This window comes from Loxodonta africana, chromosome 18 (genome assembly GCF_030014295.1).
Source record: "Loxodonta africana isolate mLoxAfr1 chromosome 18, mLoxAfr1.hap2, whole genome shotgun sequence".
NCBI lineage: Eukaryota > Metazoa > Chordata > Mammalia > Proboscidea > Elephantidae > Loxodonta > Loxodonta africana.
This window is the reverse complement of record NC_087359.1, coordinates 18,547,503-18,683,694: the sequence shown is the minus strand read 5'-3', so window position 1 is coordinate 18,683,694 and position 136,192 is coordinate 18,547,503. Positions and strand designations below refer to the sequence as shown.

The window sequence follows — 136,192 nt, the reverse complement described above, 5'->3', positions numbered from 1 at the left end:
ATCATAGCCGATGAGGTGGATGGGCGGGGGTGCTGGAAACCCAGGGAATACCGGAGGAGGAGCAAATGTGGGGGATGAGGACCTCTTTCCCACTAGGCTAGGTTTGAGGGGTGTGTGTGATGTCCACATGGAACTGTCATGCAGGCAACACTGGCCTGGACTGGTGCTGGGGAGGAGGCCTAGGCGGGAGACGGGGATGGGGAGTCAGCACACACGTGCAGTTGCTAACGCATGGAGAGGCAGCGATGCGCTGAAAGAGAGGGAAGAATGGAGTATGGAACAGCTACATTTGAGGGGAGTTGCTGGGTGGTACAAACGGCTAACTCACTTGGCTACTAACTGAAAGGTTGGAGGTTCAAATCCACCAGAGGCATCTTTGAAGAAAGGCCCGACAATTTACTTCCAGAAAATTAGCCACTAAAAACCCTCTGGAGCACAGTTCTACTGTGACACACATGGGGTCGCCATGAGTCAGCACTGACTCCGCAGCACCCGGAATGTTTGAGGAGCAAGTGGAAGAAGGAGCTGGAACAGAGGCAGAAGGACAGCCAGAGAGCAGCGCCTTGGGGAGCGAGGAGGAGAGGCCTGATGGGGAGTGGTCCACACCAACAAGTGGTGCCCCAGGTGGAAGGAGGACAGAAAAGCCCTGCAGGGTCAGGCAGCTGGGAGGTCTCAGCCTTTGCCCATCTTCCAAGGCAAAGCTGCTTTCCCTCGTCTGGAGCAGGGAAGGAAGGGCTGGCCAGCGAACTGTTTGGACTTTGTGGTTGGAGGCTAGCTCATCCTCTTCCCAAACTCTCTCGAGCTCCAGGTGCCCTGAGGTGACCCCACACTCTGACCCTCAGCCTCCCAGATCTCAGCTGGTGTCAGCGGAAGGGAATCTGATTAAACCTCTGTGACTCACGGTCTGCTGCCCACCCCATTCCCGCATCCCCATCTTCCCTGTCCCCAGAGGGTGTGGTGTCTCATGGTGGCATCCCAGGCTCAGTAGAGTGCCTTGTCAGAGAAGTGGAAGGTCCTAGTCACCTGGGGCTTACAAAAAGAACTCCCCATGTGTGTCAGAGTAGAACTGTGCTCCACGGGGTTTTCAATAGCTGAGTTTTTGGAAGCAGATCATCAGGAATTTCTTCTGACATACCTCAGGGTAGCCTTGAACTGCCAACTTTATGTTAACACCATCCAGAGACTCTTACCCTTCCATACTCTCCACCTTTACTAGCTGGCCACAGAACAGCACCCCAATGCTGTTCTTTCATTCTCCTCTTTTGTATTCCTGAGACATGGACTATGGATGATTTCCTTAGTCTGGGGTCCCCGATTCCCCCAAAAAAGCCAAGTCTACATGAGCCCCAGCCTGAGTAAGGGTTTGTACCTTGGGCAAGTATAGCTGCCTGTTGGTTGCTCAAGTATTATGGTAGCTCAGACCTTTAAAAGACGGAGAGAGAGAGAAGAGAGTAACTCTGAGTGGAGTTTGGCAAGACTGATGGTTCTGGAGAGGACGAAAAGGAGTCTTGGTCTGAGATACCAGGGAAAGGTCTGATTGACAAGAGCAACGGAGATACTTAATTAGTAACAAAAGGAGCCCTGGTGTTGCAGTGGTTAAATGCTCAGCTGCTAACAGAATGGTCAGCGATTTGAACCCATCAGCCACTCCAGGGTAACCAGTTCATTTCTGTTCGAACCCCTACTGAGAATTGGCATTTCCACCCCCCAGATATACTGAATCAGAATCTACATTTTAAGGTGATCTCCAGGTGATTCTTATGTATAATAAATTTTGAGAACCACGGCTCTACTAGTGGGTCTCAGAATTGGTCCCTAACCAGCAGCATTAGCATCACCTGGGAACTTGTTAGAAATGCGAATTCTCAGCAGTGTGCTTCTTCATTCAAGCAGACACATGAAACCAAATGGATGGCTCCTGTCTGGAGGCGGAATGAGAAGGCAGGAAGGGACAGGAGCTCACTGGATGGACACAGGGTGGGAAGGAGGAGTGTGCTGTCACATTATAGGGATAGCGACTAATGCCACATAACAATATGTGTATAGGTTTTTGTATGAGAAATTAACTCGAGCTGTAAACTTTCACCTAAAGCACAATTAAAAAAAAAAAAAGGAGTTCAGCTGCTAACCAAGATGTTGACAGTTCGAATCCACCAGCCGTTCCTTGGAAACTCTATGGAGCAGTTCTACCCTGTCCTGTAGGGTTGCTATGAATTGGAACCAACTCAACGGCAACAGGTTTGGTTTTCTTTTTTTGTGTGACAAAGGAGTCGCTTGGTGGTTGGAATGGTTAAAGGCTTGAGTACCAGGCACAAGCTCACACCTCATGCCTCGGAAGACAGGCCTGGCAATCTGCTTCCAAAAGGTCACAGTCTTGATAATCCTGTGGAACAGTTCTACTCTGTACACATGGGGTCGCCATGAGTCAGAATCGACTCAATGCCAACTAGTAACAACAGCAACTGGTAACAAAAAATGGATATGGGGCCCCACCATTGATGTGACTGATGCATTCCTGAGAAATTTTTAGGTACCAGGCGCTGTGCAGTACTGTGGCTACAAAGACAAGTCTCCACTCTCCAGCACTCCTACTCTTCCAGGGAAGCTGGGAACGCAATCAATGGACCCACTGGGCGAGGTTCCACAGCTTCAGCCGCAGAATTATTCCCACAAAGCGTGATCTCCCTCCTTCCCCTGATGACCCCACTTTGTGAGTTTGTGGTCCATGCAGCCTGAAAGTAAGGCATGCAAGCAGCTTAGATGCAACTTAAAATTTTAGAACTTTGTCTCGCTCAACTCTGTGGCTTGTTTTAAGTATTGATTTAGGACGTGGATGGTTTCTACCAAATGTTATTATATTGCATAAGTATCAGCCAAGGAAAATAAAGTCTAAAAAAGTGACCAGCCAATCTCTTCTACGGAAGAATTTCAAATAATTTAGGTAGCTACACCACCCTTGCAGAGGGTCAGCGAAAAAGAGAAAGGCCCTCAAAAAGATGGATTGACACAGCGGCTGCAACAATGGGCTCAAATAAAGATAGCCATGATTGTGAGGATGGCACAGAACCACACAGTGTTTTGTTCTGTTGTACATAGAGTGCCTATGAGTGGGAGCCGACTCAATGGCTCCTAACAATAACAACACCCTCAAGGAAGTGGAGCCTAACTCCCCACTCTTTAAGTGTGGGTTGCACACAGTGACTTCCTTCCAAATAGCACAGTATGAAAGTGGAGAAGTAACTGCACAATGGAGAAACCTGACAAACATGACCTCAGCCAGGTGCTCAAGGTCAACAACAACGGTGATAAGTCATGTTGACGGTACACACCTTGATAGGATGTGATGAGAATGGCACCTCTATAGTCTCCCTCCCCAAAACCCATAACTCCAGTCTAACCATGAGAAAAACATCAGACAAATCCCATTTGAGGGTCAGGTACAAAATACCTGACCAGTCCTCCTCCAAACTGCCAAGGTCTTCAAACACAAGGAAAGTCTGAGAAACTGTCACAGCCAAGAGGAGCCTAAAGAGACAGGACAACTAAATATAACGTGGTATCTAGATGGGACTCTAGAACAGAAGAAAGATATTAGGGAAAAACTAAGGAAATCAGAATGGAATATGGGTGTTAATGACAGTGTATAAATATTGGTTCATGAATTGTAACACATTTACTGTACCGATGTAAGATGGTAAAAACGGGAAGCTGGCGTGGGCATAAGGGAACTCCTTTACTACCTTCGCAATATATCTGTGAATTTGAAACTGTTCTAAAATCAAACGTTTAGTTTTTAAAAGTGGCCAGTGGAGTGGGTTGTGGATGACCTGGGGGTATCTAGAGCTGGGGCTGCCCTCAGGGAAGAATTTCAGTTGCCGGTTCTGCTGTGATTGGGCGGAGAACTGAGAGAGAGACCTTGAATTTGGTTTAACTAGGTCTCTGAATAATCCTAATAATCCTAATGATATGACTTCATGCTGGTGTCCCAGTTCAGGGAAGCTGAGGCCTCTCTGCAAACCCACTATTTGGGGGTGGAGGGTATGGGGTAGGGGAGAGGTGGAGGCAGCAGGTAGGTAAGAAGGGGGAATAGGAAAAGTCAAAAAGAAAGCTGCAGCCTCCTTTCTCATATTATCTTCATGGTTTACTAAGACCCCCCTTACTCATCCTCGGAGCCCCTGCGGAGTGCAAACAGTTAATGTGTTTGGCTGCAAACCCAAAGGTTGGCAGTTCAGAATCACCCAGAGGCACCTCAGAAGAAAGGCTGGGCGATCTACTTCCAGACAATCAGCCATTGAATGGAAAGATGTTTCACGTTCATGCACTGGAAGACTTAATACTGCTGAGATGTCAATACAACCCAACGCGATCTATAGATTGAACACAACCCTGATCAAAATTCTAACAGCCTTCTTTACAGAAATAGAAAAACCAATCTTCAACTTCATGTAGAATAGCAAGAGACCCCACATAGCTAAAGAAAGCAGTGTTGAAAGAGAAGAACAATGTAGGAGGACTCATACTTCCTGATTTTAAAACTTGCTGGTCAATTCAGACAGCTCTGGTGGCATCGTGGTTAAGAGACTGACTGCTAATCAAAAGGTCAGCAGTTCAAATCCCCCCACTAGCTGCTCCCGGGAAACCGTATGGTACAGTTCTACTCTGTCCTGTAGGGCCATTATGAGTCTGATTGACTCAGTGGCAATGGGTCTGGTTTTCTGGGTTTTTTTACACAGCTACAGTAATCAGAACAGCCTGGTACTGGTATCACAATAGACACACAGACTGCTATAACAATAGACACATAGATCAATGGAATAGAACTGAGAGTCCAGAAGTAAACCTACACATCTGTGGCAAATTGATTTTTGACAAAGGCGCTAAGTCCATTTGATGGGGAAAGAAGAGTCTCTTCACTAAACAGTGCTGGGAAAATTGGATTTCCATGTGCAGAGAAATGAAATAGGATCCATGCTTCACACCATACACAAAAACAAATTCAAAATGGATTAAGGACTTACACGTGCAAACTAAAGCCATAAAATTCTTAGAAGAAAAAGCAGGCGCGAGCTGTCAGGCCTAGCTTTTAACAATGGATTGTCTAATATAATAAACAAAAGCACAAACAGCAAAAGACAAAATAAATAAATGGAATCTCATAAAAATTAAAAATTTTCGTTCATCAAAAGACTTTACAAAAAAAGTCTAAAAACAAGTTACCAACCGGGACGCTATCTTCAGAAACCATGTATCCAACAAAAACCTAATAACCAAAATAAATATAAAACTTTGACAGCTTAACAACAAAAAGACAACCCAGTCATAAATGGGTAAACGACATTTCACCAAAGAGGACATTCAAATGGCCACCAAACACAAGAAAAGATGCTCAGCAACATTAGCCATCAGAAAGATGCAAATCAAAACCACAGTGAGATACCACTTCACTCCTGCTACGATGGCTAAGATAAAAAAACAGAAAACAACAAATGTTGGTGAGAACGTGGGGATTTTGGAACCCCAACCCACTGCTGGTGGGAATGCAAAATGGTACAGCTGTTGTTGAAAAGAGTGTGGTGGCTCCCCCAAAAAACTAAATCTAGAACTGCCATGTTGTTGTGTGCCTTCTAGTCCATTCCTACTCACGGCGACCCTATAGGACAGAATAGAACTGCCCCATAGAGTTCCCAAGGAGTGGCTGGTGGATTTGACCTTGGTTTGGAGGTTTAGGGTCATGGTTTCATGGGACAGCCAGTTAATTGGCCTAATAACAAGCAGCCATCCAAGGCACAACAATTGGTCTCTCTTCACCTGGAGCAACAGAGAAAGGACAGCCAGGAATGGGAGGAGGATATGGAATCTGTGGCTACTTGCCTCCAGGAACAACTGCCTCCTTTGCCATGAGACCAGAAGAACTGGATGGTGCCCAGCTATCATTACTGAACATTTTGGTCAAAGATTCCAGAGAAGAATCCTGATCAAAAGGGGTAAAACGCAGAACAGAATTTTAATTTCTCATAGACTCCAGGCTTCCTGGAGCCATAAAGGTTGGATGAACCGCTAAAACTATTGCCTTGAGATCATCTTTAAACCTTAAACCAACAATATCCCCTGAAGTCTTCTTAAAACCAGACTGCAGTTTAGCTCATAAAAAACCGAACTCATTGCCGTGGAGTCCGCTCCAACTCATAGCAACTCTATAGTACAGAGTAGAACTGCCCCATAGGGTTTCCAAGGAGCGGCTGGTAGATTCAAACTGCCGACCTTTAGGTTACCAGCCGTGCTCTTAACCACTACACTACCAGGGCTGTATACTGAAAAAACCAAACCTGTTGCCATTGAGCTATATAGTATACAGTATAATCAGGAAGTGTGAGTCCCCCTACTTTGTTCTCTTTCAGCACTGTTTTCTTTAGTTATTTGGGGTCTCTTGCTACTCCACATAAAGTTGAGGATTGGCTTTTCTATTTCTGTAAAGAAGGCTGTTGGAATTTTGATCAGGGTTGTGTTGAACCTATAGATCGCTTTGGGTAGTGTTGACATCTCAGCAATATTAAGTCTTCTAATCTGTGAACGTGGAACATCTTTCCATCCTCCATAGGGTTTTCAATGGCTGATTGTCTGGAAGTAGATCGCCCGGCCTTTCTTCTGAGGTGCCTCTGGGTGATCTTGAATTGCCAAACTTTGGGTTAGCAGCCAAACACATTAACTGTTTGCACTCTGCAGGGGCTCCAAGGGTGGGGAAGGGGGTCTTACTAAACCATAGAGATAATATGAGAAAGGAAGCTGCAGTTTTCCTTTTGACTTTTTCTATTTCCCCTTCTTACCTACTTGCCCTCCTTCCCCCAGACCCAGAATAGTGGGTTTGAAGAGAGGCCTCAGCTTCTCAGAGCTCTGGGCAGGGCGGGGAGGGTGTCTGCGGGCCATCCCCACCAGCCAATGCTCCCCTATAGAATGGATCCATTTCTTCTGGAAGCTTTGCCTGGATCTGATTGGTCTCTGACCACACAAAGCCAAGTAATGTTCCTCATCTGGCCCCAGTCACCCCTCAAGGAGGCCTTTGCTCTGAGCAGCTAGCAGGAGCGGGGCCCAGTGGGAGGGCTGGTGGCAGCAGGCCTTTAGGGCCAGGTCTTTGGTGAGTGTGGCCTGGCAAATGGGCCATCTGGTGGGTGATGTTGCCACGTCCACCCTGTTGGTGGCAGGTGGGCAGGGGTGAAGATACATCAGGAGAAGTGGGGTGAGCGAGGGAGGGGCGTTCATTTTCTTCCTGTGCTTCCACAGCTCCAAAGCCTGTCCAGAGCTCCCCACAGGAAGCGGGTCTCCTAGCCTGCGTCTCAGGACTGCCCCCCAAGCTGACCCCAGCTGACCGAAGCAAATTCTTCTCTGATTCTTCCCCTGCAGGGACTGTCAGCCCACTGGCTGTGCCCTGAAACACCCTTGCCCCAGGACAACCACAGTTCGCCGTTCACATGCCCTCCCCACAATCTGGAATGCTCTACTCCTCCCTCCCCTGCAACTCCCTGTAACCACTTTTCAAGGCCTGCCAACCTCAAATCCCACGTCTGGGATGACACATTCTCTGTCTGCCCCAGTCCGAATCTCCAGCGCCCTTCCTTGAATGCCAAGCCCAGCCATCCGCTGTGGGCATTACAGTGCTACAGTCATTCAGGTGCTGGCCCTGCCATCAGCACTTTGCAGGCTCATCCCAGTTAATCCTCCCAATGATCCTGTACGAACTGCCACTGTCCCCCTACTTTGCAGATGAGGAAAGTTGAGTCACACGATTGGTAAGTGCCAACCTGCGATTTGAACCCATGTCTTCTAACCCCAAAGCACCTTCTTTTAGTTTACATTATCTCACTTAATAGCTTCAACTTCATGAAAAACATGGCTCTTTTCATTTTTTTTGGTTGTAGTTTTTTTATTGTGGTAAATAGGTAACAAAACATCTGCCATTTCTGCAATCTTTACGACTCATCTCACTCATTCATTCAACACTTAATGCATGTTTACGATGTGCTGAAGGAGCCCTGGTAATGCGGTGGTTAAAGCGCTCGGCTGCTAACCAAAAAATTGGCGGTTCACGCCCACCAGCCGCTCTGCAGGAGAAAGATGTGACAGTCTGCTTCTATAAAGATTCACAGCCTTGGAAACCCTAATGTGCATTTCTGCTCTGTCCTATAGGGTTGCTATGAGTCAGAATCAACCAACCCGGCAACAGGTTGGGTTTCTGGGTGGGTACAATGTGCCAGTCACTGAACTAAGCTGTGGAAATACAAAGTTCAGGGGACTCCAGCCCCTATTCTCAAGGGGTTTCCAGTCCTGGTGGGAAAGTCAGATGGAGTCATTACACAAGGTGCTGGGGATATGGTAGCAGAGGGTGGGATAGGGACAGGAGTGGATTATCCAATAAGCACAGTGCTTACCTTGCTTACCGGATCATCTGTAGTGAACAGTTTCACATTTTTTTTTTCACCACATCAAAGGTTCTGCTTCTAGGTATGGCTGGCATCTGTCTCTCTCCCAACGCCACAGCACCTTCCTACAGAATCAAAGCCTCTTTCAAATGTATAATCCCAGACAGGGGCAGATGGCCCAGTAAGCAAGGTAAGCACTGGCTCACTTTTGCTTACTTGCTAATCTGTAGTGAACAATTTTACTACAGATGACCTGGCAAGCAAGGTAAGCACCGTGCTTATTGGATAATCCACCCCTGGATGGGGGTTATAATTCCCATTTTATGGATGAGGAACAACAACAACAAAAAAATCAAACCCATTGCTGTCCAATCCATTCTAACTCATAGCAAGTGTATAGGACCGAGTAGAACTGCCCCATGGAATTTCCAAGGAGAGCCTGGTGAATTCAAACTGCTGACCTTTTGGTCACTTAACCACTACGCCACCAGGGTTTCCAAAATGAGGTAAGGAGTGGCAAAATGACTGCCAAAATTCCAAGCAAACAAATAGCAGAACCGACATCACTAACCATGGCTCGCGAGGTCGGCAGCACAGACTACTCTTTGTATTTCTCCGTATCTTGCCCAGTGCGATTTGTAGACTTGGAAAGTCACTTTGGCAAGGCGCCCTAAGAACACTTACGATCATTATTAGCCTTTCACTAACTTGTCGGTTAATCTCCTAATTCCAGAGGACCCCCTCCCCCGCCCCACCCGCCCCGAAAAAGGAGAGGACCCTGAGCTCCTTTCCCGCAGAGCGACTAGGGCCATCACGTGCTCTGGGTCGTCTTCGCCCCGCCCCGCCCCGCGTCCCGGGCCCAGCCGGGGTTGCCAGGCAACCGGTAAACTCCGCTTCCCGGAGCCGTTTGAGAAGCGCTGGAGCCGAGACCTAGGCTCTGGCACTTCCCCTTCGGCCCAGCGGCGGAGGAAGCGGACCGAGGGTAAGGGGGAACAGAGGGTGCGGGGAAGACGTCGGAGCTGAAGAGGAGAAAGGAGGGTAAAGGGGCGAGAAACTCCTTGTGTGGGAGTGGGGAAGGGGTGCGTCTTCCTAGGATAGCTCTGCTACACGGTGGGTGCCAGGACTGGGCTGCCAGGGTCCTGGCCCAATAGTCTCACCGCCCTGCACACTTCCCAAGTCTCAGGATCCTGCCGACTCTGAACACCTTGCCTCCTGCACCCCCTACGTTTATGGGGCCCCGCTACACTCTGCACCCTGAAGGTTCACGGTTGAATGGATGGGAAATATAGCTGTGGACTGGGTGGTGGGAAGACTGGCTGGTTAGGAGAACTTTCTGAGAAGCATGGGAGGCAGGATATTGATAATTATTGAGCACCTGCCTAGTGGCAGGTACTTTGAATGGATCACTTCATTTATTTCTCAGCCCCACAGTGGGCATTACTGTGCCCATTATACTGTGCCCATTATACTGTGCCCATTATACAGATAGCATGTTCAAGGACACATAGCCTGTGCATGTTCCTCTTTCCTGTAAAGAGCTCGAAGTTTATCACGTACTCTTGAACTGCAGAAGTGCATTTCAATCCCACCCCTCTTGGGATCATTCCACTTTATTCTTCACATGGGAAGAGGAAGAGGAGGAGCTGTGGGGAGCTCTGAAGGAGAGCCTGGTGTAGGGTTCATGTTCATGGCTAGGCACTCCGCACCTGACAAAACGAGTATTGAGTCCCTTCTCTAGCATCAGGCACTGGGGATAGGAGGGGAATAAAAGATCATAGCTTTTCTGTCAAGGACATGACATTGGCATGAGAAAGCAGGTGAACATTATATCCACATCCTCCTCCAGGTCTGGGGCCCTCTCCCACCCTCTCCTGTCCTCAACACCTTCCTGGTTGATTCCATGTCCTCCTCCTTCCACAGCTCCCTATATCTCCCATCTCCCTGGTGGAGTTCACCCCGGGGTGACCCCGTTACTCACATTACCCTAGCAGAAAGTATGCAGGGGTGGGGGATCCCTAGGGAGGTCAGCCTCTTTTGTAGGGACAGTGAGTCCCATTAAAAAAAAAAAAAAAAGCAAATGGCCATCCAAGATGTATCAATTAGTCTGAACCCACCTGGAGCAAAGACGAATGAAGAACACCAAAGACACAAGACCAAGAGACAGAAAGGACCGCATAAACCAGAGACTACATCAGCCTGAGACCAGAAGACCTAGATGGTGCCCCGCTACAACTGATGACTGCCTGGCAGGGAACATAACAGAGAACCCCTGAGGGAGCAGGAGAGCAGGAGGATGCAGACCTCAGATTCTCATAAAAAGAGCAGACTTAATGGTCTGACTGAGACTAGAAGGACCCCAGAGGTCATGATTCTGTTAGCCCAAGACAGGAACCATTCCCAAAGCCAACTCTTCAGGGATTGGACTGGACTATGTGATAGAAAATGATACTGGTGAAGAGTGAGCTTCTTAGATCAAGTAGACACATGAGACTATGTGGGCAGCTCCTGTCTGGAGAGGAGATGAGAGGGCAGAGGGGGTCAGAAGCTGGACACGAGAATAGAGAGTGGAGGGAAGGAGTGTGCTGTCTCATTAGGGGGAGACCAACTAGGAGTATATAGCAAGGTGTATATAAGTTTTTGTATGAGAGACTGACTTGGTTTGTAAGCTTCACTTAAAGCACAATAAAAAATTTTTTAAAAAGTTGCCATTGAGTCAGACTTGTGGTGACCCTATAGGACAGATTAGAATTGCCCCACAGGGTTTCCAAGGCTGTAATCTTTATGGTAGTAGACTGCCATGTCTTTCTTCTTCAGAGCAGCTGGTGGGTTTGAACTGCCAGCCTTTCAGTTAGCAGCCTAACCTAGCACTTAACGACTGCACCACCAGGACCAGAGAACTCCAGAAGGTGAGTAGAGAGAGGGAAGGAAGTGCTTCCTCTGCCCCTTCTTCCTCGTGACTCCTCCAGGGGGCTGCCACCAGGGACCAAGAAGAGGAAAACTGTCTCTTTACAGAGTCCAGTGCAAAGGGCAGGGGGGCCCTCCAACAGGCCTTCCACCAGGCTCCCATGTTGCTACCCCTCGTTCCCACCATCACTGCAGACTCGGCCTCACTCCTAGCTTGGAAAATGCACTTTCTTTTAAGCCCAGGAGGTTCTTTCCAGGAATCATCTGCTCATTATCGCAGCACAAGGCAGTTTTGTTCTTATAATCGGAGAACGTTTCCATCTGACTGCCCCAGGATGCAGGAGACGGCTGCGTTTTTAATGTTGGGACCAGTGCAGTCAGGCTCTGCGGGTCCTTGTGTTTGAGATTCACCGCTGCATTCACAATGCCTCTGGGTCTGACGAGTCTGATGGTTCCCACGGTGGACAGGCTCCTCCGGAACACCCAGAGGGCCTCAACTCTGCCCCCGCCTCCCTCGTATCCCCCTGGGCAGACAGCCCCCCCACCCTCCCACCTCCGCACTGTTTAGGGGAAACCACCCTGCAGCACTTGTCTCATGGTGAGGGGAACATCTCCTGAGACCCCCTGTGCTGACCTCGATATTCATCTTGATGCCCTGCTAGCTGTTGAGACAAAGCCTGCTCTGGGTCCTCGAATGAGCTGTCGTCCCATCACCGGGCCAGCCTTTAAATATCCTCTCTGTCTGCCTCCAGACAAGCAGACAATGCGTCTGTTCTCACCCTGGCTTGGCCTCGGGAAGCAACGAGAAGGAAGGCAAAGCTGTTAAAAAGATGATCCGGGCCAAAGAGGCTGTTTGTGTCTTCCTGGAGTTTCCTCATTCTCTCAAGCCTCCTTATGTCCCTTGGGAGCTGGCTGGCTCACAGCACTTGTCATTTTAAAGGCGAGACAGACAGCCCATAACTGCCCGAGTCTGGGGGGTGGGGGTGGGGGCACAGGTGCTGAGCTGTGACAGTGTGGTGGCAGAGGGGGAGACTGTAGTTCAATTTGCATTCTTTTTCACGAAGCCCTGTCTTTGTCCATGTGAAACACTTTAGGGCCACCTGCTGCAATTTGTACTTTATCCTCTTCTCTGCCCTCCAAGCCTGCTTCAACCCAGGGCAGAGAGTTCCAAACCCACAAGAAAGAGGGACAAACTGTTTTCCATGAGCATCTGGTTCAGGTTGACTTATGCAGGGGCTGAGGGTGGGATGGGGCGGTCTGCCTTCCGGGAACAACTTTGTGGTTGCAAAGGGACCCAGGAGCTTCCCCAGGGCCCAAGGGTGCCCCTGGCACCTCCTTCTAGGTTCTTGCACAGCCCTTGGCCTAATCCCAGGGTCCAGCAGTTGGGGCCCCCCTGGTCTGCTTCCTTGAAGCCCTGGGGCTGGGGGAAGGTGGATTAGACACATATCTGATCACAATAGTCATCTGGGGTGATTGTGAAAAATACAGATTTCTAATCCTCACCCCAGACATACAGATCAGCATCTCCAGGAGTAGGGTCTGGGAATGTGTATATTTTTAACGAGCACCCCAGGTATGACAGATTAAGAGCCCCTCACTTTAAATCAGTGATTCTCCACTTTAGCTGCACGTTGGAGTTCCCTGGAGAGCTTTAAAAAATACTGACAAGAAATTCTGATTTAGTTGGTCTGGGGTCCAACCCGGGCGGCATGATTTTTCAAAATCCTCCAGGTGTTTCTAAATGTGTAAGCAAGGTTAAGAACCACGGCTTTAAAGCCAGGTGGGCCTGGGTCCTGGCTCTGCCTGGACTTGAGAACTGTGACCTCGGACAAGTCATTTAATCTCCCTGAGCATCAGTTTCTTCATCTGTAAAATGGGAGTCATAGTAACTGCCTTGGGGATTGTGGCGAGCTGGCAATGAGAGGGTGCCCACAAACGGCTGTTCATGGTGCCTGGAACTTAGTAGGTCTTTATATATGTATTCTAGATACAGTCTTTTACCAGATATATGATTTGCAAACATTTTCTCCAAGTCTGTGGCTTGTATTTTCATTTTCTTAATGGTGTCTTCTGAAATGAAAAAGTTTTTAATTTCAGTGAAGTCCTGTTAATCATTTTTTTGGCCTATGTGCCGTGCTTTTGATGTCATAGCTAAGAAATCTTCACCTAACCAAGGTCGTGAGGATTTACTATGGTTTCTTTGGAAAGTTTTATAGTTTTGGCTCTTATATTTATGTCTCTGATCCATCGTGAGTTATTTTTGTGGATGGTGTGGGGAAGGATTTATGATCACTCCTTGGCATGTCAACGATGTCCAGTTGTCTCAGCGTCATCTGTTGAAGACGCTGTTCTTTCCCCCTTGAATGGCCTTTCCCTGTGGAATTGAATTGGCACCCTTGTCAAAACCAATCAACCGTAGGTGTATGGATTTCTTTCGGGACTTTCGTTTCATTTTATTGATCTGTATGTCTATCTTTATGCCAGTACTGGACTGTCTTGATTACTCAAAGTCGGTCTTGGTAAATGTTAAATGAGTAAGTGAAATAATGGAGGCTGTAATTAGAACAAGGATGAAGCGGGCAGTTTGGCATGTTATAAAAACCCATGCATTCCTAGAAAAGTGTGTGTTACTAGATTTACTTTTTTTTTTTTTAATGGAATTCATTTTGGGTTTCCTTGAGGCCATTCTTGGTCAAAAATCCCTTTACACAGTTGCTTTGTAAAGTGAATTACTTCCTTAGCATTTCTGTTGTGTGTTTAGTGTTTGATCTGTTTTGTAAGTTTGGGTATTTGTCCACGGATTTTTTTTTTGTGACTAGGGAACACGCCCTGTAAGCATTTTCCTGCCCAGTTTCTGTTTCAGTCAAAGATAGCAACACCTGCTTACAAAAACCCAAAAGCCTTTGGTTTTATACCTCCCACAGCAAGGCTCTCGTAAAATTCATCTTCTCCACTCCATCCCCCACCCCCATCACCCAGCCAACAGCTGTTTTCCTTGGACCCTGTGCAGGGCCAGGAGCTTTATGTTGTTAGCTGCCATCGAGTCAGCTTCAACTCATGGCAGCCCTACGTACATCAGAACAAAACGTTACCTGGTCCCAGACCACCTTTGTGATCGTTGGTATGCTCGAGCCCATTGTTGCAGCCACTGTGTATTTTTGAGTGCCTCCCAACCTAGAAGGCTTATCTTCCAGCTCTATAGCAGACAATCTCTGAGTTTCAAAAAGTAAGATGGTAATTTTATTGCCCGTTTCAGAGGGTAATTGTAAGTATTGAACAAGACAGCATTTACCATATAGTCAGCACTCAGTAAATGACTTTTAAAGTTGTAGATGCAGCCTTCTGACAAATGCAGCTGTATGTGTCTCCTATGGCGGCTGTAACAAATCACCCCAAACTGGGTGCTTATAAAGGAGCCCTGGTGGCATAGTTGTTAAGTGCTTGGCTGCTGACTGAGAGGTCGGCCGTTCGAACCCACCAGCCGCTCTGCTGGAGAACAATGTGGCAGTGTGCTTCTATAAAGATTACAGCCTTGGAAACCCTATGGGCAGTTCTGCCCTCTCCTATAGGGTCACTCTAGGGTCACTATGTGACAGAATCTACTCAATAGCAATGGGTTTTGGTTTTCGGGGTGCTTATAAGAACAGAAGTTTATTGTCTCATAGTTCTGGAGGCTAGTAGTCTGGATTCAGGGTGTCAGTAGGACCATGCTCTTTCTGAAGGTTCTAGGAGAAGATCTTTCTTGTCTCTCCTGGCTTCTAGTAGCCGCAGGCATTCCTTGGCTTGTGGCTGCATTGTAAGTCCATTGTCATAGGGCCACCTTCCTTCCATCTCTCTCTCTCTCTCTGTCTCTTCTCTTTTATAAGGACATCACTCATATTGGATTGGGACCCACCCTCCTCCAGTATGACCTCATGGTAACTGATAACAACTTCAATGACCCTATTTCCAAACAAGGTCATGCTCACAGGTGCCAGGGATTGAGACTTTAACATATCTTTTCTGGAGGACACAATTCAATCCATAACAGACCCCTTACCCCTCACCAGATTGAGACCCTGGGGATGCCCCTGGTGAGACCCATGGAGACTGGCAGCAGCAAGGCCGGGCCCTCCCACACCTGTCCTCTGCCCTCACAGCCAGCACCATGGAGATCGTGTATGTGTACCTCAAGAAGCGCAGCGAGTTCGGAAAGCAATGCAACTTCTCAGACCGCCAGGCTGAGCTGAACATCGACATCCAGCCCAACCCCGAACTGGCTGAGCAGTTCGTGGAGCGGAACCCTGTGGACACGGGTATCCAGTGCTCCACCAGCATGTCGGAGCATGAGGTGTGTCCCTGGCCCAGGTCAGCGGGGCGGCGGGCTACACGGGTCAGTGGGACTGGGTGTCCCTGTCCACCTAGAGGCCAGTTAAAGAGGATCAGTGGAGATGCTGGCGGTGAGGGGACAGAGTCATCCCAGACCCACTGCAGTGTCCAGGCTCAGGAAGGCACTCAGTGTCCTACTGGAGTCATTTCAAGCATTTGCTACAGCTGGGAGAGGTGTTGTGAGGGGGTGGGGATTAGAATCTAGTAGGTAACTTGAGAAAAGAAAAATGTCTTCTAGAAAGCTCTGGCCTGAAGAAAATTTCAGGTCGAGAGAATGGAGGGCTATGATCACGCTGTTTGGAAGCCCAGGTAGCTCTCTGTCTGAATCAGGTGATCAGCTAATGATTGGGCCAGAACTGCTGAGGGAAAATCTGATGGAATGAGACAAGCCATTACTCACATCCAGACTCAACTGAGTGAAAAATCACACTCAATTTGGCCAAAACTGACGTTCAGCTGCCAGGTTGGTATGGTAGTACCCGTGACTCACAGTTCAAATGAACTGACCTTGCTTTCCCACAGCTGATTGCTGTCATGGGGACCAGGACGCCTAGGTCCTTGGCATAGCCAACTAAACAAGATGGCGCGTGGAAGTCACATCATAGTAGGGCTCTCCTGTCAGCAGCTCCGCCCTGTTGAGACATTAAGCTTTTGTGAGAGCCGACTTAAAAATGGAAAGGAGTAAAATGAATGGGCCATCCTACCTGCTACAGTGAGCAGATGGGCAAAGCAAATCCAAACTCTTGTTTGTGTGTGTGTGTGGTAAAAATATATATAACAAGACATCTGACAAGTCAACAATCTTCACACGTATAATTCAGTGACACTGACCACATTCATTGTGTTGTGCAACCCTCATCACTAGGCCTTTCCAAATTACTCACCACCACCCCTGTTTTTATGCATCAATTTCTGTGACGTTGTAAACGGCAGGGAGGAGAACGAATGTTACTTCTTTTTTCACTGGAATCTCAGAGGGCAAATGGCTGGGCTCCTCTGGTCCATTAGGACTCAGGTAAGGCCAGAATTGAATTTTCCGTGGCCACTAGCATCAGGTACAAAGCTGCTAACTCCACAGGGTGGCATTTCATGGCTACCTGTATCTGCTTGCGAACCAGAAAGTTCCCTGACAGGACCTGAAAACGTGGTGGTTTTGGCCAGGGGCGCCTCATGGGTCCATCCCAGTGGCTGGCTGCCTGGGAGCCCCAGGCCGTGGTCTGCAGAGGCAGCCGGATGCTCACGCCTGGGTGGGCATCTTCTCACTTGTAGCTCTCTGTTTAGGCCAACACAGAGCGGTTCGAGATGGAGACTAGGGGGGTTAACCACGTCGAGGGGGGCTGGCCCAAGGATGTGAACCCCCTGGAACTGGAGCAGACGATCCGCTTCCGGAAGAAAGTGGAGAAGGATGAGAATTACATTAACGCCATCACGCAGCTCGGCTCGGTAAGCTCCTTCAGCTCTACCTGTCTGGGCCCCACCTGCCACTTCATTCCCAAGTGGGGGGTCAAGCCCGATCAAGTGCCCAGCCCTGTGCTGAGTCCATGTAGCTCTTCAGGGGAAGGGACCTGGCTGCTGACCTTAGGGGGCGTCTGTCTGGGGACACAACAGCAGGAAGATGGATGAGGCAGGGAGATACAAGTGCTAACCAGGCTGTAGGGAGAATTCTAAAAAGTGGGAGTCCCTGGTTGGTACAAATGATTAAGGCACTCAGCTGCTAACTGAAACATTAGAGGTTTGAGTCCACCCAGAGGTACCTCTGAAGAAAGGCCTGGCGATCTACTTCCAAAAGGTCAGCCATCGAAAACCCAGTGGAGCACAGTTCTACTCTGACACACATGGGGTCGCCATGAGTTGGAGTCAACTCAAAGGCAACTGATGTTGGTATGAAAAGTGGGGAACCCCTTGGGCAGAGGACTCCAAAAGAACCCCACCCAGAAACTCCCTGCCAATAGGGATCATTCATTCATTCATTCAAATTTGGAGTGAACGTCTAGTCTGCCGGGCACAGTAACCAGTTACTTTTCAGATACTTGCTTCCTAATTGCCTCTTTCTGCCCCATGAAATTTTAATGCCATAAAGTTCTTTACGTGGCAAAGACAGTTTATGCTTGACCGCTAACCTAAATGTTGGCGGTTTGAACTCACCCAGTGGTACTGCAGAAGAAAAGGCCTGGCAATCTGTTTCCATTAAGATTACAGTCAAAAAAAAAAAACAAAAAACCCTACGGAGCAGTTCTACTGTGTAACACATGGGGTTACCATGAGTTGGAACCAACTCGATAGCATCTAACACAACAACAACAAAATATCGATTTTCAAGAAGAAACACTTTTTTTTTTAAATAATTTTTATTGTGCTTTAAGTGAAAGTTTACAAATCAAGTCAGTCTCTCACACAAAAACCCATATACACCTTGCTACACACTCCCAATTACTCTCCCCCTAATAAGACAGCCCACTCTTTCCCTCCACTCTCTCTTTTTGTGTCCATTTCACCAGCTTCTAACCCCCTCCACCCTCTCATCTCCCCTCCAGGCAGGAGATGCCAACATAGTCTCAAGTGTCCACCTGATTCAAGAAGCTCACTCCTCACCAGCATCCCTCTCCAACCCATTGTCCAGTCCAATCCATGTCTGAAGAGTTGGCTTCGGGAATGGTTCCTGTCCTGGGCCAACAGAAGGTCTGGGGGCCATGGCCACTGGGGTCCTTCCAGTCTCAGTCAGACTGTTAAGTCTCGTCTTATGAGAATTTGGGGTCTGCCTCCCATTGCTCTCCTGCTCCCTCAGGGGTTCTCTATTGTGTTCCCTGTCAGGGCAGTCATCAGTTGTAGCCGGGCACCATCTAGTTCTTCTGGTCTCAGGATGATGTAGTCTCTGGTTCATGTGGCCCTTTCTGTCTCTTGGGCTCATAATCACCTTGTGTCCTTGGTGTTCTTCATTCTCCTTTGATCCAGGTGGGTTGAGACCAGTTGATGCATCTTAGATGGCTGCTTGCTAGCGTTTAAGACCCCAGACGCCACTCTTCAAAGTGGGATGCAGAATGTTTTCTTAGTAGATTTTATTATGCCAGTTGACTAAGATGTCCCCTGAAACCATGGTCCCCAGACCCCTGTCCCTGCTATGCTGGCCTTCGAAGCATTCAGTTTATTCAGGAAACTTCTTTGCTTTTGGTTTAGTCCAATTGTGCTGACCTTCCCTGTATTGTGTGCTGTCTTTCCCTTCACCTAAAGTAGTTCTTATCTACTATCTAATTAGTGAATACCCTGTCCCACCCTCCCTCCTTCCCCCTTCTCATAACCACAAAAGAATGTTTTCTTCTCAGTTTAAACTAAAGAAGAAACACTTTTAAACACATTTTAATGCCGTAGGTATACTGTATATCTGTTTATATGCTGTGTGTACGTATGTTCTTCCCTCAGAAAACCCGTCGCTGGTGAGTAGATTCTGACTCATGACGACCATATAGGACAGAGTAGAACTGCCCCATAAGGTTTCCAAGGAGCGGCTGATAGATTCGAACTGCTGATCTTTTGGTTAGCAGTAGAGCTCTTAACCACTGAGCCACCAGGGCTTCTCACACATAAAAGGAATAATATGATTTTGCCCTGTAAGAGCCAGTTTTCACCCTCTGAGGGGCGAGAGCATCCCTGCTGAGAATGCATGGGCTAGAAGGATGGGAAAAGCCCACTAGATACTTCTTGGCATCCCCTTCCAGACTCCATCCCAGGCCTACTCAGTCTAGAAGGACTTCCCTTTACTGCTCAGATCATTGGTGTCTTCTTCTCAGATCATGGAGCACTGTATCAAGCAGAACAATGCCATCGACATCTATGAGGAGTACTTCGATGATGAGGACCCGGTGGAGGTGACAGAGGAGGCCCCTTCCGCTAAAACTATCAATGTTTTCAGGTACCTCAAAGGCCAGGCAGGTGTCTAGCCAACTCTGTCACTCTGTGGACCAAAACCAAACCCATGGCCATCAAGTCGATTCCGACTATACTGACCCTATAGGACAGAGTAGAACTGCCCCAGAGGGTTTCCAAGCAAGGAGCAACTGGTAGATTCAAACTGCTGACATTTGGTTAGCAGCCAAGCTCTTAACCACTGCACCACCAGGGCTCCTTTCCTGTAGGCAGGTGCTCCTAAAGCAACCTACTCCTTGCCGATTACTCTGAGCCATGAGTTCAATCCCCTCTGTGCGAAGACCCTGATAAGGGACAGAGTGTTAAGAACCCAGTGGAGAAGTCCTTACCCTGGGGGTGGGTCTGGCTGAAGGAAGGGGAGGGCAGACTCTGGGGAAAAACTAAGGGAATTTGCAAAGCGGTGTAGGAAATTAGTGTTGATTCATGCAGTATAGAGAAAATTGTCACAACTGGGCCCACATACAACATTGTGATAGACAGTGAAGAAATCAAAGTTGTCAAGGATTTCATTCTACTTGGATTTCTATGAAGATTTCAATCAACGCCCATGAAAGCAGCAGTCAAGAAATCAAATGACATATTGCTTTGGACAAATCTGTTGCAAAAGACCTCTTTAAAGTGTTCAAAAGCAAAGACGCCACTTTGATGTCTAAGGTATGCCTGACCCAAGCTCTGATATTTTCAGTTGCCTCATGTGCATGTGAAAGCTAGACAATGAATAAGGAAGACCAAAGAAGAATCGACACATTCGAATCCTAGTGTTGAAGAATATTGCATACACCATGGACTACTAGGAGGATGAACAAATCAGCCTTAGAGGAAGTACTCCGAAGCAAAGATGGCAAGACTTTATCTTGCTTACTTTGCACATGTTATCAGGAGGGACCAGTCACTGAAGAAAGACATCATGCTTGGTAAAGTAGAGGGTCAGCGAGATAGGAGACCCTCAATGAGATGGATTGACACAGTGGCTCCAATAATGAGTTCAAACATACCTACTATTGTGAGGATGGCACAGGATTGGGCGATGATTTGTTATGCATAGGGCCACCGTGAGTTGGAGCCAACTCAATGGTACCTGATGACAACAACAATATAGTCAGGACAAAGTACGGCACCCCTGTGACCCAGCAGTACTGCAGGCAAATGAGACTGTGGTCCAACACTGATGGGCATGTACCTGGGAATAACGTCTAAAGACGAAAGTTTGCCAGCAGGAAGTTTTCCCACAGATATCCTCCACTGAGTGTGAAAGGACTCATTCTGGTGCAGGGTGACTGTGGTGTGCTAAGCAGAGGGTAGGGTAGGGCCGGCAGCAAAGGTTGTTCAGGAGAGGGCGTGGGAGGCCGGGCTGTCCTTCCTCCATTGCCCCCAGCAATGGTCTGGCCTCGTACATGGGTTATCCAAGCAGTATGATATATTAGAAGTCATCCCATCCAAGCTGCACACTTTACGGGTGAAGAAACTGAGCCCAGGGAGGGGAGGTGCTCAAAGGCACGCAATGGGTGGGGGCCAGTTGGTAGATGGGGGCCAACCAAGGGTGAAACTCTGTCTCCTGAGCCCCAGCCTGGCTCTTTATACCATAAGAGTGCACCCAGGGAGGAACAAAGTGGTTGAATCCCGTGGTGAGAGAGTTATTTCCTTTCCTCCTTTCATTCATTCCTTCCCTTCAAGGAGAAGGTCTCAGTTTGGGTCTATCTGGTCTTTAACACCTTTTGTAAATAACAGTGGGAAATCACATCCCGGGCTCAAAATTTTCAGCAGGAGAAATTTAATATTCCTGTTCCACTGTTTTAATTTTTATCATTACCTTTTATTTATGGCTGGTGAGATTGGTTTTTCTATTTATGGGAGTCCTATGAACTTTGTTTTTAAAATAAATTTCTCTGAGTGAATGTGATTGCTTAAATATATTTGACTTTTTAAAAGAAAACATTCAGTAAATAAGAAATTTGGAATGGCAATTTTTTATATATATATATATTTGTGCCGCAGTTAAAAAAACAAAAAAAAGATAGACTTTGGGGGCGCTGCTCTTCAGTCCGCTTCCCTTTTTGTTCTCTCCTAAAGGGATCCCCAGGAAATCAAACGGGCAGCCACGCATCTCTCCTGGCACCCCGATGGCAACCGGAAGTTGGCGGTGGCATATTCTTGCTTGGATTTTCAGCGGGCACCTGTAGGCATGAGCTTTGATTCGTACATCTGGGACATGGGTGAGAAGTGAGGGGTCGCATTGGCCAGGGAGGGCTGAGGGTATAGGCAGGAAGGAGCCAGGGAGAGTAGGGAGTAGGAGGTGAAAGCAGGGATAGAAGGCACTCACAGAGCTGTCCCTCACAGGGAGAGGCCTGGGACCGAGGAGGAAGCCATTTGTCTTCTCCCCTCCTTGACCGGGTTCAGGTGCAGCCCAGCAAAGCCAAATCAGAAGTAGGAAACTGCCTTCATTTCCAGATCCTTAGTCAGGGCATTAAAGACCAGACCCATGGCATCCCAATTCTTGGCCCCTGAAGAACATCTCAGAAGGAGTCCCCAGCAGACTGAGAAGGGACGTTAGAGGGAGGGCCAGGGGACCCCATTTGTCCCACCTTTCTTGACACTTCCCCATAGTTAATGGCTACCAGAGGCAATGGGTGCCCTTGGGAGCAGAGACCATAGTTTATGGAAGGGCTCACTCTGAGGGCCAGCCCCTGGTTAGGTACCAGGTGATGGTGGCATCTCACACTCAGACTTCCCTTTGCCATCGCCACTATCACAAAAAACATTAGCTGTTATTAGTAGACATTCGCCTGTTAGTAGGTGTAGGTGCCAAACACGGAGAAGTTTATTGAGTTCTTACAACAACCCCATGAGTGGGCTTCACCATTATATTATCCTGATATACGGATGAAGAAACTGGCTTGGAGGAGTTAATGGAAAGATGACTATGTAAAAACCTTAGGGTCAAAAACTTGTTTCAAACCAAACCTGGGAAATGGACTAGAAGTATCATGAAAGCATGCATACACACACACACACACACCCAAATGTGATCATCAAATAAAACCATTAGAAGAGCCCTAAGGCTAAGGCTGCTAGATTCTGGTCACCAGGGGCCAGAGGCTGCAGCCTAGAGAAAGGGTTAAACTTGTTGACCCTGTCCTTATCTTTCCAGGCCTAGTGGGATTTTTTTTTTTCTTCTTTATAGAAAACCCCAACAAACCTGAAATTGCCTTGAGGCCATCTTCGCCCCTGGTCACCTTGGAGTACAACCCCAAGGACTCCCACGTCCTCCTGGGAGGTTGCTACAATGGGCAGATTGGTAAGGAGCGACCGGGAGTTAGCCAGAAAACCACTCAGCCTCCTCCTGGGCTCTAAGGCAGTCCAGACCCTGCAGCCGTCTGGACCAGGGTCACCTGCCAGCATGGGCTTGGGTCGGGGACAGAGATGGAAGTAGAAAAGTAGGCAGGGATTTCCCACGGCTAACAACTCCTGACACCCAAGAGAGTGAGGTTGTACTGATACCTCAGCATCACCTCCAGCTGGAGCAGTTCAAGTAAGTCTAAAATCAGTTCAAAATAAAAAGTTAAAAAGAAAATAGTTCAAATAAAGTCAACAAACATCTACTGAGCACCCTTCTTGAGCAAGGCATGGTAACAGGGGCCAGAGGTAAAGGGATGATAAGAGGCAGTCCCTGTCCTCAGGGAGCTCAGTCTCAGGGAACCGATAATCATGATTTAATTATCATTTAGTGCAGTAGGTACCGAAGTACAGGGCTCTTAGGAGGCACAGAGGTAGAGCATGGGGAGGAAGACACTAACTCTCTCTGGGGAAGGGGAGTTGGCAGGGCATGGGGGCAGCCTGGGAAGGCTTCATGGAGGAGGCAATGATGTTTGAAGGAGGAACACAGGGAAAGGACACTCCAGGTGGAGAGGTGCAGAGGGCATGGAATGTCAGGGTTCATTCCAGAAATTCTGGTGAGTTTGGACTCTGTGCGCTCTCAGCACAGTTCCAGAAGGTTGGCCTAGCCTGGTGGGTAGGGATCAGATCATAAAGGACTTTGGATGCCAAAGGAAGAAACTTAGGTAGCCCAGAGGTTACAGGCTGGTAGCTATGGGCCATACTGTGTGATCCTATCTTACCACCTTATATCTACTTGAAGTTCATTGAGCTTCTTGGTTGTTGTCTTAGTGATCTAGTGCTTCTATAACAGAAATACCACAAATGGGTGGCTTTGACAAAGAGAAATTTATTCTCTCACAGTCTGGTAGGCTACAAGCCCAAACTCAGGGTGTCAGGTTCAGGGGAAGGCTTTCTCTGTCAGCTCTGGAGGAAGGTCTTTGTCATCAGTCTTCCCTTGGTCTGAGAGCTTCTCTGTGCGGGGACCCCAGGTCCAAGGGATGCGCCCTGCTCCCAGCACTGTTTTCTTGGTGGTTTGAGGTCCCCACTCTCTGGTTGCTTTCCTTTCCTCTTATCTCTCATGAGATAAAAAGTGGTACAGGTCACACCCCGGGGAAACTCCCTTTACATTGGATCAGGAATGTGACCAGAGCAAGAGCAAGGGTGTTACATTCCGCCCTAGTCCTCTTTAACCACAGGCAGAGATTATGATTTACAACATGTAGGAAAATCACAAAATGGAGGACAACCACACAATACTGGGGATCATGGCCTAACCAAGTTGACACATATTTTGGGAGGACACAATCCAATCCATGACAGATGTGTAGATCAATGTTCTACATAAAAATTGAGAAGCTTTTGGTCATTATTTCTTGAAATATTTTTCTGCCCCTTTCTCACCTCTCTGTCTGAGACTCCCATTATGCATATGTTGGTACATTTGATGGTGTCCCACAGGTCTCTGAGGCTCTGCTCTTTTTCCTTTGTTATTTTTCTTTTGTTCCTCAAAATGGATAATCTCAATTGGTTTATATTTAAGTTCATTGATTCTTCTGCCTGCTCAAATCTATTGTTGAGCTCCTTTTTTATTTCAGTTCTTGTTCAACTCCAGAACTTCTATTTGTTTGGTTGGATTTTTTTTGTGTAATTTTCATTTCTTTATTGCATTCTCTATTTGGTATGACATTGTTCCCACACTTTCCTTTAATTCTTTGGTCGTGGTTCCCTCCATTTCTTTGAAAATATTTTAAAATAGCTGATTTAAAGTCTTTGTCTAATAATTTTTCAGGGACTTTTCTACTTATTACTTTCTCCCCCTGCATATGTGTCATACTTCTTGTTTCTTGACATGTCTTATGATTTTCTGTTGAAAACTGTACATTTCAAATATGTACTGTGGCAACTCTATAAATCAGATCCTTACTCTTCCCCAGGGTTTGTTGTTGTTGCTGTTTGTTGTGTTGTTGTTGTTAGTTTATTTAATGAATTTTCTGAACTAATTCTATAAAGTCTGTATTCTTTGCCATGTGTGGCCACTAAAGACTCTGCTTGGTTAGCTTGGTGGTCATTTAGTGATGGGACAGAGATTTCCTTAAACATTTGGAGCCAGTAGATCTTCCAGCATTTGCTGGGGTGTTCTATGTGTGTGCCAGGACATGGCTTAAAGACTTAGCCAGGCAGTCGACAACTTTGCCTTAGCCTCTGTGAAGAGTCTCAAGGTCAGCTAGAGGTGAGAACTTAGGGCATTATGAGGTCTTTGCTGATGTGCACAGCCCTAGCCCTGCACATGGCCATTTAGATTCCCAGGAGTATGTAGTAGCTTTTCAAAGCTGTATGAACATCTCATTCTCCGCATTTTCCTTTTAAGCTTCTTGATTACCTTTTTGTTTGCCCCACCTATTACCCACTACCTTAGGAAGCCACAAAAGTAATCAATTGCCTGTAATTATTTTTGACAATCATCCCCAATGAAAAGGCTTTTTGCACTGGGTGAGCTCTGAATCAAATCAAATACAGATAATTTTGCAAGTGGGATGTTCCAAGGAACCACCAGGTAGGTCAAATAATGGCAGTTCTCTGGGAATGACACTTTAAAAAAGTCCTGGCCTTGTTCTGCTCCCTTTGGTGGTTGCCAGGCTACTGGTTTTCACCAGGAATGTGGGCTGTTACTTTTCGAGGGTCATTGGTAAAGAGGAAGACCCCCAACAGGATAGACACAGTGGCTGCAACAGTGGGCTCAAACATAGCAATGATTGTGTGGATGGTGCAAGTCCAAGCAGTGTTTTGTTCTGTTGTACACAGGGTCACTATGAGTTGGAACCAACTCAATGGCATCTAACAACAATAACTTCTCAAGGCTACCACACACCTGGAGAGTGGGGGTTAGGATGAGGGCAAGTTCAAATGCCACAAAGCTTACTGTTTTTACCAACAACTGCTATTTTTTCTTGAATACGTGCTTCCCAGGTGGCTGCAAGCCTTTGGCTAACTTCTGGAGTCTGAAAAATTGATTATGACAGTTTTTGCCAGTTCATTGCTTTTATGGAAGAGAGAATTTTTAAATGTCCTTGCTCCACCAAAAATGACTTTTTTTTTTTCTTTTTATGGCTTCAACTTTATTATAACTAAAAAAAAAAAAAATGAAGAGATACATAGAATGAGGCCTGGAAGAGGTCACAATGTGAAACTTCCAGGTCCCGAAGAGGGACGTGCTACCTTCTCCCGTGCATTGTCACCAGCCAGGAAGCTCCATCAAAGCCCCAGGGCTCAGGGCTCTTAACAGCCTCACCACATGGCCATGATAACATCATGCCTCATGAGGCACAGTCAGCATTGAGCCCCCAGGTGGTCCCTCTTGGTCTGGTCAGCACCCACTCATTAGCCTCAAAAAAACTGCTGTTTTTGATCTCTAATGAGCTTGGATGGCGTAGTGGTTAAGAGCTATGGCTGCTAACCAAAAGGTCGGTAGTTCGAATCCACCACGTGGTCCTTGGAAACTCTATGGAGCAGTTGTATTCTGTCCTATAGGGTCAATACGAGTTGGAATCAACTCGAGGACAACGGGCTTAGTTTTGATTTAGTGAGCTTGGAAGAAACCTGCCCACATCGGCTCTGAAAGTCCTTGCTTGTCCTTCACCTCTAGTCCTGGAGTAACCATACGCCTAACCTATCCTGACTGCACCCCAGGCCAGACTTGGCTTTGGGTATGAGAAGGGTCACCTACCCTTCCCGCATTCACATGCCCTTTTCCTCCCCCCTTTTGCCTTTGGGAGTGGAGCAGGAATGGCAGATTGTCTTAGTTCTCTAGTGCTGCTATAACAGAAGTACCACAGGGGGTGTCTTTAACAAACAGAAATTTATTTTCTCACAGTTTAGGAGACTAGAAGCCTGAATTCAGGGCGCCAGCTCTAGGGGAAGGCTTTCTTTCTCTGTGGGATCTGGGGAAAGATCCTTGTCTCTTCAGTTTCTATTCCTTGGCTCCTTAATGATCTCCAGGTGGCATGACATCTATCTTCCCCCATCTCTGCTTGCTTGCTTCCTTGTCTAATCTGCTCTTTTATACCTCAAAAAAGATGGATTTAAGACACACCCTACACTAATACTGCCTCATTAACATAACAAAGAAAACCACACCCAAATGGGATTATAACCACAGGTATAAAAAACCTGCTGAGTAGGTTTAGACTCATAGAGACCCTATAGGACAGAGTAGAACTCCCTCAGGGTTTCCAAGGCTATAAATCTTTATGGAAGCAGATTGCCACATCTTTCTCCCGACAAGCGGCTGGTGGGTTCGAACCACCATTTCCAATTAGCAGATGAGTGCTCAACCACTGTACCACCAGGGCTCCTAACCACAGGTATTGGGGTTAGGATTTACAGCACCTATTTTGGGGGGACACAATTCAATCCATAACAGCTGGGAATCTTCTCCTTGGGAATCTTATATGGCCACTGCCTTCAGCCTTCTGGAAGCTTCTGATCATCTTCTCAGACCCACCCCTTTCCCCAGGGGAGCTGCTGAGTTATGGAAGAGACAGGAGCCCCCACAAATCTCTCTGCCAAATTACCTGGGTGCCAAGGCTCTAAAAGACTGAAGTGGAGCCACACTGCTGTGATTTATTCAGGAGCCTCGCCTCACTCATTATTCATAACCCATTTCAGAGGCTTCTCCTGCCCACTCAGACCTGCTGCCTGTGAAAAGGGCCGGGAAGGAGCATCAGGGGACCAGTGGGACCAGCCTCAAGCACGGCTTTTCCCCAAGCAGAGCAAGCTTGGCTAAAGAAAATGCATTTCTGGGCCAGGCTAGTCCAGGGGCCAGTGCCTTGCACTTGGAGAAATATTAAGGAAATATATGAACTGGATATTTTGTTGTTACACAAAACCAGCTTTCCTAGAAACAGCTCTGAGTAACGGGGTGGGGGAAAAAAAAGCACTAACAGAACAAAAAATAGATAAGCTTCACTTATTGGTAAAGCAGAAAAGGTGAAGCGCTAACAGAGGATCAGAGTAAAGGGCAAAGCTCCCTCTCTGGGTTTCTTTCCCTAAGGAGGCAGCAAAGGAGCAGAGGAGACGGGTTTGATGAACTGGAGAACCCAAAACCAAACCAGACACCATGGAGTCGATTCCAACTCGTGGCGACCCCATGTGTGTCACGGTAGCACTGTGCTCCATAGGGTTTTCAATGACTGACTTTTTGGAAGTAGATCTCCAGGCCCTTCTTTGGAGGCACCTCTAGGTGGATTTGAACTGCCGACCTTTCAACCTTTTAGGAGTCCTTCTGGCACAGTGGTTAAGAGCTACAGCTGCTAATCAATAGGTCAGCAGTTCGAATCCACCAGCCGCTCTTTGGAAACCCTATAGAGCAGTTCTACTCCATCCTGTAGGGTTGCTATGAGTTGAAATTGACTACAGTAACAGGTTTAATGTCTCAGTTAGTAGCTGAGCACTTAACTGTGCAGCAGGAGGGATTGGCCATGGTGTCCTCCCCTTCGGGGGCTTTTGCACATGCTTTCTCCCGCTGGCGGAGACTCTCCCGTCCTCTCTGCCCGGCTTACTCCGCTGACGCTACTCCTCTGTCTTCCAGCACTGTCACTTCCTCCAGGAGGCCCTCCCTGACCACCCTCCCAGGTGTCCCCCACAATAGCAATCACACCATAGGCTGTGCTTGAGGGGCCCCCTCTTGCCTCCCTGGGGACCGTGCCTGCCCTATTCCCAGCTGCCTCCCCAGTGCCCAGAGTGGCGCTCAACACATGGTAGGGGCTCAACAGAATGAATGGAGCTTGGGCTCTGGAAGTCTCTCCATAGGTAGAGCTGGTAGGAATCTCAGGATGGCCTGAACTGAGTCGTGATTCTGAAAAACCTTGTTCCTGCCAAAACTAGGGAAACATCAGCTTTCTGTTCCCTGCTCTCTGCACCCAGAAGGCAGCCCGTGCCCCCTCTCACCACCCTTTATTTTCTTGCCCGCCAGCCTGCTGGGACACCCGGAAGGGCAGCCTGGTGGCGGAGCTGTCCACCATCGAGTTCAGCCACCGGGACCCTGTGTACGGCACCATCTGGTTGCAGTCGAAGACGGGTACTGAGTGCTTCTCAGCCTCCACAGACGGGCAGGTACTACCTGGCCAGGTGCCATAGGGGGCTGGGAGGAGTAGGTGTGCCCTGGTCCACCGTCAGAATCGCCTGGGGGAATCTTCTCTTTGGCATTTTATTTTTTAAGTTGAATAGCAGGTAATACATGCACATGGAACAAAACCCAAAAGATTCAAAAGGGTAGGCAGTGACACGTCTCCATCCCACCTCTGTCCCCAAGCCTCCCAGTCCTCCTTCCTGGAGGCAGCCCCTGGTATTGTTTCTTACGTGTGCTTCCAGAGAGTTTCTGCATATACATGCAAGTACATAGCCTTCTTCATTGCACTTTTTGTGTCTTACACACTGTTCTGCACTTGATGTTTTTTATTTAACATATTTGGGAGACAATTTCATATTCCATAAAAAGCTGCCCCGTGCCTGTTAAAGACTGTATTATGTGGGAGTATCCTAATTTAAGTAGAAGCTAATCTTTTGCTGTTATAATGTAGCAACAAATAAATTTGTCTAGATTATTGCATACGCTGCAGGTACATCCATAGCCTATACTCCCGGCAGTGGGGTTTCTGGGTCAGAGTGTATGTGCAGGTTTCTTTTTAAAATAGTGATAGATTTAATTATAAAATAATTCACAGATTCTTACAGGGCGAAAATTAATGAAAAACTGGGAAAGATATTTGCAACACAAATGACAAAAGGACCATTTCCTTAATATACAAATAGCTCTTGCATATCAATCAGAAAAAGATGACCAGCCCCATAGAAACATGTGCAAGGTAGATAACAAGCTCAAAGAAAAAGAAATACAAATAACAAAAGTCCTTCAAAAGATTTCTCAAAATCTCTCCATGTCACTCATAATTAAAGAATTACAAATTAAAATAAGGTACCACTTAAACATTAGGTGCCCTGGTGGCTCAATGGTTAAGTGCTTGGCTGCTAACGGAAAGGGTGGTGGCTCATATTTACCCAGTAGCTCTTCGGGGAGAAAGGACTTGGTGATTTGCTCTCGTGAAGATTATAACCTACAAAACCTGATGGGGCGGTTCTGCTCTGTCACATGTACTCCCTATGAGTTGAAAATCAGCTGGATAGCATCCAACAACAAAGACGACAACATTTAAACATAGTTGTATGTGCATTTTTAATGTTGCTATGTATTTCCAAAGGAGCCCTGGTGGTACAGTGATTAAGTGCTTGGCTACTAACAGAAGGGTAGGTGGTTCGAACCCACCATCCACTCCAAGACGTGGCAGTCTGCTTCTGTAAAGATTATAGCCTTGGAAACCCTATGGGGCAGTTCTACTGCCCTGTAGGGTCACTATGGGTCGGAATTGATGACGGCAATGGGTTGCCATATTGTGAGGAGCTTTTAAGAATACGGATTCCTGAGCCTGCTTCTGGCGGTTTTCATTCGGTAGTCAACTGGATTTTGTGAAGTTCAGCAGTGACTCTGGTGATCAGCCAGGTTTGGTAACTGTGGACCAGTGTGTCGGTTCTCATTCTCAGAGTGCGTTTGCACTCAGGAGTGGCTGGGAGCTCCGTCAGCGCCCTTCTGCCCCTGGTGGCGCAGAGAAGGCGCTCCTTCAACATGTGTCAACAGGCAGAGGGGTGGGAAAGGCAAAAGCTGGGGAAATCGCGGGACCTCGATGTCTCAATGTCGCCACCTCCCCCGTCAGGTCATGTGGTGGGACATCCGCAAGCTAAGCGAGCCCACTGAGGTGTTGATCATGGACATCAGCAAAAAGGAGATGCTGGAAAACGCCTTGGGCGCCATCTCCCTGGAGTTCGAGTCGACCTTGGTGAGTGCCCTTTCTCCTCCTTTCCCTGACCTCCATTGCCAGGGTGGCCAGAGCTAAGGGCAGGCCGTGGCCAGTGTATCATATGTTTGTGGTAGCCCATTGCTTCTTACACTGTGTACTGGGCAGTTCCAGGGACCGCCGTTCTCCGTGTAGTCCTAGACCTGTGTGGTCGTTACAACAATTGTCCAGCAGGGGGCAGCAGAGCTTCTTGAATAAGGAAGGCTTTTCTCTCACAGAAGTCACTGTTGGGCTAGTAGCTGGGCTGCCCAGAAGGCAGTCTTTTCACCAGGGCAAACCAGTTGCCACTGAGTTGATGCTGACTCTTGGCAACCCCATGTGTGTCAGAGTAGAACTGTGCTCCGTAGGATTTTCAGTGGCTGATTTTTTGGAAGTATTATCACCAGGCCTTTCTTGTGAGGCACCTTTAGGTGGGCTCGAACCTCCAACCTTTCAATTAGTAGGCTAGCACATGAACTGTCTGCACCGCCCAGGGACTCCTTTGACCAGGACAAGGTTCTAGAACAGCTCCATCCTATGGGAAGAGCTGTGCCCAGGACCGACATCAGAAGGCCTGATCTCCCGCCCATGCCCTGCCACTACCTGGCGTGGGGCCCTGGGCTGGTCATTTTACCTTCTCTTGAGGAAGAAGGAGTGTTGGGAGAGAGAAATGATATCAGAGGAGTCTCCTGGGACACCCAGAGCGTAATTACAGCACTTAGTATCTGGGAAGGAATTGTAAATTTCAAAGTTGAGAAGTAATGCTAAGTGTCAGAGGAGAGAATCTTCTAGAAGCAGCAAATGAAACCCCCCCCCCAATAAAAAAGCAAGAGAGCCACTTTTCCAAATGGCTCTTGACTCGGACTGGTTCCTGATTATGTCTCACTGAAGCCAGGCCTGGTTTCCCCCTTGGGGTTGTCACTTGTTTGCCTCGGGGTCACATGACATCATCCCTCTGCCCCTGGGAGGTAGGAGGTGCTCTGGCCTCCTCCCTGCCCTGGGAGTCCTCACGCAAGGCTGGGGCTGAGTGTTGGTGGGATGAGGGGGAGGATTGTTTAACTAACCCCCAACCCTGGGGTAAGAGGACAAAGCACGGGTATGGAGGCTGGGATGGGAAAGACCCAGAAAAACCTGGACACAAGAATTTCTAGACCAGGTGCTACCTGATAAGGACCCCACTACCACTAGCCCCCACCTCCTCCACGCCTGTCTCTTACTGAGTGCAACCTGTGTGCTGGACACGTCCAACACCTCACGTGATGGGTCAAGCTTCTGTAATGTGCCATAACCATCTTGTGAGGTAATGTTATCATTGCTGCTCGACAGATAAACAAAGTAAGTCTTAGTGAGGTTAAATCACGTGCCATAGTACATTGTCAAGCTGGGGCTCAAGTCCAGGGCTCTGACTCCGAAGGCCCCTTGGGGTGCCTCGGTGGGCCCTCCCCTGTTCAGAGTAGATCCTAAAACCCAAGCTTTGAACTGGTTTATTCCGGTTTGAACCACTGCTGAGAATTTGCATTTCTATTCCCAGATATACTGAATCAGAATCTACATTTTAACAAGATCCCCAGGTGATTCTTATGTAAAAATGCAAATTCTCAGCAGGAGTTTGAAATGGAATGGGCCAGATTAATATCCTGCTAAAAAAAAAAAAAATTTTTTTTTTTTTAAATCCATTGCTGTTGAGTTTATTCTGACTCATAGAGACCCTATAGGACAGAGTCAAATTGCCCCATAGGGTTTCCTAGGCTGTAATCTTTATGGAAGGAGACTGCCACATCTTTCTCCAGTTGGGTTCGAACCTTTCAGTTGGCCCTTAACCACCGTGCGGCTGGGGCTCCTTAGAGCCTGTCTTAGGCACTGCGTTTTCAGAGCCCTCTTGCTCCCCCTGGTGGCAGCAACTGCATCTGATGCCCCTTCCTAATCTCTTGAACCAGCCAGGATAGAGCTAGATAAGGCTGTTTCCTTCTTCCTGGTGGGAGCCAGCAGCTTTGGCCGTGCTTACGGGGACAGCTGGGGGTGGTGGGCAAGAGCATCCCTGGGGAGGCAGTCTGTTCCCCTCTGATGCTCAGCCAGAGAAAAAAACAGTGAGTGAACAGCCAGCCTGTCCCGCCTGTCTGAGCTGTGTTGGGATGGCCTCTATAATCATGTCCTAGAGCTGCTGGACACAAAGTACCATAAGCTGGCAGGGGGCAGAGGCAGGGGCATTGAAAGCGACAGAAATTTATTTTCTCTCAGTCCTGGAGGCCAGAAGTCTGAAAGTCAAGGTGTTAGCAGGGTCATGCTCCCTCTGAAGGCCCTAGAGGAAGATCCATCCTTGTCTCTCCCAGCTTCTGGTGCCCCAAAGGTGTACCTTGGCTTATGGCACCATCACTCCCATGGGCTCCATCTTCACATGCGTGCCTTCCATCTGTGCATCTCTGTGTCTCTTCTCCTGAGGACACCAGTCACATTGGACTAGGACCCGCCCTAGAGACAGCTGTCTAGGAGGGGCACAGCATGAGCAGAGGCTCTTACCGAGGGCTCTTCCAGAGCCTGCGGACCCCTCAGAGCAGACTGTTCTCCACACCACCGAAGCCCCAAGCCACCATTGTTTCATGGGACTTTCCACCCTTGTATCCCCGCCTCAACAGCCCACCAAATTCATGGTGGGCACAGAGCGGGTCATGGTCATCTCCTGCAACCACAAGGGCAAGACGCCTGTTGAGAAGATCGTGTGTACCTTCTCTGGCCACCACGGCCCCACCTACAAATTTAGGGGAGATCCTCTATGAGGTTGATTGGCATTGTGGCTGCAACAATGGGCTCAAACATAACGTTTGTGAGGATGGCGCAGGACCGGGCAGTGTTTCATTCTGTTACACAAGGTCACTATGAGTGGGAGCCGACCCCACTGCACCAAACAACAACAACAATACCTTAGTTACATCTGCAAAGATTCTATTTCCAAATAAGGCCTCATTCACTGATGGGGGTGTTGGGGAGTTAGGACTCCAACATATCTTTTTGGAGAACAGAATTCAACTCATGACAGCCTCTAATCAGGGAGCTCTGTAGGGGTGGGCTTGTCACCCATAGGGGACACCTCAGCCTGCCTGCAAAGACCTCTCCCACCCCCTCTGCCCACTCAGCACAGCCCCTCCCTTCCCAAGCTGACCAGGTCCTTTTGTTTTGGCCATGGTGGGTCCTGCCATGTAGACGTATGGTCTGACCTGGAGGTTAAGAGGGGGAACAGTGAACAAGGCATGGCATTGCATGATGGAGGGGGTTGTGCTCAGAGGCCTGGCGGGAGCTCTGGGTCAGTGGTCAGGAGACCTTCCTTCATTCATGCAATCCACACACACATATTGAGCAACAATTGTATGCCAGCTACTGGGCTACAAAATCAAGTAAGATAAGCCTCCTCCACCAGCAGGGGAGGCGAAGCACCTGCTGGCAGGTCATTTTCTGGGTGCTGAGTAGACACCTGCTCCGAGTTACCACTGGGCGGGGACATGTAATTTAGACAGTGCTATGGTTGGTGCTGGAAGACAGAAGAATTGATGCATTCGGATTGTGGTGTTGGTGGAGAATATTGAATTTACCGTGGGTTGCCAAAATAACAGACAAATCAGTCTTAGAAGAAATACAACAAGAACGGTGCTTAGAAGCAAGGACAACAAGACCTTGGTTCGCTTACTTTGGACACCAATCCAAAAGGCCAATCAGGAAAGACCAACCACTGGAAAAGGACATCATGGTTGGTAAAGTAGCGGGTCAGCAAAAAGGAAGGAAACCCTCCATATGATGGATTCACACAAGAGCCACAACAATGGGCACAAACGCTAACAACGGTTTTGAGGATGGTACAGGACCAGGCAGGGTCACCATGAATTGGAGCGGACTTGAAATCAACTAACAAAAATAACAACATCATCAGTGCCACTGTCTTGCCAGATAAGGCTCTACCGATCTTTGAAATGATCTGGTCAAAGGAGCCCCTGGGTGGTGCAAACGGTTGATGTGCTAGCCCAAGAGTTGAAAGGTTGGAGGTTTGAGTCCACCCAGGGGTGCCTCAGAAGAAAGGCCTGGTGACCTACTTCCAAAAAATCAGCCACTGAAAACCCTGTGGAGCACAGCTCTACTCCGACACACGCGGGGTTGTCCCCTCTCTGGGCCTTGTTTATGTTCTCTATAAATAAAAACAAATGTTGGTGATCTTTATGGCAAATTGCTTAGTGGAGACAATTATGGAGCGGACTGATGATGAGCCTCACCAGGGCCTAGAAGAGTCAGCACGTGGTTCTTGAGTGGGTTCTAAAGAAGGGAGGGGTCTGATGAGGTGGGGGCAGGGAGGACAGCTCTCTAGGAGGGGGCACAGCCTGAGCAAAGACTTTTACTGGAGGCCCTTCCAACACCTGCATACCCCTTGGAGCAGGCTGCTCTCCACTCCATCAGAGCCCTGAGCCGCCATTGTTTCATGGGACCTTCCACCCCCGTGCCCCCCCCCCAACAGCCAACCAAATTCATGGTGGGGACAGAGCAGGGCGTTGTCATCTCCTGCAACCGCAAGGGCAAGACGCCCGCCGAGAAGATTGTGTGCACCTTCTCTGGCCACCACGGCCCCATCTACGCCCTGCAGAGAAACCCCTTCTACCCAAAGAACTTCCTTACCGTCGGGGACTGGACGGCCCGCATCTGGTCTGAAGACAGCCGGGAGTCATCCATCATGTGGACCAAGTAAGTGCAGAAGTTGGGGACAGGAAAGGGATGGAGGGGTGGAAGGGACCAGCTGGGCCCAGGAGTCCATCATAAAACAGAAAATCACCCCTGCTGTTTTCCACTGGTCCGCCAGAGCTTGTGGTACCAAGTGGCTTGATTCAGTTAATCACTTGGCAAAGTAACATCTCCTGCGTGGAGGTTCTGAGTGGAAGTGGAGCCCTTCCCCAAAACTTTTGGAGCCTTTCTGACATGGCTTGGACTCTGCAGGCACCTGCTGGCTGCCAGGATGCGCTAAAGGAGAGAAGGCATGGGCGTTGGGCGAAGCACCCTCTCCCTGGGCCTTTCTCAGAACTCGCCCTTAGGGGGAGCGGGTGAGCCTGTGTTCAGGAGCCCAGGCCCTCCCCCGGCCTCCCCCTGCCTAGAGTTTAACAGATTTAGCAGGTACCAACTCCACTGCACCTAACAGCAACCAAAGCAAACCAAACCCACTGCCGTCAAGTCGATTCTGACTCGTAGCGACCCTATAGGACAGAGTAGAACCGCACCATAGAGTTCCCAAGGAGTGCCTGGTGGATTCGAACTGCTGACCTTTTGGTTAGCAGCCATAGTAGCTCTTAACCACTATGCTACCAGGGTTTCCCTAACAGGAACCAAACCAAAAGAACCAAACCCAGTGCCGTTGAGTCGATCCCGACTCATAGTGACCCTATAGGACAGAGTAGAACTGCCCCATTGAGTTTCCAAGAAGAGCCTGGAGGATTCGAACTGCCAGCCCTTTGGTTAGCAGCCATAGCACTTAACCACTACGCCACCAGGGTTTCCCTAATAGCAACAGCAGCGAAAAATACAGGATGCCAAGATAAATTTGAATTTTGTGCAAACGATGAATGATTTCTTAGTGTATAAGTATTTCCCATGCAATATTTGGGACATACCTACACTAAAACATTATTCGTTGTTTGGAAATGAAATTTAATGGGTATCCTGCAGTTTATCTAGCATCCCTACCCTGGGCCATCCCTTCCTCTTACCTACATGGCTCACTCATTTAGAGAGACCTGAAAACCCTGCAGCCTGTAACTAAAAAAATCTCTGGAACGTTCCATGTGTCTTGATCTCCTCTCCCACTTTGGCTGCAAAGGAGGCTGGGAAATGGAGTCTCTGGCATGGCCACCACAGGCCCAGCTGTGATTGTACTGCTATGGGGGATGCATAAAATCGCAGTCTCCACCTTGTGTGTTTATTTAAAATATTCCACGTTTACTGCAGAAATTTTGGAAAATCTGGATTAAACCAAGAAGAAAGTATAACACTCTCCTAATCAATGCTGTGAACTTTTCTGGGCATGTCCGTCCTCTGACTCCTTTCAGCCGAGCCAGAGCTGGGGGGACCGGGCCCAGAGCTAGCAACAGCTGCCTGTTCCCGGGAGCTAACCATGACCAGTCGCTGTTGACTCGCACTGACTCATGGTAACCCCGTGTGTGCTCTGTAGGGTTTTCAGTGGCTGATTTTTAGAAACAGATCGCCAGGACTTTGTTCCGAGGCACCTTTGGATGATCCTGAACTACCAACCTTTCAGTTGAGAGCATTAACTGTTTGTACCACCCAGGGACTCCAGCTGTGCAGAAACACCAGTGGCTAGCCAGCCTGAGGGACAACCACCCTAGAGTCCTTTAAAATGCAGCCCACGAGTGGTTAGGCAGGTGAGGCTTTGATGGCAGAAATCAGACACAAGGAAGAGTGTCCTGCTTCTTCAGGCTCAGAGATCCTGGGGTCTGGGGTGCTGAGAGAGCAGAACTCTGGGTAAGCAGCCTCTCCATCGCCCGACCCACAGTGGCCCCTGACAGGTGGTGCCTAACTGCCCACAGGTACCACATGGCTTACCTCACCGATGGCGCCTGGAGCCCCTCAAGGCCGGCAGTTTTCTTCACCACCAAGATGGATGGAACCCTGGACATCTGGGACTTTGTGTTCAAGCAGTGTGACCCAGCCCTCACCCTGAAGGTCATGTCCACCCTCCGGTTCACCCAGGCCTTCAGTTAGCTGGGGCCCCTCTGATGTGAGGACTCTGGGTAGGGGCGTGTTCTTGGGGGCAGGAGCACACACATCCATGCATGGGTTTGGGTGTGTCTTTGAGTTTGAGGGTCTCTCTGGGAAGTCTCATGCTGGCTAACTACCACTTGGCCTTTGGAAGAGAGTGTCCCTAGGAAAGTGAGAATCACCTGGGGGAAACGTCAAAAAAAAAAAAATTAAAAAGCAGATGCGCACCCTCCCCCACCCCCCAGGCCTGTTTCTTCAGAAACCCTGGAAGTGGGACCCCCATGTCTGACTCTTTAAGTTGGAATCTATCCTGAGACCTGAGCTAGACCTGGATGCGCTGGCATGGGGCCATGGCAGGCGTGCATGTGGGAACCTCAGGAGGAGTGTGGGGCTGGTGGGAGGTGAGGCTGATGGAGAAGGATCTTGACCCGCAATCTCAGCATTTGACCTTCCTCCTGTGGGTCATGGGGAGTCCCTGAGGGTGTCTGAACAGGGCAGCTTGGCTAAGATTCCCCAGAGGTCAGTTAATTAGACAAATGTGACTTTCCTTTCCTTCTCTACCTGGGTTGGCCTGGCCTCTCTAACAGGTATGTGATGAAGCCCTCTTCTGCCTCCGGGTGCAGGACAACGGGTGCCTCATTGCCTGTGGCTCCCGGCTGGGGACAACCACCCTGCTGGAGGTCTCGCACGGGCTCGCCACCCTCCAGAGGAATGAGAAGAACATAGCGTCTTCCGTAAGTGCCAGTGCAGGGTGAGGTCCCACCTGCTCGTGTCTGACCTAGCCCCATAGCAGGTGGCCAGTTAGAGAAAACCCACAGCCCTTCCCACCTGCCCCCGGGGACATGGATGAGCATTTCTGGGGAGGCAGCACGGTGTCCTGGAATGAGTGTTGTAAGTGGTTGTAGTGTCTGAATGGGTCTTCGCTCAGCCACTGTGTGGCTGGGTGACCTGGGGCAAGTCTCTTTACTTCTCTGGGCTTCAGTTTTCCAGCTGTAAATATAGTGGTTTGACTAGGTCAGTTTGTCTCATTTCAAACTCTCTACATATGTATATACACATAAAGAAAAAACGTATATATATGTATGGAGCCCTGGTGGTGCAGTGGTTAAGAGCTCGACTGCTAACCAAAAAGTTGGCAGTTTGAATCCACCAGCCTCTCACTGGAAACCCTATGGGGCAGCTCTACTCTGACCTATAGGGTCGCTATGAGTCGGAATCAACTGATGGCAATGAGTTTTTTTTTTATTTATACACATCTATAGGTACACACACACACAACACACATATATGCATCTATGTACACACACACACACATATATAAGCTTTCAAATGAAAGCTTAGTAGAATCTCAGTAGAAAACCAATGGAAGGAAACACTTTGCAGCTTGGGCACTGGGGGCCACCTTGCAGCCGGGGCACTGTGGGGCTGAGGTGTCCTGAAGAGAGCCTCCTGGCCCTGCCTGGGATTAGTCTCTCCATTGAGCTGGTCTTTCTGTGGGCCCAGGGCCGCCATGTTGCCCAGCTCCAAAGAGCATTCTTTACCCTGCATCTATGTACTTGGAGCTCCTCGGAATTGGGAAACCTGGCGCCTGGCTCCTTCTGCCTTCTAACCCCGATATCAGCCCTAAACACCGACCTCTTCAGAGGTTGCCTTGAGTGGAGCAAGGAGCACTCAGTAAAAGCCCAGCCTGGCCACCATGCCAGTAGCCATAGGCTGCCCCGCCTCTTTCCCCATTGGCCTCTCTGTCGTTGTATGCCCAGGTATTTGAACGTGAGACCCGAAGGGAGAAGATCCTGGAGGCCAGGCACCGGGAGATGCGGCTGAAAGAGAAGGGCAAGGCTGAGGGCAAGGAGGAGGAGCTGAGGGAGGAGGAGACTGCCACAGACCTGGAGGGGCTGGTCACCAAGGCTGAGGAGGAGTTCTTCGAGGTCATCTTCTCGGAGCTGAAGAGGAAGGAGAAGGATGCTATGAAGAAGAAGCAGAAGCCTGTAGGGTCACAGCAGGGACCGTTGGGCCACAGCAGGGACTGTTGGGCTGGGGGTAGGGAGCCGTGGCTCCTGGGCTCCGCTCTGCTTGCTCACTTCCAGGAACGCCTTGAGCCTTGCTCAAACTTTGCAGGGTGGACCTTAATTTGTCCATCTGGCAAATGGGAAAAATTGTTGCAATCCTCCAGAGGGAGCTTAAGTCTCCAAACAGACTTTAGCCTCCTTGAGGGCAGTTACCTCCCCAAGGCAAACCTGGAACATGCACGCTGACCTACTGAGTGAGGATTTTGGGGATAAGTGAGCTATTGGGTATGAGCGAGCTTTGAGGTCCCCAGAACGCCATGGGGTGTGTTGTCCTAGCTCCCCTAAGCCTGGTGTCAGGGATGTGACTTGATTTAGCTCATCTGCCCATGGCCCCAGCTTGTAGCTTATCACCTGGGCTGGTCACTTAGCTTCTTGGTTCTTTAGTTTTCCATCTGGAAAATGAGAAGATTGAGCTACAAAGATGGTGTCTGCCTGCCTCCCAGACCCTCTTGTACCAGGGAACAGAGAAAGAAAGGACAGTGTCGGGATGGGCCATTGCCTTTAGGGGCCCGCAGACATGATGCCAAGATGTGACAAGCAAAAAAACAGCATGGAAAGGAAAAGAACAAGCGAGCGTACGCCAGTATCTCTCCTTGTGAGCAGGGCTGGCCACAGAATTAGCAGGGCCTAGTACAAAATGAGACTGGGGGGGGCCTTATTAAAAAAAATTATGAACAATTTCAAGACGGAAATAGCAGAGCATTAAACCAAGCCTGGGGTCCTTCCAAGCGAGGGGCCATGTGTGACTGTGCAGGGTACATGTTTCCTGTGTTGGGCCCTGAAGCCTGTTATTTCTGATCTTAGTCTCAGCCATGCCAGGTGTCAGGCCAGCCTTACAGCTGAGGTGCTGGGACTCAGGAAGGAGCTAGCCCAAGGTGGCCCAGTCAGCAAGCAGCAGAAGCAGGACTTGTCCCCCAGTCTGCCATACCCCCTCCAGCACCCTCTGAGCACACAGAGGCCGTTGCCAGCCCAGCGCTGTCAGCACTATCTGCAGGAAGCGTAGCAACGGGTTAGCTGCTGGTGTGCTCGCGGGGTTAACATCCCAGGGAAAGGCCTGCCCCCCACCAGCATGGCCGTGATGTCTTCTCTTGATAGAAACGAAATCTGGAGGAGGAGGAGGAGATGTTGGACCAAGAGATGGAGAGCGAGGAAGAAAGGGGTGAGGAGGAGACCCCAGCCTAGAAGGTCAGCCTTCAACCGCAGCCCCACAACACATGTGCCTTCCCTTCCCACCCCTGGGGATGGCCCAGGGCACACAAGTGGGGGCCTGGGCTCCTCCTTAAAGCATCACTGTGTAAGGGAGGGCTGGGGGGCCACCGGGGAACCTGGCCTGCTCCCACCCTTGCAAATCACTGGCCCACACTGACTTACTGGGGGAGTCCCAGGCGGCCCCTTAGAGGAAGGGAAGAGGCAGGGTTTCTCCCAGATCTGGTCCCTGTCAGCCTTCGCCACCATGAACACCAGCCCTGAGGCCACTTCACCTCCCAGCCTGGCCTTGGATGTCTTCTTTGATTCCTTGACAATCGTCTTCCTTCACAAGCTTGCACAGCCTCAGTGGGGCTTGTCTTAGCCATTGCAAGGCCTTGGAAAGACTGAGGGGGTCCTTCACCTCCCGCCAGAGTGACTCTCCCATCCACATACAAGGCGGGAGCCAAGAAAGTCCATCCACTTAGAATTTATCTGTCAAAGCCACTCCGCTGGGCACTTGTGCAGACAGCCACGTCGGAGGTCTGAGCGTTGTATCAGAGCCATTGGTGAAATGAGTGTGGCTACTTTTGTGTGCTCCAAGCTTCCCATTTTCTTATTCTTGTAAGATTAAATTAACAACCACAATGCCAACAGCTAGTGCTCATTATGCGTCCTGTGCTCAGAGCACCTCATGTTTTTTGACATCAGCCTTGAAAGCATCCTGTAAGGTCTGTGCTCATAGTAACCTTACTTTAAAAAACCAAACCAAACCACTTGTCATCGAGTCAATTCCGACTCCCAGTGACCCTATGGGATGGAGGAGAACTACCCCGTAGGGTTTCTAAGACTGTAATCTTTGTGGAAGCAGACTACTTCATCTTTCTCCAGAGGACCAGCTGGTAGGTTAGAACCACTGACTTTTAGGTTAACGGCTGAGTGCTTTAACCCCTGTGCCACCAGGGCTTCTTATCCTTACTTTACAGCTGAGGAAGCAGAGGTTCAGGGAGAGATGCAGGGACATGCTGGAGGTCATCAAGCTGGTGAAGGGCAGAGTGGGGACAGGAGCCCAGGCGGGCTCACTCCCAAGCCTTGCATAGCTTTTGACTGTGGGCCAGGCACTGGGTAGTGGGCTCTCCTGGTGTCACTTGAATCCATGTGCCACAGAGCAGTTGGTGACCATGGCCGGAGACAGTGGTAGGGCAAGAGGGTGCCTCAGAGCCAACTTTGTACCAGGAGAAGTCCTCTGAACCCTGATCAGTCCATGGATGTCAGGTGATCCTGACGGGGGGCCTAAATACCCTTTGAAAAATGCCCACGTAAGAATGTTATTAGGGAGGGACCCAGGGCCAGCTGACCTTCGTGCCTGTCTGAGGATTCTCTAGAGAAACAGAACCAGTGAGAGAGATATACACACACATAGATTTGTTGTTGTTGTTAGGTGCCATCGAATCAGCTTGGACTCATAGCGACCCTGTGCACAACAGAAGGAAACACTGCCCAGTCCTGCACCATCCTCACCATCATTGCTATGCCTGAGCCCATTGTTGCAACCACTGTGTCAGTTCATCTCATTGAGGGTCTTCCTTTTTTTTTTTTGCTGACCTACTTTAACAAGCATGATGTCCTTCTCCAGGGACTGGTCCCTCCTGATAACTTGGCCAGAGTATGAGACAAGTCTCACCATCCTGCTGTCTAAGGAGCAGTCTGGCTGTACTGCCTTCAAGACAGATTTGTTCATCCTGGCAATCCATGGTATATTCAACCTTCTCTGCCAAACCATAATTGAAATGTATCAATTCATCTTCAGTCTCCCTTATTCATTGTCCAGCTTTCCCATGCATATGAGGCAACTGAAAATACAATGGCTTGGATCAGGTGCACCTTAATCCTCAAAGTGACATTTTGCTTTTTAACACTTTAAAGAGGTCTTTTGCAGCAGATTTTGCCCAATGCAATATGTCAGTTGATTTCTTGAAACACACATGGATGGATGGGTGGATGGATGGATGGATGGATGGATGGATGGATGGATGGATGGATGGATGGATGGATGGATGGATGGATGGATGAACTGATGGATGGGTGGATGGTTGGGTGGATGGATAGATAAATAGATGGACAGGGATTTACTTCAAGGAATTGGCTCACACAGTTGTGGGGGGTTGCCAAGTCCCAAAATCCATAGGTCAGGTGACAAGCTGGAGACTGCTGCAGGCTTATGTGCCAAGGTCCATTCGTAGATCAGGTGATGGGAAGAGTGCAGCATATCTATTTATAGTCTGGAGGCAGAACACATCCTAGGGAAACTCCTTTCTCAGCTGAGTGACTGGTTACATTAGATTACATGATGGGAAGGAATGACATTACATTTTACATTAGATTACATTATGGAACAGCAACAAGACTAGTGTTTGGCCAAACAAATGGGAACCATAGCCCAGTTGTCACATAAAATTAACTATCACAGTGTCCAAAGGAAAAAGCATTGAGTAGACCTTGAGAAAACAATAACTGTGGTTCACATGTATTGAGCGCTTTCTCTGGGCCCTGCATTCTGGACTTCATCTTCGCAGTGGCCCCAGGGATGAGATCCCCACCTTCATCCCTATGCTACACATGCGGCAGGTGAGGCACAGAGAGAGAAAGCAGCACATCCAAGTCCAATGGTTGTTAGTAGCAGACTGGGGACCTCAGCCCTAGCTCCCTAGTGCTTAAAACCATATGCCCTATGCTCCCAGGGCTTCCAGCCCCTGAAAGAGGAGTGTGCTAGGCCAGTTCCACTTGCCACCCAGCATTGCCATCCGGGCAGCAGGCTGAGGGCACCTGCATCCCGTTCTGCAAATTCTCCGGAACCATTTGCCGTCCACTTGATTCTGACTCGTGATGATCCCATGAGTGTCAGAGTAGAACTGTGCTCCACGGTGTTTTCAATGGCTGAGTTTTTAGAAGTAGCTCGCTAGGCTTTTCTTCCAAGATGCCTCTGGGTGGACTTGAACCTCCAACCATTCGGTTAGCAGTTGAGCGTGAATCGTTTGCACCACCCAGGGCCCCCCTCCTGTGATAGGCCCCTCACTATGAAGGATACAAGGAAGGGGAGGGGCTCTGGTACTGTTTTTATGGCTGTAATTTTGCCCCCAAGGGTACATTTGGTAATCTCTGGAGATATTTTGGGCTGACACAAGGGGTGGGGGGATGCTACTGGCTTCTAGTGGGTAGAGGCTAGGGATACTGCTCAATATCAGATAGTGTGCACCTCGGCCCCCCACTGCAAGAATTATCCCACCCAAAATGTCAGTAGGCAAAAAGGACAAGTACCGTATGATCCCACTTACATGAAATATCTAGGCAAATGGATAGAGACAAAAGTTTATTAGTGGTAACCAGGGGCTGGGAAAATGGGGAGTTATTGCTTAAGGGGTGCTGAATTTCTGTTTGGAGTGATGGGAAACATTTGGAAATGAAGAGAGGTGATGGTTGCACTACGTGGTGAGTGTAACCAACGTCACTGAATTATACACTTACAGATGGTTAAAGGGGCAAATTTTAGTTCTATAGCGTTTACCACAATAATCTTTTTCAAAAGGTCGATAGAGCCAAGGCCGAGCAAGGGAGAAAAGTCTATCCAGATGAAACGCCCCAGGAGAAAGTCCAGCTCCATATTGTGTTAGCCTGGGCACAGGGATGGACCCCTCAGTGAGATCTGGGACAGTGAGCCCCAAGGGAGAACATTCTTTGGCTGTACTAGAATTTTGGCCTTTTGCTTGGGCCTGGAAAGGTGAGCCATCTGCAGACCCTTTGCCGTGGGTACAGAGAACCCCATTGTGCTGCAATGGCATTTGAGGAATGGGCCGTGGGAGAAAAGACAAGAGCCCCACAGATGCCGCTGGACAAGGGGCGGCTGGCTGAAGCTCCGAGGATGGACACAGTGCTCGGTGCAGCTTTGTCCTTGTGACCAATGACCTTCACCTGCCTTACCCACTCACCTCATCCACCTGCCTTACCCACTTACCTCACCCACCTGCCTCACCAGGAAGCTGTTGCTTATTCTCCTCCAAAAGGGAACCAGACAAAACGGTGACACGTCATCACCAACCAGAGGCTGCTGGGTAAACCATCCTCGTGGGTGTGGAATGTGGAATGCGAGATCCAGTCTGGGTGCAGGGACACACCCAAGCAGGGTTGGAAAGTGGGGAGAGCAGCGGCCAGACCACAGCACATTGAAGTCCAAGTGTTGCACACCCGGAGTGAGACTGCCCCCCTCCTGTCTGACCTTGCCCACTCAGCCGACTTGATTAATACATGTACCACTTAACCTCTGATGTTTCAGCTTAAAATGATGACAGCCCAACAGGCTACTGGGAGGGTCTGCCCCAGTATTCTATTCCCCTCAGAGTGGTATCCAGGCACTCATGGGCCTCAGAGCAGGACTCTGAAGGAGGATACCCTGGCCCCAGAGGGAGGTAAAGGAAAAGTGACAAGCCCCACTTACCAAGGTCAACTCTGGGGTCCCCTCCTGGCTCTGCCCTGCTTCCCAGAGCCAGAGACCAAGGAGCAAATGCCTCGGTGGTGGCTAAGGCCTGGTGGTGAGCTTGTGGGATTGAAATGGGAACCATAAATAGAAACCGTGTTTTATGGTGCTTATGGGCTTTGAAGTCTGAACCAGCTCAGGTGCTTACCCGCTGTGTAACTTTGTCTTCACTCAGCACTGTGCCAGGTGTTGGTGATGGGGGAGGGAGTAGGCAGGATCCAGGCCCTTCCCCTTCCTGCTTTCAATCATCTCAGCCAGTAATCCCAAAGGTGAGAGAGAGCTCCTCCCTCTCAGTGTAACAAAATCCCAGAGGAAGACTCTGATTGGCCCAGTTTGGCTCATAGCCCACTCAGCTGGACCAATCATTGTGAGCAAGGCCAAGCCCGGCTGGCATGCCTTATGCTTGGCTGGGGATGGGATGAGATGCTGTCATGGGCTTCACCAGACCCAAGTGGATTGAAGCAGGGGTAGCTCCTCAAAAGAAAGGGAAAGGTAATGGGTAAGATGGGTTTTGAAGAAGGGGCTAGCCAGATAAATAAGTGGAGGATTGTCCCTCCATGCAGACAGATCAGAGGGTGGACAAGGGCAAGACCAGGAGATGACAAAGAGGAGAAACATTTGCAGAGGTAGAATCTACAGGCTGGAGTATAGAGGATGAAGGGAAAAAGGAAGTCAAATTTGATTTTGAAGTGTGATGATATAGAGGACAGCGTTGTCACTGACAAATACAGAGAAGTCAAGCGGAGGAAATGGTTTGGGATGGAGATGTTTGTGATGAGCCTTCTAGTAAGATGGAATGGGGCCTCCCTGTTTAGAATCTTCTCTTACTTTTACCCATCGACCCCCACGGACCATCCTGGGTGGGATTTATGCATGCCAAGGAATAGCAAAGAAAGAGAAAAAAATAGCTCTAGTTGTTATGGTTTGAATTGTGTCCCCTCAAAAATATCTGTTGAATTCCTGGCCTTTGTACCTGTGGATGTGATCCTGTTTGGAAATAGGGTTTTTCTCTGATTATGTTATTGAGGTCAGACCAGTGTAGGGTTGACCCTAAACCTAATCACTTTTGAGTCATAAAAAGACCAGAATGGACACAGAGACACAAACAGGGAAGACAGATGCCCTGTGAGCATTGTCTACAAGCCAAGGAACCCAGAAATGCCTGGGGCTACTGACAAGGAGTCCACATGGCCAAGACCCTGATCTGGGCTTTTAACCTCCAGAACTGTGAGAAACAAATTTCTCTTCCTTAAAACCACCCCCTTGCGGTATCTGTGTTACAGCAGCACTAGGTAACCAAGACAGTAGCCCAGTTGGCCTGTATCAGGGGTCTCCTGTGGCTGATCCAAATAAATTAGACCCAGGGGTCTGAAGCACGAGCTGGGAGGGCTTTTTCTATTAATGACACATCTTCAGAGCTTGCCTGAATCTGATTGAGGCACACGGTCTTAGTTATCTAGTGCTGCTGTAAGCGAAATACCACAAATGAATGGCTCTAACAAATTTATTTTCTCACTGTCTAGGAGGGTAGAAGTCCAAATTCAGGGCACTAGCTCCAGGGGAAGGCTTTCTCTCTCTGTTGGCTCTGGCGGAAGGTCCTTGTCATCAATCTTCCCTTGAGTCTAGAAGTTTCTCAGTGCAGGGACACTGGGTCCAAAGGACACGCTCTGCTCCTGGCTCTTTTTTCTTTGTGGTATGAGATCTCTCTCTCTCTCTCCCTTTTGTATCTTGTATCTCTTATATCCTGTATCTCTTTATATCTAATCTCTCTCTTTTATATCTTGCTTCTCTCTTTGATATCTCAAAAAAGAATGACTCAAGATACAAGTTAATCCTGTAGAGTGTGTCTTGCCTCATTAACATAACTGCCTCTAATCCTGCCTTTTTAACATCATAGAGGTGGGATTTACAACACACAGGATAATCATATCAGATCACAAAATGGAGGACAACCACAAAACACTGAGAATCATGGCCTAACCAAGTTGACACATATTTTGGGGGGACACAACTCAATCCATAACACATATCCATTTGCCACCTAGGGGTGTAGGCTCAGGGGGCAGCCTGCGCCAGAGACCTGGACAGTAACTTGTGGCCCCTGCAGGACCGTTTGGTCTCTAGCAAGCTTCTTTTGGCTTATTTATCAAACCCCTACCACTCTGACAGTTTGTCATACTGTGGTGGCTGGTGGGTTGCACTGGTGCTGGAAACTATGCCACCAGGATTTCAAATACCAGAGGGATTGCCCATGGTAGACAGGTTTCAGAGGAACTTCCAGACTAAGACAGAGCAGGAGGAAAGGCTTGGTGATCTACAGCAGAACATTGTCCAACTCGCTTGCTTTAGATACGTCATCAGGAGGGACCAAGTGCTGGAGGAGGACATCATGCTTGGTGAAGCAGAAGGCCAGCAATGGAGACCCTCGGTGAGATGGATTGGCACAATAGCCACAATGACGGGCTCAAACATGCCAATGATAGTGAGGGTGACACAGGACCGGCAACATTTTGTTCTTTTGCACATAGGGTCACCATGAGTTGGAGTCAACTCCTTGGCACCTATTTATCAAATCCAAGGCCATAGGCTGTTTTCCTGCTACTGTTTATTAATAACCATAGCCAACACAGGCTCCTGGGGGCAGCCTGGGAAGACAGTCCCAGGGTGGAAGCTGGCATCATGCCCCACCTCTGGATGTGTGTCAGCAGATGGAGACTGCCCCAGGGGACAGCGGCTCTTCCTTACCCAGCTCCTTCCATTGGAAATGAGCCCCATGGTTGCAGGGGTGCTGGGCTCAGCCTCAGTGGGGGCAGCAGTAGACATGAAAGAGGACCCCCAGAATGGGGAGGAGCTCCAACATCACCCAGGAAACTTGGGGTGGGGGAGGCTGTCTCCAGGTGGTTCAAGGCAGAGCTGGGACTAGAATCCTGTTTTCCTGGGGTCTCCTGAGGCCAGGAATCTTTCCACTTCAATCCCTGAGTGTGTAATTGCTGTTATTATCACCAAGAGCAATGACTTACACTTTCTTGCACAGAATGGTGGCTCTTCCCACAGACAGGGAGTCAGCAGCCACAGACAGAACCATCCCGCTTGTCCCAGATTCTGGGTGATGATAGAGCCTTGTTTGCTAGCCAGGCACACACAGGCTGGCTTTTCTGTGACACCCCCTCTCCTCGCACACCCCAAGTAATATAGAGGCTCCCCTGTGCACTCGGTGACTAGGGTGGGCAGCCTGGGCAAAGGGACAAGAGTCCCTCCCCACCTCCCTGGTATGGGGCAGTGGGGGAGGTGATGCCACCCATGCCAGAGACACCGCGGTCACCGTGATGCACGCAGCGCCCATGGAAACCCTAGGCTGCCAGCCGCGGCCCTGGAGACGCCGAAAGACAGACAGCGGAGACAGTGGCCTGGGCTGGGGACCCGTCTGCCCAGGACGCCGCGTGGCCGGTCGGGCGCCCCCTGGAGGGCAGTAGGCAAGGGGCGCCCGGGCCGCGAGGAGCCCAGAAGCTGCCAAACCGACGCTGGGCTCTTGGCGGACGCACCGACTCCGAGGACGGGGACGTACAGGCGGTACAGCCGGACAGCGGCGCAGGCTTTGGCGCCTACCCGGCCGAGGCACCTACTCGCCCTCAGCGCCGGGAGAGGCGGTCCCAGGAGGCGGGAGGTGCGGTCCCTCCCCCGGCCCCGCCTCCCCGGTCAGCGCCCTTGGCCGCGGGCGAGTTGTTGGTTTCGGGTTGTCAGGCAGCTGCAGGGCAGGAGGCTGCGAGGAACGCCCGGAGGGGACCCAGCGGCCGTGGGGGTGCGCCTGGCTATGCCCGGCGTCGCGGCCTGAGCCCCTCCACCCGCCGCAAGCATGAAGGACAGCGGGGACTCCAAGGACCAGCAACTCATGGTGAGACCCCATGCAGCCTCCTCCCGGCCCGCCTTCACGGTCCGGGAATGAGCGTCCAGTCCCCTCTACTCAACCCAACTAAGAGGACTGAAGGGCCGGGGCTGGGACTGCCCAGAGCGACTTTCCCCAAGTCCTGCGGAATGGAGGTCAAAGCATGATGACCACCCTCTTGAGGCCTGAAAAGTTAGCCCAGCTCCAACCCCACTCCTTTTTACAACCTCCCCCCAGAGGACCCTCAGCCCAAAAGCCTGTGCAAAGGGGTCTCTGGGGCAAGGCTCTTCTCTGGTCCACAAAGACCAGGGCTGGCTTAACCTGCTGCCCTGAGAGGGAAGGTACGGGTGTAGGGGACCTCCATTTCCTGCTGTTCCAGAGGGTCCTGGCGCTGAGGCGACCACAGGTGGGCAGACAGGAGTACTAGGTATCAGGGGAACCAACCAGTGGGATGTCAGGAGTGGCTGGTGATGCATATTGGGCTGCAGCACAGATACTGCCCGAGGCAGCACACTATTCAGAAAAGGGGAAGCAGACCAAGGTGGCCCCCAGAGCCCTGGGTCTGAGATGAGATCTGGGGGGTGGGGGTGTGGGGGTGGCAAGGTAGGGACTGAGGACCAGGCTCTTGGTTGTTTGAGCTGCAGGTCGGAGGTGATGAGGGGAAGACTCAGACTTTGGAGCCGGTATCTCTCTCTCCCAGCCCCTTCCTTACCCCCTAACTCAGCTGAGAGTGGGCCTATGACCCTAGCAGGTGGGTGGTGATTAACTGGAGGATAATGTCATCCCCAGACACAGCGCCCCCAAAGCCAGCACCAAGCCTCACCACAACCTCCGAGCCCCAGGTCTGGAACAACCTCTCTGGCAGTTTAGAATGTATCTATTTGAAAGCGGGGTGCCCCCTGAGAAGGTTGAAGAGTTCTCCCTTCTGACCAGTGAGGCCAGTAAAGATTATCTGACAGGCGCTGTCCCTCCATACCTCAGACAGTGATGAGTTATTACTTGGTGTGAGGGTCCATTCAGTTAACCCACAGACCCAGCAGGTACCTCTCCTTGACCAGAAGAGGAAACACCCCCCATTCTTTGGGGGAGACCCAGGCACAGGACGAAGATCCACCATCTCTCAGAGGCTAGAGAACAGAGGGAGGAGGAAGCCCCAGGGACAGTGTCCTCAGGGTAGAAAAATGAGGATGGCCAGGGGCAGCCCCTCTGGGCCCCCAGCTACAGGCTACCTGCTGGCCCGTCTGCTGCCACTGTCCCTACATCTCCTGTTGCAGGACATCGTCCACGGATGCTCAGACAGCTCTGCCTCAGTGCCAAGGCACCAAGTTGCAAAGCCCAAGGGAGCCATGGGGTTTAATTTGGGCCGGTGGCTGGTGAAGCCCAAGAAGCAGACAGCGCTCTCCCCTGGGGGTCTCCCCTGGGCATGGGCTCCTGGGGAACTTCAGACTCAGACACAGCCCGACGCCCTGTAGACTGCTGCCCTCTGACCTAGGCCGTGTCATCAAATCACTCAGTTCTTTAAGACAAAGATGCCTGGGGATGGCTGGACAGAGGAGACTCATGGGGCTTGCCTGGGGGAGGACCCCTGAGACCCTCTTGCTCCTCTCTCGGTGGCTTGGCACAGCCCCCACCTCCTAACCCTGGGGGTGTTGCCTTTCTTCCCAGGTGGCGCTTCGGATCAGGCCCATCAGTGTGGCAGAACTGGAGGAAGGAGCCACCCTCATTGCCCATAAAGTGGATGAGCAGGTACACGGGGTGCAGCCAGGAGCTGCCAGGGCGGGCAGGGGTCTGCTCAGGTCTCAGATCTCACCTGGCAGGAGTAAGAAGGGCCCCCGTGGCTGGCAGCTCCGTCCTTCCTCTACCTACTCATTGCTTAGCTGTGTCAAGGAAGTCCTGGACTTTTCTTTTGGGAAGCCTTCCTGGATTGCTCCAAGCAGAGCTGAGCACCTCCCTGGCCTGGGTGAGCCCTAATCACCACCATTAGCCCTAAAAAGTCATGTACCTTCTGTGTGCCCGAGACCTGATTTTCCCATCATAATGCATCTGCTACCCATGGAGCTTCTATTTATACGGTCTAGCACGAAAGCAAGGGCCCTAGGTGGTGCAAACAGTTTGCACTTGACTAGTAGTAACCTAAAGGTTGGTGGTTTGAATCCACCTAGTAGTGCCGCAGAAGAAGTCTTGGTGATCTGCTTCCATAAGGATTACAGCCAAGAAAACCCTATGGAGCAGCTCTACTCTGCATCACGTGGGGTCGCTAGGAGTCGGAACTGACTAGATGGCAACGGGTTTGATTTGGTTTGGTTTAGAGCTAAAGCTCACCTCCAGAGTGTCCAGGCTTTGCAGAGTCCTTGGATGTCTGTTTGCTCCCATGGCCCTCACGGAACCATGATGATGGGCAGGGAATTGTCATCCCCGTTGACACATGAAACAATAAATATTTATCAAGTGCCCACCACCAGCTGGGTACTGTGCTAGGAGCTGAGAAACGACAGTGGCTGGAAAAGACCTGTCCTGCCCTCAGTTTCTTTACACTCAAGCATGCTGGGAGAGAAACCGTTAATCAAACAGTAGCGTTGCAAACAAATGAGATTGCCGCTAACAAGGGCTGCAGAGAAGCCCGTAGTGCTACAAGGTTAAGTAAGAGGGGGACCTGGCCTGCTCCTGGAGGTTAGGAGGCTCCTTTAAGAAACGGTGCTGAGCTAAAACATAAGGAGCCGTCATTGTGGGGGTGTGTGTGTGTGTGTGTGCAGAGAAATTTCAACCAGAGGGACTTGTGTGTGCAAAGGCCCTGTGGTAAGAAGGTACAATTGGGTAACAGAGAAAAGGCCAAGGTGGCTCATGCAGGAGGGGAAGTGGTGAGAGGTGTGAGATGAGGCTGGAGATGTGGGCAGGGGCCAGACCACACACTCTGTAGACCGCAGCCAGGATGTTTGTTTGGGTAGGAATTTGGGGACTCAGGTGTGGGGTTAAGGGTGGGCACAATGGAGGGGGCAGCGGGAGCAGGCTTGGTCCTCAGAGGAGGAACAGCATGGTGGTATCACCTGTGGGGATCCTGGCAGCACCCCCTTGTCTCCCGAGGGCAGCGGGTTGTGTTTGTGGCTCCGAGAAGTCAGGGTGGCACTACCAAGGCACAAGTGGGGACTTGTTGGGCCTGGGCCCGGCAGGCCTGGACCCACTGGCCATAAGCAAACAGGAGATGGACAGCACCATCTCCAATGCTGCCTGTCTCTGGGCTCCCTTAGGCAACTTCCCACCCCACCCACCCTCTTCCTTCGCCTTTGATGGTGGAGCTGGGCTCCAGCCTTCTGGTTTTTTTCCCCCTGTTCCCTTTTGGAAAAAGGCAGACTTCTCCAGACTTTGAGGAAAGCAGGAAAGGACTGGGAAGCCCCCATCTGAACTGGTTAGGCCCAGCTGGGACAGCAGGCAGTGAATGCACACACAATCATGTAGGGTAGGTCCTGCCATTGCCAGCTGTGTGGCCTTGGGCGGGCTACTCCAAGGCCCTCAGTTGCTTATCTGTAACATAGGGACAGTAATCATAATACCTTCTCTACAGGGTCTTCAGTGGGGCCTTGGTGGCACAGTAGATAAGAGCTCAGGTGCTAACCAAAAGGTGAGCAGTTCAAATCCATCCCCCGCAACTTGGATACCCTATGGGGCAGTTCTACTCTGTCGTGTTGGGTTGCTATGAGTCGGAATTGACTCAAAGGCAATGCAGGGAATTTATACGGTCTTCATGGGCTAATGTATACAGCGTTCACTGCGGTGTGAACTGTGCCTGGCACATGTTGTTAGCTGCTGTCAAGTTGGCGCCAGACTCGTGGTGACCCCATGCACAACGGAACAAAGTGCTGCCCAGTCCTGCGCCATCCCTGTGATCGGTTGCAGATCAGACCATTGTCCTCCATGGGATTCTCACTGGCTGATTTTCAAAAGTAGATCAGCAGGTCTTTCTTCCTAGTCCGTCCTAGTCCGAAAGCTCTGCTGAAACCTGTTCGACGTACTAGCAACATGCAAACCTCCACTGACAGGTGGTGACTGCCCATGAGGTGCGCTGGCTGGGAATCGAACCCAGTTCTCCCACATGGAAGACAAGAATTCTACCACTGAACTGCCACTGCCTTGCTTCTTGGCACATTAAAAAAAAAAAAACATTGCCATCGAGTCGATTACGACTCACAGCGACCCTATAGTGGGTCATAGTGGGGTTTAATAAATGTTAGTTATCATTGTGTATTAGCAACGAACACTCCCCAGAGCTGCAGGCTTGCCTGACAAAAGGGGCCAGCCTGGTGGAACCAGAGAGCTGGGGGCAGAAACCTCCTCCAGGCAAGGCCGCTCCTGTTTGTCTACCTTAGTTCCCGAAGGATATCAGGTCTGTCAGCTGGAACAACGGCATCCCTCCCTCCCTCTCTCTCTGTCTCTGCTGCTCCTGGCTCCTGGCCGGAGTGGGGGCTGATAATATTAACTGCTGCTGATAGAAAGCCTCCACCCCCCCACCCAGGGTGCAGCCCGTTGTGAGCCCACACTCGGCAAACACTGGCTCCTTTCTGTCCCTGTGAGGTAGGAAGAGGCGTCCTCCTGGGTCCGGCCTGATCCAGTCTAGCCCGAGCCAGGCAGGCCTAACAGGGCTGCTCATTTGTGAGCCAGGAGGCAGAGAGGGTGTCTGTACAGTGTGGGCTCTGGGCCTGGCAGGGAGAGCCTCGGCTTCCCCAAGCACCTTCTGCCCAGGAATGGGTTCAAATATGGGCTTTCTCTGGTGGCCCAGCCCAGCCCTCCTGCCCAGAGCTGCAGCCTGAGAGTAGCCACAGCAAATGCCAGTCTGGGAACCTCCTAAAACCAAAAGTCCCTCCATCCCTTCTGACAAATACGGCCTTGGCAACAAGGAGGTGAAGATACATGACTCCAAGAGCAAAAGTGGACAACCGGCCTCCCTCACCAGACCGGAATCCTGCCTCCCTCTCTGCCCGACCCCCTCACCCCCTTCGAGGCCTCCACGGTGATCTTCAGGCCTATATCATGGCCCTCAGGGAGGCTCCGGGTCCAGGTGTGGCCATCTCCACCAATGAGGCAGTGGGTCTATTGTCACTCTGCTCCTTCTCTGGGATGTGGGGGCCAGGGGGCCAGAGGGGGTGAGTTTGGGCATTTACCCAGGGTAGCATGGCAGCGGTTTCTCTCCAGCAAACAGTAGCTGTGCCCCAGTGCCCCCCCTCCCAGTGCCCTGCCCCTCTGAAGAAGGCTGTTTGGTTGGTTTGCAGAGTTCTCCTCTACCTGCCTGCTTCCCCTTGCTTGGCTGTGTCCCTCAGTGGCTGTGCTGCCCAGCTGTCCCAGGGGCTCCCCAGCCTAGCTTTTTCTGGCCTGGGGCCCTCTGTCCCTGCCTTTTACTTCCTGCCTCCCCACTGCAACGAGTGGGTTACTTTTCCTCTGCCGACGCCATCGCAGGCCTGGGGGCAGCAGAGCAGCCCAGAGGGCACCCTCGATGGTTAGCAAGGGAGGCAGGTGCTGCCACGGCCTGCCCGTTGGTGGTTTCAGAAGGGGGACAGGTGGGCTGGGGACTCAGTCACCTGCTGGCTTGGGCCAAGGTGAGGGGTCCTAGGACAGCCTTTCTTAAGGCCCAGCATCCTTCTCCTGGGGAGGCCCGAACGAGGCAGGTGGTACAACACAGCTTTGCAGAGGGTGGAGAGTCCCACAGGCAAAGTGCCCTCTGGGGACATGGAGGCGTGATTTGTCTGACCTCTGGGAGACCTGGGGTTAAGGTCTGAATGCTGTAAGGGGACAGTTCAGGTGCCTTGGCTGGCCCATGATCCTAGGTCCCCATTCATTTCACAAACTCTTTATCTGTAAGACTGATCTATAGGGAAGTTTCAGGCCCCAGAGGTAACACCTGGCCCCACCTCCAGTCTCCCACTTCTTACATCAGAATTCCTGGTCCAGTGGACCCAAATGGTTACCTCCCCGCATATGTTCCTGGAAGCATTTAGTAGGATCTTGGTTTCCTGGTAGCATCTGGGATGGGATTAGACCCTGAAATTAGATACCCCCTGGATGCCACTGATGACTGCTGTATGTGGCGGGGGGAGGGAGGGGGCAGGTGGAAGGGTGAAAGGAGTACAACCTGACAGCTGGAGGGCTCAGGAGCTCCAGGGTGGGAGAAGAAGCACCTGAGCATCCACCTTCTCCCTCCCACCCCCCACATCCAGCCTGCCAACCCTCATCCCAGCTTTCTAGACTCTGTTTATCTATAGGATTTAAGTCAACTGACAATGTGTGTAATCCTTTAATTAGCATCTATCTGCTCAAAGCCGAGCTGCCACCACCTCTGCTCCTGGGGGCCTATCAGAGGAGGCAGGGAAGAGCCCTCCTGAGGCCCAGCAGTTGGGAAGGACTAGGGGGTGGGACAAAGGTTTGAGGGGAGAGAGGAACAAAGGCAAAACGGTCACAGGGGAGACTGGCTGGAGAGCAGGGAAGTGTGGCATAGAGAGGAAGAAGCATGGCGCAGACAGGAGGAAGTGTGGTGCAGACAGAAGAAGTGTGGCACAGAGTCCTGGGCTCCTGACAGAACAGCAACTCTAAACCACCAGGAAGAACATTGGCTCAGGAGACACAGACCTGGGCTTTCCCCCAGGCCCGCCTCGTCCTGACCATGTGCCCACAGGCAGTGTGCCCACAGGCAAGCCAAAGACCCTCCTCACGTCTCAGTTTCTTCACCAGAAGACAAGAATAATAAGAACCCACCCACCCATCCCAGAGAGCTGCTGAGGGGGATTAAAGGAGATACCGCGAGGGAGCCTGTGGCCACACAAATGTGAGGCTATTGTGAAAGAGAAATAAAGGATAAGGTGACAGATGCTAAGTGCTAGAGACAGTGAGTGCTGGGGGCTGGGGCGGGGGGGCTCCGTGCACATCTGCCGTCTGGTTGCTTCTTGGCCCTGTTGCCCCAAAGAGCTGAGCGTGGTGGACAGTGACTGGTGGAAGATCCCAGGATTTTTTTTTTAAGAGCTTTACTGAGATATAATTCACATACCATACAAGTCATGCACCTCAAGTGTACAATTCAGTGGCTTTTAGAATATTTACATAGTTGTGTGTCTATCACCACAATCCATTTTAGAACATTTTCATCACCCCAAAAAGAAACCCTGCACTCCTTAGCCTTAATCCCGTAGTCCCCCGACATCCTCCAGCCCTAGGCAACCACTGGTCTACTTTCTGTCCCAATGGATTTGCCCGTTCGGCACATTTCCTATAAATGGAATCACACAATATGTGGTCTTCACAATTGGCTTTTTTCACTGAGCATGAGGTTCATCCATGTTGTAGCATGTGTAAGGAGTTCATTCTTTTTATGACTGAATAATATTCTATTGTATGGGTATGCCATACAATGTGTATCCATTCATCAGTTGAGGGGCATTTGGATTGTTTCCACTTTGGAGCTATTACAGATAATGCTGCTCAGATGCAGGGATTCTTACTTTCAGTGTCTGGATGGGTGCAAGCAGAGGAGTCATGTTAAAAATGTAGATTGGCAGTCCCACTACCCCAGAGATTCTGAATCAGTTAGTCTGGGGTGGTGCCTGGGAATCTGCATTTTACAAGCTCTCCAGGTGACACTGATGAAGTTGTCTACAGATCCTTTGAAAATGCAGCCCTAGGATATCTTCTAGGCCACCCCTCCCTCATTCTGGGCCTCAGGGTCCTCAGAGTCCTGTAGTCAATTTGGGACCTGGCCAGGCCTTCAGCCAGGCTACAACTCTGTCCTCAGCAGACAGCTGGACCTTGGTGGCTTTACGAGCTCAGCAGACTCCATTTGGGCCTTCTCTATCCAGCCGAGGGGCTGACAGGCTTCAGGGACACCCTTCCTGGCGTCAGAGTCTTTTTTGAGGACTTACAGGATGACATATTCTTGAAAAATTCTCCTTTTTAAAGAAAGAAACAAAAGCTAGAAACAACCTTTCAAGAAGATACCCACCTAGAATCAGGCTTTTGTTTTGTATTTACACACTGGAGAATAAAGGGGCTATGGGCTTGGCCCTTTGGACTAGGGATGAGTCCTGTAGGCTGGGACCTTCTCAGAGTTGGATTTTTTCCTGGAGGCTTCCTGAATAGGATGGAGGGTTGATATGGTTTCTTCTCTCAGTGATGCGACCCTGTTGGTTCTCCTTGACTTTTCAGCTGGGAAAAACTTGAAGCCCAGAGACGTAATACAATTTCCTGAAGGTCACGACAGCAGTGTTGAACCTGAACCTCCCTTGTGACTCCCCCCTTCCCCCCAAGGATCTTCTCTGCCAGCCTTGGAGGCTGGAGGAGAAATAGTCTAGATCAACTGGGGGGGAGGTGAGATGGGTGATTTTGCCCCCAGGGGACATTTCACAATGAGGGGGGTGCTAATGGCATCTCATGGGTAGAGGCCAGGGATGCTGCTAAGCATCCTGGAGTGCACAAGACAGCCCCCACCACAAAGAATTATCCAGCCTGAATTGTCAGTAGTGTTGAGGTTGAGAAACACTGGTCCAGTTTCAGCTGTTTAGAGGCCAGAAAGAAGCCAGTTAAAACTGCGAAGCTGACTAAGGCACTGGCAGCTTAGTGGCTGCAGCAGGAAGAACTTCCTGACATGCTTTGTTCTGAGCATTTCTCACCTAGGAGATGCCAGGGAGGAGCCTGGAGGCCCATTCCTACTGGGGACACAGCTGAGGGATTAGACAGCCTCCCCCGGCCTGAGGCCCCCCACTTCCCTACAGGATCTTGGGTTTCTGGGCTTAAAGATTCCAAATCTGTCTGGAGCTCTGGAAAGATGAAAACCTGTGGACGCAGTGAGGGGGAGGCTCAAGCTGGGGCCTCTGTTGAGTTAGGACTCCTGGAGCTTCGGGGGCAGCTGGGCCATTTCCGTCTCCTGCCCCACCCTGTACTGTCCTGTGTGAGCAATGTACCCACTAAACCCCGTAAAGGCAATTGCCCAGTGTGCCATGGGCATGAAAAAGTATTAACCCAAATGGTGAAAGAGAATGCCCCATGCTGAGCCTGCTCACCTTAGGGCTGAGGGAGGGGCTGGCCAAGGGCATGCCTCAGGTTGTAGCAGGTGAGCCTGCCTTGGTTGGGCACTCACCTATTTGTTCATTCAAGAGGTGGGGCTGGTTGGTCTAGTGGTTAGGCGCCTGAGTCCTGTAACCAATCAGCTCTAAAATCAAATGCAGCTCTGTACTTTCCAGTGGCTTTGGGCAACATACCTAGCCAATCGGATTCCTCATCTATAATCCAACAAGAGCAAGAATAAAACCAAACCAAACCCATTGCCATTGAGTCAACTCTGACTCATGACGGTCCCATGTGTTACAGAGTAGAACTGCTCCATAGGGTTTTCTTGATTGTAGTCTTTACCTAAGCAGATTGCCAGGCCTTTCTTCCGTGGCACCGATGGGTGGGTTCGAACTGCCAAGTTTTAGGTTGGTAGTCTAGCAGAAACCACTTGTGCCATCCAGGGATAGTAAGAATACCTACTTATAAATTGTGAGGGGAAATCAAGAAAGTATGTGTAAGACACCTGGCACCATGCCTACCTCACACAGAGGCCCCCTGGACACCGGGGCTGGGAGTTCTCTTCAACAGACATTCCTTGGCCATCTGCTGTGTGCTGAATGGGGTGGCATGTGCATGGAGCCCAGACGAGGTGCAGGAGCCTTCCAGAATGAGGAACGATATGTGCTCAGAGGGGCCTGACCGTGGGGTTCAGACATGCTCACCTCTGGACATAAGCATGAGTTCCTGGTCGGTGTTGTGGGGATCCCTGGAGTGAAGACAGGAGATGGAATTCCTGAGTTTTCTCCCCAAATCTGTGTTTCTTATAAGAATGCTTAATGTACCAGTCTTCTGGGGCTGCTGGGACAAAATACCAGAAACCAAGTGACTTATACCCATTGCTGTTGAGTCGATTCCGACTCATAGTGACCCTATAGGACAGAGTAGGACTGCTCCATGGGATTTCCAGGGCTATAATCTTTCCCAAAGCAGAGTGCCAACGTCTTTCTCCTGTGGAGAAGCTAGTGGAGTGACTTATGGGAACATAAATTTGTTGTCTCGGTTTTGGAGCTGGAAGTCCAACTGAGGATGTTGGAAGGGCTATGTTCTCTCCGAAGGCTCTAGGGGAAGATCCTCTCTTGTCTTCCAGCTTCCAGTAGCCCCAAGTGACTGTCCTCTGTCTCTTTGTGTCTCTTCATCTCTTTTACAAGGTCACCCTCAGATTGTGTCTTAGTCATCTAGTGCTGCTATAATAGAAATGCCACAAGTGGATGGCTTTAACAAAGAGAAATTTATTTCCTCACAGTAAAGTAGGCTAAAAGTCCAAATTCAGGGCGTCAGCTCCAGGAGAAGGCTTTCTCTCTCTCCGCCAGCCTTCTCATCAATGTTCCCCTGGACTAGGAGCTTCTCTGTGCAGGAACCCTGGGTCCAAAGGATGCACTCAGCTCTCGGCACTGCTTTCTTGGTGGTATGAGATCCCCCTGTCTCTCTGCTCACTTCTTTTATATCCCGAAAGGGATTGCCTCAAGACACAATTCAGTTTTGTAAATTCAGTCCTGCCTCACTAACACAACTGCCCACCCATCCCCGCCTCATTACAGCATTTACAACACAGGGAAATCACATCAGATGACAAAATGGACAATCACGCAATACCGGGAATCAAGCCCAGCCAAATTGATACACATATTTTTGGGGGACACAACTCAATGCATGACAGATGGGATTAGGACCCACCCTCCTCTAGTATGCCCTTGGGTTAACCTAACTGATGACATTTTCCCAAAGACTATTTCTAAACAAGGTCACTTTCACAGGTATCAGGGGTTAGGACTTCAACATATCTTTTTGGGGGACACAGTTCCATCTATAACACCTGGTGGTTCTGAGCTGAGGACCATGGCACAGAGCCTGCCTCTCATCTCTGATTGGCCCATGCTTTTTTCTAGAATGCTTTTCCCCACCTCACACCTCTTGGCCAACTCCTGCTCATCCTTTAAGACTCAATGTGGAGCCACCTCTTCCAGGAAGACTTCCCCTAGTGGTGCGACTGTATTAAGCACTTGCCGTCTTGCTCCTGAGTCCCTAGGTGGTGCAAATCGTTAAGCGTTTGACTACTAACCAAGATGTTGGACATTTGAATCCACCCAGAAGCACCTCGGTAGCAAGGCCTGGCGACCTGCTTTCAAAAAGTCACACGTAGCCTTGAAAACCCTATGGAGCAGTTCCACTTTGCACACATGGGGCCTCCGTGAGTCGGGATTGACTTGATGGCAATGAGTCCTCTCGCTCCCATCGCCACCTATAATCCAGCACTTCCCTTGTTATTAAAATGATCTGCTTCCCCCAAATTCTAACTCAAAAACAAAGACCAGACTTGCTGCTGGCCTGACAGAGACTGGAGAGTATGGCCCCCGGACACCCTTTCAGCTCAGTAATGAAGTCACTCCTGAGGTTCACCCTTCAGCCAAAGATTGAACAGGCCCATGGAACAAAATGAGACTAAAGAGGCACACCAGCCCTGGGGCAGGGACTGGAAGGCAGGAGGGAACAGAAAAGCCGGTAATAGGGAACACGGAGTTGAGAAGGGAGAGTATTGACTTGTCATGGTGTTGTTAACCAGCATCATAGAACAATGTGTGTACGAACTGTTTGATGAGAAACTAGTTTGTTCTGTAAACTTCATCTAAACTACAATAAAAAAAAAAAAAAAGAGAGAGAGAAAAGTAAAATAAAATAAAATGATCTGTTCCCCACTAGACGGTGAGTGTCAGAGGGCAGAAAGCCACATTTCACTCAGCAAACCTGGTGAACTGTCCAGAACTCCTTGTGCTGGTCTCCACGCGTGCCCGGGAGTAGCCGTCCAGCCCCCCCAGTCCTCCCGGCTCAGCTCCAGTTCACCTGGCTGAGGACACAAGGGCTCCATTGTGTGCCAGAATGGACAGGCGTGGGGGTGACACTCTGGAGGGTGGGGTGGGGCTGGGCCCAGATACATGGGGACCCAGACAAAGCCTTCTTTAATGGGTATCATGGTGGCCATGCTGACAATGCACTGATTCAGGCTGTCAGTGCCCAGGGTGCTGGGTGCCCTGGGACTTGGCAGTGTCTGGGGATCACGGGCAGGTGAGTGGTGGGGGATGAGATCCCCAGCACCAAAGGCCCCAGAGGGTGAACCTCAGGCCACTGGCCCCTCCCATGTCCACAGAGCTTGGCACCAAAGGAGAGCAGGTACGGCTGGTCAGGTGCCCATGACACCCACTGGGACTCATGCAGTGGGGTCTGAAATGTAAGCAGGGCTGCCACGGCTGGCTCTGGGGCCTGGGACAGGAACTGATCCAGGAGGAGGCTCAGAGGGCATGGGGCCCACAGCAGTGAGGAGGTGCCAGGGGCTAGGATGGGTGGGCACCCAGGTAACAAACTGCTTATACTCAGTTCACAGTGGCCACCCACTGTTCGGCAAGCTGTGAGAGGGCTCAAGTCAGCAGCCTCAGTCCTTCCCCACACAGACCCCGCCTAGCCAGTCTGGGGCCTCCCCTCTCCCCGGTGTACCTGGAACCTGCATGGAATGAGGCTTCCGGGGGAGGCTCCTGGTGCTGGGCCTCCTAGCGAGAGACCCACCGCCCTCATTCCTCCCCTGAGAATCCCAGAAAGAGCCTTGCTGGGGCCCGAGCGTCTGTGGTCAGTTTAGGTGCTGTGAGCAGACACCTGACTCCAAGTGGCTAAGGAATGGGGCTTTGATGTCAGGCGTATGTAGAATAAGGAGGCAAGTCTGCTGGGAGCCTCAAGGCTGTCATCCTTCTGGGGCGGGGGGGAACTTTTCAAATCCTCAAGTTGGTTGGGGTTGACCCAGAGGGACCCTGGCGGCAGGAGTCATGGGTCCCTTGGAGCCCAGCCAGTTCCCAGCTCTGCGTCTGCCTCTGAGTGGCTGCTCCCATGCCTTGTTCCCCACCCCTTCCCAGGACTGCCACCTGGCCCCCACACTGACCCAGGAAGGGGAGCAGCTTCTGTCTGCCCCCTTGGGGGGCAGGATATGACAGCCACCCCCTCCTCACTGCCTCTATCTGGACTCTGCTCACTGCTCAGACCTGCTCTCGTCTCCGAGGATTAGACTTCAGAGGGATGTGCACATGGGGGCTGCACAGTGAGTGCCCCCCTGCCCCACAAGGCCCCCTCTGTGGGCGTGGAGGAGCAGAGGGGGCATGTGAGTAGCAGCTCAGTGTGGTGGGCAGGGCTCCAACCCTGGTCGTGTGACTTGGTGACTCAGTTTCCCCTCTGAGGATAATAATCGTGAGTGAGTTCATCCATGTCCCACCACCACCCGTTGCTGCCAAGTGGACTCTGACTCACGGCGACCCCACAGGTGTCAGAGTAGAACTGCGCTCCGTGGAGTGTTCAACGGTTGGTTTTTCAGACGTAGATCACCAGGCATTTCTTTCGAGGTGCCTCTGAGTGGGCTTAACCAACAACCTCTCCTAATTTATGTAAAAGGACTCAATAGTCATGAACGATTGTTATTATCTGGCGGGAGGGGGGCTGGCACGAGGCCTCCTCTCCCCTCAGAAGATGAACAGCAAGGGGCTGGTGAGGCTCATCTGTTGGCCGGGCCCCTTCGCTCCACCTCATTAGAGTGGAGCATAGCAGCGGCGTGTTTTCCCCTGGTTGTCTGGCCCCAGCCAGGACCCCAGGGACCCTAGGCACTCCCTGGCCCAGAGCAGCACTTAGAGGAGCCAGTGACCTTTCAGTGGGGGAAGGTGGTGCAGGGAGTAGGAGACCTTCCCGTTACCCTGCCTTGGCCCCTGCTCTCCCTCTTAACAGCCCCTTGAACAAAGACCGTTGTGCACTTAGTCTATGCCTAGCATTATGCCCGAGCACATTACACATGTCATCTCACGGGCTAGACATGGCCCTCTAGGTAGATAATACTGTTGTCCCCATTTGACAGAGGCGGGGACTGAGGCTCTTAGCCTCATTCGGCCACAAGTTGGCTATTCCCAAACCCAATCTCCTTTCTTCATCTCTCCCACTAGCCACCAGCCAGCGGTCTGTCCTGGCCCTCGGTCCACCCAGTGTCTGAGGCAGGCCAGGCAGGCCGGGCAGGGCCGCAGAGGGCACCTGGCTGTAGCGAGGGGCTTCAGTCTGTGGAGTCCTGGTTCCTCCACTTGTGTGACCTTGGACAAGTGACTACTTTGGGCCCTGATTTCCTCATCTGTAAAGTGGGAGCAGGAATTGTCCTCACCACCTGCAGTTGTGGGGAGCTCAGATGTGTGAGTGCTTAAAACAGATCCTGACACAAAAGAATGGCCAGGAAGTGCAAGGCATTGTGGTTGTTGCTCCTCCTTTGGTACAGGCTGTGTGGGGTGTGGTGCTGGGTTTACAGGAAGCCCCCCCACCCTGGGGTCTGGGGCCTACCATGGCTTGGGCATCCCCCACGGTGCTTCCCCTCTCGGGTTCCTTGCAGGGGCGTTTGTTTTGAGGCTTCCTCTTTAGGCATCCGAGGTCAAGTGTTCCCAACCTCACTCCTGGGGAGCCTGATGCAGAGCAGGAGCAACCCAGGGCTCAGGGCATGGGGCTCGCCAGCTCTGCAACCTCCAACAGGACCTCGAATCCAGGGGTGCCCTCCAAGGCTTCTGGGCCACCCATTCCTTACCCATGTCCTAACTTGAGGGTGAGGCAGGTGAGGTCAGAATTCACAGGCTTAGTGAATTCTGAGAGCTGACCTGGGAACTGGTGAGTGCCAGCCTGCCCCGGGACCCGTTGCAGATGGTGATTCTCATGGACCCCATGGAGGACCCTGATGACATCCTGCGGGCTCACCGCTCCCGGGAAAAGTCCTACCTGTTTGACGTGGCCTTTGACTTCACTGCCACCCAGGTGAGGTGCTTCTGGGGGCATGCAGGAGCACCTCTCGGCCCTTTGCCTTACTCTGGAGGGAGACTCAGGGGACCCTGCCCTTGACTCCCAGCCTCCCTGCAGCACTGGCTGAAGTGGACACACCCTGTAGGGAACACAGCCTGGTTGGCCCCTTGAAGCCTGTCTGGTGGGGAGGGGGCAGGTGGAGCACAGTGACAGGGAAGCTGAAACCGGGGGACCCCCGTCTTCCCATCTGCAGGATGCTCCCAGAAGCAGATGCAATGCGTCCCCGGGCTGGGGGCCAGAAGGCAGCTATGGGGGGAGGCATCTCGGGTGTCCTGAGCTCTGTTTCAAGCTGGCGTCCCCACCCTGGGGTGAAAGCAGAGACACCCCTCCCCCACTCCCACATCACTTCTCCCTTTTGGGAGCTGGGCATGCCCGTGGGCATCTGTGCTTTGCCTGCCTGTCTCCCCGCTGCTGATGGTCCCCTCTTCCCTGCAGGAGATGGTGTATCAGGCCACCACCAAGAGCCTTATTGAAGGCGTCATCTCGGGCTACAACGCCACTGTCTTTGCCTACGGCCCCACTGGTGAGGGGGCAGACCCAGAAGAGGCCTGCAATGCCCCTGGGGTCTCTGCCTTGGGAAATAAGCCCCCTCAGAGAGCTACCCTGGCTCCAGCTGGGCAGGAGTCGAGTTGTGGCTGATCCCAACCCTGCCCAGAACCTTCCAACCCCAAGGTTCCAGTCCAAGGCCTCTGCTCCCCACTGCCTCCCCGGCCATCTGGGTGGGCCCGGCTTCTAGGACAGACTGGATGTACCCACCAAGGTCTCACTCCTGCCCCCCACCCCCGGTCCTGCTCAGGCTGTGGGAAAACCTACACCATGCTGGGCACAGACCATGAGCCGGGCATCTACGTCCGAACCCTCAATGACCTCTTCCACGCCATCGAGGAGACCAGCAATGACATGGAGTATGAGGTGTCCATGTCCTACCTGGAGGTGAGCCTCCACCCTGGCCGCTGGGCTTGGACAAGAGGCTGGTCAGATGGGGCTGGCCCAGCTCCCAGGCCAGGCCACTGGGCAGGTTCCCGGGAGCTCATCACTGCTGCTCCCGTACACCCATGCTGTTAACCCCTCTGTACCCAAACCTGAGGCTCAGAGAGGTTAGGAAACTAGGTCAAAGTCACACAGGATGTGAGGGAGCAGAGAGAGAGTCAACCTCAGGGCCTTGTGGCTTTAAAGCCAAGCCCTGCCTCACCCATCAGTGAGCACAGAACTCCACCACACACCCTGCCATCTGCCACCTGCATCCTCACAGTCCCATTCTTACAGCAGACCAGCCTGCCCTGCCTTGCTTCCTCCAGGCACTCTGCCCACACAGGTACAGGTGAGAGCATGTGCTGCAGGTACAGGCTTGAGCCTGGAGGCCTCAGCTACTGAGCCACAGCCTCCCTGAGCCCACCTGCAGGAGCACAACCAGGAACAGTGGGTGTGGGGCATGCAGAGAGGCCAGAAGGTGGAAGAGCCAGTGCGCTGGCCTCCCTCTGGCTCTGGCCGCTAGGAGGAGCTGATAATCTCCAAGGTGACAGCTTCTGGGTTGCGGGGCGGGGGAGAGGGGGGAGAGTAAGGCAAGCCCCAGCCAGCATGGTGTTGACTCAGCCAGCAAGACTCACTTTGGAGGGGAGGCAGGTGAGTTGCCTAGCAACCAGCAGGGGTGGCCTGTCTTAGTTATCTGTTCCTGTTGTTAGGTGCCATTGAGTTAGTTTTGACTCATAGTGACCCTATGTACAGCAGAACAAAACACTGCCCGGTCCTGAGCCATCCTTGAAATCCTTGCTATGTTTGAGCCCATTGTTGCAGCCACTGTGTCAATCCATCTCATTGAGGGTCTTCCTCTTCTTTGATGACCCTTTGCTTTACCAAGCATGATGTCCTTCTCCAGGAACTGGTCTCTCCTGATAACATGTCCAAAGTACATGAGACGTAATTTCACCATCCTCCCTCCTAAGGAACATTCTGGCTGTACTTCTTCCAAGACAGATGTGTTTGTTCTTCTGGCAGTCCATAATTCAAAGACATCAGTTCTTCTTCCATCCTCCTTATTCATTGCCCGGCTCTCGTGTGTGAGGAGATTGAAAATGCCATGGCTTTGGTCAGGAGCGCCTTAGTCCTCAAAGTGACATCTTTGCTTCTTAACACTTTAAAGAGATCTTTTACAGCAGATTTGCCCAATGCAATACATCGTTTCTTGCCTACTGCTTCCATGGGTGTTGATCGTGGATCCAAGTAAAATGAAATGTTTAACTTCAATCTTTTCTCCATTTATCATGATGTTGCTTATTGGTCCAATTGTGAGGATTTTTGTTTTCTTTATGTTATATATGTTATCTTCCTTAGTTATCTAGTGCTGCTATAACAGAAATGCCACAAGTGGGTAACTTTAACAAAAATTTATTTTCTCACAGTTTAAGAAAATAGAAGTCTGATTTCAGAAAGCTGGCTCTAGGGGAAGGCTCTCTGTTGGCTGTGGAGGAAGGTCCTTGTCTCCTCAGCTTCTGCTTCCTGGTTCCTTGGAGATCTCCATGTGTCTTGGCATCTATCTTACCCCATCTCTCTCTGCTTGCTTGTTTAATCTCTTTTATATCTCAAAAGAGATTGACTAAAGATATACCCTACACTCATCCTGCCTCATTAACATAACAAATACAGCCCATTCCCAAATGGGATTATAGCCACAGGCATAGAGTTTAGGATTTACAACACATTTTGGGGGGGGGACACAATTCAATCTATAACATTTATGTCCTTGCCACATGCAAAGCACATTCACCGCATCACATCATCCCAAAAGTCTTAAATCAACTCCAAGTCCAAAATTTCATCTTCTGAATCATCCAAATCAAATGCGATTGAGAGTAGGCGTATTTCCATCCTGAGGCAAAATTCCTCTTCATCTGTGAACATGTGAAATCTAGAATACAAGTTATCTGTTTCCAAAATATAAAAGTGGAACAGGCACAAGGTAGACATTTTCATTACAAATGGGAGAAATTGGAGGGAAACCAAGCAAGTTGAAAACCCATCAGAACAAATTACATTAGCTCTCCAGGCTTGAACATAATTCTCTGTTCTTTGGGACCGTCTGGGCAATGGCCCTACTCTCCAGACTCAGGGCGTTGGCCATGCCGTCTGGATTCTGGGTGGAGGCCCCTTGGCCCTGGGCTTCTACCTTGTCTTCCAGGCCCACTGGGATTGCAGCTTGGTACTCTAGGCTTTGGGCAGCCCCATGCTCCTAGTCTATCCAAGTGGCAATACCACCCCCTTGGCCAGAGCAGTTATGGTTCTTCTGTCCCTTGGGCATGGCAGCCTTGTCCCCTCAGATTTGGGCAGCAGCCCCATCCCCCTGGCACACCTTAATGGCAGCCCCACACTCTGGAACCAAGTTGGCAAAGATCCAACTCTTTGAAACCTAGGAGGCTGTGGCCCTACCCTTTGAAACTGAGAGGGTCCTGCTTCCTGTGCTTCTTCCAACAATTTGCTGATCTCTGAGCTACTCCAGGAATGGTCCTTTTCTTTTCCTGGGGGACAACAGATGCAGCTCATTTGGCCTGTTTCCTGCCTATATAGTATTCCAAGAGGCAGATAGTATTCTTTCCTTTTGTTCTTTCTCTGTCCCTTTAGCCTAAGCTGATGGATTTTCTGCTATGGTAGTTGGTTAGATCCATCAGTCACAGGCTTAATCTCTTTAACAAAAGATTGTGTAGCCATGTCCCTGGTGAAACACTCTAGGACATGTATCCTTAGTTTGTACAACAGAATTTTCCAAATCTTTAAGTTCTGTTTTCATTTTAGACAGTTCATTTTTAAGTCCATCTCTTTCCTCTGGAATTTTACTATAAGTGGCAAAGAGAAACTATGGAGCCCCTTTAAGATCTTGCTTAGACTTGCCAAAACCAAAGATAAAGAGATAATTATAAGAGCAGCAAGGGATAAAAGAAAAGTCACCTACAAGGGAGAGCCAATAAGAATAAGCTTGGACTACTCAGCAGAAACCATGCAGGCAAGAAGGAGGCAATGGGATGACATATTTAAAACACTGAAGGAAAAAAATTGCCTGCCAAGAATCATATATCCACCAAAACTGTCTGTTAAATATGAAGGTGAAATTAAGACATTTCCAGATAAACACAAGTTGAGGGAATTCATAAAAACCAAACCAAAACTACAAGAAATACTAAAGGGAGCTCTTTGGTTAGAAAATCAATAATATCAGGTATCGACCCAAGACTAGAACACTGGGCAGAGCAACCAGAAGTCAACCCAGACAGGGAAATCCAAAAACAAAAAAAAACAAAGCAAGATTAAAAAAAAAAAAAAAAAAAGCCCAACACAGGGTAATGGCGATGTCATTATATAAAAGCAGATAACATTAAAATAATAAAGAGGGACTAAGAAATGTAATCATACACCTTCCATATGTAGAGGAAGATACGGCGATACAAAGAAATAAAAGTTGGTTATAAATTTAGAAAAATAGGGGTAAATAATAAGGTAACCACAAAGGAGACAAACTATCCTACTCATCAAAATAAAATACAAGGGAAAAATACAGACTCAGCAGAAACAAAATCAACAACAACAAATATGAGGAAAGGACAATATATAAAGAAAATCTACTCAGCACATAAAATCAAGTGGGAAAAAGAAGTTGTCAACACACAAAAAAAGACATCAAAATGATAGCACTAAATTCATACCTATCCATAATTACCCTGAATGCAAATGGACTAAATGCACCAATAAAGAGACAGAGAGTGGCAGAATGGATTTAAAAACAAGATCTGTCTATATGCTGCCTACAAGAGACACACCTGAGACTTAGAGACACAAACAAACTAAAACTCAAAGAATGGAAAAAAAATATATCAAGCAAACAACAATCAAAAAAGAGCAGGAGTGGCAATATTAATTTCTGACAAAATAGACTTTAAAGTTAAATCCATCAGAAAGGATAAGAAAGGACACTATATAATGACTAAAGGGACAATACACCAAGAAAATATAACCATATTAAATATTTATGCACCCAATGACAGGGCTGCAAGATACATAAAACAAACTATCAACATTGAAAAGTGAGATAGACAGCTCCACAATAATAGTAGCAGACTTCAACACACCACTTTCGGTCACAGGACATCCAGAAAGAAGCTCAATAAAGACACGGAAGATCTAAATGCCACAATCAACCAACTTGACCTCATAGACATATACAGAACACTCCACCCAACAGCAACCAACTATACTCTCTTTTCTAGTGCACATGGAACATTCTCTAGAATAGATCACATATTAGGTAATAAAGCAAGCCTTAGCAGAATCCAAAACATTGAAATATTACAAAGCATCTTCTCTGACTGTAAGGCCATAAAAGTGGAAATCAATAACAGGAAAAGCAGGGAAAAGAAATCAAACACTTGGAAACTGCACAAGACCCTGCTCAAAAAAGACTGGGTTATAGAAGACATTAAGGATGGAATAAAGAAATTCAGAGAATCCAATGAGAATGAAAACACTTCCTATCAGAACCTTTGGGACACAGCAAAAGCAGTGCTCAGAGGCCAATTTATATCAATAAATGCACACATCCAAAAAGGAGAAAGGGCCAAAATCAAAGAAATATCCCTACAACTTGAACAAATAGAAAGAGAGCAACAAAAGAAACCCACAGGCACCGGAAGAAAACAAATAATAAAAATCAGAGCTGAACTAAATGAAATAGAAAACAGAAAAACAATTTAAAGAGTTAACAAGACGAAAAGCTGTTTTTTTGAAAAACTCAACAAAATTGATAAACCATTGGCCAAACTGACAAAAGAAAAACAGGAGAGGAAGATCTTGCTTAGAAATCTTATCAGCCAGCTATCCAAGTTCACCACTTACAAGTTCTCGCTTCCACCAAATATTTGAACACAATTCAGAGATGTTCTTTGCCACTGCATAAAAACCACGGCCCTTCCTCCATTGTCTAATTACATGTTCATCATTCTCTTTTAAAGCCTCACCGGAAGCACGTTTAATGTCCACATTTCTAGCAACATTCTGTTGCTGGCACCCTATGTATTCCCTAAGATGACAGAGACTTTCTGTATAGCTCTCCTCACTTCCTTCTGAGCCCTCAGCAGAATTGCCTTTGATGTCCATAATTCTACCAATGGTCTCTTCATGGCAATCTAGGCTTTTACTATTAGGCACCTTAAAACTCTTCCAGCCTCTACCCACTACCCAATTCCAAAACTACTTCCACATTTTAGGTATTTGTTAGAGCAGCACCCCACTCTTCCGGTACCAAATTATGACTTAGTTATCTACTGCTGCAACAATTGGATGGCTTTAACAAACAGAAATTTATCTTCTCACAGTTTAGGAGGCTAGAAGCCCAAATTCAGAAAACCAGCTCCAGGGGAAGGCTTTCTCTTTGTCAGCTCTGGAGGAAGGTCCTTGTCTCTTCAGCTTCTGCTTCCTGGTTCCTTGGAGATCTCCATGTGTCTTGGCATCTGTCTTACCCCATCTCTCTCTGCTTGCTTGTTTAATCTCTTTTATATCTCAAAAGAGATTGACTCACAATACATCCTACCCTAATCCTACCTCATTAACATAACAAAGACAACCCATTCCCAAATGGAATTATAATGACAGGCATTGAGGTTAGGATTCACAGCACATATTTTGGGGGGACATACTTCAATCCATCTGAAGGGGTCCCCCAGCTGGCCAGAGTGTTCCTGCCATTGGTCAGATCCCAGGGGCTGAGCCCCTGTCCCAGTGTTCAGTCTGTTTGCAAAGGGCCACCCCTTGGTTTTGATGGATCTTGTATCCACATCTCAGGCAGCCTGATGTGTCCCTGTGGATGCTGAAGCCCTCGTTTCCCCATAGAAAGGAAGGGGCTGGCCCCCTAATCTGGATTTCTCAGCGAGGAGCTCAGGAAGTTTGAGCTCCTGTCTCCTTCCTACTGGACAGTGTGGGAGCCTGGCTCTGGCCTGGACCCGTGTCCTGTCACCCATTAACGTACCCATCCTATCAGATCTACAACGAGATGATCCGGGACCTGCTGAACCCCGCCCTGGGATACCTGGAGCTGAGGGAGGACTCCAAGGGGGTGATCCAAGTGGCAGGAATCACCGAGGTCTCCACCATCAATGCCAAAGAGGCGAGTCTGATACAGCCAGGGGCAGGAACAGGGACACTCACCACCTGAGGGGGCCTGAGGGGGTGGGGACTGAAGCTCAGCTTGGGCTGGGCTGGGCTGGGACAGACCCAGAGAATCCTGAGAGGTGGTAAGAGGGGGTCTCTCACACTGTCACCCTGCCTGGCATTGCTGACCCTGGGGGAGGGGGTGAGCAGGCAACACAGCCTCCCTGTTTACACACAGAAAGTTCCTGGGGTCAGGTACCTCCCCAGACCCCAGCCAGCCTGGGCCCTTCCCCCACTCTCAGATGCGGGATGTGCTCCCCCAGCCCTGGGATGCCTCCTCTCTGTGAAAGTCCCTGCAGAAGCCCCCCACAGGTCCCCACGAATCACCACCCCCACCTCCGCCCCCGCACTCAGATCATGCAGCTGCTGATGAAGGGGAACCGGCAGAGGACGCAGGAGCCCACAGCTGCCAACCAGACTTCGTCGCGCTCTCACGCTGTGCTCCAGGTGGCTGTGCGCCAGCGCAGCCGCATCAAGGACATCCTGCAGGAGGTGCGGCAGGGCCGCCTCTTCATGATTGACCTGGCCGGCTCGGAGCGCGCCTCCCAGGTAAGCCTGGCTCCCAGGTGGGGCTGGAGGGTCTTAGGGGAGGGGCAGGGCAGGCTGATGGCCTCCCAGGTGAGCCTGACTCCCAGATGGGGCTGGGCTTCAGGGGGAGGGGCAGGGCAGGACGATGGCCTCCCAGGTGAGCCCAGTTCCCAGGTAGGAATGGGGGTATCGGGGAGGGGGAGGGCAGGCTGATGGCCTAACAGGTGAGCCCAGCTCCCAGGTGGGAATGGGGGTATTGGGGAGGGGGAGGGTAGGATGATGGCCTTCTGGGTGAGCCCGGCTCCCCGGGGGCTGAGGGAGGGCTGTCCTCAGGCAGGAGCAGTACACCCTTGTAAGGGCCTAAGGAATGTCCTGGAGGAGCAAAAGAGGGGAGAAGGATGAGGAGGGGTGTCCTGAGGAAGAGCCAAGGAGGGGCTATTTGTGGGAAGGGGGAGAAGGATTGGAGGATGTGGGGGAGCAGGAAGAGAACGAACGGCAGAGGGAGAGACACAAAGCCCTGCCTGGGGGCCTTGGCTAGGGCAGGAGCCTGTAGAAGGTCTCTCCGACCACACCAAGGAGAGAAGGTCCCTACCACCCACCTCTCCAGCATCTTTGTCTCCCACTAAGCCCTGCTTGCCTGGCTCTGAGGCCTTGCACAGACAGCTCCGCCTGGCACGCAGGCTCACTGCCCTTCCAAGGGTACTTTCAAGGCTGCACAGCCGCAGGAAAGAGGAGGCTGAGCAACATCCCTGTTGGTGCTGGAGACAGTGCAGGGAAAGGCCAGTGGCCAGCAAGAATGAGCAGGGTTCCATGTTCGTACATGTGTATGGGGTTAGGGTTTGAACAGGGTGGGGAAATACACTCTTCTCTTCCAGTAAGGCCCGAGGATTACCAGGGAGCAGGATGGTGATGGAACTGGGCTGTGGTCTGGGAAGAGAGGGTACGAGGGTACGCCCTCCTCCGGCCATTAAAGCCAGCTGGTCCTGGTGAAGGCTGGGCTGAGACCTCTCATGGAGTGGGGGGCTGTGGGCAGAACCTCTCCCCCCAACACTTAACACTGTCCTGCAAGTCCAAGGATAGGAGCCCACTGTCCAATGACATGTTTCCTCCCACACTCACAACCCACACTTACACACATGTTCTCACACTCACACAATGCTTTCACATTCAGACACACATGCTCTCACACACACATGCTTTCTCACACACATACTCTCTCACACTCACACATACACACCCTTACATGCTCACACACCATCACAGTATACTCACACGCTCACAACTCACAGTCACACACTCTTGCTCACACATACACACTCTCACACCTATACACACAACCCACACACATATACACGCACTCTCACATGTTCACTCACACACACAACTCACACACACATTCTTACACTCACATATACTCTTACAGTCACACCCTCACACTCCCACATACTCATTCTCTCTCTCTCACACACACACACACCCCTCTCCTTCCTCCTGGCCCTGAAGCCTGGAGTGCCCTCTAGTGCTGTGTGTCTCTGGGTGTGCCTGTGGGTGTGCCTGGCTCTCAGCGGAGCTATTTGGGAGGCCTGAGAAAAGGACCACAACCTCCCTCCCTCCCTCCCCTCTCATTCCTGCCGCTGCGTGTTCAGCTGTGCCTCAGGGCCAGCCCTGGGGGAGACAAGCCCTGGGCACTCTCTATCCCACTCAGAAGTCCCCAGCTATCACTCTTGTTCAGACTCCTTCCAAGGGAGAAGAAGGAATTTCTAACCCAGAACCACCCAGGGCATGGAAGGGGTGGTTGAGGTGAAACCCCAGTCCCTGCCCCCTAAGGCCACAGTCGCATCCACCACTCACCCAGACACAGAACCGGGGGCAGCGCATGAAGGAGGGCGCCCACATCAACCGCTCCCTGCTGGCCCTGGGCAACTGCATCAATGCGCTGAGTGACAAGAGCAGCAACAAGTACATCAACTATCGCGACAGCAAGCTCACCCGGCTCCTGAAGGTACCAGCCACAGCCAGTGGGCACCAGGAGAGAGTTGCCAGGTGTAGCAAATAAAAGGACAGGACGCCCAGTAAAATTTGAATTTTAGACAAACAGCTACCAAAAAACTTAGTATAAGTATATCCCGTACAATATTTGGAACCTAGGCTAAAAAAGTTAATCATTTTTATCTGGAATTCACATGTAACTGAGTCCCTGAATTTTACCTGGCAGCCCTAAGCAAGGGGCAGGCAGCTAGGAGAGAACAGAGCTGACACCTCCCAGGACTTTGGGTCCAAGAGAACCAAGAGACACCCAGACTTGTAGGCTCAGGCCTCGTGGCCCATGGGGTCTGCCGTTTGGTGACCACCTCCTTTGTACAGGGGTGCCCTTGGCCTTTAATTATAGCAACATAACTGAGTGTTCAGTCCTGGCTTGGCTCTGCGTTCAGTTTCACCCCTACTAGTGTGTTTCGTCCTCTCAACAACCCTGTGAGTTCGAGGGATTACTCTTTCTATTTGCAGATGAGGAAACGGAGGCACAAGAGGCTAAGTAACTTTCCTAAGTAAGTGCTGGAAGGAGGCTGCAAACGAGCCTGTCTGCTCTAACATACCTAGTTTACTTAGCTGCCATCAGCCGGCCTTCGTTACTGCGCCCACAACCCTGGGACATAGGAACAATTGCAAAACTATCGCCATTTTAAAAAGTGAGGAAGCTAAGCATTAGTGAGGTGACGGAACCTGCTGAAGGTCACAAAGCTGGTCACTGCTGGAGCCGAGGCTTCCCTCCTCTTCATGCTGTTAGCTCTTCCCTCCGATGGTGCGGCCTTGTGGCAGACACCACGGCCAAGCTCAGGGTAGGGGAGAAGGTGGCTAAAGGTGTGTACCCTCCCACACACCGGCTGAGCCAGCAGTGCTATCAGCAGTCAGAAAAGGGGAGACCTGGAGGCAGGGGGATAGGGGAGGACAGGGAAGGGGCAGGACCCCATGGGGGCATGTGGACTGGCTGACTTCTGACTGCTTCCCAGCCGCCTGTAAAGGGGAGAGGAGGGAGAGGGAAAGCCAGCAGACCCTGTCCAGGATGCATCCTAGAAAAAACCCTTAAATGCAAGTTTTGAAGAGGAAACCGGAAGTGGGAAAGGGAGGAGGACAGGGGAACTGCCACTCAGGGCAGTTATTTTCATGGTGGCAGCCAGAGCCTAGAGTGTGTGTGTGTGTATGTGTATGACTGTGTGTGTGTATATGTATGTGAGAATATATGTGTTTGAGTGTGTGTGAGAGTGTAGGTGTGTATGAATATGTAGATGTGTGGGTGTCAGCGTGTGTGTGAGTGTGTGTGTGTGTGTGTGAGAGTATGTGTGTGAGTGTATGTACGTGTGTGAGTGTGTGTGCGCATGGTGGGGAGGCACACGGCCAGTGTCCTCAGCAGCCTGGCAGGAGTGGAGTGGGGAGTCAGCCCAGGCAGCTCACAGCCCCCGTCCTCCTCAGGACTCCCTAGGGGGGAACAGCCGCACGGTGATGATAGCCCACATCAGCCCAGCGAGCAGTGCCTTTGAGGAATCCCGGAACACCTTGACCTACGCCGGCCGGGCCAAGAACATTAAGACCAGGGTAAGGGCCCCAGTCTGTCCATCCAGGGAACGCTTTCCCGGGCCCAGATTTGAGCCCCTAGACTGATTCCAGGCCATGCCACCCCACTTGCTCTCTCTGGTACCGGCTCCCACTGCATTGGCCTCAGTCCCTAGCCCAGAGTCACCCCTGTGCCCGTATCATGCACTTTTCAACACCTGCCTGTCTGCCAGGAAGCCCATAGCTCCTGAGGGCCTCCTTCTTCCTCTTGTTCGAAGATCTGTGCCCACCTGCCTCATCCCCCTCCGTTTTCCCTCCTTTAGGTGCTCCTCAGACGTTCAGCATCTTCAAAGCACCTAACCATACTAGTTCTAATAAGAACTGGCATTTACTGAGTGCTTACTCTGAGCCTTTTAACACATTACCTCACTTAATCCTCAGAATAAGGCAGGGGTTACTCCTCTCCCTATTTTACAGTTTGGAAAAGTGAGGCATAAGAAGTTAAATGACTTCCCCTGCTGATTGATGATGGAGCTGGGACTAGAACCGGGTCTGCCCAGTGAACATGTTAGACCTTGGTATCTGTTAAGTCTCTCCCACCCTGTGTCTGTGTGTGGGAGGGTGTGAGTGTAGGATAACCTCCAGCCATTACTGCAGCGTGCATTCTCTGAACACCTAGAATTTGCCAACTGGCGTTCCAAGGGCTTTAAGTTTTATTGCAACCCTCACAGAGCTTAGTGAGGCAAGGAGACATATTCTGGAAATTGTGAATTGATGGTTCAAGGCAGAATATTACGTGTGCAGGTAAACGAGGCCAACAGCAGCTGCTGAGGTGGGTGGGCAAAGGGGAAGTGGGTATTGGTGGTGAGATCTGGTGAACTCTGCAGAGACGGTCAGCCAGACCCTGAGTGATGGTGTCCTAGTTATCCAGTGTTGCTGTAACAGAAATACCACAAGTGGGTGGCTTTAAAGAACAGAAACTTATGTTTTCTTATAGTTCTAGAGACTAGAAGTCCAAACTCAGTGCACCGGCTCCAGGGGAAGGCTCTCTCTCTGTCAGCTTCTGTTACCTGTGGTCTTCATGCAGCCTTGGCATCTATCTTCCCCCATCTCTGCTTGCTTGCTGCTTGCTTAATCTGTTCTTTTATGTCTCAGAAAAGATTGACTTAAAACACATCTTACTCTAATGCTGCCTCATTAGCATAACAAAAACCCATTCCCAACTGGGATTATAACCACAGGTATTGGGGTTAGAAGGAGCCATGGTGGCATAGTGGTTAAGTGCTTGGCTGCTAACCTAAACGTAATTTGAATCCACCAGCCACTCCTCAGGAGAAAGGTGTAATGGTCTGCTTCTGTAAAAATTGCAGCCTTGGAAATCCTATGGGGCAGTTCTAGTCTTTCTTGTAGGGTCGCTATGAGTTGGAATCGACGCAACGGCAGTGGATTTGGTTTTGGATAAGGGTTAGGATTTACAACACATATTTCCGGGGGACACAGTTCAGTCCATAACAGATTGCAAGGACGTTCCAGAGGGTGTGAACAGTAGGGGCAGAGGCTCCAGGGGCAGGAGGGAGATGGTGTCTGCCATGGACCAGGAGTGCAGGAAAGTTTCCATCCATGGTGGGAGCAGTGAGTCAAAACAAAATCAAAAGAGATAGTGGTAGGCCTTCAGTGTCAGGTGAAGGACTTCAGGCATTCTCCCCAAGCAATAGGGAGCCAGCGAAGGTTGCTGAGCAAGGGAGGTGGCATTTTAGGAATGTGATCTGGCAGAGGCATGTAGGTATGATAGGAAGTTGTGGGGCTGGAAGAAAGGAGGCTATTAATGTCTTCCTGAAGGAATCCTGGTGGTGCAATGGTTAAGCCCTCAGCTGCTAATCAAAAGGCTGGCAGTTTGAACTCACCCAGCAGCTCCACGGTCGAAAGACCTGGTGATCTGCTCCAGTAAAGATTACAGCCTAGAAAATCCTATAGGGCAGTTCTACTCTGTCACGTGGGGTCACTATGAGTTGGAATAGACTGGATGGCGCCTAACAACAATGTCACCCCAAAAGACAAGAGAGGCAGGGAAGAAGAAAGAGACAGGAAGACCCGCAGGCAGGGCGCCATGACTGCATGGAGGGGCGACTGACTGCCGATGTTGTCTTCCTCCTCTGTCCCCCTCCCGTGCTCCCCACAGGTGAAGCAGAATCTGCTGAGTGTCTCCTACCACATCGCCCAGTACACCAGCATCATTGCTGACCTTCGGGGCGAGATCCAGAGGCTCAAGAGCAAGATTGATCAGCAGGGGGGGCGGGGGCCGGCCCGGGGCCGGCTGGAGCGGGGTGACCTCAGCCACATCCAAGGTGTGTGCATGTCTGCTCTCAGGCTGCCTCATGGAACTCTGGGGTCGGGCAGAGCTGGCTTCAAATCCAGGCTCTTCCGGCTGGGTTGCCTTGGGCTAGTCACTTGACCACTCAGCCTTCTGTTCTTCAAAAATGGCATGGTGATCTCTGCTTCAGAGGGATGGCATGAAGATTGGGTATTCCCTCATAGAATGTGTGTTTGTTCTGATGAGTTTCCTGCAGGTGGCAGTTCGAGTGTCTAAGGGGGCCCTTTTTATAGGTGCTTTAAGGGTTGGTGGAAACCCTGGTGGCACAGTGGTTAAGAGTTTGGCTGCTAACCAAAGGTCGGCAGTTGGAAACCACCAGGTGCTTCTTGGAAACCCTGTGGGGAGTTCTGCTCTGCCCTATAGGGTGACTATAAGTCGAAATTGACTCGATGCCTGTGGGTTTGGTTTGGTTTTTAAGGGCTGGTGGGAGCCCTGGTGGCGAAGTGGTTAAGCAGTTCGAATCCATGAGCCGCTCTTGGAAACCCTGTGGGGCAGTTCTATTCTGTCCTATAGGGTCCCTATGAATCAGAATTGACATGACAGCAATGGGTATGGCCTTTGGTTTTAAGGGCTAGTGGGGGAGCCCTGGTGGCGCAGTGGTTAAGCACTCAGCTGCCAACCAAAAGGTTAGCAGTTCAAACCCACCAACCACTCTGTGGGAGAAAGATATGGCAGTCTGCTTCCATAAAGATTACAGCCTTAGAAACCCTATGGGGCAGCTGTGCTGTGTCCTATAGGCTCACTATGAGTTGAAATTGACTCGACGGCAGTGGGGAAGGACGAGTGGAAGCAAGCGGGGAATCGCCTTTGAGCTGAAGCATGAAGTGTCAATGATGGCGTTGGGGCATAGGAGAAGGTAGTAATCCAGGAGGTCTTTCTGAAGGAAGTGGTTGGAAAGGAAGTGAGAGCAATCGTTTGGTAAGAAAGGGAAGAGGGGGCTCCAGGGCCCAGATTTCTGGCCTGAACCTCCCACCCTCCCTCCCACCCTCCGTGCAGCAGAGGCCCGGTTGCACAGTGGGCAGGGGGAGCAGACCGAGATGGCTCAGCTGCGGGAACAGCTCATCAGCGCCTTCCAGGAGCAGATGGATGTGCGGAGACGCCTGCTGGAGCTGGAGAACCACGCCATGGAGGTCCAGATTGACACCTCCCGCCACCTGCTCACCATCGCTGGGTAAGCACTCCTGCCCCATGCCACCCCTGGACCTGGGCCCAAGGGACCAGGACCATAACCATACACTGGGTCCTGCCCCTCCTCCATGCCTGAATCCCATGTCTCCCTGGGGTGGGGGTGCTGCAGCTGGGAGCACGAGAAGTCTCGCCGGGCCCTCAAGTGGCGGGAGGAGCAGCGGAAGGAGTCGTTCACCAAGGATGACAGCGAGAAGGACTCGGACACAGGCGATGACCAGCCAGACAACCTTGAGCCACCTGAGGTGGCCTCAGCCCGGGAGAACATCGCTGCCCTGGTGGGCGAGCAGAAGAAGCTGCGCAAGGAGAAGGTGCCAGTGTCTGGGGTTCAGGGAGAGGGAGCTTGAGAAGCCAGGCAGCGGGACCTAGGGGGAGGGGCAGGGAGACCTGGGAGCTTGGGGTACAGATCGGGTGTGACCTTGCCAAGGTCCTTAATCTCCTTGAGCCTTGTGTTCCTCATCTGTAAAATGGGATGGTCATGGTGCCGTCCTAATGGGGTTATGCCTGGCACATACCAAACCAAAAAAACCAAACCCATTGCCGTCAAGTCGATTCTGACTCATAACAACCCAACAGGACAGAGAAGAACTGCCCCATAGAGTTTCCAAGGAGCAGCTTGGTGGATTCAAACTGCCAACCTTTTGGTTAGCAGCTGAGCTCTATAACCACTACACTACCAGGGTTTCCAGCATATATAAGGACTCAAAAAATGGTAGCTTTATGGATAAGAGGCCTTTGCCTTCTGCTCTGGGGAATAACCAAACCAGGAGGGGCTTCGGGGCATCCTGATCAGCTGCTGTTGAGTCAGCGCCAGTTCATGGTGACCCCATGTGTGTCAGAGTACAACTGTGCTCCATAGGGTTGGAAGTAGATCGCCCTGCCTTTCTTCCAAGAAGCCTCTGGTGGACCCAGCGATTAGCCTATGATCACAGTAAACTGTTTGCATGGCCCTGAGGATATCAGATGGGCAGAGGCTGGGCAGATATCCACCAAGGCTGGTTCCAGGGGGTTTTGTGGCCAGGGTGGCAAGAAGGTGAGCACGGAGGAACCAGTTAGGAGTAGCTCCCGGTTGCAACCTCGAATTGACCTGGGGGTGGAGCTCCAGCCGGAAGCCCAGAGTCCAGGGACTGGAGCGGTGTGGTCAGGCCCGGGGGAGGTGGGGAGAGGTGGGTCCCTAGCCCTGCCTGGCTGACCCTGCATCGCCCCCAGCTGGCGCTGCAGCAGCGCTGTCGCGAGCTGCGCACGCGGGGCCGGCGCCTAGAGGAGACGCTCCCGCGGCGCATCGGCTCTGAAGAACAGCGCGAGGTGCTCAGCCTTCTGTGCCGCGTGCACGAGCTCGAGGTGGAGAACACCGAGTTGCAGTCGCACGCGCTGCTCCGCGACGGCGCGCTCCGCCACCGCCGCGAGGCCGTGCGTCGCCTGGAGCAGCACCGCAGCCTCTGTGACGAGATCATCCAGGGCCAGCGGCAGATTATCGACGGTAGGGCCTGCGCCCCGTGCACCCGGGCCCACGGCCCCATCGTCCGGGAGGGTCCGAGCGCCCGCGCTGATCTCTCCTCTTCCCCCGTAGACTACAACCTGGCCGTCCCCCAGCACCTCGAGGAGCTCTACGAAATGTACCTGCGGGAACTGGAGGAGGGCAGCCTGGAGCGGGCTACCATCATGGACCGTGTGGCCTCCAGGGCCCTGCGGGTGGGTGCCTGGCCATGGGCACACAAGAATGTGCTGAGGGCACTCGCTAAGGGAGGGGCTGATGCCCAAAGCAATGCCTGAAGGGCATGGAACCAGGCCGGCAGGCACCCTGGGGAGTTGACTCTCTTCCCCTCTACCCCATTAAAACTTCTCACATCTGAGTGAGGCCCCCATCCCTGGGCATTCTTCTCTGGCCCTTACCTCCACCCGGGGTCTAAGGGTTAGAGTTGGCCACCTGAGATATAAAGAACTGCCCCAGATAGCCCCCAGCCCCAAGGCAGGTGCTTGCCACCAGGTAGTGCCACTGGGGATACCCAGCAGACCACAGCTTCTCCTTCAGGTCCCAGAATGAAAGCCCACTGCCCCCTGGGCTCCTGCCCATGTTACAGCCCTGGTCACCCTGTGCTGTTACCTGGTCCAGGACCAAGTCTTCTGACAGCCTGCTCCCACCCCTTCCCCACAGGACAGCTCCTTGCCCAAAATTGCCCCAGCAGGAGCCATGCTGACCCCAGATTCTGACCTGGAGAGCGTGAAGACGCTGAGTTCTGAGGCTCACCGTCTGCAGAACAGCATCCTGCCCCCCCTCAGCACAGAGAGGTGAGACCAGGGGCTGCTTCCCACCAGTCCTGCGAGAGCCACCTGCTGTGCTATCCCGGGTGCCAGCCCAGATCAGGGCTGATCGGGGGACCTGGAGCAGGAAGGGAAGGGAGGAGGTGGCACATGTCAAGAGCCAAGACTCCTGGGCTCCTTCTCCTTCCCGAAAACAGCTTCTCTCCTGGGGTGGGGCTGGGTCCTCAGGGGGACCAGCCTGGCCAACCACCACCCCACCCCTCCTCTGCCAACCCCAGTGAAGCCAACCACGTGTTCAAGGCCAGTTCCCGGGCCTGGCAGGTGAGGGGCTCCTCTGTGCCCACCCCGCCCCCCATCCAGATCGGCAGCCTGGTGACCCAGGAGGTGAGCTCTGAGCACCTGCCGGCCCCCCAGGCTCCACTGTTGGGGGTGGGGGCACAGGAGTGGGCACCCATGAATCATGACAGAGCCTTTCCAAAATGGCCACCACTCCAGAGCTTCCCCATCTCTGCTGAGGGGCATAGGGTCCCTGCTGTGTTCAGGCCTCCCTCCTCCCAACCACTTCACCCCGCAGGCCCCTGCGCTGGACAGCCTGGTCAGCCTGAGCAGTCGGATCAACTCTTCCCCTGACAGCAGTGAGACTCTGTCGGAGATGCCCTTGTCCCACAAAGGTGGGCCCCTGCCTGCCCTTGAGCCCCTGCCTGGCATCGCTCAGGCACCCAGCCCAAAGCCCTTCCTTGCCTTCCACACTGTTGAGTGCACACAGGCACTCTACAGAGAGCCACCACTGTCGAGAGGGGTTTATCCACCTGCTCAGGAATACAGGGCACAGTCGGACGTTAGAATGGGGAACACATGGCATTTAGGAATGAACCTGTCCCTCACTCAGCTATAATTGCAGTAGCAAACCTAGATGGAGCCCCTGGCCCTGGGCAAATCCTCAATCCTCACAACACCCTGTGGTGTTAGGTTTACCATCCCCAGCTTACAGTTGAGGTTAAGGAACTTGCCCAAATTTACTTATTCTGCAGACGAGTGGGGGAGCTGGGGTTAAAGCCCAGGCAGCCTGCCTCCTTCCCATTTCCGCCATGGCAGAAGGAGGGGGGCTGGAGGTGCAGGAGGGGCGCAGACTACGTGGTCTCTGTCCCCCTGTAGAGCGGAAGCAGATCCTCACCGGCACCAAGTGCATTTCGGTGAAGGCGGCGCGACGACGCTCGCGGGCCCTGGGAGCAGAGGGGCGCCACTTGCCGGCGCCCGCGACCGAGCGCAGTAGCCTGTCCCTGCACTCACTGAGCGAGACGGAAGATGCGCGGCCCTCTGGCCCTCTGGCCTGCAAGCGGCCGCCCAGCCCCGCGCTGCAGCATGCGGCCAGCGAGGACAACCTGTCCAGCAGCACCAGCGAGGCCCCAGCCCAGGTGTCGGGGCCGCATGAGGACAGCTCTGAGCCCTGGCTGCGCGGCCAGAAGAAAAGCCCCAGCAAGAAACGGGAGGAGTCGCTGGAGGCCAAGAGAAGAAAGCGGAGGTCCCGATCCTTTGAGGTCACCGGGCAAGGGGTGAGGCAAGGGGCAGAGTGGGGGAGTCTTCTCTGGGCCCTTGTTTGTGGCGTGGGCCCTGCACCTAGCTCCCCTAGCACCCTCTCCCACACCCAGGGGTACCACCCTCAAAACCTCTGTCCCCCGGGCTGGGACAGACCCCTGTGTGACTCTGGCCTTGCTCCACTGTTTTCAACCACTGCAGCTTTCCCGCCCCAAGAACCACCTCCTGGGGCCCCGTCCCATGGAGAATACGTCAGACCACAGGGTGCCCGCCTGTGGGCACCCAGCCCCTGGTGTCCGGCACCCAGGAAAGGTCACGCTGCCTTTGGCCAAAGTCAGACTCCCTCCAAGCCAGAACACCGGTCAGTACTGGCCAGGGAGGGGCTGGGGGAGGGCCTGGGCCACCACAGGGAAGAGGAGGCTGCTGAGTTCCATGCCCAGATGGCTGCCTCTGGCCAGAAACATGGTGCTGCAAGCGTATTCATGGGACTGGCCCATGAGTCCCAGTTCTTGGGATTGTGCCCCTAGGGAATTCAAGGCCACTGGGGGATAGGAGAGGGGATGGGGAGGCATTTCTAAACCAGCCTTTCTGCCCTTGCAGGCTCTGGGGACCCCTTACCCCTTGCCATTGCCCCAAACCCAGTTGGCATTTCCCGACGGGCTACTCGAGGGCCACGCCTGCCCCACGGCACAGGCACCCATGGCAAAGATGGACGTTTCCGGCGTAACTGAGGGGCCCTGTCTGGAACTGACCCTCCTGCTCCCCAGACTGAATGGGGTGTAGCAGAGAAATGGGAGGTGGAGGCAGGACAGATGGGGGTGACTGGGGAGCTGGAGCCCAGGATCTCAGAAGGCCTGGGCTCCTAAGACCCAGGAATTGTGGGGTGCCTGCCTGACCCTTCCGTGCTTCAGTGCCACTGGGGAAGGGAGGTGATCCCAAAAGGCATGGCCAGGACAACAGGGTCCCTGCCCTCCTCCCCCCCCCCCCAGCCCTGTTGCCAAAACCCGGCACCGACCTGTGGCCAGACTAGGCCTTGAAAATAAAGGGAGGGGAGCTGTTAGTGAGACGGGGCTCCTGGGCCCATACCAGGGCAAAGGATGGTTGGGGAGGGGTCTGACAGGGGTTTCCCATACTATGGTTGGGTGTGGGGAGGTTTGGTTTTGTTTCTTGACAGTGGCTTTTCCCCCCCTCCTTTTAAACAATAAAGTCCCATTTGGGAATGAGACCTTGTCTGGAATGTGAGGTAGCCATGACTGATTAAAATCCAACCCAATTCCCCTCCCCCCAGCCACCCCCCTCTCCCTAAGGCTGGCTTCTTAGCACTAACCTACAAAAACCTGGGAAAAAGGTTTTCTCCAGACTCAGAGGACTCTCCCCAGGAAGAGTGGGGCTTGAAAAGTCCATTCATGCCCCCACCCCACCTCTGGACCCCCTCCCAGGGGAGGCCACAACTTGGGGAGCCCAGAGGGCAGAAAGCCTCATAACCCAGATGGAGTGGTTACCCCCAGAGGTCCGGGCTCAGAAATTGCCCAGATAAGCCCCTCAGCTTCAAGGTGAGACAGTCCTGCAAGGGGTACCGGGGTCTTCCAGGCTCCCCAGGTGGCCACTCTGACCATTTGGATGCTCTTACCTGCCCTGTTCCGTGTCTGGGTGGGAGGCTCCCATCTGCCTCCATGGGAAAGCTCAGTGAAGGGTAGGTGGATTCCCAGACCTGAGGGACCCTGCCTGGGCTGTTTTTACCCAGGGGTGGGCTGTGCAATCATCCCCCACCTGTCTGAGCATTGGTTTATTCAAAACCAAGAACGCGGTACTCAAATCTATGAAAGCAACTTCCCAAACCAGTCATCTGGTCTACTACTCCACACCTCACCTGTCCCATCCCCAAAGCCAGGGCTACGGCCACCTCCACTCGCCGCCCCCGTCCCAGCCCCTCTTGGCCAACTACGCGAGGCCTTTATTTTCCAAATCCAAGGAGTCCGGGACCCCTGCCCCCTGCCCGCGTGGCTATTTCGGGGTCCGGATGAGGGTGTGGTAGACGGGCTTGACAATGAGGTGCAGGTGCAGGGCGTTCTCCACCAGGTACTCGGAGTTGCGCCGCTGCAAGTCGGCATGCGCCAGGAAGTCACCGGCTTCCTCGCTACTCTGGTGGAAGCTGTAGGCGTGGCGGACCAGCAGGCGGCCCTGCTGCCGCGCGCCCACCAGCACTGTCTTCTGGAAGCTCACTCCCGCCGCATCGCCGCCGCTGCTGGCCGGCGTCACCACCAGCCGCGGCCGGCCGTCCTCCGGACGCGCGGCGGGTAGCGCGGTGCCCGCGGCGTCCGCGTAGACGGGCCGCAGGCTGACGGGCAGCCAGCGCGGCGAGAAGAGCACGTTCCAGGTGACGCGGCGGCCCGCGTCGTGGCCGCTCGGGCCCAGCTGCGTCTGGAAGCTGGTGCTGCGGTCGTCACGGGCGGGGTTGTTGATGACCCAGGAGGCGCCCCAAGCGGGCGCGAGGTAGTTGCGGGGCAGGAAGGCGCTTCCGTTGACGTCGAAGAACTTGGCGTAGTGCAGCGGCGACGCAGCATGGAATTGGTATGCCTGCAGCAGGAGGTCGGCCACCGCGGCGCCGTGGCGCGCTAGTGCGGCAGAGCGCGCCTGCAGCTGGAACAGCTGCGCCGGCGGGATCATCGGGTAGCGGATGGCGCGCAGCGCGCGCTCGGCCACGGCGGGAGGAGGCCGCGCGCGGCCCAGCCACGCCTCCAGGGCGTGGAACAGCTCCAGCTCGTCCTGCAGCACCAGGTCTGAGCGCTGCAGCAACTGTGCCAGCAGGTCGGGGCTCACGACGCCCCATTCGGCGCTGCCCACCACCGCCGACAGGTTCCAGGCCAGGAACTGCAGGCAGCTGTCTCGCAGTGCCTCATCGCCGGTACTCACGGCGTAGTGGTACCAGCCCACGGCCGGGCCCGCACCGCCCGCCAGGTGCGCGCGCATGTAGTCGGCCACACCCCGCTGCAGGGACGCCACGCCGTACTTGGTGGCCAGCCTGTGCAAAGGGATGGCTTGGGCCAGCAGTACCGTCAGCTCACCGCAGTACAGGTACCTGCGGAGAGGTGGGAGATGAACCGGGGTCAAGGCAGGCCATACCGGCCATCTGCGAGCGCCACTTTCTCGAGTCTAGTCCGGAGGGGACCCCACCTTGGGAGAACTCGTGGTTGGAGGCACAAACACCGCAGAGTGGGCTGGAGGCTTCCCATCTCTTCTTCTCAAGGGCCCTCCCACCGCCCTCCCTTCTTGTTTCTCCTGGTGACGTAGAAATAACCAAAACCAAACCAAACCCACTGCCACTGAGTCGATTCCGACTCATAGCGACCCAATAGGACAGAGTAGGACTGCCCCATAGAGTTTCCAAGGAGCGCCTGGCGGATTCGAATTGCCGACCTTTTCGTTAGCAGCCGTAGCACTTAACCACTAAGCCACCAGGGTTTCTAAAAAATAAATAAATAAATAATAATTTTTTTTTTTTAATCTAGCATGTATTTATTGAACGTCGACTAGGTTCCTAAGTGGCGCAGCAAGCTAACCGAAAGGTGGGTGGTTCGAACCCAGCTACCAGCTGCTCTTTGGGAGAAAGGCCTAGAGATCTGTTTCTATAAAGATTAAAAAAAAAAAAAAGATTACAGCCTAGAAAACCCTACGGGGCAGTTGTACATGTCACATGGAAGTCACTATGAGTTGAAATCAACTTGGCCGCACCTAACAACAACTAGGTGGTGAGAGCTAGCCTAGACCAAGGCAGAAGTGGCTCCCGCCTTTGTGAGATTTGTAGTCAGGGGACAATAGGATCTGGGTTGAGACCACTGAGGGGCCTTGGCTTCTGTGACCCTGTGGGTGGAGGAGCCAGGGCTTGGGAAGGGATGAAGCCCCTCTCCTACCCCCTGCCCAGCCTGACCCTTGTACCTACTTGCTGTGAAACTGGGCAAGTCATTTAACCTCCCAGAACCTCAGTTTTATCATCTGCGACATGGATAGCATCTAGCCCTCATGGTTATTAGAGGTTGGAAAGGACAGAGTACTTGCTACAAAGTAGGAGGTCAGCACAGGTTAACGACCAGCCTCCCTGCCCTTTTTCTTCTCTCACACGTCCATCCTTCTCACTGCATCTTTCCCCCTTCTCGCTGTCTGTCGGCAATCTCGCCAGCTGCCACTCGTCCGCCTCCGTCTGCTTCTGTTTCTCTGCTCACCCTTCCTGCCAGTCCCCACGGGCACGCAGTCTGTGGGGTTGTGGCAGCACCTGCCAGATGCCCCACCATCCATTTCTCCCCTTTCCCCTGCCTTCCAGCAGGGCCTGTTGCCTCGGAATAAAAGCCTGTGTGTCTGGCCTCCCTTAAAGTGGGCGTGGCCATGTGATTAATTTCTAGTCAATGAGATGTAAGTGGAGGCGCTGTATGGGATTAGCGGGAAGACTGCTTAAATGCACCTGTACTTTAGACACCTTATCAGGAGGGACCAGTCCCTGGAGAAGGACGTCATGCTTGGTAAAGTAGAGGGTCAGCGAAAAAGAGGAAGACCCTCAACGAGATGAGATGGATCAACACAGTAGTTGAAACAATGGGCTGAAGCATAACAATGATTGTGAGAATGGTGCAGGACCGGGTGGTGTTTCGTTCCGGTGTACATGGGGTTACTATGAGTTGGAACCGACTGGATGGCACCTAACAACAACAACAGGGTGGGGCAGTTCTACACTGTCCTGTAGGGTTGCTATGAGTTGGAATCAACAGCAGTGGGTTTGGGTTTAGGGATGTGGAGGAGACCCTTTTTGCCCTTCTGTTTTATCCCCCTCCTACTGCCTAGAATTTGGAAATGATGGCAGGAATTCTGCAACCATTTTGTTTAAGCCACTGTCATTAGAGGATTCTGTGTAATTGGCAGCCAAACCCAATTCTCACTGAAGCAAGGTTACTCTCTTAGACTACAACGTGAATGGTGCCCCTGTTCAGCTAAGTGCCAGGAAGCAGAGGAAGTGGGGGAGGGCTGGCTAATTTTTTCAGTTCCCTAGCACAGTACTTCCACCTACACCACATGGAGGCACTAAAAAATGATTGCTGGACCCAACCCCAGGTGTGAAGCCCGCCATCCACGGCGAGGTCCCAAAATCTGGAGTTTTTAAAAGCTCTCCTGGCCAGGTTTGGAAACAGCTCTGAGGGGGGTCCGCAGGGCGGGGGACTGACAACATCAACCCCACATACGGAGTGCCCAGGCCAAGGCGGAGTTGTCGCACTGCACGCACAGAGCACGCCCAGGCCAAGGCAGAGGTGTGCTGCACTGCACAAAGCACGCAGGCCAAGGCAGAGGTGCTGTAGGACTGCACAGAGCACCCAGGCCAAGGCAGAAGTGTTGCACTGCACTGCGCAGAGCGCAGAGGGGAAGGAGGGAAAGGAGGTGGCTGCATCGGCACACTTTGACCTCTGAGGGGCCCGAGCTTCTGCAGCCCTGGGGTGCAGGAACCAGGGGCTTGAGAAGGGGTGAAGGTCCCCCCAAACCTGCCCTGTCCCACCTGATGAACTTGTCAAAGACGGCGGCACACTCCCTGGGCTCCTGCAGTGCCACCTCGCTCTGGTTCCGCAACAGCCCCCGAAAGAGCTCGCTATGCAGGCCCAGCAGCAGGCGGTGGGCATAGAAGACGCGGACCTCATCGGTGCCCGTGGCCTGCACCCGCAGGACCACGTCACTGGCGTTGCCCTGCCGCAGCAGCTCCTGCAAGCGCTGGAGCAGCATCTGGGAGTGGTTGATGGAAGTGGCCGCTGCCTCCCCACTGACATCGGCTCGCTGGGCTGTAGCAGGAAGGAACACATGGCCTGAGGAGGCCCCCGGGCCCAGAGCCAAGTCCAGGGACAGAGGGACCAGCTGGAGACCCATGTACACGAGTGTGAACAGAGGGGCGGTGGGTCTGAGAAGCTGTGTGTGCACACCTGTTTTTGCCCGTTTGATGCATGAACATATGTGTGTGCACACAGGCATCTCCTGGGTAGGGAAGGTCATGCCCATCCTGAGAGGTTGCTGTTTGAAGGGGTGTAGGTTCTGGTCAGGGAAAGATTATAAGTCAGGCATGGTTATGCCCAGAGCTGTCTTCATGATGTCAGACCCCCAAGCAAGGGTTAAAGGAACTCTTGGTACCCACCCATCTCGCCTGCTGAAGAACTGTCCACTTGACCGCTCACAGGAGTTGTCAGGACAAGTGGTGCAATCATTCACAAACCTTTACCGAGCACCTACAGTGTGCCAGACACTCCCGCGAGCCTGAGAGATAGCAATGAACAAGCCTTACATTCATTCGTAAAAGCACATATTGGTGTGTTAGACGTAGTACACAAGGCGCATTCTAGTGTTAGACCATGACTCATGAGAGAGCGATCTAGCAGGACGGGGGGCTTGCTGAGGAGGTGGCCAGAAGGCATCAGCCAGGGAGGAGCATCTGCGGGGAAGCAGCAGTGCAAAGCCTCTTGAAGGGGATGGGCTGGGGGCTGAGAGGGGCAAGGAGGCTGGAGTAGGGAGTGGGAGGAAGCTGTGGGCCTGGACGGGAAGTGTTTTCCACTGCTGTTCTGCTGCCTTGGGGCCTGATCTGTAAGATAGGAGCCCACCTCCAGTGGGGGGACCCAGAGAAAGTGCAGGGGGCCAGCTGGGGCCAAATAGGGCACTCCCGGGGACGAGGTGTTGAGGCTGGCATCCCTGTCCAGGCTGCCAGGAATGCCATGAGGGTCAGATGGGCATGTGGGCTCAGCTACACAAAGTTTCAGGCTCTAAGAAGACCTCCTATCACCTTCCCCAAGTATCTGGCAAGGAGGTGTCTGACGACAGCCAAGGGCACCCCAACTCACACACTGACCCACGCATGTGCACTCACACACACTTGAGCACACACTCATGCACTCACAACTCACTTGTGCACCCACACTCGCACTCCCACACACTCATGCACACACACTCACATGCACTCACACTCTCTCGTACACACAACTCACTCATGCACATATGCACACGCACACTCACACAAGCACGATGCCTGTGGACTCTTGCGGAAAGGGCTCACACAAGAACAGAGTGTCTGTGTATGTAAGAGGGAGTGGGGGGCAGAGGGACAAAGGGAGGGTGAGAGAGAAGTGGCAGTTAACCTCCAGCCCCGCCTCCCCAAGCTGTCACTCTGAAGGACCTGAATGCTGATGTGTTCCCATTCTCCTCTGCCTGGGCCCAGGACAATGGAAGGGTCTTTTGGTCCCAGTCCCTGCCTGCCTGCCCAGCCCCTCCACCCTGAAGCAGGCTGCCCTCTCCCTTGGGGAGAAGATCGACTCTTTGCTCTCCCTGGCCCACTGGATACTGCCCCCTCCAGGTGGGAAGGTCCTGCCCCTCCTCCCTGCCCGCACCCCACCCCCGTCCACGGCCCGCTCACCTGCACGAGTGGCCAGGCCCACCAAGGCCAGGATGGCCCAGAAGCTGCCCCAGGACCCAGGCGTGTAGTATCCTACTCTGAGCATCTTTGCACCCACGCCCCCAAGTCCACTGCAGGGACCACTCCTGCTCACCTCCCTCCTCCTTATATGGACCCAGCACAAGGCTGACAGCACCCCCTTCCTGGAAGGCCTCCCTTCCCCACCCAGCCTCTTCTTGGATTGGTGGAAACTGGCCCCAGCTGTTGCCCAGGCAACCACTTAAGCCCGAGAGTGGCAGCCTCAGGGGCTATTGTGCTGGCTGTGGGCCCCGGAGGGGGACAGATCCGGCAGCCCTCCCCCAGCCTCCTCACCTCCCACAGGGTCAGTTGGCCCTCTCCTGGAAAGTGTTAGCCCCTCTGAAGGGCAGGCAAGGGGATCCACGGCCACTGGCAGCACCGCCCCAAGGGTCCCCAACCTCTCCCCCAGCCCCCCGGGGTGCAGCCTCTGCCCCAGCACAGAGCAGGGTTGGCAGCATCTTGGCTGGAGCATCGTGGTGAGCTGGCTGCAAGGAACGAGCCTGGAAGGGGAGAAGGAAGAAGTTGCTCAGGCTCCCGCTCCCCCCTCCCCACTTTGGGGTGGGCCAGCTCTCTGGAGTGAGTCCCTGGATGGTGCAAACAGTGTGAGTCAGCTGCTAACCAAGAGATTGGAGGTTCCAGTCCAATGAGAAGGAAGTCCTGGCAATATACCTCTGAATAATCGGCCATGGAAATCCTCTGGAGCAGAGTTCTCTGAGACACGTGGGGTCTCCAGGAGCTGGAGTCTACTCCACGACCACCGGTAAAATTGGTGGCTCTCAGGAGAGGAGGGTAAGGGTCTCACATTGGGGCTTGGGGGTAACGGACATCATTTGTACAGTCTTTGTTGACGAATGTTCCTAGCACACACTGGGGAGGGGGGTGATGGGCCTTTAGGGAGGCCCTATGGGGACTATAGCCACCCCTCCGCCCAGGGTCAAGGTGAGTCAATGATGGCAGGGCCTACCCGTGCATGGGAAGGACCACTGCCTGCCTCCCGGGAGACTGTCCCTCGGCAGACAGCCCCTCCCTCTCCAGCCTGGGGCTGGCCCTACCCCATTACTTCCTCCCTTTAATTCATCTTCCCCGAATGGCCTCGGGTTCCTGGGTTCTTGGGAAGGCTGCTTTTACCAGCTTCTGTCCAACTTGCGACTGTAGCGTTTCCCCGCCCAAAGTTCCAAGGAGACAAACTGCATACCTGGCACCATATTTCAACTGTAGGGGAAACTAAGGCAGACAGCAAGGACCCAGTCTCAGGCTAGCACCCCTAGAAAGAGTGTGCTTCTAAAGCAAACATGCTCAGTGGTGGCTTAGTGGCAGCATTCTCGCCTTCCACGTGGGAGACCCAGGTTCCATTCCCAGCCCATGCCCCTCACATTTGGCCACCCACCACTTATCTCTCAGTGGAGGCTTGTGTGTTGCTATGATGCTGAATAGGAGCTTCCAGACTAAGATGGACTAGGAAGAAAGGCCTGGCAATACACTTCTGAAAATCAACCAGTGAAAACCCAGTACATCACAACAGTCCCATCCACAACTGATCATGGGAATGGCGCAGGACCAGGCAGCGTTTTGTTCCATTGTGCGTGGAGTCACTTGAGTTGGGGGCCAACTGGTCGGGGGCTAATACAGCCAGTGCATGGTGGTGACAAAACACAGACTGACTTGAGTTCCAAAGCAAAGGCAGTGGGAAGGAGGGTGAGGTCTACAGTCTGAAGGGAATACTGGGGAATAGGAGGGTGGGGTGCTGTGGAGGTCTCCCCTGAAAAGGACTGGGGGCTGGCCCCAGTTCCTCACGGGTGGGACTCCTTCTAGGCTGATGAGCTGAAGTGCGTGTTCCTGAGAGCTCTGGCTCTGAGTTTCTCCCCAGGCGAGGCCCTCGATTGGGATGGGTTGGAGTATGGCCTCCCTTGCTCTTTGGATTCCGGGGACCAGTTCAGTGCATTGATTTCTGCCCCAGGCTGGCACAGCGAGACTGCCAGCTCCACCCCCTCTCTGGAGCCACAGAGAGAGCAGGAATTGGGCCTGGCACCCGCTTCCTCCGGATTGGCAGAGAAAGAGCTCTTCGATCCAGCAGAAGCCTCTTCCGGCTGCTCTGACTTTCACGCCTGGCTCCCCTCGTCCGGGCCCACCATCCCTTGCCCGCTGGCTACCCGCCTGCCTTTCCCGTGGACTGAATCACCACCCCAGCCCAGCCCAGCAAGTCAGAGCCTTTGCACAACAGGGCACCGAGGCCTCTGAGGGCAGCTGGCTTTCATGCCTGAGGCTTCCCAATAGGTATGTTGTTGGTGTGAGAGGACGGCCTTTGGCGGACCACTTACTAACTCCAGCCTCCTCGAGGGTCTTCATCCGCCTTTCTTGAAGCACAGCCCACCTGCACTGAAATCCTCCATGCTCCACGTAGGATTCCCCAGGGGCATGGCGTGCGCATCTGTGTTTTTAAGCGCCGTGATGATTGCTATGTACACCCTAAGCTAAGATCTACAAACTAGAGTGAGGACATTTCAGACGAGAAGGGAGCTGGGAGGCCCCAGGAAACCAGAAGGCCCAGAAGGGTCGCCTCTGACTTCCCATCTCTAAGAGCTCCGCCTCCCAGTATTTCTGCCCTTCCTTATCCCTGAGCTTCCTCTAATGGTTTAGAAACTGGCTTTCCAGAGGTAAGTGTTCTCTGCTCTTATTTTCTTGGTCCAAGTGTTGCTGGAGTGTGCATGTGTGCGCATGTGTATGCCTGTGCATGTATGTGTGCCTGTGTGTACACATGCATGTGTGTATGCCTGTGCATGTATGTGCATGTGTGCATCTGTGGCACCTGTGTGCACGTGTGCACAATGCATTTTTGCCTGTGCTTGCATGCATGTGTGCACATGTGTGCATGTGGGTACACATGCATGTGTGCATGCCTGTGTGTGCATACCTATGGGCATGTGTGTGTATATGTGTGTGTGTCCTGGGGCAGGGGAAAGGAAGGAGGGCACTCCTGCGTAATCTCTGAGATGGAAGATGGTAGGCTGCGACCGGACATTTTTATCTTGCCCTCTGGCTCTGCACAGGCTCCATGGGTTCCTTGAGAGCAAGTTTGACAAGTTCACCAGCAAGAACAATTCCCAGAGAGGAGCGTGACCTCCTGCCCAAGACAGAAAGGGCGTGTTTACAATCGACTTGCCTGAGTTCTCAGCCAGGGATTGGTAGATCCAGATTCAAGTGCCACTTTTCTGCTCAACTTTCCTTTCCACAGCCCCGTATAGTCTTTTCTGAGATGCTATTTCAGCAGCAGTAAAAGATCCCATCAGGGAAGGAATCTCTAATGTGAAGTAACTGAAAAGTTCCGCAAGCTTGGGGCAGGGTGAGGGGTTTCTGAATCTGCAGAGTGGCAGTAACACTACAGAGAGGTGGGTGCCCAGCTCTGCCTCAGCAGTCTCCCCGACACCTGTGAAGTCTCCCTGCCTGAGTTGGGGTTCCCTGCGTGACTCAGACGCTGAGATTGGGTAACAGGGAATCATGAGTTCGGGCTCCAGACTTGTGTACTACGGGGACATCCTAGAGATAAGCAAGAGGAAATCTCTCCCTGAAGTAGCTCACATGTTGGAAGCTTTCTTTAAGCCAGATGGGCTCTGTCACTGGGGCACGTCCATGCTCCTGCCTCAGCCTCTTGGTGGTGCTATTCTCTGTCTGGAATGCTCTTCCCCATCCCAGTCCTGTCCCTTTGAGCTGTGTCCCTCTTGTCTATGAAATCTGAGTCACAGTGCCCCTCACTTCCCAAGCTCTTATTTTTCCTGAGAAGGCTGCGTCAGGGAGTGAAAGATGAACAGCTCTGGGGAAGGGGGTGTAGAAGATAAACCCAAGCTCAAATTCTAATGGCCACATCCTAGCTCTGTGACCTTAGCCCGGTTGCTTAACTTCTCTGAGCCCCGATGCCCTGTTGTGTCAAATGGAGGTAACCAGAGTCCGCTTGTGGGGCTGCTGAAAACGTAGAGACAGGGTGGGTGCTCAGTGAACGTTAGCACCTCCCTCCTTGCCTCTGGCACATAGCTGGCCTTTTTAACACTCTTGCAGGCTGCTCCTCAAAGGTGGGGCTGTGTCTTAGACTCACCCCTAGCCCTATGGTAGCTCCCTGGGGAGTGCAAATGGTTTGCACTCAACACAGTGTTTAAGAGCTTCGGTGAGCTACAGCTGCTAACCAAAAATTCAGCAGTTCAAATCCACCAGCCACTCCTCGGAAACCTTATGGAGCAGTTCTTCTCTGTTCTATAGGGTCACTATGTGTTGGAATCCACTGGACAGCAACGGGTTTGTTTTTTTGGGTTTGGACTAACCTAAAGGTCGGCAGTTTGAGCCCACCCAGTGGTGCCACAGAAGAAAGGCCTAGTGATCTGACTCCACAAATATTACAGCCAAGAAAATCCTGCGGGACATTTCTACTCTGTAACACACGGGGTCACCATGAGTCGGAATTCACTCCAAGGCAATGGAAAAAAAAAGACTCATGATGCAGGGAGGAGACAGCGTGGGGAGTTATGATGCTTGTGCTGTGGGGTGCTGGGTCCTGGACATACTGTCTGGGGACCTGCTCTGAGTGGGGAGTGCCTGCTTCTTGTCCCACTTCAGGGGACTCCCGGAAGCCATGGGACTCCCAGAGGCCAGCAGTGTCAGGACGTGGCCACCAGGGGGCAGCAAGGCCTCAGCTGTGAGTACTTCTCAGGGGCGGTGGGAGTGCGAATAGGGATAGAGGGAAAGAGATGTTCCAGCCCAATATGGCTCTAATTTAGGGAGCTGGGAAGGCCTCCCTGCTACAATCCTGGAAGACGGCCCCTGGAAGTGATTCCAGGTCTTAGCTCTGCTGTCCGGGAGCCACTGTGGGTGACCGCTCACTCTATCCTGGGGAGGGGAGCCGGGTGCAGATTCCGGCCTCTCCAGAGTGCCCCCGGCACCGGCTGGTGTTTATTTGCCAGCAGCTGATAGTCCCGGAGGATTTCACCAAGGCCAGGAAAACAACAGCTTGCTGGGCCACATGCCGCGGGCAGCCTGGTCAGCTTCTCCCGGCAGCCACCCCTCCCCACTACTGCTCACTGCCCCCCACCCAGGCCATCTTACTAGGCCAGTAGCCCCTCGGCAGTCCAGCCCTGTGCTCAGCCCACCCCACAGCCTCAGCAGGACCAACTCCTGCAAGCCTGGCCCAATGGCCTTTCTCCAGATCAGTCCTGACCCCACAGCTTCACCTCACCCTACCTGGCCCATGTTCCCCACCCCTCTCTCAGGAGCCCCCTCCTCTCCTCCCCTCCACTTAATGCCTTTCAGAGTGTTGAGCCCCACAGAGTCATCCCCTAGGCCTCTGCTCTTCCCCCAGTCCTTGCCCCCAGGCATCCTCGCCCCAGCTGAGCCCAGCCTAGTTCCCAGTGTGCCCTATGTATGAGGCAGCCCACCCAGAGCCCTGATCGTGCCCTTCACCGCACTGCCCCCTCCTCAAAGCAGACAAACCTATTCAGGACCCCCAGCCTCTCCCTGAAGCCCCATCCCCAGCCTGGCCCCCTTCCCTGCCCGGGCATCCCGGGGGATCCTGGTTGGCCCCAGGCGGCATCTCCCATAGACTCACTCCCCAGCCTCGGCCCCACCCTTTCCTTTCTCCTCCTCCCTCCTCCCCTTTGTCCCCCTTCTCTGTGAGCATGAGCATAGGCTCAGTGTGCTGGGAGACTTGTGGGGCAAACAACCACTTGGTGAGCCAGGTGGGGGAGGGAGGTGCGGGGGCCCTCAGAAAAAAGCTGCAGGTGACCCTGGACCCAGGAGCATGGGGCTTGAGGGACAAGAGACAGGTAAGGTGTCTAGGGTTGGAAGGATGACGTTGATCACGAATGGCAGTGGGAGGAGGAAATGGGTTTATTGGGAAGGGGGCTTCAGTAGGAAATCAGAAGCTGGAAGGTCGAACCTAAAAAGATCTAAAGATGCTTCTCATCCCAACTGTGGGATCGAGGCCAGGTCCCCCACCCTTCTGGGCTCAGTTTGTTCATCTGATACGGGTCACCAGTTCCCATCAACTCAGGGTGACCCCATGTATGTCAGAGTAGAAATGTGCTCCACAGGGTTTTCAGTGAATAATTTTTTGGAAGTAGATCATCTGGTCTTTCTTCCGAGGCACCTCTGGGTGGACTCAAACCACCAACCTTTCAGTTGGCAACCAAGCCATCAGCCATATGCACCACCAGGGACTCCACTCATCCGACCAACTGGGCCATCCCAGCTCCAGTTGTGTATCCCATCAAGAGGGGTGCCCTGGGCTTAGAAAGAGAGGAACCCAGAAATGGTCTCTCCCTGGAGAGGGGATGGCTGTTGAGTGGAGCCAGGCAGCTGCTGCCAATCACTGTGGGTCAGAGTCGCCCGGGGTGCACAGTAAAAACACAGATGCCCTGGCTCACTCCTGAGCCTCTGGCCCGACTGCCTGGAGTGGGGCCCAGGAACCTGCATTTGACAAGTGCCCCTGTGACTTTGATGTGCGGCCCATTGAGGGTGGAGACCACAGGAACAAAGCAAATGAGAAGTGATCCCTATGACAGCAAGAGACCCTGCCGTGGACCCCTTGCCATCAGCAGGGGAGGTGGGCTGGGGTCGGGGTGGACTTGGCACAAATTTCCATGGCCATAGAGGGTGCCACTTGGCTGGGTCTGATCAGGGATCTGCACAGAGCAGGGGGGAATAGAAGGACCCCAGGGTCAGGGTGGGACTGTGGCTGGGCCAGATTGGAAAGAGACCAAGTGCTGTAACCCTGCCCTTCCACCCTTCCTAGCTGGCCAGCTGCCAGTGACCGTGTTGCCCACACCCAATGGCAGTGGGCTGAGCTGGGAATTTGAAGGCTCCTGGCCAGAGATCCCAGAGAGGTCCCCGTGTGTGGCTGGTGTCATCCCTGTGATTTACTACAGCATCCTGTTGGGCCTGGGGCTGCCTGGTGAGTGGGGAGTTGGGGACTGGAGGCTTGCGCTTGGCCAGAAAGCAGGGTCCTCCCTCTTGAGTGCCAACCTTTGCTCTAACCCCTGAGATTCAGGATCATGGTCCCAGGGCTCCCCTCATGGGGGCATTCTGGGGAGCAAAGTATAGAAAGGAGTAAAGAGAAAGGCTAGGATTTGGGGCACTCACCAGAGCAGGGCTCCCTCCTAGATAACTAAGTTCACCAGATGGCTCTTGGCTCAGTCCACATCTCCTTGTACCATCCACTGCCTTCATGAGCCAAGGTCCCCGGAGAGCAAAACTTGGGGTGAGGGTGGGTGCATGAACATGGGAAAGCATAAATGGTCTCAGCCTTGGGGTTTCCCCAAATCCAGTAAGAAAAATCCTTCACTGTCCTCGGGGAAGCCCCCTCTTTGGAGGACATAAAACCAGTTGCCATGAAGTTGTTTCAATGGCTGATTTTTTAGACATAGATAGCCAGACCTTTCTTCTGAGGCACTCTAACCTCCAACCCTTCTGTTAGCAGTTAGAGCTTTCAGTTAGCAGTTTGCACCTTGCAGGGACTCCCTTTGGAGGACCTGTTGTATGCCATCGAGTCGATTCTGACTCAAAGAGACCCTATAGGATAGGGTAGGACTGCCCCACAGGGTTTCTAAGACTGTAATCCTTATAGAAGCAGGCTGCCACATCTTTCTCCTGCTGGTGGGTTTGAACCACCGATCTTTTGGTTAGTAGTCAAGGGCTTAACCACTGTTCAGGGCTTAGAAGGGAATGCCACAGGGACACGTAGCTTCTGAGGACACCCTGTGAATGAGTTTACTCGTGTGTAAGGACCACGGCTTCAAACTGATTCATTCTAGTTCAAACCCTGCTGAGAATTTGCATTTCTAACAAGTTCCCAGGCAATGTTAATACTGCTGGTTAGGGGCCAATTCTGAGAACCACAAGCAGAGCAGTGGTTCTCAAAATTTATCCTACATAAGAATTACCTGGGGATCTTGTTAAACTGTAGATTCTAATTCAGTATACCTGGGGTTTTGGGATACCTGGGGTAGAATTGCAAGTCCTCAGCAGAGGTTCAAACCGGAATGAACCAGTTCGAAGGTTGGTAAGGATGGCGGCCTCACCCCCGGGTGAAGTCAGTGACCTGAGGTGTGTGGATGTAGAGGGCGGGGTGGGCTGGTTAGCCTTCGTGACAAAGCAGCCTTTAAGAAAGCTCTAGAAAGAGGAAAAGAGAAGCCAACATAGCCTCTGGCACAAACAGGTGGAAAGGATGATGATAGCACGTTGGAAAAACGAGTCTGAGCACTCCTCTAATGCCTCTGCCCTCTCCCCCCTGTGACCTGGGGTATCATCAGCCAACCTCGTGACCACAGTGACGCTGGCCCGCCTTGCTTCCAGGACCAGAAAGCCCTCCTACTACTACCTCCTGGCGCTCACGGCCTCGGACATCATCACCCAGGTGGTCATTGTGTTCGTGGGCTTCCTCCTGCAGGGCGCTGTGCTGGCCCGCGAGGTGCCCCAGGCTGTGGTGCGCACGGCTAACATCCTGGAGTTTGCTGCCAACCACGCCTCAGTCTGGATTGCCGTCCTGCTCACACTTGACCGCTACAGTGCCCTGTGCCATCCCCTGCACCACCGGGCTGCCTCGTCCCCAGGCCGGGCACGCCGTGCCATTACTGCTGTGCTGGGGGCTGCCCTGCTGACTGGCATCCCTTTCTACTGGTGGCTGGACGTATGGAGGGACACGAACCCACCCAGCACGCTGGACAAGGTCCTCAAATGGGCTCACTGCCTCATCGTCTATTTCATCCCTTGTGGCGTCTTCCTGGTCACCAACTCAGCCATCATTCACCAGCTCCGGCAGAGGGGGCAGAGTGGGCTGCGGCCCCACGTGGGCAAGAGCACAGCCATCCTCCTGGGCGTCACCACACTCTTTGCAGTCCTGTGGGCACCCCGCATCTTTGTCATGCTCTACCACCTGTATGTGGCCTCCGTCCACCAGGACTGGAGAGTCCACCTCGCCTTAGACGTGGCCAACATGGCGGCCATGCTTAACACAGCAGTCAACTTTAGCCTCTACTGCTTTGTCAGCAAGACTTTTCGGGCTACTGTCCGAGAGGTCATCCATGATGCCCACCTCCCCTGCATCCTGGGCTCACGGCCAGAGGGCATGGTGGTGGAGCCCGGGCTAAAGCCTCCAGGACTCCCCAAAGGGACAGAATTGTAGAGGAAGGAGCCTCACCAGGGAACTCGAGGTGCTCAGGGTCACAGGTGCTGGGGCCTTTGTGCCCAGCAAAACGTTCTCAATACCCTGCTTTGCACTCTGGGGGTGGCTCTCCAGGTATAAGAGGAGACAGTTCATCCAACCCTTACTTCAGCTTCACCAGCAATTCCTACTTCCTGAGGAGAGGAAAGAGCTCTGGCAGGCACAGGCTAGTAGCATTCCCTGCAATGGGTGTTCCTTTGCAAGAGACACTCGCCCGGCACCTTATGGATGCTAAATTAGTTTGGTCGAAAAAATGGTGGATGGATGGATGGATGGACAGACAAATGGACGGACGGATGAGTGGGTGGGTGGGTGGACAGATGGATCCATCCACAATTCCCAAACACAGAAAGCTCTGCAAACCAAAAGATTTCTCCCAAGTTTGCCACAAACCCATTTAGTGGCAAAATCTGACGTAAACTGATACGAGGCTATTAAAACCACTGCACTGGGTGGATGGGTGGACGGGTGGGGGGGGGATGGGGGGATGGATGAGTGAGGACCCATCTCTCATTTCCTGAATTGATCATCTCTGACTTCCAGTGGCAATGCTCAAGTGAAATGGATAATATCTATAGGATATGCTAGACTAAGCAATGGGGGAGTCTGCTTGGGGGACAGAAATATCCAGAGCTTACCAACTGGGGTCCGTCTTAAAGCAGATTTGATGCTCCCCATCCTGGGGTGACACTACCCCTTGGGTCTCAAGGCCAGGCCCCCTCCCCTACAATTCTGTCCCTTTGGGGAGTCCTGGAGGTCTCAGCACAGGCTCCACCATCATGCCGCCTGGCCGTCACCCCAGGGTGCAGGGTAAATGAGCATCATGGATGACTTCTCAAACAGTGGCCCGGAAGGTCTTGCTGACTGGTCGGGTTCTGCTTAACTCCCTGTCTTGGAGCCATAACAGGTTCGGGGCCCAGAACTCTCAGTGTTGCTACTGAGAAGAGAGGAAATGGCCTCTTAGTCCAGGCACCAGGGGAGCGGGAAGGAAGGACTTAGCCCCGTCCTTCCTGGCTGGTGGGATATTTGTCAGCATCCCTCTGAGCCCACTCCCCTTGGGGACAGGCCTCTGCCCTGCCCCTCCCCACCCCCCGAGGGCCCCTCTCTGCTTTCAGCTGCTGTCAGCCAAGAGGCAGCTGGGAGAGATTAGCAGATGGGACTCCCACGTGCTCCCGTCGTGGGTAAACACATTAGCGACCTAGACAGGCTGCTTTCTGCTTCTGGCCAGGCTCAGCCGACCTTTCCCCTGAATACGAGGTCCTGCCTGGCCACCATCGCAACCAACCCCCTAATGGGTGACATAGGCCAAGAGCCAGATATGTGCCAGGCACACAGTCAGTGCAAAATAAATGTTCGGCTTTCCCCTTTCCTCTCCGCTCCTTCTCAGAGTGGTGCTGTCCAGGCAGGGAGCTTCAGCCAAGCACAGAAGGAGATTAAGGCTAGCCTCCCATCTTTTATCCACAATTCCCAAACCCAGAAAGCTCTGCAAGCCAAAAGATTTTCCTAAATTTGCCACAAACCCATTTAGTGGAGAAATCTGACCTGAACTGATGTAAGGCTATTAAAACCACTGTTATTAAAACCACTCTCATAGTCTTCATTTAGTCAAGGTTGCTAGTTAGAATCCACCCAGTAGTGCTGCGGAAGAAAGGCTTGATGATGTTTCCATAAGATTACAGCCATTGAAAACCTATGGTGTGCAGCTCTGCTCTGACGCACATGGGGTCACCATCAGGCGGAACTGACTCAGCGGTAACGGGTTCATTTATTCCTGTTACAGTGAATACTCGAGTGTTTTGTGGCAGACTACTAGGGGGTGTGGCTATACCCTGCAGCCCACAGCCTCCTGGAACCATGATCTAACACGCAGTATAGGCCACACACTACCTTTCCGGGTTCTGACAAGTTCTGAATTTTAAAGCTCACTGGGTCCCAAGAGTTCAGAGAAAGAGTTTGTTACTGTTGGTTAGCTGCCATCTTAACCTGTATTGGAACAAAGAGCTTATCATTTTTGTAAGCATGTCCCTGAGATGTTAATGAAGGGTTATTAAAACCACTGTTGTTGTTCTCCTTTATGGACTTTTCTCATTAGCAAGACTGCGATGGTTTGGGTTTACACTCGCCTCCTTCCCCGACCCATCCGCTGAAATATCCTAGTGAGCAGAAACTTTTTGAAATTCTAAGTTTCTTCCTTACCAGTTCCCACCACATGGTGTCCGATGTGTCAGCTGGTCTTACTTTCTGTTGTTAATCCTCTGTTAACCCTCTGAAAGTTGATCGTCAAACCATTTTCTGATCCCTATGTTTATGGTTATGTCAGAGAAGCCATAGTGTGGCTGTGTATCCAGTTTTTTACGAAAGGAACGTTTCTCTTAGCTTTATAGGAAATCCTCGCCTGTTATAGATTGAATTCTGTCTCCCCACCCAAAAGAAATGTGTTAAAGTCCTAATCCTCAATAGCTGTGAAAGCGACCTTGTTTGGAAATAGGCACTTTGCAGGTGGAGCTAGTTAACGTAAGAGCTGCTGAAGCAGGTGGGCCTGAACGCACTTTGACTGGTGTCTTTAGAAAATGAGGAGAGGAAACCCAGACAGGGCCATGGACACAGAGAGAAGACGGCCACAGGAAGACAGAGGCAGAAACTGGAGTGATGCTGCAGGAGCTAAAGAACGCCTGGGGCCACCAGAACCTGGAAGAGACAAGAACTATCTTGCCCTAGAGCTTGGCCTGCCAACACCCTGAATTTGGACTTCTGTCTTCTAGAACTGTAAAAAAAAAAAACAAAAAACCCAAAACCAAACCCACTGCCATCGGGTCGATTCAGACTCAAAGCGACCCTACAGGACAGAGTAGAACTGCCCCATAGAGTTTCCAAGGACCGCCTGGCGGATTCGAACTGCCGACCTCTTGGTTAGCAGCCATAGCACTTAACCACTACGTCACCAGCGTTTCCTCTAGAACTGTAAGACAATAAATTTTTGTTGCTGAGAGGTACCCAGTTTGTGGTTCTTTGTTATGACAGCCCCAGGAGATCTATAGACTGCCCCCCGCCCACATTGATGTAGCAGGGTTCAAAGTCAGTCTTACATCTTTAAACATTATAGCTCCTTTCTTCTTGAAGGTTTGAACAATCACAAGTATTAAAGTATTAAACCTTGATGATGAGGTGTTTGAGGGAGGGCATCGTTCATTAAGAAATTTCCCTGAGAAAGTTAGCACAACTTGACCAGGGCAAAGTCATAGAAGCTTCACAGATATATCCAAACGCCCTGAGAGACCAAGCTTCTGGGCCGAGGGCTGGGGACCATGGTCTCCGAGGACATCTAGCTCAATTGGCATAACATAGTCTATGAAGGAAATGTTCTACATCCAACTGTGGTGAACAACTGGGGTCTTATAGCCTGTGAGGAGCCATCTAAGATACATCTACTGGTCCTATCCTGGCTGGAGCAAAGGAGGATGAAGGAGACCAACAACACAAGGGCAAGATTAGTCTGAAGGACTAATGGACCACAACTATGACAACCTCTACCAGATTGAACCCAGAACAACTAGATTGTGCCCAGTTACAACCACCAACTGCTCTGGCAGGGATCACAATAGAGGGTCCTGGAAAGGGTGGAAGAAAAATGTAGGACAAAATTCAAATTCACACACTGTCTTAGTCATCTAGTGCTGCTGTGACAGAGATACCACAACTGATGGCTTTAACAGAGAGAAAGCTATTTTCTCACAGTCTAGTAGCTAGAAATCCAAATTCAGGGAATCAGCTCCAGGGGAAGGCTTTCTCTTTTGGCTCTGGGGGAAGGTCCTTGTCATGCATCTTCCCTTGGTCTGGGAGCATCTGAGCCCAGGAGCCTCAGGTCCAAAGATGCGCTCTGCTCCTGGCACTGCTTTCTTGGTGGTATGAGCTCCCCAGCTCTCTGCTTGCTTCCCTTTCCTTTTATCTCTTGAGAGATAGAAGGTGGTGCAGGCCGCACCCCAGGGAAGCTCCCTTTACATTGGATCAGGAATGTGACCTGGGTAAGGGTGTTATAATCCCACCCTAATCCTCTTTCACATAAGATTACAGTCACAAAATGGAGGATAACCATACAGTACTGGGAATCATGGCCCAGCCAAATTGAAACATTTTTGGGGGGACATAATTCAATCCATCACACACACGTGTGCGTGCACACACACACACACACAAAACCAGGCTTGCTAGTCTGACAGAGATTGGAGGAACAGCAGGAGTATTGACCCTGGACACCCTTTTTAACTCAATACTGAAGTCACTCCTGAGGTTCACCCTTCAACCAAAGATTAGACAGGTCTATGGGGCCAACAATAACACACATGAGGGACATGCCTCATAGTTCAATCATGTATACAAGACTGATGGGCACACAAAATCCAAAAGCAAAGATGAAAAGACAGGAAAACTGGATGAATGAACACAGAACCTGGGGTGGAGAAGGGGAGAGTGTTGACACATCGTGGGGTTGGCAACCAATATCACAAACAATTTGTGTATTAACTGTTTAATGAGAATTAATTTGCTCTGTAAACTTTCCCCTAAATCACAACAAAAAGAAAAGAAAATTTCCCCGAGTAAACTCTTCTGCTATTTTTGTTGTTTTGTGCCATTGAGTCAATTCTAATTCATAGCCACCAAAGGGAGAACTGCCCCATGGGTTTCCTAGGCTGTAATCTTTATGGAATGTAATCTTTATGGAAGCAGATTGCCACATATTTCTCCCACGGAGCAGCTGGTGGGTTTGAACCTCTGACCTTTTGGTTAGCAGCCGGGCACTTAACCACTGCACCACCAGGGCTCCTTAGACGGCTATAGCAAAACCAAACCCACTGCGTAGAGTCAGTTCCGATTCATAGCAACCGTATAGGGTTTCCAAGGCCGTAAATCTACAAAAGCAGACTGCCACATCTTCGTCCTGAGGAGCATCTGGTGGTTTGGAACCAGCGACCTTTCAGTCAGCAGTCCACTGCTTTAACTACTGCACCACCGGGGTTCCTTAGAGGGCTACAGTGCTTTTAAATGCCACCCTGATATTACCTTTTAGTTCAAACGAGTTTTCTTTATTTTCTTAATCATGGTTGGGGCTGCTGGCCCCGTCCCCCACTGCCACCCTTATTTGTTATTCTCAGGCAGGAGGTCTTCATGCTGTTTGCCAGGTGTTCTGAGTTCTTCTTGTACCCACCTCGGGCATCATTTTCTGATTCTGTGTGGGTTTCTAAGTCTGCACAGGTTTCTGGCATACGACAGATTCCTTTTTTAAAATAAATTTGTTGTTGTTGAGAATATACACAGCAGAACATACACCAATTCAAAATTTCTACACGTACATTTCAGTGACGTTGATTACGTCCGTCAAGTTGTGCAGCCATCCTCACCCTCCTTTTCTGAGTCGTTCCTCCCCCACTGACATAAACTCACTGCGCCCTGAGGTTCCTTTCTAATCTTTCAAGTTGCTGTTGTCAATTTGATCCCATGTAGATGGTTCCTCCAAGGAGCCCAATGCTCAAGGCAGGCATTCTTTACTAATTAAGCTAAACTCTTGTTTGGTTTAAAGAAAACTTCAGGGAATACTTTTGGTTTACGATATAAATTCTAAAGATTCTATCAGAGCAATAGTTTCGGGGTTCATCCAGCCTCAGTGGCTCCAGAGAGTCTGGATTTCACAAGAATTTGAAATCTTGTTCTGCATTTCCCCTCTTTTGATCAGGATTCTTATCAGCACTGATTTCTTACTTTCTCTCAAACGGAGACCAGCACAGTTAGTCCGCTGTTGGACTCACTCCCTGGCTTGGCCACTTGAGTTGTCCCTTTCAAGGGACTTTCCTACTCTTCTCCCCTCTCCCCACTCCCCCCAATTTTTTTTTTTTTTTTTGTCCAAAAAAGAGGTAGTCTGGTTGAATGAAAGGGGCTCATAGTTTTCCACCTCCTGCCCTGGGCCTTTTTCAGTTCAGCACCAGAAACTGGGGGCTTCCCCTGAGAAGATGCCCTCTCCTTCTCCATGCCCCGACCTAGGGAATTGCAAGGGTGGGAGTGGGGTAAGAGGGCTGGTCACAATGGGAACAGGGAGAGACGCTTCTGGAGGACCTGCTACTTTTAGCAACCCCACTCTCCAGAGGGTGCTGGGAGTCAGGGGAGGGGTCTCCCAGGGAGCAAGGCCATATTTTCTAAATTAAACATTGACTCGTTAGTTGGCCAGGTTATAGAGGTGCTGGCAGGGACAACGAAGTAGTTTTGAAGGAGGTCTGGGAAATCTCCGGCGGCTCGGAGGCCTGCTCTCCTCCTGTTTAATGGGGGGTGGGGACGAGAGATTCACCTCCTTGCCTGTCCCCGTGAGCTCAGACAGCAGGGGGCGCTGCAGGACTGGCTGGGCGTAGGGACAGGCCCAGGAGCCTGGGGGCGGGGCCTTAAGCCAGGTTTACAGGAAGATCCAAGTTATTGCGGAGCAGCTGCCTGACCTGGAGCCCACGGTCAGCTGGGGGGCTCAGCTATTTCTCTGTCGTTGCCCTTGACACTCAAGCCACGCGTCCCCCATGCTGGGGTTGGCCAGTCTAGGAGCCCGTAGGTGGCTGCAGTTCCTCAGATAACTGGTGGTTGGAAGGAGTCCAGTTTGTGGCACTGTGTGAAGACCTTTCATCACCCCAGTCCCTCCACCCCTCTGTGGGAAGGGTCCAGCCAGCCCCTCCTGCTGGCCCCAAACTTGGCTCAGCTCCCCTCCCCCAGTCTGGGAAGTTGGGCCTGCCTGGGTTCAGAGTCCAGCACCCCGGTCCAGGTCTTCCTGGGCCCACCCCTGGCCAGAGGTGCCTCTCCGTGGCAGCTCTTGGGCCTCCTGCTCTCCAGGGATTGTGAGCCTTGGCAGGGGCCTCACCCAAAGATGAAGGGAGAGGAGGGAGGGAGGCTGCCAAACCCACAGTGAGTCACTAGCAGAGATGGGCAGGGACCCAGGATTGCAGGGACCCAGGGCAGAGGGTACCCAGGTCAGAGTGGATAAAGGGTAGAGGGGACAAAAGGTAGTAGGGAACCTGGAGCAGGAGGGACCCAGGGCAGTGGGCACCCAGGGTAGAGGTAACCCAGGGCAGCAGGGACCCAGGGCAGGGGGCACCCAGGGTAGTAGGGACCCAGGGCAGTGGCCACCCAGAGCAGTAGGGACCCAGGGGAGGGGGCACCCCGGGCAGTGGGGACTCAGAGTAACAAACACCCAGGGTGCCGACGACCCAGGCAACAGGCACCCAGTACAGGGCTCCATCCCTCACTTGCCGCTGCCCTTGGGATTGTCCCCTGCAGCAGCAGCTGTGAGCCTCCCTTTTCCACAAAGTGGAAGAGAAGATCTTTTGCCCTGCCCACCTCACCCCCCAGGTACCGTATTCTCTCGTCTACAGCCCCATCCCCAGCTGGGAGATCCTGGTGGGCACCTTAGGCTGGCAGGCAGGAGGGCGTTGGCTGAGGGGCTGCAGGGTAGGATGAACCCCCACATAGGAAGGAGGGAGATGGGAGCCAGCCCAGTCCCCGGCCTGAGGCTCCCAACTCCTCCAGTTGGCGCCTTCACAGTGGGAAAAAAGGACCTGCCATGGGGAGAAGGTGGGCCACCCACCCCACACTGCAAAAGAGAGCTGAGCCCCCCCCCCCACTTCTTTCTGGGGAAAGTGGGTTAGGGCCTGACTCAGCCAGATGACTGCTGGAATTTGAGCCACAGAGCCTGCTTGCCCTCCTTTGCCTCAGTTTCCCCTTTCTGGACAGCGGGAGAATGATGAGGGCACAGTTGGCTTCCTTCCCACAGGCCTCCCCCTCCCCAAAATCTGGGTGGGGGTCCCTCCTCAAGGCCTGGTGAGAAAGGCTGGTCTTCCCGTCCCTCCAGCTGAGTCTGGGCAGGGCCTCCTTGAGCTTGGCAGGGGCGCCCCCCCACACGCTTTGGCTGTCCCTTCCCAGCCCACCCTGTCTCCCTAGCTGCTGGAGGTGAAAGAGTTACCTGTGTCTGTGGTGTTTCCTTCCTGGACTCCTCCAAGATGTATATTTAGCAGGCAGGGCAGCTTAGAGCCAAGATGCACTGCAGCCCTCGGTTTCCCACACTGCTGGGGGAGAGGACAGGGGGCAGGTGACCAGGGCAAGGGAGGCAGGGGACTATGGTGGAGTGTGGTGGGGGGTACAGGGATGGGTGGTGAAAGGGGAGGGGGCTCCAGACGGAGGAAAGAGGTAGGGAATATGTGAGCTGACGCTACATGGAAGGCTGTCCTCTCTGGGAGGTCTTTGAGGCACATGACAGGAGGCCCCTGTGGGGGAAAACAGATGGCTTTTCTGAGTGACTGGATCTCCTAGGGATGTGAGGGAACAGTACAGAAGAGGGCTGGGGACAGGGCTTACTGGGGAAGGGCAGTTGGGCAGGGCTGGCTGGAAGACCCTTCTGCCACACCTACAGCAGCAGCTGCCCCGGGGGTGCTGGTGCCCAGCCCCAGGCCAGGGGATGGCTGAGCTGAGTGTCTGTAACAGGAAGAGTCTTCTTGGTCCAGGCGCCCACCTTCCAGCTGGCTGGAGGTGGCGCCAGGTGGTGGCTGGTGAGCCCTGGAGCTTGAGCTGCATTTCCACACAGGCCAGCAGCTCTGGCTGGGGTGGGGCTAGTGTGGCTGAAATGGGGGCAGGGGAAGAAGGGTTTTCCAAGGGTCCTACCCTCAGGGAGAGTGAGGCCTTGAGTAGCTAAGTGTGAGGTGGGACTGATGGCTGAGTGTGTTGACTTTGTTGTTGTTGGGTGCCAGTCGATTCCAACTCATACAGACCCCATGTGACAGAGTAGAATCGCCCCATAGGGTTTCCAAGCTGTAATCTTTATGGAAGCAGATTGCCAGGTCTTTCTCCCAGGGAGCCCCTGAGTGGGTTCAAACTGCCAGTCTTTCAGTTAGCAGTTGAGTGCTTAACCAGTGCACCAAATGTTGACTTTATTAAGAGGGTGGAAATCTGAGAACCTATCTAAGTCAATTCCTACAAGCCCTCTGTGTCTCTGGGATGTTCAGTTCGTAGGGAAAGTGTTTTATTTGCTTGCTTTTTTTTTTTTTTTAAACTGGGGTGTCTGCACCATTCCCCAGAACCCATGGGTAATTCGGCAAACTGGCCTTTCAACCCCAGAAATTGTCCCTAGGGGCCAGGACAAAGGGCTTGGCCCTATTGGCTGATCCTTCCTGCATCCCCTCCTTCCCAAGGTGAACGGAGCAGCTCAGCCAGATCCAAGAAAGCCTCCTGTTTGCTCAAGAACTAGGCTCCCTGATTGAGCACACCTGCTGAGATCTCAGGGTGCTGGCACCTCCATGTGGAGGCTCCCCACCAGCAGAGATAGATGGCTATAGATTTGACAGGCTGAGTTGAGGGGTCACCTGCCACCGAGCCATACCAGTAGATTCAGGTTGTAGTCTGCTTGGATTCCCCTGACCAGGGGTCACCAGTCTTCTAGAACAAACCCAAACCCCTTCCCCTAGAGTCCTCTCTTTCAGTGGCAACAACAATGAGGACATAAGTTTGACCTGAGGCTATTTCTGGGGGAAACTTCACAAGTAAGGCAGTGAATGTATATAAAGTGCTCTGCAATTTGATGCAAAGAGAGCCGGCTATCTCTCCTCTCTGGTGTCCTGCAAGAATCTCTGCCCTCTTTGGCTTGATTTGGAGCTTGGAACCATAGGCTGAGACTTGTGGGCCTGGGCCAGTCTGGCCCCAAGGGAATCTATCTCCCAAGGGGTAGGGGGAAGAGCTGCTTCAGGAGACATGTGTCCTCCCCACCTTTCGTACCCCAGGCCAGCCCCAGGGGGAAGAGACCTTCTCAGCCACTGTCTGGGTTTGGTGTGGCTGGAGCAAGGTGGGTGGGAGAGGGGGCTGTGGGTGATGGAGGAAGAAGATGAAGTTGGAGAGGTAGGCTGGTCAGTGAGGCATGACAAGCACCCCAGTATGTCAGTGATCACACTGTAACAAGGTGATCACACTCTAACTACACTGAGGCCAGGAGAAACACACTGCAGGGGAATGGCGGTGGCCTGGGGGGCACAGGCAATCTGGGGGAATCAGGCTCCCTGGAGGTCAGGTGACCTGGGGGTTCAGGTAACCTGGGGGGTGGGGTGTCAGGCGACCAGAGAGTCAGATGATCTGGTAGAGAGAACCTCACTGTAGTGTAATGGCACTGGCCCGGGGAGTCAGTGACCTGGCTGCCACTCCCTACCAGTACCAGGTCCATGGCAACCCCAAGTGTGCCAGAGCAGAACTGTGCTCCATAGTGTTTTCGATGGCTAATTTTCCAGAAGTAGATTACCAGGCCTTTCTTCTGAGGCAACTCTGGGTGGACTCAAACCATCAACCTTATGGTTAGCAGCTGAGCATGTTAGCTGCACCATCCAGGGACTCCCTACCAGTCCCTACAGTGTTCTGTGTTGGCCCCCTGGCTAAGCATCCACCCCTCCCCAAGCCCCAGTTTCCCCATCTCCAAAGTAAGGCAGTAGCAGGAAGTAATGTAGCCCTGCCCATTGTGATTCAGATTCTTTTGAGCAGCCAAGAGGCAGGATTAAGGCCAGGTGCCCTGGGGTGACTTGGGGCAGGTGGGTGTCAGCAGCAACTCGGTCCTGTGGAAAGGAAGCAGAAGAAATCATTTCCGGATGTGAGAATGGTGTCAGTGGCTGTGGTTCTGGCCCCGTCACTGCAGAAAGCCCTCCAGTGGTTTCCCATTGTCCTCAGGATCAGGTCCTGATTCCCCAAATCCATCAGGTCTCCCACTACAAGCCTCTTTGCCTTGTCTGCCCTCACCCTGTACCAAGCCATGCTGCAGCCAAGTTGTCCTGTTGACAGTGGGACCACCAGCACCAAACTCATTGTTGTTGTGGTTGTTAGGTGCCATAGAGTTGGTTCCGACTCATAGTGACCCCATGTACAACAGAACGAAACACTGCCCAGTCCTGAGCCATCCTTAGAATGCTTGCTAAACTTGAGCCCATTGGTGCAGCCACTGTGTCAATTCATCTGGTTCAGGGTCTTCCTCTTTTTTGCTGACCCTCTAGTCTACCAAGCATGATGTCCCTTTCTAGGGACTGGTCCCTCCTGATAACATGTCCAAAGTATTTGAGATGAACCTCATCATCGCCCCTTCTGAGGAACACTCTGGCTGTACTTTTTCCAAGACAGATATGTTCATTCTTCTAGCAGTCCATGTTATATTCAATATTCTTCACCAACCATAATTCAAAGGCATTCATTCTTTTTTGGTCTTCCGTATTCATTGTCCAGCTTTCACATGCATGGTGGTGCTTATTGGTCCAGTTGTGAGGATTTTTGTTTTCTGCATGTTGAGGTACAGTCTGTACTGAAGGCTGTAGTCTTTGATCTTTATCAGTAAGTGTTTCAAGTGTTCTTTGCTTTCAGCAAGCAAGGTTGTGGTCATCTGCACAGAACCCAGAGCCTGACAAATGGAAGGTGTCCTGCCAGTGTGGTTGTCCGTGCCCTACATAAATACCTACCAGATGCCTGAGTGATAATGAGCATGTGGCCAATCCAATGCTTTCCTTTTGGCCTTGAGATGCAACATCACATCACACCAGTGCATATACACCTTACTGCCCTAATGCTGGCCAGCTTGGCTCTGCGGTCAGACTTGTGTCTACAGTGAGGTTGTCCACAGACTTGTGAGGGCTGCCGGGCCTTTTGACCACCCACCATCTCTCTGTCTGCAGAGACCCCACCTTCTGTTGCTTTCCATGGAGTCCCAGGGGAAAGGAAAGGCCCCGAGACCTTGCAGATGTCTTCACCTGGGAGGTTTGCATTAAGTTGTTTGACTGCAAAGAAAGGGGCCCTCTTCAAAGCCTCCAGGACTCACCAACAGGGGGGAAGACCAAGGTCAAGTCTGAGCGAGACTGAGTGGCCAGCTCATGGGAGAAGGAGAAGGAAGCTGCATAAAGGGCCGTTCTGCTCTGTGAGCCCAGGGAGAGGGCCTTCAGCTAAGAAAACACCGTCAGTGGTTTTTACTGCTGGTGCCTGCATTCTTGCATAACTGCAAGGAAGAAGGCCCACGTAGGGGAGAGGAGGCGTCCCACCTGGTCTTGCTTCAAGGAGCAGGACATGGAGAGAAGGTAGAAAGAGGTTAAGGAAAACACTGGAAACACCGGAAGAGCTGAAGCTGGAAATGTAATCAGGCATACCCTCAGAAGACATCCCTGTTGGCTCATCTTTTCCCGAGGAAGCCAGAAGCTAACAGACAGACAAGAAGCAGGGATGACCACTTTGGTGAGTGGCATCTGGGCTCTTAAAAGCTTGCGAGTGGCCATCTAAGATGCATCACTTGGTCCCAACCCACCTAGAGCAAAGGAGAATGAGAACACCAAAGACACAAGGAAAATATTAGCCCAAGAGACAAAAGGGCCACATAAACCAGAGACTCCATCAGCCTGAGACCAGAAGAACTAGATGGTGCCCGGCTACCGCCAATGACTGCCCTGACAGGGAACACAACAGAGAGTCCCTGACGTAGCAGGAGAAAAGTGGAGTGTAGAACTCAAATTCACGTAAAAAGACCAGACCTAATGATCTGACTGAGACTAGAGGAACCTCAGAAGACATGGCCCCCTACTCTGTGTTAACCCAGAACTAAAACCATTCCTGAAGCCAGCTCTTCAGACAAAGATTAGATTGGATTTTAAAACATAAAATAATACTCCCAAAGAGTGTGCTTCTTAGTTAAAGTAGATACATGAGACTAAATGGCCAGCTCCTGTCTGGAGGTGGGATAAGAAGGCAGAAAGGGGTAGGAGCTGGTTGAATGGACAGGGAGACCCGGGGTGGAAACAGGGACTGTGCTGTCACATTATAGGGATTGCAACTAGGGTCACATAAAAATAAGTGTATAAATTTTTGTATGAGAAATTAACTTGAGCTGTAAACTTTCACCTAAAGTACAATTAAATAAATAAAAAGAAGCAGGGATGAGGAGGGAAGGTGGAGAGGCCAGCTAAAAGGTGCTGGGGAGGAGAGGCCAAGCGAGCAGAATCACCCACTCCTTTCTTCCCTGCTCTCCGCTCCCCATGTCAGGCCCTCTGCATGGGAGGAAAAACCAGGAGCCAGGGAATGCCAGGGGACTGCCAAGTCCTGACTTCGCTCTGTCTAAGCCTCCCCTTCCCTGAGAGAAGGTGTGGGGCAAGGGGTAAGGAAGAGGCTGGGGAACTGGAAAACTCTGGGGCTCTCTTTGGGTCATGAGGCCTGAGTGTGAGGATGGGAGGTGTTGGGGAGCTTCCTATTTCAGAGCTTTGATTGGCTTCATTCCATAGTCATGAATGAGGCCTCATTGCATATGCATAATTGATTGATTCATTGCCACACACTGCCTCCCCCCACCCCCACCCCCATCAGCTGATACCAGACCACTGGGTGGTGGTGGTCTTTCTGGTTTAGCCAGCCACTACTCATTAACCAAAAGGTCAGCGGTTCAAATCTACCAGGCGCTCCTTGGAAACCTTATGGGGCAGTTCTACTCTGTCCTACAGGGTCGCTATGAGTCGGAATCGACTTGGCTGCAATGGGTTTTTTACTCATTAACGCAAACCCTCAGGCGTGGTTTAAATAACAAAACCAAAAACAAAACAACCCTATAGGGCAGAGTAGAACTACCCCATAGAGTTTCCAAGGAGCTGCCAGTGGATTGGAACTGCCAGCCTTTTGGCTAGCAGCTGAGCTCTTAACCACTGCACCACCAGGGCTCCTTAGATAAAAAAGACACCTCAATTGTTTAGGAAACCCCAAGGGTTTAGAGTTATCCCTCAGGAAACAAGGGCACAGACCAAATTACTTTGGGTAAAGTGAGATTCTAAACCCCACAATGGCAAAAAAAATTTGCAGCATGATTAAGGTTACTAATCAGTTGGCCTTAAAATAGCGGAGATTATTCAGATGGGCCTGACCTAATCACATGAGCCCTTTAAAAGCACAGAGTTTTCTTTGGCTGTTTGCAAAAGAGAAAGTCAGATTTCCAGCATGAGGAAGATTCAATTCACTGCTACTGGCTTTGAAAATGGAGGGGACTATCTATATAGTGGAGCCCTGGTGGCACAGTGGTTAAGAGCTTGGCTGCTAACAAAAAGGTTGGCAGTTTGAATCCACCACCCGCTCCTTGGAAACCCTTTGAGGCAGTTCTACTCTTTCCTATAGGGTCGCTATGAGTGGGAATCAACTGGACAGCACACAAAATGAAAAGGACATGAAAGAGGCCTCTAGGAGTAGAAAGAAACCTTGGCCAACAGTCTGCAAGAAAACAGCGAACTTAGTCCTACAACCACAAGAAACATGATTCTGCCAACAACTAAACGAACTTGGAAGTGGATTCTGCCCCAGAGCCTCCAGATAAGAGGTTGGCCTGGCCAACACTTGATTTTGGCCTTGAGGGGCCTTAAGCAGATACCTAGTCAAGTCCACCCCAGACTTTTGACCCACAGAACTGTGAGCTAATGGTGCTGTTTTAAGCCACTAAGTTTGTGGTAACCTGTCACATGCAAATGGAGAACTAATACAGGTGTCTGCATAAAGAAGGTTCCAGGTCATGTATGTTGATCCCACCCAGGCAAGAAGGAAAACGTAGCATTCTGATTTTGACCACAGGATGCAATCCAAGCATTTAAGCCATGTGGCTGAAAGAAAGACAGCAACCCATTCCCAGTTTTAAGGGACTGTCTGGAAGAGCAGTTTGGGTCTTAAACTAGAGACCCATGGCTGGATAACTAGCTAGAAGGGGTTTTGCTTTGACCAAGGATTCAAAGATCCAACAGTGCCTGACCTGGGCAGAAATACAAGGGAAATTTAGCAGAAAAGAAGGCTTACAAGAAACCTGGATAAATTAGGCCTAATCCCCACCAAAATCCCTGCTCTCTTTTCATGGTATAGAGTTGTCACTAAGGAACAGAGACTATATTTCCCAACGGCCTTTGCATATAGGTGTAGGCATCTGACTAGTTCCCACCAACAGAACGTGAGCAGAAGACGTAGATGCCATTTCTGAGCCAAGCCAGTAAGAAGTTGGGTGTGCCTCCTCCATACTTTCCTTCTTCTGCCAGCTGTGTATAGATGACACTGAGACTCTAGAGAATGGCAGAGGCCTGAGATGGGAAAGAGCCTGGGGCCCTGAATCACCATGTGGAGGAAAGTTATTGGCCAATCAGGAACCCCTGCCTTTGTCTGCTATATGAATAAGAAATACATTTCTAAGGTATTTGAACCTTTCTATATTTTTTCTTTTTTTTTATGGGGAGTATATATATAACAAGGAGCCCTGGTGGCACAGTGGTTAACTGCTCGGCAGCTGACCAAAAGGCTGGCAGTTTGAACCCACCAGCCACTCTGCGGGAGAAAGATGTGGCTGTCTGCTTCAGTAAAGATTACAGCCTTGGAAGCCCTATGGGGAAGTTCTACTGTGTCCTATAGGGTTGCTATGAATTGGAATTGACAGCGACGAGCATATATAAAACATTTGCCATTCCAGCATTTTTTGATGTACAATTCAGTGACATTAATTACATTCATCATGTTGCGCAGCCATCATCTCTATCCGTTTCTAGATTTTTCCATCACCCTTAACAGAAGCTCAGTGCCCCCCAAGAAATAACCCCCTCTTTCCCCCTCTCTTCTACCCCCTGGTAACCACTAATAGACTTTGGTCTTTACACGGTTGTCTATTCTAGATTTTTCCCTTTCTACAATTTGAGGTCTGTTTGTCACTGCTTTTTAAAAATCAGAAAACCAAACCAGTTGCCAACTTGTCGACTCTGACTCATGGCGATCCCATGTGTATCAGAGTAGAACTGTGCTCCATGGGGCTGATTTTTTGGAAGTAAATTGCCAGGTCTTTCTTTTGAGGTACATCGGGGTGGACTCAAACCAACAACCTTTAGGTCAGCAGCTGAGCATGTTAACCATTTGCACTGCCCAGGGCCTCCTGCTCTTTAGCTACCCTTTGTAATACGCATCCTGCCCTTGGCCCTCAACCTAAACCAAGTTGCACAAAGTGCTGACTAAACTCCTGGAATGAAAGCCTCCAAGTATCCCTGTATTTCACTTTCCTTGGCTGGCTCCTGCCCGGCCTTGGTTCACACTGTCTGCTTGCTATAAAGTCTGGCTGACTCAGCTGGCCTGTGCCACCATCCATCTACTGCCAGCAAGAGCCTGGCTCACAGCAAAATGCACAGTTGTTCCCCCAAAACATAGGGATCCTTTTTTCAGCAAAAGTGGTGCACCAATATATTTGGAGGCGCGAGATGCTATTCAGCACATGGCTCCTGGTAACTTTGGGCAACAGCCAGGGGAGCGCATGTCTGTAGACTTAACTCTCTGAGCGAGAGTCTCCAGGTTGGGGAAGAGGTGGAGAGGGGGAGGAAGCCAGAGGGAGGTGACAATTCTCTAAGAAAGCAATTAAGCATTTCTTGGTGGCCTATGGGACAACCTCAACTCTTGGCGCTTTTCCCCCAGGGAGGCAGAGGTATAGGGGAAGGAGAGCATTTGTAGCTGTAGTTCTTGAAGATTCTGCTTCGTAATGCAGCGTTGAGGGACTCTCAGAAGCTCCCTGCAGAAACGGAGGCCCGCGGCCTGTCCCAGGACGCTTCCTCCAGCACCAGCATTGGTCTCTGTTCCTGGTTAGTATAAAGGGTGCAGATAGGTAGTGGCTGTACGTGAACTGCATTGGCCAGGAATCGAACTCATGTCTCCCACATGGAAGGCAAAAGTTCTACCACCGAACCACCACTGCCACAAGTGAGGGGTTGACTTAAGGCAGCTAATATCATCAAGGGCAACAGCTCATCCTCCCTGGGAAGCAGCCATGTGGGGAATTGACCATAGCGGGTTCAAGATACAAGGGGACCTCCCTCATGTCCATTTCTGAAGTATAGCTCCTGATCGCCAGCTCCAGCAGAGAGCAGAGGGGAGCTGGGCCGGGGGTGGTGGTCACAGCCTAGAACAGACCTCGGGCCTCTGCTATAGCTCGCAGATGCAAAGGCCCAGCTCCTTTGTGGGGCCAGATGTCCCGGAGGTTATAAAATTACACCAGCCCATCCATTGGCGCTCCGGGATACTCTGTCTCAGCAATTTCCAGTGCAAATGTGCTTCTTGTTGGAGTCAGGAAATAACAGGTCAGACTCCCCAGGGGCCCAGGAAGCCAGCGACTGGCTCCTCCTGGCTTCCCCCTCTAAGCTCCGCCGGATGCATAGGACAGCGCTGAGGTTAAATTACAACCACCTGACCTGGGCTGTCCTACAAATGCCCTAGGCCCCACACACAGGATGAGTGTGGGTAACTGGGCCTCTCCAGGCCTCTTTGCTAGTCACACGCCTGAATCTTCCATTTGCCGTCAAGCAAATGCCTCTACTTTCAATTCTAACAACTCTCAGCACTAACCCTGCCATGGCGATGAGCTGAGGGGTCAGGGCTGGGTGCTGCCAGGTGCATTTAGTGTTTAGAGACTTCCAGAGAGAACCCTTTCCTAACTTTCCCTAGTCCCCGCGACCTCCCCACCATCCCTACCCAAAGTCCTTTCCAACAACGAAAATCCCTTCTTCTGTAGACTCACCCTGGTCGCTGTCATTCTGTCACTTACAGTTTAAGACTACAACCATCCCATAATCTTTCCCTCCAAATCTAGCTGTCCCTGCCCGTGCTTTGCTTGTAAACACATCTGACCTGGTCCCTACCTGCAAGCCCCCATTTCTCCCAAAGGAACCTAGGAGCCTGGGTTTGGCTGGTGCAATGATGCAGTGCCCACAGGGTGCTGGACACCCACAGGAAATGCCAAAGGCCAAGGTCTTCCCAGGACTGGTAGCTTGATGTCTCCCGGGCAGAAATAACCTGAGCCGGCTGCCCTTGCCTTTTTGGGAGTGACTCAGCAGGAGCTGGAAGACAGAAACACAAATCTAGTCCTAGATCTTGCGGAAGGAACAGCAGGCAAGACCACAGGCCTCTGTTCTCTGTGGAAAGGAACCCGGCTAGCCACAGGGCTGGGCGTTGAAAAGCTGCTCAAGCTCCCTTAGAGTAACAGACTGCCGATGGAAACTACACCCACATTGCCACCAATCAGATTGGCAAAGATCAAAGGTTTGACGACCCTCTGCTGGTGAGGGTGGGGAACCTGGCACTTTGGTGCACTGCTAACCCATCGTTGCCTTCGAGTTGATTCTGACTCATAACAACCCTTTAGGACACAGTAGAACTGCCCTATAGGGTTTCCAAGGAGCGGCTGGTGGATTTGAACTGCAGACATTTTGGTTAGCAGCCATAACTGATACAACCTCCATGGAGGGCAGTTTGGCAATAAAAAAAAAAAAAAAATCAACTGTAAAATGGAGCCCTGGTGGTGCGGTGGCTAAGAGTTACAGCTGCTAACAAAACCGTCAGTGTCAGCAGTTCAAATCCACCAGACACCCCTTGGAAACCTTATGGGTCAGTTCTGCTCTGCTCTATAGGGTCACTCTGAGTTGGAATTGACACGATGGCACTCAACAACAACAACTATTAAAAATAACCAAAACTCACCAAAATTTGATTATAAAGTTTATTCTGAGCAGTTATTCTACATGCATTTAGGGAGAACATTTTGATTCCAGAAAAAGCAAATGGCTTGAAGAAGCTAGGTACAATGGGGCTTATGAAGAGAAGAGGAGGATGTCTTAGTCATGTAGTGCTGCTGTAACAGAAATACCACAACTGGACGGCTTTAACAAAGAGAAATTTATTCTCTCACAGTCTAGTAGGTTACAAGTCCAAATCCAGGGTGTCGGCTCAGGGGAAGGCTTTCTCTTTCTGTCGGCTCTGGAGGAAGGCCCTTGTCTTCAATATTCCCCTGGTCAAGGAGTTTCTTAGTCGTAGGGACTGCAGGCCCAAAGGACATGCTCTTTTCCCAGCACTGCTTTCTTGGTGGTATGAAGTCTCACCTCTCTGCTTGCTTCCCTTTCCGTTTTCTCTCTTGAGAGATAAAAGGTGGTACAGGCCACACCCTAGGGAAACTCTCTTTACATTGGATCAGGAATGTGACCTGGGTAAGGGTGTTACAATCCCACCCTAATCCTCTTTCACATGAGATTACAATCACAAAATGGAAGACAACCACAGGATACTGGAAATCATGGCCCAGCCAAATTGATACATTTTGGTGGGGGGAGGCATAATTTAATCCATGACAGAGGAGAAATATAGAAAATCAACCGCTGGCTAGTGTTCACATTGAACCCTGCCCTCCCTCTTTTACTGGGATCAACTGATACCAAGTCAGAAGAGGGTCTCAGCAACCACCCCCTCCCCCAACCCAGCCATTTGTTTTTTTCTGGAATCCAAATGGTCTCCCTAAACGCAAATAGAATAACTGCTCAGAATAAACCTTATGTTCCATTTTCTTTGAGTATTGATTATTTTTAACACTATTAAATGCACGGATTCTCTGACCCAGCAATTCCACTTCTATACATGGCACCTTCAGCTCAGTAAGCACATTTGTCAAATGACCTAGGCGGCCAATTGGCAATGTCTGGGGACATTTTTGGTTGATACAAGGGGGGAATCCTACTGGAGCCTAGTGGGTTGAGGCCAGGGATGCTGCTAAACACCCTGCAATGCACAGGACAGCCCCCACAACAGAGAGTGATCCGGCCCCAAATGTCAATATTGCTGAGGTTGAGAAACCCTGCTCTAAGGGAAGTATCTAGTAGTGGGATTGATGGGTCATATGGGACACGTATGTTTAACTTTCTAAGAAACTGCCAAACTGTTTTCCAGAGTGGCTATACCATTTTGCATTCCCACCAGCAATGCATGAGTGTTCTAGGTACTGTGAATACTCATCAGCCTGCATGTCGTCAATGTCTTTAATTTTAGCCATTCTAACAGGTGTGAAGTGGTATTTTATCATCTCACAGTGCTTTTAATTTGCATTTCCCTAAGGACTAAAGATGTGGAACATCTTTGCGTGTGTTTATGTGTCGTGTGTATATTCTCTTTGGTGAAGAGTCTGTTCAAGTCTCTTGCCCATTTCTTCACTGGGTTTGTTTTCTTACTGTTGGGTTTTGAGAGCTCTTTATATATTACATATTTGTCAAATATGTAATTGTATTTTCTCCCAGTCCATAGCTTGTCTTTCCATTCTCTTAACAGTGTCTTTCCCTGAGCAGAAGTTTTTAATGATGAAGTCCCATTTAAAGTCCCATTGATCAACTTTTCCTTTATGGATTATGCTTTTGGTGTCGTATCTAAGAAGTATTTGCCTAGCCCCACATCATGAAGATTTTCCCGTTTGTTTACTTCTAAAAGTTTTACAGTTGAAAAAAAAAGTATTATAGTTTCACATTTTACATTTAGATCTATGAGCTATTTTGAGTTAGATTTTGTGTAAGTTGCAAGGTTTAGATTGAGGGTTTTTTATTTTCTTTTTCTTTTTAAATGTGGATATCCAATTATTCCAGCACCATTTGTTGAAAAGACTGATACTCTCCACTGAATTATTTTTGTCCCTTGGTCAAAAATCAGTTGAGCCTATTCGTGTTTGGTCTGTTTCTGGATTCTCCATTCTGTTCTTTTGACCTGTGGTGTCTATCCCTTCTCCTATACCACGTTGTCTTGATTACTGCAGCTTTGTAAGCCTTAAAATTGGGTAGTATGAGGCCTTCCACTTTAGCCTTCTTTTTCAAAATCATTCTGGCTATCCAAAATCCATAAACTTTAGAGTCATCTCATCTCTATCTCCGTACTTCCTTGTTTTTACAAGCTGTACACCTGTGGTGCCCTGATTTTATTTCTTTAATCTAGATTGGACTCTGACACTCAAATCAGATTTGGGGTAGAATCTAAGGGAGGGAGAAATACTGATTTTATTTTTAAAACCCAAAAAACAAACTCATAAACAGCTGTTCACTTGCTTCCCGGGAGAACTGACTGTGTTTTGCCTGAGGAATATGAAGAATGCAAATTTGTTTGCTTTTACTATGGAGTTGGTAGGTGTTTAGCAGTGCTCTCCACTGGTCTTTATTAATGGAGCCTTGGTGGCACAATGATTAAACGCTTGGCTGCTAACCAAAAGGTCAGCAGTTCTGAGCCACCGGCAGCTCCGCGGGAGAAAGCTGTGGCAATCTGCTAGTGTAAAGATTAGAGGCTTTGGAAACCCTGTGGAGCAGTGCTACTCTGTCCTATGAGGTCACCATGAGTCAGAATGGACTCGATGGCACACAATGACAGCAGTATTTATTGTAATAAATGCTACCCACTAGTTTGCACATCCAAGTTGTAGTCACGGTTTAACAGCACAATGAGTGGCAACAACACTTGTGACTTGTTCTGCAGATTTTACTTATCTATTTGAAACATTTTTCATCAGGTTGAATGACCTTCCAGAAACTGCATGTATAATTTCTACAGAAGTTGGAGTGGAAATTCATCTTTTCTTGTACCGTGACTGTCAGGTCTGAATACATTGCCCCCCAATTCTCTGGTTTCTAGAAGAGGTGAGACTGTCGCTCAACACCGTAGAGAAAAGCAGGGTTAAAGTGGGAGTGGCTTCTGGTGGGAGTCAGGAGCACCCTCTCCCCATGGCCTTCTTCCCTGGGCTGGAGACCCAGCTGTCCTTGTTCCCAGCTCTGCCAAACTCTCAAAAACCAAAAAACCCATTGCTTTCGAGTCGATTCCGACTCATATCGACCCTATAGGTCGAAGTAGAACCGCCCCATAGGGTTTCCGAAAGGCTGCTGGTGGATTCAAACTGCCAGCCTTTTGGTTAGCAGCTGTAGCTCTTAACCACTGAGCCACCAGGGCGTCAAGCTCTCAGACCTCACTATTCTGCACCTGAGGAGCCTTCCCAGCTCTTGGCCCTCCCTGCCTTCTGGGGAGGACAGGAGAGCCCGGTCCTCCCCAAGCCAGTCACTAGCTGGTCACTCAGTCTTGTTTACTACCTGAAATGGGACCTTGAGTTTGCTGCTTGTGCAACAAGGTTGTCTGCTTAGGGGAAGATAAATCACGGGCCACTTACCAGGACAGTCAGCCCCAGGGAATGGCATCAAGTGAGTCATAGCATGACGAAAGTGCCTTCTGGCTCTGCCTCTGGCTTGCCACTAGACCTGCAGCAAAAAATTTGACTTCTTTGGGGCCCATTTTGCTCTCCTGGAAACTGGTGATTACAATATCTGACCGTCCATCTCTTGGCGTGGTTTTGAGACTCAAATGATCAACCCCAGAAAATGTCTGGAAAGATACCGCCAAAACTGTTAGGCTTTGCTTCTCCAGGGAATTGAATAGGGTAGTGAGGCGAGAGTGTTGGGGTATACGGACTTTTCCTTTCTTATCCAAACAATGCTGATCTTGTTTCTACTTTTTTTTTTTTTTTTAACAATTACGCATTTCTGTGTGTCTGCCTTGAGTATTGTGCTGTTTCAAAGATTTATCCATGTAGGATCCAAACTGACAATAGCATCTGGAAGGGTTAGATGAGAAGCTTGGGGGCAGTGACTATACGTTGATGGTGGTAGAATAATTTGGAAAGTGATAGCGAGAACGGTTATACAGCTTGAAGAATATAAACGATGTCACTGAACATCTTTGAAAATACCATGGCTTGGGTCAAGTGCACACCTTAGTCCGCAAAGTGGCATCTTTGCTTTTTACACTTTAAAGAGGTCTTTTGCAGTAGATTTGCCCAGTGCAATATGTTCGTGTGATTTCTCGACTGCTGTTTCTATGGGCATTGATTGTGGATCCAAGTAAAATGAAATCCCTGACAACTTTAATCTTTTCTCCGCCTACCTTGGTGTTGCTTATTGGCCCAGGTGTGAGGATTTAGACATATATATATATATATATATATATATATATATATATATATATATAAAACAACAATAATTTATTATACTGTTTTATCTTTTACTTTTACTGTGCTTTAGATGAAACTTTACAGTGCAAATTAGTTTCTCATTCAAAAATTTATACACAAATTATTTTGTGACATTGGTTGCTATCCCTGCAATGTGTCAGCACTCACCCCCTTTCCACCCTGGGGTGCCCCGTGTCCATTCCTCCAATTTCCTGTCCCTTCCTGCCTTCTTGCCTTGCCTTTGGGCAGGAGTCACCCATTTGGTCTTGTATATTTATTATTGTTATTGTTCGTTTTATAGGCCTGTCAAATCTTTGGCTGAAGAGTAAACTTCGAGAGTGGCTTCAGTCTGAGTTAGCAGGGTATCCAGAGGCCATAGTCTTGGAGGTCCCTCCAGTCTCTGTCAGACCAGTAAGTCTGGTCTTTTTTTGTGAATTTGAATTTAGTTCTACATTTTTCTCATGCTCTGTCTGGGACCCTCTATTGTGATCCCTGTCAGAATGGTTGGTTGTTGTAGCCAGGTACCATTTAGCTCTTCAACAATAATTTATTATAACCTTGCTGTTTTTACTGCCTGGAAACAAATTTACTGGAAAGAAACTCCTTGATTTATTTACATAACAAGGCAAATACCAAATCATCTGCTATTCTAAATGTTATTGATCAACCATATAGATAAAAGGTTGGTGGTTGGAATCCACCAGACATTCCGTGGGAGAAAGATGTGGCAGTCTGCTTCCGTAAAGATTGCAGCCTTGGAAACCCTAGGGGGCAGTTCTACTCTTTCCTATAGGGTTGCTATGAGTTGGAATCAACTGGACGGCAATGGTTTATGGTTATACATTTATACAACCAACCAACCCACTGCTGTGCAGTCGATTCCAACTCATAGTGACTGTATAGGACAGAGCATAACTGCCCCATAGGGTTTCCTAGGCTATAATTTTTACAGAAGCAGACACCAGGTCTTTCTTCCACAGAGTGGCTGGTGGGTTTGAACCATCGACCTTTCAGTTAGCAGCTGAGTATTTAACCACTGCACCACCAGGGCTCCTATGTATGTGTATACGTATATATATATATATATACGTACACACACACACACACACACACACATATATACCCATTGCCATCGAGTTGATTCCTACTCATAGCAACCTCACGTACATATGCATATATATGTAGGTCAGAGCCCTGTTGGCACAATGGTTAAGAGCTTGGCTGTTACTCTGACTGAGACTGGAGGGACCCTAGAGGTCATGGCCCCTAGACCCTCTGTTAGCCCAAGACTGGAACCATTCCCAAAGCCAACTCTTCAGACAGGGATTAGACTGGACTACAAAACAGAAGATGGTACTGGTGAGGAGAGAGCTTCTTGGCTCAACTAGACACATGAGACTATGTGGGCAGCTGCTGCCTGGGGAAGGAGATGAGAAAGCAGAGGGGCACAGGAGCTGACTGAATGGACACAGGGAATACAGGCTGGAGAGGAGGAGTGTGCTGTATCATTAGGGGGAGAGCGGCTAGGAGTACATAGGAAGGTGTGTTTAAGTTTTTACATGAGAGATTGACTTGAATTGTAAACTTCCACTTAAAACACAATTAAAGAAAAAAAAAAAGAGCTTGCCTGTTAACCAAAAAGTCAGCAGTTCAAATCCACCAGCTGCTCCTTGAAAACCTTATGGGGCAGTTCTACTCTGTCGTATAGCATCGGAATCCACTTGCCGGCAACTGGTTTTATACGTATGTATGCATGCATATCTGTGTTTTAATTTTATAAATCAGCAACTGAAAAGAATGAGGAAAAAAAGAAAAATAAAAAAACACTTAGCAAATGCTCATGGTGAGTAAGTATGCTGATGTCATCATGTATCCAGTGCTCTCCCCAAAAATTCAAGCTCTTTTACCTGGTAGTTACTCTTCTAAACCTGTCTTGTAGGGCTCTTAGCTCAGTATTTGTCACCTAGGTTTCGGGGGCCGACAGGCTGAGTCTGTCCGTGTTTGAAATCTGAGGATGCCAATGAAATTAGCTATGATGGGGACAGGATTCCAGGAGAGAAGGTGGGAAGAGAAGGCTCTGGTTGGCTCCCAGGTTGGACATACGTTTCTCCCATTGCTTTTTGGCCGGAGCAGCCGGCAGGCAGGAGCCAAGGTGCCAGCTATCAGGCCACTGCAGAGCAGAACAGTCAGCATGGAGCACATTAAAAAATCAATGGTGGGGCACGGCCCACAAGGAAGGGGGCTGGGCATGAGGCCTCCCTAGGAGTTGGCTGGCCATGAGGGTCTGGGTGTGTAGACGGCCCAGCAGAGCCAGTACTCAAGGGCACATCAGGGCTGTGCTTGTTTATGTGCTGTTTTGAGGTCCTCTGCACGGGCTTTGATACCCCAGGTGGCTGCAGTCCACCCAGGGCAGCCCCTCCCAGATTCGGGAAAGTGGCTGGGGGTGCAGTCCATGGAGCCCATGACACCTCAGAAGCAAAACAGGGACCACACGGGAAATCGTGTTGTCCTTCATAGGGGCAGTCCCCCTGACTCTCACTCTGTCCCCCAGGACCTCACCCTGGAGGGGGACCAGACAGGGATAGCAGAGAAAAAAAAAAAAAAAAGCAGAGAGCCCTGATGAATTCTGAAGTCCCAAGGCCCTCCCACCAGCTGCCCAAACCAAGTCACATTAACAGCTGAGCTCAAGTTGCAATGGCTCCCAGCCCCCTACTCAGGCAGGAATTCACCCCCCCCCCCCCCCCCCCCCCGCCCAACCAAAGGCTGGGAACAAGTTCTGTCCTGTCCTGCCCGGCCTCTTTCCCAGGGCTGCCTGGGACCTGGGTGGGGGTGGGCAAAGACAGCTCCCTAAGAGTTGGTGGCTGCCCTGAGCCTGAGGGAGCAGCTGTCCAGTAAGCAGCAGTAGACTCAGGGCCAAAAACCAAACCAAACCCACTGCTGTCGAGTCAATTCCAACTCATGGTGACCCTATAGGACAGAGTAGAACTGCCCCATAGAGTTTCCAAGGAGCGCCTGGTGGATTCAAACTGCCGACCCTTTAGGTTAGCAGCCGTAGCACTTAGCCACTACACCACCAGGGTTTCCAGACTCAGGGCAGGGGGGAAGAATGACCCAGGCCCTCAGACAGTAGCACTTCAGACTCCAATAAAACTTTATAAAAACAGGCAGTGGGCTGGATTTGGCCTGTGGAGTGCAGTTAGCTGTCCCCTGCTCTAGTTCAGACCCTCCTGGACACCCTTAAAAATCAGCTGTCCTCCCCAAACTTCTTTTGACTTTCAGTAGCTATCATGGGTTGCCAAAGAGCCTGACTGCCCCCCGTGGAGACAGCAGGAGAGTTTAGAACGTGTATATGGTAGGGGCAGTTCTACTCTGTCTTCTAGGGTTGGTATATAGTAGGGAGGAGCCATTGTGGTGCAGTGGTTAAAATAAGCCCTCGGAGGCTAACTGAAAGGTCAAAAGTTCAAACCCAACAGCTGCTCTGCAGGAGAAAGATGTGGCAGTCTGTTTCCATTAAGATTTATAGCCTTGGAAACCCTACAGGGAAATTCTACTCTGTTCTGTAGGGTCGCTGAGTCAGACTTGACTGCAATGGATCTTGGTTTTATATGATGGGGAAAACCCCAAAAACCCATTGCTGTCGAGTCGATTCCGACTCATAGCAACCCTATAGGACAGGGTAGAACTGCCCCATAGAGTTTCCAAGGAGCGCCTGATGGATTTGAACTGCCGATCCTTTGGTTAGCAGCTATAGCACTTAACCACTACGCCACCTGGGTTTCTGAGGAAGGAAATGTTTGCTGAACAGAGTTCGCCTAGTACATCACTTTAGGTATGCCCAATTTAATTCAGTTCCAACAGACACCTCCAGAGAGCGTACATGTTTTGTAGCCCCCTGTTGTGGATTGAATTGTGTCCCTCCAAAAATATGTATTGAAGTCCTGGTTCCTATATATATGAATATAACCACAGGGCATTTCTTTTGTTAGATTAATGAGGTCATACCTGAGTAGGGTGGGTCCTAAACCTAATCACTTCTGAGTTATAAAAACAACAGAATGGACACAGAGAAACACACACAGAGGGAAGAGAAGACAGACAGGGAGACAGATGCATCCAGAAACCCAGGAGCTCCAAGATAGATAAGGAAGGACTTCTCCGGAGAGACACACCCTGAGTTCAGACTTCTTGCCTACTGAACAGTGGGAAAATAAACTTCTGTTCTTTAAAGTCAGTCACTTGTGGTAACTGTGACCCCAATACCACCCAGCATGTTTTCTCCTTTTTCAAAATGGGCAACTGAGAGCTTAACACGACTAAGGCCCTGATAAACCTATAAGTTGTTCTTCCTCTGCCGGCCTCCTCACATACCTCTATTAGTGACTTTTTTTTAACCAAATGTTAATGACTTTGTTCTTTGTTTTAAGCTGATGCAAATAATCTTTTGTTCTGGCGGGACTGCCTATGGCATACAACCCGCAGAGGAAAGTTGGAGCCCAGGTATCAGATATGTCTTTAGCCTAATAAAGAAATGTTTGGCAGGGGACTACAAAGACACTTGTAACCCTTGTAAGATTCTATATAAGCTCTAATGTAAAACTGCTCTTTGGGACTCCATAGGGACAGCCTGTGTTGCTGCCGGGTCCACGGTGATGTATGGATCCCTTAATAAACTTTCTTACTCTTTCTGACTTGGAGTATGTTTCATTGGCTTGACTGCTCCAGGGCACGGACCCTAATCAGGTAACAGTAACTAAGACACCCCCATAAGGTGCCATGGTGGCCATGCGGGGTTTACTGAGATGAGCAGAGCATGGGCCCGAGGAGTAATCAGGCTAGAAGCCTGAGGGATGTCTTTGGGGGGCCTCAAATCAAGGCCTAGTAAAAGACCATTTTATTTTATTCACATAGCCTTGGGCTTAAGACCAGGCTGGGATTGGAAGAACTGGATTCAAGGTTTAGATCTGTTGCCACTTACTCACCAAATGATCTTGGACAAATGACTTAATCTCTCTAAACTTCAATTCACTTGTTTTATGGAATGGAGATAAAGATAGTACTTGCTCCTACAGCTGAGTTTCAAATCAGATAATCCATATAAAGTATTTAACTCAATACTTGACGCATAGGCTATGACTGTAAGGTTACTCATTGGGCACCTTCCCTGGGTCACACCTGTGCTAGGAACTGCTAGGTCAAATCTTATTTCATCTTTATAACGACCCTACAAGGTAGATCTTATTATCCCCATTTCATAGATAAGGAAACTGAGACTCCGAGAAGCAACAGCTTGCCCAAGGTCAGGTAGATTTAGCTAGGTAAATAGGGAAATGTGAAGGAGCATATACAAGAAGAAAACGACGGGAACAGTAGGTGACCTTAGGGACTTCTGCAGACATGGAACAGAGAAGCAGCCAGGATGTTTTGAGATAACTTGTATGCTTTTACTTTTTGGAGGCACTGAGAGCTCAGTGGAGCCCTGGTGGCACAGTGGTTAAGAGCTCAGCTACTAACCAAAAGCTGGCAGTTCAAATTCACCAGCCCCTCTTTTGAAACCCTATGGAGCAATTCTCTTCTGCCCTATAGGGTCACCATGAGTTCAAATCGACTTGACTGCAATGGGAATGGTTTTCTGTTTTGGCGGAGCTCAGTAGGGGGCCTGTTTTTTGGACACCTTCCCAGGAAAGCTGACTACCTTGGATGGAAAGACTCTTGGGATCGGTGGGATGACCATCCCAGTGGCCACATGTAGCGTGTTGAATAGTGTCCCCCAAAATCAAGTCGACTCAGAACCTCAGAACATAAACTCATTTGGAGATAGGGTCTTTGCAGATGTAAGTAAGGATTGAGATAAGATCACTCTGGATTAGGGTGGGCCCCAAATCTAATGAGAGTGTCCTGGAAGAGACAGAAAAGGAGACACAGACACACAGGGGAGAAGGCTGTGTGAAGATGGAAGCAGAGATCGAAGTGATACATTTATAAGCCAAGGATTGACAGCGGCCACCAGAAGCTGGAAGAGGCAACGAACAGAGCCTCCAGAAGCAACCAACCCTTCTGACATCTTGATTGTAGACCCTGGCCTCCTGAAATGTAAAAGAATACATCTGTTATTTTAAGCCACCAACTGTTTGATCATGTGTTTTGGCAGTCCTAGGAATCTAATGTACCATTTGTCAACTTTTGAGAGTGGTTCCCAAGGCGCCCGGCACACTCTGAGGTACTCAGCAATGTCTGTAGGATGAGGGAATGGACAGAGAAGGGGACAGAGGGAGGGAGAAATCAAGCTGGTGTCCCAGGGGGTGGTGGCCTGGGGGTTTGGAAGGCAGGAAGTGTAATGCATGTTTAAGGGAATCCAGAAATAGGGTGAAGTCAGGAAAAAGGAGCTGGCCGAGCTCTGCTCCATCTGCTGTATGCCTGAGAAGGGCAAATAAATGGGCTGGTGACAAGTTCTGCATTAACGAGATAGCCAGTTCAATGAAAGAATTGTCTGGGCAGCTTCCCTCTCCCAGTGCAAGCTGTCTTCCCCACCCCCGCATTGGTGCTTGTCCCTGCACAACTATCCAGCAGACAATCAGAAAACACCCCCACATAGCTATCCAAGGGTTTGGTCAGGGCTGTGGTCAGGTGTAGGAGTAGGGCCAGGCTGGATGGTGGCCAGGTGTAGGCCTCTGTCTCTTGGCCCTGACCTTGGTGTCCTAGGGCCTGTGCCTGGTGGTGGCGTCACTCAGGGGGTGTGACTGGTGTGAACCACACTGAGTGACACTGTCAGGAGGGGGTGACACCAAAATGACTGGTTATAAAAATTTCCCTGTAGTTATAACAATGGAAACAATTTTCCTAAGCGTGGCTTACATGTACCTACAAGGCTAAAACTCTATGCTAATTTACTTTTTGAACCTGCTAATGTGCTCTGGGAAACCCCTGGTGGCGTAGTGGTTAAGAGCTCCAGTTGCTAACCAAAAGGTTGGCAGTTCAAATCCACCAGGGGCTCCTTGGAAACCGCATGGGGCAGTTCTCCTCTGCCCTTTAGGGTCGCTGTGAGTCGGAACCAACTCCACGGAGATGGATTTGGCTTTTTTGTTTGTTAGTTTAATGTGCTCTGCTCAGAGCTGTCATTGTTACCCAATTATAATGACACTTTGAATCACATGGTTTTGTCTGGATGTTGCTTTTATTGCTGCCAGTGTTTTTATAATCATGGATTTGGTCAAATTTTCTGGTCTTTTAGGTACCATTTTGTGGTAATTAGTATTTGTGAACCCATATCAATAACTTTTTTGAGAACGAAGTAGCAATTAAAGGAAAAGAAGGAATAATATACGGGAATTACGATTAGTATAAAAAAACATTACCAAGCATCCTGTATGGTCTGGTATGGGAGGAGGTCCATGGGTGGGGTGACACCATGAGTTACCATGCTGGGTGACACCAACCCTAGTGATGCCACTGGTGCCCAGCCCTAATTCCCCTTTCCTTGGGCAACCCAATAGCACCTGGAGGATCCAAGTGGATGGAGTGGCTAGGTGTGCCCAGTGGCTTTTCCAGTGAGGGGTTTCCGTCTCTCTCCACACGTTCCAGGCAAAGCCAGCCCCCACATTATCACAGTAATTACTCTTCTGCTGAGCAGCTCAGGAGCCTTAGGCCTGGGGATTGTTCCTTGCTCTGGGTGGCAGCTTGTCTCCAAAGATGATAGTCATTAATTCCTTCCCTCCTTGTACACACATCCCACTGCTCCATCAAGAGGTGGAGGCTATTCTTCTATCTCCTCGACCCTGGGCTAATTTCTGACTGCTTTGACCAATAGAATATGATAGAAGTGCCGACTCACTTTCATGGTTGTCAAGGGTGAGATAAGGTTAGATATGTTAGAGTGCTTGGTTAGCTATTTTAATGCTCTTCAAATAAAAGGTATTGTATGTCTGTTTGAGTTCCTCAGAGTGCCATGAACATCCTACTGCTGTACAAGTATTTGCTGATTTTAATTTAAAGGTTTTTACCATACCCAGCCCTGGTGGTGTAGTGGTTAAGAGCTTGCTTAATAACTAAAAGTTTGGCAGTTCAAATCCACCAGCTGCCCCATGGGGCCATTCTACTCTGTCCTATAGGGTCCCTATGAGTCGGAATCAACTTGATGGCAATGGGTTTGGAATATGATGCAGTGCCGATTCACTAAGAGAAGTGGCGATTACTACCCGCTTTTGGAGTCCTGAGCTCCCATTTAAGAAGCCTTGATTATACTACTGGAAAGAGAGGTTACATGGAGAAGCCCTTAGGACCATCTTGAATGCCCAGGCCAGTAGAGCCTTCAGGTGACTCCTGACCCAGCTGATATCTGATTGCAACTACATGAGACAGCCCAAAGGAAGAATCAGCCAGCTAAGCCCAGCCAGCCCACACAACCATGACAGATAAAAATAAAGTATTGTTTTAAGCCATTAAGTTTTGGGGTAGTTTGTGTACACAGTTATAGATGACAGGAACACGTTGAAAGATTCATCCTTTCATGTCCTTCCCCATCTTTATTCATGGGCTACTTAGGGGCAACAACTGTCCCAAGCCACAAAGTCCTCAGTCTCTCCCTGATGATTTAAATAGAATGCCAATGGTCTTCTCTGGTGACCAGGCCTGGTTATGAGACGGAGTTGCTGGGTTGCACAGCTCCTCCTGCAGTTGGTGAAACGAAACCAAACCCATTGCCATCAAGTTGATTCTGACTTATAGGGACCCTATAGGACAGAGTAGAACTGCCCCATAGAGTTTCCAAGGAGCAGCTGGTGGATTTGAACTGCCAAAGTTTTGGTTATTAGACAAGTTCTTAACCACTACACCACCAGGGCTGGGTGTGGTAAGAACCTTTAAATTAAAATCAACAAATACTTGTACAGCAGTAGGATGTTCATGGCACTCTGAGGAACTCAAACAGACATACAATACCTTTTATTTGAAGAGCATTAAAATAGCTAACCAATGCTGTGAGTCAGAAATGACTTGCTGTGAGTCAGAACTGACTCAACAGCACCTAAGAACAACAACATGGAACATAATAACCCAAACCCATTGCCATGAAATCTATTTAGATTCATGGTGATCCCACATGTGTCACAGTAAACTGCACTCCATAGCATTTTCAACAGCTGTAAGTTCACAGCTTTTCTTCCACAGCATCGCTGGGTCGGTTTGAGCCACCAGCCTTTTGGTTCGCAGCTGAGCGCAAACTGTGCCACTATGGAACAACTGCATGTATGTGTGCAGAAACAGGCAGATATGAGAGGCTGATAGTATTCCACCGACCCTGGCCCCCTATCAATAGGGAGAATTTTTTAATTGTTTTTTTTTCCCCCATTTTTGATAATAAATTACAATGATCTCTTTTCACCCTCTAGCTCACTAATGCGACACATTGGTAAGATGGCTGGCTGAAAAGCAATCTGTGGCAACACATAGCATGACTCTCCCTAGGCCACAGGGAAATCTAGCCAGAAACTGTAACCTCTTTATATCAGAGCACTAACTTTCTGAGATAACTAGTAACTACAGGCAGATGGAAATGTCTCTTATTTAAATACTTCCTTCCCACTCTCCAAGGGTCGGTCTTCAATGTAAATGTAGAGATATTCCAGGAAAAAAAAAATTAATTCTGCCTCCTTGCTTTTGCTTTATTAAACAATGCATATTAAAAAAAAAAAAAAAAAGCTGACCAAGCACTCTAACATATCTAACCTTATTTCACCAATGACAACCTTGAAAGGTAGCAGGGTGGGCATGATCCCTTTTGTTATAGAACAGGAAACTGCATTAAGGTCACACAGATAGGAATGACTGAGCCAGGGCTGGAAGCCAGGTTATCTGAGTACCTATTCACAAGGCCTGCAAGTCCATACGTGATTCTCTATTCCTCCCAGGTGTCCCAGGATGGTGCAAATAGCTAATGTGCCTGGCAGCTAACTGAAAGGTTAGAGGTTCAAGTCCACCGAGAGGTACTTTGGAAGAAGGGGTTGGTGATCTACTTCTGAAAAATCAGCCATTGAAAACCCTATGGAGTACAGTTCTACTCTGACACACATGGGGCCGCTGTGAGTCAGAATTGACTTGACAGCAACTGGAACTGTTATCACCCTATATCTCAGTGACCGGGTGGCATTTCTGTCTCACTGATTAGACTATGAGTGTCTTGAGGACAGGGACCATAACTCAGTTTCCACTGTACCCTGTTTCTGGTACATTGTGGGTATTCATTCATTGACTATCTGTTGAAATTAACCTGAGAAATCAGAAAGTTAAGTTATGAAGAAGTGACGGAGCTTACCTGAGTCACCCAGCTAACTGGAGGTAGAGCTGGGACTAGAGAGCAATACGCAGCTGGTAATTTTCTGGTACACACCGTGGCCCCTTGCTGAGTGCCTGGGATTTGCTGAGGAGTCAGTGAGTACCAGGAACGAGAGACTGAGCAGTATTTCTTGAGAGGCGTCAGGACTCTGCCCAGAGGCAGAACTTTTGTAGAAATGGTGGCTACAGAAACAAGGAAGGAGGATGGACCATGGAGATGTATGGGCAGTCAAGTGAGAAAGTTTGAGAATAGAACCAGCCCTAGGGGAGCAGAGTGTCCAAGGAAGGAAGAAATTGATGGAGACAGATTCTGTGGACTGGACCCAGAATTCACTGAAAACCATGAGGATGTTTCAGGAAAAGAGCGCAGTGGGAGCTTGGAAAAACAGCCTACTGTAAAAATGGTGTGGTGTCTGACCTCATCTAACTTCAGTGGGAGAAGAGAGAATCATCAAGACCAACAGCAGCAACAGCCTAAGGCTGATGATCCCTATGGGGTGGAGGTCAAACATATCACCTCTCTCCAGCCTTTTTACCAATTCTGACACCAGCCATCCCTCCCATAGCACTCTCTATTTCTTTGCTGGGTTCGATAATTCATTGTAATGACCACACAGAACTCACAGACCATACTCACAGTTACAGGGTTTATTAAGAAAGTCACAGGTTACAATTCAGGATCAGGATCAACTAGGAAGTAGCAGGAACAACTCAGGATACAGTTCTTCGATCAGAACTGCTTGTATCTGGATGCTGCCACCAGGCCCTCGCTCAGCCTGGGCCCTGTGCTCTCAGCCTGAGCCTCTACTTGGGCCTGGTTTCTGCCCTGCTCCGCCAAGTGTTACAAAGCCCTTTAGCTCTGCTGATAAGTGCCTGAAGGCACTCCACTCTGCTAGGAAGCCTCCTGCCTGAAGGCGCTCAGCTCTCTTGTTCCATGGGCTGGGAAACCCACCATGCAGCCTTGAAATTGTCTCCTGGTTTTGCTGCCGCTGTTTCTCTGCTGTGTGTGATCACCGTCTCATGCCATCTCCAGTGTAACCGCTCTCTCTGTCTCCTGGGTCTAGGAGGTTCTCAGGGCAGGGACCCCTGGGTGCAAAGGATGTGCTCCACTCCGGACTCTTTTTCTTAATGGTAGTGAGGTCCTCCTTCCACTCTCTGATATTGGCTTTTTTTAAACCTAATAGGATGGCAAAACTGACCAATCCCTTACAAGGGTTCAATATACCTTATTTGCATGGTCCCACCACCACCCCCCCGCAAAGGTTCCATGCACTTTATTTGTGTAATAAGTAGGCTGTCCAATCTCCTTGGTGGGCCACAAGCACCTTATTTGCATAGTTCCACCCAACCCAATCATTTTGTGGGAGTCACAAGACCATGGCTAGAAGAGCTATATAATGATAATTCACTGCACCACACTTAGACATCAAGGACTTTCAATGTGACCTAAAGAACTGCCCACCTGTACTACCGTCGCAATAACAATGGCATCAACTAAAATGGCCACTCACTGTCACTCTTCCCTCAACTCCCATTACTGCTGCAATGAATGATGATGCTAACTCACATGCACACAGAGTTTAACACGTTGTTTTACACAGTGTTTACATCTATCCTTTCATTTGACCTTCTGACTGCCTTGTTAGTTACTGTATGTTACTACCGTGGTAGGGGCTTTGGTGGCTCTTTGGTAGAGTTTTTGCCTTCCATGCTGGAGACCTGGATTCCCAGCCCTTGACCTCACGTGCAGTCACCACCCGTCTGTCAGCGGAGGCTTGTGTGTTGCTGTGACGCTGTATAGATTTAGCAGAGCTTCCAGATTAAGATGGTCTAGGAAGAAAGGCCTGATGATCTTCTTCTAAAAATCACGTAATGAAAACCCCACGGATCACAATGGTCTGATCTGCAGCTGATCATGGGGATGGTACCGGACTGGGCAGCATTTTGTTCCATTGCTTATGGGGTCACCATCGTTGGGGGCCAACTCAACGGCAGCTAACAGCGACAACTGTGGTAGCCAGCCTCTAAGATGGCCCCAGGGATCCTGGTATTTCCTCCTGACATTTCTTGCTTTGTGTAGTCATCCCCCTCCGCCCCAACACTGAATGGGGCTGGCTGGGTAACCAACAAGGAATTGTGGAAATAGCAGTGTGTGACTTCCACGGCTAGGCCACTCTGTTTAGGTTTCTGCCTTGCCCTGTCTTGATCACTTGTTCTAGGGGAAGCCACCACCACAACCTGAGATCTCCAGCCAACAACCAGCTTCCTGTCAGCGAGCCACATGAGAAGCAGATCCTCCCATCCTGGGTGGTTTTCAGATGACTGTATCCTCAGCCAACATCTTGACTGCAACCTCTTGAGAGACCCGCAAACCAGACCCCACAGTTCAGTCGCTCCCAGAGGCTCAACTCACAGAAACTAAGTGTCATAATAAATGTTTATTGCTTTAAGTCACTAAATTTCCTGGTAATTTTTTACACAGCACTAGATAACTGATACATTTCTCCTATCCCAGTAGAGGTTAACATGCATAGAGATTAACCTACGGGTTCTGGAATCAGCTATTAGTTACTAGCTGTTGGATACAAATGGTCAATACGATTGGCTACTAACTGAAAGAATGGAGGCTCAAGTACCCCAGAGGCACCTCAGAGAAAGGCTTGGTGATCTAGTTCACAGAACAGAAAACTCTGTGGAGCAGTTCTACTCTGACACACGTCAGGTTGCTTTGAGTTGGAATTGACTTGATGGCGACCGGTTTTTATTGACCTTAAAGAAGTTACTTCAGCTTCCTCTGAGCTGCCTCATCTACAAGTGGAGACAATAACTGTAACTATTTTATAAGACTATTAATATTAGGGAGGATCAAACGAGTTAATGTATAACTTGTAGCAATCCCTGGCACATAGTAAACGTTAGTTATTGTTATTATACTGGTGAGAAAAAGTGCCCTCCAGGCTCTACAGCTGGTTACTCAGGAGTCAGGCTGAGTCTTAGACCCGGGTCTCCGAGCTCCTATACAGTGCTCCGGGTCTAATGGAAACCTGGAACCAGGATGGCTGGAAAAGGCAGAAGCTCTATGAGCCTGTAACTTCTGTCATCTCTGCGCTGACGTTCCCTCCCCTGCATCAGGCCGTTTTAGAGAAAGGAGCACTGGAACAGCCCACACTGTATGCACTGTGCTGGGCTGGGGGAGGGTCGGACTGCAACTCTGGGGCTGGCACTGTTGGCGAGCCCCTCACCCCCTGCAGGAAGGGTGTTAGAAGGTGATATGGTTTGAATTGTGTCCCTCCAAAAATATGTGCTGAAATCCTAACCCCTGTATCTGGGAGCCCTGATGACGTAGTGGTTAAGAGTTACAGCTGCTAACCAAAAGTTCCTCTGTTCGAATCCACCAGCCTCTCCTGGGAAATCCTATGGGGCAGTTCTACTCTGTCCTATAGTGTCGCTATGAGTTGGAATCCACTTGATGGCAATGGGTACCTATAAAAATGATCCTGTTTGGAAA

The 136,192-nt window shown here is 50.9% G+C and overlaps 4 protein-coding genes across 5 annotated transcripts; 3 read left to right on the top strand and 1 right to left on the bottom strand.

Annotated features, from left to right (window-relative positions):
- The first annotated feature begins 15,334 nt into the window (after nt 1-15,334).
- Nucleotides 15,335-41,493, top strand: DNAI2 (dynein axonemal intermediate chain 2). Of its 2 annotated transcripts, XM_064270811.1 has the most exons (12): nt 15,335-15,648; nt 16,968-17,129; nt 19,472-19,593; nt 21,678-21,820; nt 22,789-22,902; nt 28,954-29,093; nt 30,749-30,871; nt 35,364-35,587; nt 37,438-37,573; nt 38,197-38,343; nt 39,370-39,597; nt 40,774-41,493. In XM_064270811.1, the coding sequence occupies exons 1-12, from the start codon at nt 15,466-15,468 to the stop codon at nt 40,858-40,860; spliced, it is 1,809 nt and encodes a 602-aa protein (XP_064126881.1). In that variant the 5' UTR covers nt 15,335-15,465; the 3' UTR covers nt 40,861-41,493. The 2 variants fall into 2 exon arrangements, with proteins under 2 accessions (XP_064126881.1, XP_023412703.2); XM_023556935.2 differs by lacking the exon at nt 40,774-41,493 and having other exon boundaries at nt 39,370-40,553.
- A 7,680-nt stretch (nt 41,494-49,173) lies between these two features.
- Nucleotides 49,174-83,789, top strand: KIF19 (kinesin family member 19). Its single transcript, XM_003417194.3, has 20 exons — nt 49,174-49,286; nt 50,943-51,023; nt 64,056-64,166; nt 64,647-64,734; nt 65,008-65,144; nt 71,230-71,355; nt 71,754-71,948; nt 73,783-73,929; nt 75,396-75,518; nt 77,656-77,821; nt 78,844-79,018; nt 79,145-79,343; nt 80,242-80,512; nt 80,603-80,724; nt 81,188-81,321; nt 81,573-81,678; nt 81,869-81,965; nt 82,450-82,847; nt 83,032-83,191; nt 83,431-83,789. The coding sequence occupies exons 1-20, from the start codon at nt 49,248-49,250 to the stop codon at nt 83,559-83,561; spliced, it is 3,006 nt and encodes a 1,001-aa protein (XP_003417242.1). The 5' UTR covers nt 49,174-49,247; the 3' UTR covers nt 83,562-83,789.
- A 1,045-nt stretch (nt 83,790-84,834) lies between these two features.
- On the bottom strand, nt 84,835-90,411 carry BTBD17 (BTB domain containing 17). Its single transcript, XM_003417277.4, has 3 exons — nt 90,257-90,411; nt 88,367-88,643; nt 84,835-85,909 (listed from the first exon to the last, which is right to left on the bottom strand). Exons 1-3 carry the CDS (start codon nt 90,339-90,341, stop codon nt 84,835-84,837), a joined length of 1,437 nt encoding a protein of 478 aa, XP_003417325.2. The 5' UTR covers nt 90,342-90,411.
- Nucleotides 90,412-96,086: 5,675 nt separating this feature from the next.
- Nucleotides 96,087-99,473, top strand: GPR142 (G protein-coupled receptor 142). The gene is made up of 3 exons (XM_003417193.3): nt 96,087-96,117; nt 97,086-97,244; nt 98,602-99,473. The coding sequence occupies exons 1-3, from the start codon at nt 96,093-96,095 to the stop codon at nt 99,471-99,473; spliced, it is 1,056 nt and encodes a 351-aa protein (XP_003417241.1). The 5' UTR covers nt 96,087-96,092.
- The last annotated feature ends 36,719 nt before the right edge of the window (nt 99,474-136,192 follow it).

What these genes read in the sequence shown, in the direction of transcription:
- DNAI2 (XM_023556935.2), top strand. Translation starts at nt 15,466, where the DNA reads ATGGAGATCGTGTATGTGTACCTCAAGAAGCGCAGCGAGTTCGGAAAG. An exon ending in CCATCACGCAGCTCGGCTCG is followed by an intron (nt 17,130 to 19,471) that starts GTAAGCTCCTTC and finishes TCTTCTTCTCAG; the next exon opens with ATCATGGAGCACTGTATCAA. An exon ending in AGAAGAACATAGCGTCTTCC is followed by an intron (nt 38,344 to 39,369) that starts GTAAGTGCCAGT and finishes TTGTATGCCCAG; the next exon opens with GTATTTGAACGTGAGACCCG.
- BTBD17 (XM_003417277.4), bottom strand. Translation starts at nt 90,341, where the DNA reads ATGCTCAGAGTAGGATACTACACGCCTGGGTCCTGGGGCAGCTTCTGG. An exon ending in GGGCCTGGCCACTCGTGCAG is followed by an intron (nt 88,644 to 90,256) that starts GTGAGCGGGCCG and finishes TTCCTGCTACAG; the next exon opens with CCCAGCGAGCCGATGTCAGT. An exon ending in GTCTTTGACAAGTTCATCAG is followed by an intron (nt 85,910 to 88,366) that starts GTGGGACAGGGC and finishes ACCTCTCCGCAG; the next exon opens with GTACCTGTACTGCGGTGAGC.
- KIF19 (XM_003417194.3), top strand. Translation starts at nt 49,248, where the DNA reads ATGAAGGACAGCGGGGACTCCAAGGACCAGCAACTCATG. An exon ending in CTTTGCCTACGGCCCCACTG is followed by an intron (nt 64,735 to 65,007) that starts GTGAGGGGGCAG and finishes GGTCCTGCTCAG; the next exon opens with GCTGTGGGAAAACCTACACC. An exon ending in CACCTGCTCACCATCGCTGG is followed by an intron (nt 79,019 to 79,144) that starts GTAAGCACTCCT and finishes GGGGTGCTGCAG; the next exon opens with CTGGGAGCACGAGAAGTCTC.
- GPR142 (XM_003417193.3), top strand. Translation starts at nt 96,093, where the DNA reads ATGGGGCTTGAGGGACAAGAGACAG. An exon ending in GCTTGAGGGACAAGAGACAG is followed by an intron (nt 96,118 to 97,085) that starts GTAAGGTGTCTA and finishes CACCCTTCCTAG; the next exon opens with CTGGCCAGCTGCCAGTGACC. An exon ending in GTTGGGCCTGGGGCTGCCTG is followed by an intron (nt 97,245 to 98,601) that starts GTGAGTGGGGAG and finishes GGGTATCATCAG; the next exon opens with CCAACCTCGTGACCACAGTG.